Below are 121,896 nucleotides of genomic sequence, written 5' to 3' on the forward strand. Positions count from 1 at the left end.
TGTCTCAACCACAAGGAACTGAAGGTTGCAATCTGAGTGACATGCACATATATACAAATGCATAGCTATACATGTCACATATGGGAAAGGGCCTACTCCTCCCATACAATGCAGAGGCACACAAGGTACACACACCCACATACACACCTCTACACATCACAATGGGCCCAAAGCACACAGTAGGCAGGAAGTAGTCTGTACTCAGTGCTACCCTATAGGAGCTGAGAACATTCCCAGGGGCCAGAAAGAGGAGGGCACAGGCACAGCCTGGCAGGAGAGTGCAGCTCCTCAGGGCTTGAATAACCTGGACCAGATATTACTCTCATGGAGCTTCCTGGAGTAAACGTACTCAGAAGGGAGAGCAGGGCCAGTTTGTTAAGCTCCTGTTACAAGCCAACACCTTCTGATGAATTTGCTTATTGTCACCAAACACTGGGGCATAGGCCTTCTTAACTTCCCTTTGTATATGTATGAAAATTAAGGCCCAAGTACATTAGGCGATATGTCCAAATCACAAGATTAGTAAGAACCAAAACCACCAGATCCAAGGACAGCCTGAACCAGACTCTACCTGCTGCTGCTCTGACCCCAGATAATTTATTATAAATTCCCAACCTCCATGACTGAGACCCCAGCCTGCTCCTCCCCTGTCTCGGGCTGCTGCATGTGCACAGGGAAAGCCCACAGCTTGTAGACTGGTACCTAGAAGGGTCCTCCAGCCTCACCTGGACCACAGGACAAAACCGCTGACTCCACAGTCATCTCACAATTCCTTTCCCCACAGTGACAATGCTGGGTTCCCAAGACTCTCTTCAGGTGAGCCCTAGCTCACCCTGCCCCCTTTTCTGCCAGATGAGGAAATTGACTTCTAATTCACTTTTCACCAGCACCATATCGAGAAGAAGAATAGCATTGATTTTGGTTTAAGATCACTGTAGAGCCAGACTAAGTCCAAATCTTGGCTCCTCTACTTTCCAGTTACGTGATTTCAAGCATTTAGCCTCTATGTCTCAGATTCATTATCTGTAAAATGGAATTCCTGGGTGGCTTGACTGAATTTATGAGTGTAAAGTACTTAGAACAGAACTTGGCATACCATGAGCATGAGATACATGCAGGTTCTTTCATGTGCTGCTAACTCTAGGATCCATGAGGACAAGGCAGACAGAGCCCCTGCCTCAATGCTCATACAGGAGTAATGCTAAGCACATAATTGGACAAGTAACTAATTAGACCTGAGATAGGCACTGAAGAAAAAGTACAAAGTGCAATGTGAGTTTACTACGAGGATCAGCATAAGAAGGAATCAGTTAGATCCAGGGTTAGCCAACTATGGCTCGGCTAGTTTTAGCAAATAACATTTATTGGTACAAGGTCTCCCCTTGTCATTTATGGATTATCTATGGCTGCTTTTGCTCCACAACCCTAGAGTCTCAGCAGAGACCTTATGGCCCACAAAGTTGAAAATATTTACTATCTGGCCCTTTCAGACAATGTTTGCTGACCCCTGAGCTAGACAGCGAGGGCAGGGGGACAATCCATACAGAGGATGTAGGAGGGCCTGGGGTTCAAGAAACTGAGAAAATCAGTCCTTCCGGCGTAAACTCCCTCTACTTCCTGAACCTATAAACTCATATCTAGAATGTGTCTACACATACACCCAGCTTTGCCTTCTTCCCTCCAGCCTCTGAGGAAAAGGCAACCAACCCCCATTCAAGACTGCACCCTCCTCTCTGCTCAAGATTTTCTCTCCTCTAAGAACTCTTCTTCCTAGCCTCTCTCTCTCTCTCTCTCTCTCTCAGTTTCAATTTCTCATGACTTACTGGACCCCTGTCCTTGCATACCACTCTCAAGTGAGGCCATCATCACCCTCCAAGCCCACCCAGGCATCAACCTTGACAATTTCTTCTTTTCCTTCACAAGCCCCATTGACACCTTCTCCCTAACATCCTCCTGCTTCCCCACTCTCTCCATTTCCACCTACTTTACTTATTTTAGGCCCTCCACAGCTCTTACCAGAACCATCTCTCCCTACTCCCTTCTCCCCTACAACTAGGCATCCTGCTTCTGCCCCCCGCCCACCCCTTGTTCCTATCTATCCTCCCTACTTGGCCCTCAGGGTCATCATTCTGAAATGCAAATCTGATAATGTCACTCCCCTGCTCAAACCCAATAGTGGCTTCTGGCTGTTTATGGGTAAGAATCTGTACTTCTAAACAAGATGTACAAAGCTCTACACAATCTGTCCCCACCATATCTCCAACTTCATCCCTAGCAAACTAGGACCATCTATTCTATTATAACAATTCATTTATCTTTCTTCTTGATCATCTCACACCTTTGGATGCCCTTCCATGTTTCACAAGTCCCTCATTTCATGTGAAAGGATGAAGAGAATCCCAACCCGAGGTTCACTTTTTCAGCTTCCCTTGCAGCTAGTTTGCAGGTAGCCTGAGGCAATGTCAGCTTCCCCACTTTGTTTATTAACTCAAGGCAGAGTCTGAATCTGAGGCCAGCAGCATGAAGAAGGATAAATAGCACAGAATTCATTCTGATGAGAGAGGGACAGTGATGCCCAGGCTCTAGTGGCAGTGCCCAGCACTGTGGGGTTATTTGTGGGGTTATATGCCTATGCCCAGAAAAGTGGCAAAGATATCTCTGCACTACACAGCTCTGTTGTGCAACTTTGAGTGTGTCTCCAAGTCCATGAGGTCAAGCCTCATGTCTCTACACCCCAATAAATTCTGTGAGCTCCCTGTTCTTTGATAAATTTATTTTCCACTTAATCTAACAGAGTTACTTTCTCTTGTGTAAAACAAAGAACTTTTCCTCATATACCTGTGTACTCTTTTCTCATATTTCATTCCCACCTGACAGGGAAAACCAACCTATCTTTTGTGCCCTCCCATCCCCTTATACACACATACACATACACACACAGAGGGAACTTCAAGACATGTATGAATTTATATTCATGTTTGTCTCCCTCTCTGCTAGGAACTCATTCATTCATTCATCAAACATCTCGTGTTTCTACTAACTGGCAGACAGAGCTCTAGGTTGGGGATATGGCAGAAAACAAGGCAGAAAAGGTCTCTGTCTTTACTGGGTTTATATTTTAGAAGGCAGAAACTGCATCTAATTTGTATTTCTCTTCAAATCCCCACCACAGTGCTGAACAGAGTGCTGAACACAGAGAATGTCCTCAATATATGTTTGACTTTTGTGTCAAAAGCCATTCCTCTGTTTCTCTTCAATTCAGACTGCTGGCTAAGATCTCACAGTGCCCATGACCTTCATCCTGAGCATTGCTTCACCTCTAGCACCATGGCTGTAGAAGTGGGAGCAGAATCCATGATGTCCCCTGATCTTGTTTGCTCTTTACTAAATCCCTGGAATAAGATTAACTATCTTATTTCTTTTGAGTAGCACAAAGCTGAAAGAAGTTATTTGAGTTATAGGTGACCAAGGGATTGACTCACTACTTTGCATTTCTTTTGGCCTAACTTCCTGGACTAGGAACATAGGAGGTGTTCCAAAATAAACTAGACTTAGTTGTTAAATATATATACGTGCGTGTGTATATAACCTCACAAACAGAACTTGTGAAGAGAGTCACAGTGTCTAATTTTTGCAGAAAAATTCAGAACAGTTTCTGATTAGTGAGTTTGTTCCATTTCCCAAGAAATCATTTTAACCTTTAAACACAGAAGGTCAGCGTCTCCTGCCTCTGCTCATGCATAATTCCCCCTGCCCTCTGCTCTTCAGTGCCTGAGCAACCCACCCGGGGAAGAGAGAGAGCAAGTTGGCAGGAAGCAGAACACAGGCTCCCAGGCCCAGGCTGCCTCTCTGGGATTAACTAAGCCCTCAGAATGTGTTGTCTCATTTGCTACATTATTAATAAAACCGCAAGAAGTTTGGAAGAAAACTTTTTTTCCACCTAGAAAATTAGCATTTATGCCACGCAAGTGCAAATTTAGGAAGATGAACATCCATAAAACAGACAATGTTCCCTTTGAATCTCATTCTGAAGCCAGCGCCAAAAGAGCGTGTTGAAACCAAGGAAGAGGCAGGACTGCTCAGGTCGGGTAAGTCAGGGTCGCCAGGTCATGTGGGCTCTGTGGGTGGCCCCACATGGAGCCAGAGGAAATCCAGCCAATCCCAATGTTCTGGATGGATTGCTATCACAAATAGCGGTGGCAGTGTTGGAAGGGGTCAGTGACAGGGTGTCCTGCACTGGGTGATGGTGCAAAAGACCAAGGAGATGCAGATTTACTAAAGTGAGGCCCAGGTCCCACAGGCTGGTCTGGTCATTGCCTGAAAGGCCCAGACTGGCCTGCAGGACTGAGCTTGCAACTGGAGGAGGTCAGGTGAACTTAGGTACACGGAAGAGTCCAAGTAGGCCCCTCTCATTAGTGGTACTGTTAGTCATAAAACCCAGCATTTCAGTAGCTTTTTAGCAGCCATGTCAAACAACAGCCATGTTACTTCCTCAAAGAAGTGTTCCCCCATTTCAAACAGCACCCCATCACTCCATTTCCCAATGTCTTGCTTTCTCTTTTCCTCTCAGAACCCACCACCAGCCCATACCATATAACCTACTTATTTGTACTGAAGAGAGTGCTGAACACAGGGAATGTACATCGTGTATTGTGTGTTGTGTTATAGTATAATGCTAGAATGGAAACTGTGAGCAGATGATGTCATTTTATTCACCGCTGTGTTCCCAGCTGCTGGATCAGTGCCTGGCACCCAATTAATATTTACTGAACTTATTAAGTAAACACATCCTGAAAAAACACTCCTAAGTCTGTTCACTTGAACTGCTCATAGGGCAGGTTTATCTCATCTCTATTTGGGAAATGTGAATTTTTAACTGATAGGGCAGTATTTTATCTTTCAGGGTTTGGTCTATTTATCCAGCCATTCAAATTTAGCAAGTCTTGATTCCCACACAATGTGGGTTCCCTCATCCTCCTTTAAATTTCCCCAAACCCAAACAGCAGACCATCATTGCTAATACGGAACATGCAGAGCCTGCTGACCTGCTGAAAGATATGTCCCCTCAGGACTAGATTAATTTTTCTCAACCATTGGAGGCAGGAACCATTGAGATAGAGGCTCTCAACCCTAGAAAGGAACTTAGAGATCAGGTGACCAGACACTTTGATTTTATAAAAGGAGACTCTGGGGCCACAATGAGGAAGTGAGAGACAATGCAAAGGCCTCTCTTCAACATCATATAAAGTGCAGTGATGAGTTCACCAAGTCTCAGCCTCCCTGTATTAAGTAGAAGTTCCTATAGCAACAGGCTCTCAGGGCAGCCTTGGACCAGTCCCTGAATTTTTTATCCTCCATGCCAGATAGGTGCGGTCCATCCACAAAGCTCATCTCTTCCTCATCTTTTCTAATCCCGAGTGTGCCCCACGTGTGACATCTGGAGGGAGTGGGCAGCCCGCCCAGGGCCTCTGGCCTGTTCCTCCCTCACCCCGTCCGTCCTCCTGCCCCTTCCTAAGGCAGCAGTGCCCTCTTGTTCTCCATTTGCCATTCACTGAGACACACACACTTAGTTAGAAAGGATGCAAATGCCAAGAAACACACTGATGAAGTATGGCCAACAGATAATCAAAGACAAAAGAGAGGTATTTTGGCACTTCTGAGAGCATGAAATCCTTTGGCTCTCTCTCAGTGACTAGGACAGAATTTACAGAAAAAGCATCCTGTAGAAGCCAAAAATACAAGGCTAAAGGGCAGAGTCAGTCACAGTGTGTATCTGTTGAATGAGTGGATGAATGAATGAATGAGTGAATGACTTCAGTAAATGAAACCAAGTAAATGGGCATAGTAATGGAAACTCTTGGCATTCTCTGGACCTACCTTGGTCTCAGTGGGGATATCAGGGGCAATCACAGTGGGTACCCCCCATACGTCCCCAGGAAAGGCTGGGCCACAATACTGGGTTGAAGTTCACACTCCAGGGGTCACTGTGGGACCAGAAAAAGCTGGTGTGCAGGTGAGGCCACATCCTCCCTGAGCCTCCTTCTCCTGCCTTCTCCTGCCTTCTCCTGCCTTCCCTCACCCCCTTGCTCCTAAGAGCACCCCCTCAGTAAATCACTTTTCTTGAGAATCCCCACCTCCAGCTCTGCTTCTAGGGAACCTGACCTAAGACAACACGCTTCCACAACACAAGCTTTGTACTGAATCTGGCCTCTTACCACCTTTACAATTCCTGCCCTCTTCCATGTATTGCTGGTCCCCAGGGCTCAGGCACATGGGGCCGCACCCCGGCAGACTGCCCAGGCCCCATGGCCTTGCCATTAATGGCAGCCATGATCACTCACCCACTGTAATACAAACATACACCAAAGTAAACTGTCTGGAGACACAGTTTTAGACACAAGGTGAGGAGCTTAACTTATGAAGCCAAGAAAGACTCAAGAGTTTAAAGCTGCCAAAAGGTGTCTTCAGTTATAGAAACAGAACCTGCTGTCATAGTCATTAATTATTTATGGAACAGATTTGGGGAAGGGGAAGGAGAAGGGGCAGGTGGTGAGACAAGCCATACAAAAATGGAGACAGAAAGAGTCGCACGGGCTAATCTTAAAGACTCACGGGCTGTCTCCTTCCCACGCCTCACCTGAGAAAGCAGTGGCTGAAGCTGCGCTCTGCTGCCGCCGCCTGGCCTTCCTGCTCTCTGGGAGGCCCAGGGGACACGGCTGCTCTGACCTTCTCAGGCTGTTCAGTTCCAGATTTGGAAGGACTTCAAGTAACAGGCCCTCCTTGGCCACTCAGTAAGATCTGGAATGATTGCTGTGGCCCTGTGGCCTTAATGCCATGACCCCTCAAAGGTTCAGGGCCAGCCCGCCTCTTCCTTCCCTTCAGGGGCCCCTCAAGCGCCCCCCACTCACCCACCTGTTTTCCACCACCTTCATCATCATCAAAGGAGCTTGCCTTTCACTTCACAGAACATGCAGAACACAGCAGATGTAAACTCCTAAACCTCTCACTGACACACACACACACAACACACACAATACAACATAGACAACACTAAATATACAACATATAATGGACACACCCTATACATACAACTCACACAGCTAACATATACACAATACACATCTAACATAACAGGCAACACAAAAAAACAATACCTGATGCACACACAACACACAGGCACACATGCACCAGCATCTTGGCCCGCCTTTCCTCCTGAAAACTTAGAAGAGGCGGCCCTCCTCCTCATATACCCCTTTCCACCACTTCCCCTTCTCTCTCCTTCCACCCCTCAAACTCCACAGGCCCCTTCCTGGGAGTGTGTAACTGTGCTGGAGTTTCACTTCTTAAAAAAAAATAACTGGAAGAGTCATAAGCAACAGCTTACCTCACCTCCTACCTACAGTGAAAATAGAAAGCATCAGATGGCGCCCTCACCTCCCCCCCAGCCACGCCCCCCTGCGTATCTATGCACCCAGCTGAGCCCCTCCAATGGAGACCCTGGGCCTCCCCCGCCCCACCTCCTGACACACACGCACACCGGCATCACCTGTGCTCCAGACCCACCCTTTTTCCCTCATTCCCTAAGGCAAGCCACTTTTCCCTTAATTAAACCCTCTCTTGAATATTGAACGTTTTCCTTTGCCAGCTCCCTTCTCTCCCCCATCTGTAAGTTTAGCTCCTCTGAGTTAGATCCCAGCACTCCTCTGGCTCCTTCGCTTCCGGCCTCCTGTGGCTGTGGCTGCACCTGCGTGGCTGGCCCCACTCTTAGGCCTGAGCACGTCACAGGTGTAACAACCTCCCAACGGACAAGGGCCTTGAAAAAAACACACCTACAACTAAAATTCTCACAGCTCTCACATGCACCCCAGAGTTTGCCACCCTCTCCTCAAACCCTTTCCTGAATATCTGCTCCCCTGCCCCACAATCCTCCTCCCAGGAGGAAGAGACTCAGAGACGAGAAATTGAGCAGAATACAGCAAATCCAGGGGCAGGAAAATTATTGATTCGTGCATTTGTTCGTTCATTAAATTATACCTTCAGAACTCAGAGTTAGTCCTTCTGGGAGTCTCCAGGCCCGAGCACTTGTTTATTTCCTTCATAGCACTTACCTCCATTTGTATTGGGTTTTGTTTTGTTTTTATTTATTTCATTTTTTTGGCTTCACTACTTTTACACTTTAAAAAAAAATCTATCTCCCTTTTTAAGAATACATTTCTTAAAGAAAAGGTACACTGTCTGCCTGATGTGGTGTCCACAGCCCCTAGTACATGGCTGGCCATAGAGTGGTCACTCAGTAACTATTTGCAGAGTAAGCAAAGGGGTGAATGAATCGCCTCCACAAAGGTGAGGTTCCCTTGGCTAGCCCGGGAAGAACCACGGCACCCACTCTTCATTATACCCCTGGGTCTCAGTCTTCTGCACAGCCCTTACCACTCTTTGAGTCTTTCATGCCCACTTTTTTCCACATTCCCCCATGGGTTCGTTTTCAGTTGCTGCATAACAAATTGCCACAAACTTCAGAGCCAAAAGCAACACTCGTTCTAGCTCACAGCTCTGTTAGGTCTGAAGTTCGGGCGCGAGGAGCTGAGCTCTCTGCATAGGGGTTTCCCAAGGCTAGAAGTGGTGTCTTCCTGGCTGCATTCTCAGCTCCCAGGTCCGTGCAGGGCTGGCAGCATTCAGCTCTCTGCAGTGTTAGGACTGGGGAGCCCTTAGCTCCCAGAGGCCACCCACATTTCTTGCCATGTGGCCCCTCCAACTTCAAAGACAGAAATGGAGAATCTTCCTAACATGGAGGCCTTCCCACACTTCAAACTGCTCACACCAGGAAAAGCCCAGTCCTCTTCAAGGGACCACCTCATCAATGTCAGCTGTACCAGGGTCACTACTTTGATCACAGTCAACTGTGCCATAAACATAACCTAGTCATGACAGTGACCACCCCATCGTATTCAACGTCCACTTTCACACTCAAGAAAAGAGGACTTCCCAGGGCATGTACCCAAGGGCAATAATTTTGGAAACCACCTTGGAACTCTGCCTACCACACTTGACTAGGAATAGAGCTTTGCCTACCTTGTGATCTTCGCATCCAAAGGCCCGGAACAGGGCCTGACACCACACACAGCACATGCAGAAAGTGAGAATGTTGCACAGCACAACATGGTAAAGCACCAGGCCTGCCTGGCAACGGGAAGTAACCAGGGCCCCAGAGCCCAGACCAGCCCAGGCCCTGCACTCCCAGCCCAGGAGCTGAGAGATTCTGACCCCAACACACATGAATCTGGTCATTGTGCCACCAGAGTACACAGTGCATTACTGGAAAGCTCTGACCTGGGATAGTTCCAGAACATAGAGAGTGCTCATCAAACATTCTTTTTTCATTTATGAATGAAACAAAAAGAAAGAGGGTGATCTCTTCTGGAAAACTAGAGGGGGAAAGAATTGGGAAGATTGGGGTGGGGGAAGCAGAACAAGTTATGAGCTAATCAAGTGTCTCCTATCAGCTTCTGCGCAAGGCCTACCCAACACCTGTGTCCCAGTCCCAGTTCACACCCAACCCCACCTTCTCCAGGAAGCCCCTTCTGACCCCCAGCCCAAAGTCCTCTGCTCTGAATGCCTTGTCAGAGGGCTGCCGTTTGACATCCTCCGCTGTTGTGGACATAGACCAAATCCTATCCGTGGTTAGTAATTCTCCACACCTGTGTCTCCAGTTCCTGCCTCACCCTCACTCTCCTTGAGGAACATGGCTGTCTCACCCATCTTTGTCTGTACCCCGTGCAGAGGGAGCAGTTCCCTGGGGACCTGCTTGGTGGTTTGGAATGAAGAGCTACTGCAAGCAGGAAATGGGGGCTAGCCTGGCAGGTGGGAGTTGTGGGGTAAAACATGCAGGCCGAGTGGAAGCTAGGGGAGGAGAGCAGGCAACAGGAGCACAGCATAAGGGTGCTGGTGCCACGTGCAGGAGACAGTGACCAGGAGGTCCAGGAGGGCATACAAAAGCAGAAGGAGAAGCAACAGACAAGAGAGTTGGTCACATCCAACCAACTGGCCAGCTCTGCACACACAGTCTGCTTGCTTTTGTCAAAACCTGCCAAAACAGCCACAGGCACTCAGAATTGTCTCCATTCTCCCTTCTCCTTGTTTCCTGTGATGGGAGTTATCAGTGTTGGTGCAGATAAAGGATACAGTAATATTGGTGGTGGGGGTGCTGTATTTTGCCCTTGCTATCCAAGGGATAAAGAAAATAGCTCGTATGCTAGTAGGTTGAAAGGTGACAACACGCCTGTGGTTGTGACTGTCACCAATACACAAGTCGCACTTGAGTATGTGAACAGAAAGACTCTCACTAGACCCAAGATGCATCAGAAACTTACCAGACTCCTGTGCCTGGTTGTGGGCTCCCCACCAGGAAGACTGGCATGTAGGGAGAGATCAGAAGGAAGCCCCAAAGGAGATGAGCAGCTGGCCAGGCTGCAGAGCCTGGGAGAAAGGAAGCTGGGAATCTTCTGGAGGGAAGACAGGCAGGCGGGATTTAACACAATCTTCAGGTATCAGAAGAGTTCTTCGGCACTGCAGGCTAAGTCTTGGCAGTGACTAGGGAGGATCGAATAAGGAAAAGAGCTTAATCCCCAGCATAAGGGATTTAGGATAGCTAAGGGGGAGAATTTCCTGATGGTGAAGGTTGTTAAAAGTTGCAGTGAATGGTCTAGAGAGAGATCAGGTCTGCTCTGGAAGCTTTTACAAGTAGGAGAGATTATCCTCGGGCAGGGCAGCTTATCTCTAATCCCGCCTGAAGGCTCGGGAATGGACACAGTGACCTCAGGGTCTCCTTCAGACTTGGCAAGCATGCCTCCCCAGGAGCAGGTCAGCCTGCACTGCCAAGCAGGGCACTCGCTGTAAGGAAGGCCCAGGGTGTTCCCAGGAATAAGGAGGAGCTGACCTACGTGAGATCTTTCCTTTTTCAAAATATTTTTTAGCCACAGCCACCTCACAGCAATGTCCGAGGTTCTTTATAATCTCGGGTCTGATCAAGAAAGCCAAGAGCAGCCACAGGCCTCATGGAGAGCGATTACTCTGTACTCTGCAAAGCACCCCAGGCAACAGACCCATGGCTGTGGTCTACTCCCAGAAGTCTTGTGCCTTTAACCAGCCATGGAAAAAAACGCGCTGACCCACCCAAGCAGGGGCAGCAGGAAACCTGAGGACATCTTCAACTTGCCACCACACTCCAAGAGGGCCAAAAGGGCTCCCAACACTACAGTTCTACTTCCTGTGAGCCACATGACAGGCCTTCTGGGAACACTACATGTGCCCAGTTGTTCACTATGGGCACCAGAGAAGAAAAACGCACGATCTTGTGCATGACGTCGGGAGACAATGCGGGGAGCCATAGTGCAGACTGAGAGCGCCAACAGGGATGCCGAGCACCAGCTGGGATGCCGAGCACCAGCTGGGATGTCCTCAGGAGGCTGTGGACTGCATAGAGTCCAAGGGAAGGGTAAGATATGGGCAGACAGGAGATCACCTGAGATCTGCTAACGAGGTTTCCAAAAGTACAGCCCAGGCACGCGCACATCTCTGTGAACACACTCGACAACATGAACACATGGATGTGATGTGTTCTGTAAACCAAAAGGCCAAAAAGGGGATGACCACTGGCTTTCTGGAAGCCACAGTTCTGCCTCTGTGCAACATTCAGCCAGACGAACTTGGAAATGGGCACATCCTTTACTTTTAAGTCTTTCCCCAGAGAAGAAAGAACTGCTTAACCCCTGATCCTATGCCATGATGGAGCTTCATTCTTCAACCTGCTATTTCTTCCTTAAAACTCACCTGACGTCCCTCTGCTGCCTTTTCTTTGTCCTCCATTGCTTTGTTGCAACTCTTGCATAATCTGTACCAGCCCCGTCCCTGATTCCCACCACTCAGCACTTGATAAGTCCACAACTCCATAACCTCCTCGACAAACAGGGAGTGGGGTCTTGAAGCCACCACTCTCTCTTTGAGGATACCTTTCCTTCAGAGGCTCAAATACCAGCTTCCTGAACACTTCGACCTGCAGTGCCTGTGCACTGCCCTCAGCAAAAATGTGGGACTGGAGCAAACGACCACAGATACATAGGAGAAAGAGCATGAAGATATATTCTTCTGACCATTGCACATGATAAGAACAGGCAGGATCTTGTTGCAGAAGCATATTGAGCATGCAGCCAGCTGCGACCTTATGCCCAAATAAAGCTATTTTCATTTCATAAAGCAAGAGAGCAAGTCAAGTCATTAGGGAAATAGAAATGAGGAACTTAAATGCCTAATTGGAAGCTCTATTGCACTCGCAAAGTACCTTTGGTTTTTCTAAAAATTCAAGGGAAACACATTGAGTTCATAATTGTGGATAGATCGATGCCACATTCCTTCCTGCATTATCACAGGAGAGCCCCTTCCTGGGGGCCCATCCCAACCCCAGTCAAGTTATGTAAACAGCAGCCAGGGCCCAGAAGGAAACAGAAAAAAACAGAGGGGAGAGCCAGAGTCCTTTCCTGCCCATCAGTGGCAGGAGCCCAAGGCCACAGCACACTTCTGGCTCTTTGAGTTTAACCCCTACCCATCATTAGAATTTGAATGTGTCTCCAAAGGGTTAAGGGGAGTTTATCAACACAGGATGCTGCAATGGAGGGGAGCACACAGCATTAGCAGAAAACATTGGGAGAACTCTTCTCCTCAGGGCTAACACCATGGCGTTTCCTGAAAAGTCCCAACAGCCCCAAGCAATGGAACACTAACAGTTGAATATTGTGGACTCTGAGTGCACCTGGGAGGGACATCTTAAGCATCTGGACACAACTGGCTGCCATGACCCCTCAAGAAGCCAGCCTTGCAAACATGCCAGGGTTCGGCCCTTGACTCTGTCTTTGATCCCTGGGATGGGCTCTCTCTACACTCTGATGGGCTCTCCCCATGTCATGGAATGTCTGTGGCCACCTTTATCTGTGTAAAAAGGAAGACAAGAACATAAAGTTAGGAAGCACTTTTGCCCTACTCTCCAGGAATGACCTCCAGGCCTCAAACAAACATTTCCATTAGAGAGATTATGAGTAAATCAGGCTGACAATCACATGACATGGCATAACAGTGTGTCCAGCTCCCTAACAGCATTGGAAATGAAACCACAGGCATGTACTGTAGGACCTGAGACCAGTCTCACCTGGCCCTTATGGAACACACTGATTTGGGCACATGCCTCTGAGTCCTTAAACATCGTCTATTGGAAGCCCTGCAGGACATGGAACACACCATTCTCCCACCTTTAGAAAGGGTGGGATGTGCATGGGCAGCAGGCACTGACCTGTAACTACTAAAGCTCTAGTTTCCCCCAAAGATTCTCACCCCCAATAAGACAACACGTCCCTGAAGACAGAGAAGAACACAGAGAGAAGAGGAGAAAGGCAGAAGTAGCAGAGACAACATCAAATAGCTGGTCATGTTTGCTGGACTCATTATTACTGAGCCGTTTGCCATGTGGCCCCATGTATTTTTAAAGTACACAGTTCAGGAGCATTTATTAAAATGTTTTCCAGTTGTCCTTCTACAAAAGAGACCCTGACATACTACTCAGTATACTGCAAAAAGTGGGTTAAATACTATTATGCCTGCTGCAAAGATAGGGAGACAACAGGATAATGGATTACCTTAATTTCCCAGAGACACGCAGTGAATTCATTACTGGGAAGAAAAAAAGAAAACAACACAAAAAAAGACAATCAGATTAAACAGTCCTGAAGCCTGGGCTGCCTTACCATGGGAGCCAACCAGTTTGAAGGAAGAAGAGAGGAACCCCATACCTTCTAGGGTGCTGATCCAAAAATGCAGTTCTTAGGAACACAGACACCTTCAGTCAGAAGCTCCGAATTAAAATGTGCCACAGAAACAAATTCGCCACACACAAAACCCCAAGGGCTCACCAATCTGCCTGGCACAGCAGATTGGAAGAGGAGGGGGAAAAAATCCAGATCCTAATTTAGTTCAGGAGCTTGTTTTCTTACACTGACAAATCCTTCTAAAAATGATTTCCTGATTAGAATCAGACGGCGGAGGCCCAAACTCTTGGAGATTGGGGAGCTGTCAGCATGTGAATGGTTTTCCTTAGCAACAACTCTCTCCCCTCCACTTTCAGGAAGAAACAACACCTCTGCCAGCAATGCAAAGCTGGAGAAGCCTCAGCTCCACGGATGATTCATGGCTTGGGAGGGAGGTGCAGACCTCGGAAGTCCCTGGGAGGGTGCAAGGCTGGCCTGTGGCAGGTCACAGGCAGCAAATGCAAAGGCAGGTGCCCAGCTGTGCAGAGAAAGTACAAGAAAACAGGAGGTGAGTCACCATGTCTCTGTAGCTCTCTAGCACTTGGAACTATCATCTGAAATTTCACAACTTGAAATGCAACTCCTGATTCATACACAGAGCTAATGTCTTTTTCTTACCAGACCTAAGGATGAAAAAAAAGGGGGGGGAGGGGCTAAGGAGAGATCACAACAGCAAAGACTAAGGAGATTGGTTTCCTGAACTGATTTTCTTTTTATTATAAACTTTGGAATTTTCAGATCAGTTTGGAAAGCAATGAAAATCAAGACATTGTTCATCCATCGATTAAACATTTATCACATGTTGCCAGCACACCAGCTCTTGTCCTTTGTAATTTCTGGTCAGTGAATTTCAGCACTGTCAGTAAACCCTGAAGCTGGAAGGGACTGTCAACTCCAACAATGTTGTTTTCTAGATAAGAGAAGGGGGGCCTCCCAAGGTGGACTTCCCTGAGGTTATGAGCACTTTATTGACGGACCTAAAGCATGGATCCAAGTATTTCCACCATGACTACTAATTCACAGACCAGATGCTGCAAAAATGGATTTGGAGACTCTCAGTTGGAGAAGAGGAGAAGTGAGATTCAATTTGCCAATATTCACATCCTTGGAGGAAGTGATATTTATCCTAAGCCAAAACATATTGGTAAATTCTCTAATTTAGTCAGATGATGTCTCACTTTACATGATAAATGTTGCTAAAAAGTTGCATGCAAATCAAATTTTTGTAAATTGAATTACTTTTTAAAAGCACAAGACAGATTGCTTTGTAAAGAAACCCTGGGCTGAAAATGAGAAATATTTCTGCAATTTAAATAATAACTACCTCCATAATTTATCTCTTCTGTAATTCATAATTTAATATTCCTTGGTTTTGTTTAGCATCACTTGTTTAAAACAAGAAAGATCTATATTTATGCAGCTAGTGTCACCAAGTTTGAAGTATGTTAATAACAATACTTTCCTTCTACATATCCCAAAGAACTATGAAGGAATCAGTATTCCCATTTGGCAGATGGAAGAAGTCAAGACATGGAGTAAGGATAGATCCAAGATCATGGAGAAAGTCAATGATGCAGATGGGATGCCCAGATGGTTTTGGTTATAAATCCTGGGTTTTTTATCTCCTAGGTTAGGACATCGTGGTCAGCTATTGGATTAGAATTCTTCTGAGAAACAGAACCAGTAGGATATATAAGAGGAGATTTTTTTAAATGAGCATTGGTTCACACAATTATGGAAGCTGAGATATGAAACAATATGCCATCTGAAAGCTGGAGAACCAAGAAATCCAGTGCAATAATTCAGTTCAAGTCCAATGGCCCAAGAAAGGTGAGGGGACAGGGGAAGGCGGAGCCACTGGTGTAACTTCCCAGAGGCAGCAGATAAGATGATGTTCCACCTTTCATTCTATTTAGACCCTTCAACAGGTTGGAATCCCCACCCATATGGGTAAGGGAGGATCTTCTTCACTCAGTCTATTGATGCAAATGTTAATCTGTTCTGGAAACAAACACACCTTGAAATAATGTTTTACCAGCTCTCTGGGCATCCCTTAGCCCAATCAAGTTGAAAAATTAACCATCACAGCTATTATCTCCCAGAGAAACATTTCCCACATCACAGATGCATGGACTCCAAAGAAATTCATGAGCCATCTCAAAGACATATGTTTCAGGAATCCAAGAGAGCCTCATACCCTCCTCTCTGTTCAATCACTTGCCTCACCTAGAAAACATGGAGAGCAAGGAATCTCAATCAGCCCATGACAATGTGTCTTTACTGATTGCCTATCACAAGTACAGCCCTCTGATTATCAGGAAGAGAAGGGGAGGATAAATAAGCTCTGCCCCCAAGGACTCTCAGTTCACTTAAAGAGGCAAGGCTCATACACAAAACTACATCCGAGTTGAAGTTCTCATGGATCTTCCCGCATTAGATTGTAGAGCCTTGAAGAGAAGGACCTTCTTTATCTAGCAACTTGCCTTGGAAAAAGTCAGTACTCAGTGAATGTTTTTGTCATATTGAATTATAAAATGTAGAGGGACTGGGAAGAATGTTACCTGCAAATGTCTGGAGAGATGACATTAGGTAGAATACACATATTATTTGTATCCCCAGAATGACGTTATCACCTCTGCAATGTGGGGAAAATAGTAATCATTCCAACTTCATCGAGTTGTTGTGACACTTGAATGGCATAATAGATCTAAAACATTTAGATGTCCCTGGCAAACACTGAGCACTTAATATGTAGTGCCTATCATTTATATCACAAGGACCACAGACTCTGGTGATAGAGGAACTGATGACACAGATCAATGTGTGGAAGAATTTTCCCAAAGTATTAAGGACTGCTCACTTGTGAAAGCTACCACATGGACAGTGCTTTCTATCCCAGAGGCTAAATGGTCATCTCTCAGTGAAGATGTTAAGAAAAGACCTACACTAGGTCACAGTTGGCTGATAGCACCAGTTCATTAGCCAGGCTAAGAGTCAGAATAACATAGTGTTTAAAAGCTACACAGTTCTGGGTCAATGGAGACTTCTTTAACAATTTTGGAAAGGTCCAGATATTTGTATTTTAATAAGCATCCTAAGTGATTTTTATGTAGCTCATTAAGCATGGGTTTAATTACCTATGTGTGAGAAGCACCTGCACAGAGAAAGTTGCATCTCTTGCAAAACCTGAAGCTCTAGGCATTTCTTCATTCATTTTGATCACCATCAGAGTAGCATCATGGAAAATAATACAAGTTGATAAAGTTAGAAAGATTGGGTTTAAATCCCTGTTCTGCTATTTCCTATCTGTATGACATAAAGTATATTGATTATTCTACCAGAGCCTCAACTTTCTTGTCTATAAAATAGAGATAAAGACAAATATATTGTATGAAATTTCTAGGGGGTTTTCTGGCATATAAGTGTTCGATAAATATTTTATGAACTTGGTAGAAAAGTGCCTCTCACTCATAGGAGAAAATAATAGGGACTTATAAATATCAGGCCCCTTTTCTCACCATCATGCCCAACTTCTGCATTATGCAGAGGAAAATGAGCCCACTTAAACCAAGGAAATGGACAAAAAATGAGAGTGTGAGATAGAACAACACATACTCAGGGAAACCAGAAGAGCAGGAAATAGCTTGGGAAAGTCCAAAAAGATAAGAGGATTCCCAAAGTTTAAAGCAGACATAAAGGGGAAAAAACCACAATGTATTACATTTCAGTGAGAAAGTAAAGGAGAGTGAAAGTATCATAGATCTTTCTGAATTTTGTTGGGTATTCTCAATCATTAAATCTGCATTTAGAAATATTTATATTTGCTGAAAACCGAGAGCCTTGGTGCACAGGGAGAATGAAAAGAGCAAGGGACAGGATCTAATTAATCATCAAGGGGCTGTCACATTGACAACTAGAAGAATTGGAAAGTTACAAAGTACCAGCACCAAACAGCATCAATCACCCAACGATGGTAAATAAATTAATCAAAAATCATTGGGTACCAAAAGGTCTGAAGGAAAAATAAAAGGCAGAAGAGAAAAATGATCAGGAGCAGCAAGCAAGCAAAATAGCAGAGCCTGACCCTGTGAAAGCTGAAGCCCTGGACCCTGGCCGATGGCCAACCACTCTGCCTTCAGTGCCTCACCAGCCACCAAGCAAAAAGCCAAGCACAGCTGGGTACAGACGTAACAATGGATGCTGTTGTCTTCTTGCCCATCACCCCTTCTGTAGTGAATAAAAAGTCCACTTAGCATCCCCACACCTTACTCTCTCATCCTTGACATTTAGGTCATGCTTTGCTCAAACATTACTTTGCTCAAAACCATTCCCTGACTCATGACTAAGCTGTCATACATTTGTGTTTCAATTAAAACTCCCACCTAGACTGCTGGAGGTCCCTTATTACCAGATGGAATATACAACTCTCTTCTCTGATATCAAGGGCTCCCACTGACCCTAAATTATAACATCTGACCCCCACCCCCAACCTGGCCTCTATTTCCTCAATTAGTTTGATTTTTCTTTACCTGGCCAAAGAGTGGTTGTGGAGGATATTAGCCAGATCACCAACTTCCCCATCCTTTTTTCAGTTAGGATGTACCTGTCTCCCCCTCCAGGTCTATACAGGATTCATGAGACTCCGCTATGAATCAAAAGATTTGAACACCTGAAATGTCTTTGGATCTACACAGGTCATTAAACACTCCCATAGAGTTTCACATTTGCAAGGTCTCAGGCCCCATCTTTTTAAAATATGTATTTTGACATGCTAGATCATATGTCCTTCACAATTCACCCCCAAGATTAACTTGCAGTTTACTTCCACTGGACAAATATTCAGTGAGCATCTACAGGTTTCTTGGGATGACACAGAAATGAACAAAGCTGTATCTCTATATTTTTAGAGCTCATTGACCAGCAAGACAAGACCACCACAAGTAGCATGATCCCAGCAACTATGACCAGGGTGACCACACGGAGACATAAACAGTTCATGGCGAGATGGACAGAATTAACTGTCACATGAAGAATCAGGAAAGGCTGAGTGGGGTGGGGGCAGTGGGGACAGGAATTTGATGTGACTTTGGAGAAAGTCAAGACTTCTACATTAGAGACAGGAAAAGAGCATTTAAAGCACAGAGAGCAGCATGAGCGAAGCCTCAAAAGCAGGTGGATACAGACTCCCCTGGGAGAACCATGGAGAGGCTGTTTGCTGCAGGGAGAGCAGGGTCACGTGTGACTGGGGGACAGTGACAAGAAAGGGTTAGATTAGAGAGAGTTCTATAAATACAAACGCATGCCTCTGCCCTGACCAATTCTGACTGTCTGGGTGCATTATGCTGCCCCATTTCTAGATGTGGGGTGGGCTTCCAGATGGGGTGGGACACCTTCCTATGTGTCTCCTGGACTTCTCTGCTCAAGGGCTGAAGTCTCCAGATATGAGCACAGCAGGAGGAAGCACAAGAGGCTCCAAGGAACTAGCTCCCAGATGGCAGGGATCGCATTAGAGGTCTGGCAAGGGAAATAACATGCAAAGGATATCCAAGTACAAATGGGTTATGCATGGGTCCCATGCTGGACAGGGAGATATCAGATGCATAAATGTGAATGGATATATTTTGGAAAATGAGACATTATAGACATGCAACTGATTAATTGAACAAACCAGACTCAGTAGGATACAAGCAACAAGAACCAAACTCTTTGTCACAGCTGCATCTTTCAACCTCTTCTATGGGCCATTCCCCCTGCTCCTGTGTGAATTCCCAACAAGCTTCATAACACTTTCTGTGAACTCACAAAGAAAAACCAAATAGCCTCTTTTGAGGAGCACACTGCAAAGTCCAGTTCTATGTAATGTTAAAGTTCTAAAATCTTCTGCAGTTGACTGTTTCACTGGTCAGGCCTGCCACTGCCTTGGCAGCCTGAGGGGCAAAGTCAGCTCCTTCAGGCTCTTATTTTGCTCCTTCTTCCCAGTCCCCAACAAGCACTAATCAGTGGTCCCATGGGAGTGGGTAAAAGGGAGGGGGAGAATAAAGGGGCAGGAAAGGTCCTCCCAGAAAGGTGCAGATATAACCAGCTTGGTGCTCTTGGAATACAGGGAATGTCATCCAAAGCTCATTCTTTTCTTCATGGGATGCTTTTATGGGGACCCCAATTTTGCACTCTCTTATAAAAACCATGCTTCCGGTAGCCCACAGAACTCCCACAGACACTGGCATCTTGCAGTCCACTCCCCTCTTGGCCTCCTCATCTCCCCAGGGGTCCTCGTGGACAGCAGTGTCCCATACAGACCTCTTCCTCAGAACTTCCTCTGCTCTACCAGAGATACACAGCCCAGGCCTACTTACTCCCAGGAGGACATGCTGTTCTCAGGGCCATGCTGATTCTTTCCTCTGCTGCCTGTGCCCAGACTGACCAACAGAGTCCATCCTGTGTTCCCCAAAGGCCAGAGGACATAGGCACAGCTTCCTGAGTAGCCCCCTTGATTAGAAGAGTAGGCTTCCACCTCTCCTTCCTACATAGGATGTGGGGGGAGTAAATCACCAAGTGTTGACAAGTTTCCCCCAAAAGATCCTACCTCCCACTTCTTTTCCCTTATACCCTGGGAGTAGATGATGAGTTCATGTCCATAGAACAGCTGGGGTCACCTCCTCTTAAATAAAGTATTTACAGATGGGCTAGCCTATCACTTTAAAATGTAGAGGTCCTTGGTATATATTTTTCTCAGACTTTGGGCATCAGCAGACACTCCTGTTAATATTGTTATTATTATTCGCCATAGCAGACTCTTTGCCCTGTTAATTATAGTTGCTCTTGGTTATGCATAATTCCCTATTAGCAGACAGCATCTCACTGAAGGGTGACTGAGCATTGTAGCTCATTTTTTTAGGGAAGAGGACAGATCCCCACTGTCTGCAAAGCTTTTATGTCATTTTTCTAACTCAATCTCTAGGACCAGCACAGTCAGAACAAAGCCTTCGCAGTCACTTCCAGGCTGGGAGAAACGTCCCACGCTTCGAGAGCTCAGTGGCCTCACACCAGCTTTCGGTGGCCTGCAGCTCTCGAAGGAGGAACTGTGTCCTCGGGGTGAAAAGTTATTTAGTTTCCCTGCCTGACATTCTGGTTCCTGGCCTTCTGGAAACAGCCAGCCATTGTCACAGTGCCAGGACGTGACAAATGATGTGGAAGGAGTGCTATGATACAGCCATCCATCCATCGTCAGAGGCCAGGGCCACAAGGGGATGGAAGATGAACAGGGAAGTTGTTAATTGTGTAGCTTTTATGCTTTCCCAGGAAAACTTGCAGAGGGATGTGTGGTTTGCCGTCACCCAGAGAGGCAAGGCACTGAAAGCTTCAGGAGGCCTGCCACCAGCCAGTCAGGAGATGGGCAGAGGTGGGGGGCGGAGGAGCAGAGCCCACCCCAGAGACAGGAAAAAGAAGAAGATAGGAACACCGCAGGCAGAATCACTGCAAAAGCACTGTCTCTTCTACTCAATAATGTTACTCTTTACCAGACCCCTAGATAAATCCCTCAGCAGCTCTGGGAGTGGGGGATGGGGGACTGAGCAAAAAAGAAAAAGAACTCATGGACGTGGACAATGATGTGATGAATGCAGAAGTGAGGGGGTGGGTGGAGGTGGAAGAGGGGATGAGGATAAATGGTAATTGAAAAAATACAATAAAAAATGAATGATTAAGAAACATTCAAAATTGTCAGAATAAGTCAAATGAAGATGATAATATTTTACTTTCTTAAAGGTGGGAGGTGGTCTTCTTGATGGTCTCAGACCATGTGATTCTTGCAGCATGTGATGTCCTTGATTCTTTCCCATGCTCTTGGCCTTTGGTACAGACTTATTTATTTGATAAATGTGAAGGGGATGCAGGGGGTGGTTCATGGTCCTGGCTTTAGTCTCATTCACAAAGAGAGATACGTAGAAAGGAGGCTAAATACAAAATTCCATTTTTATAAAATACTCATAAATGCTGACTTATGCTGGCAGCCAATCATAAGGCACCAGAGGATGCAGGGAGCAGAGAGTGGTGGGAGCAGAAATTACCAAAGGGCTCCAAGGAGCTTTGGTGGATGATCAATAGCTCATTATCTTGATCATGCGGATAGGTTTATGGGTGCATACATAAGTCAAGCCTCACCAAATTAGATACTTTAAATATATGAAGCTTATTGCATGTCAATTATACTCCTCAAAAGCTGTTAAAACACACACACACACACACAGTGAACCCAGCAACTATCAAGGGACATCGACCATTATCCCCAACAGTGACCCCTGTTGCCCTAGCAGACCCGTATGCATTGCCCCAGCCCCCTGGAACATCCCCTTCCTTCCCCCTGCCTCTTCCAAGTCTATCTGTCCTTCAAAGACCAGAACAAGTCCGACCTCCTGCAGGGAACCTCTCATGACCTCCCTCATCCCTGACTCTCAGTGCACATGCATGCTACAACTGTTCTATATGGGAGTATCTTCATTATCCAAACAGAGGCTGAGCTCCCTGAGACCAGGAACCCTAACATCAAGATCCTTCCTCTATCTGCATAGTTCCAGGCCCAAGAGGCCTCAATTAATACCCGTTGATTGTTTTGTTGATGGCTCTTCCACTGAGAGATCTCCCTCATGAGGCTACCCTTCACTCTGTGATGACATGCCATTAATTTTAAGAGAGAGGGCATCTTTTGTGCCTTTGGCCTTTGCATCTTCTGGGGACTGCTGTGTTTACAATCAGAGCATGCCTCAGGAAAGGTCCTGGGTGCATGCTCATAGTAGTCTCCCTGCAGCTGGCTACAGTGCCAAGCTCACAGAGGAAAAACCAGACTTACCCCAGGGGTCCAGCAACAGTGGTGGAGACACCATGCCCTGCCCTGTCATTATGATGGCCTCAGAACATAGGGCAACAGCTGGTACCCACAAGCTCCTTGCCCAGATGAGTAAACCAAGGCCAGGGAGAACATGGGGGCAGTTCCGGGTCACTTGCTGACCCTTCCTTCTTTATTCTTACTTTCTTGCATGTTGGATTTTTCTCAAGTAAGGCGATCATTAGACAAACAGAAAGGAGAGACCTTTCTCTGCCTACCCCTTCGCCAGACCAGAAAATAGTCATCACAAATTTTCCATACTCTTCCACAGATGTTTCATGATCAAATTTTCCATCATTTGGTTAAAAGTAATCTCTGCTGCACCTCACACTCCAATAAATGGACTTGAAAAAAGAGAAGTCAATAGGCTGACAGCCTTAGAAGTGGATAAAGATATTAGCAGTGGCCTGCTGTTCCAACGAGCAGACAAATAGTGATCGATGGTTTTCATCCCCTAAGGAGTGGCAGGTGATTGGGTAGCCTCCAGCTAAGAACTTCATTGACAACTCCAGTGTTGCCCCAAGGAAGGAGGGAAAGCCGATTTTTATGAGACCCAAGGAGAAGCGTACCCTTCCTAAACACCTGGATCCCAGTCACTGTGAACCCCGCAGTTGGGTTGAGCTGGATTCTTCTCTCTACACCTGTATCATCTTAAATTATTCTCCCAAATTGTCCCTACCCTCCACTCCTGCAGTCTCTGCTCGGGCCAGGAACCACAACATGTCTCATAACAGACAAAGGGGCTGAAGTCCATGAAAATCATTTACATTTCATCATGGCCTCCCAGAGATTTTTAAGAAGGTCCCCAATGCCATCCATGTCTATTTCAAACTCAGCAGTGAATGTCCTTCATTAACCGTCTTTTAATCCCACCCCCACCTCCGCCCCCATAGTAGCATCTTCTTCTTTGTCAACACATCTTCCTCATGCATCTGCCAAGACATGGAACATACTTGCTCCCCACCCACCTTCCATTTATCAATTTCTTCTTTTTTGCCTTTGCTGAATTGGCTGCCTCCAGCTAACACGCTCTTTCCTAGCTGCCCATGTCAGCCATTTTTATCAGTTTTCACTTAAAGGCTTTGCCAGATAGCCTGCACCACCCTGGACCTCATTTTGATGGCATTTTTTTCTCTCGGCCCTTCCCATTTCCTGACATGAACTGCTCGATGCCATCTCACTCGGGGACAATGCTGCTCTGGGGTTGGCGATACTTCCTGTGGGATGGATTCCCCAGTGCATTCACAAGAAGAGGCAAGGACTGTCTCCTGCGCAGCAGAGGCCCCTGATGGGCATTAGGCACGTCTGTGAGTGAATCAATCCATGGGCCGCCAACAACCACAGGTATGCCACGTAGCTTAACAATGCATGCCCCTGGTGTGCTGAATGGAATGCAGATTTTCCAGAGTATTAATGGGTATCATAGTACTGTTTTCAAGGAGTTTCATGACCGAATAAGCATTGTCAGTGTTAGATTTTTAGAAAGACTAAAATGACTTCTTTACCGCTCAGTCTTACTGCCTTCTGATCTTTTGTAAGATCAGATGAAAAGTTCTCTTCAAGAGGGAAGCACACTGTCAAGGGCATCCAACCCATGGGCCATGTGCGGCCCAGGATGGCGATGAATGAGGTCCAACACAAAACTGTAAATTACTTGAAATGCTATGCGATTTTTTCATTAGTGTTTGTGTATTTAATGTGTGACCCAAGACAACTCTTCTTCTTCCAGTTTGGCCCAGAGACGCAAAAAGGTTGGACACCCCTGGACACATCATTTCTAAATCATATCATCGTGGATCCCTTTAATCACAGAATATCACACTAGGTCACAGCATTCCATGAAGCACTCATTGGGAAAATTTCTCTAAAACATTCGGCATAAAAGTACACTTAAGTTTGCCAAATAAAAATCTGTTCTTTCCAGAGTGTCAGTTTAGCAAAGCACACCAATGTTTCTTGACTTAATCCTCACATAGCCCCAATGCACCATGTCTGTCTGTGCAATAAAAAAAAAGAAAGAAGCATAATGAAAGTCAAAACTATTGAAATCAAAATTATTCCACAATAAGATTACCACATGAAACACCTTCCAGCAACATGCCAAAAGGCATAAAATAAAATTATAGCTAAAAATCAAACTGCGCCCCTACCACCTGTTAGCAATCAATACACCATTACCCTGACCACAGAAGTGGTTTGCAAGTAACCATTTCTGGGCCACAGCAGTGGCAGAGACAGGACTGGAGAACAGCCTTCAATTGCTTTCCAGCCCAAGATAAGAAATGAGCACCCTGGACATGCACCTGGGGATGCCTGAGCTGCACAGCCCATGCTACAAACAACTGTAATTGCACTATCCAATATGATCCAACAGGAAGCAAGCCATGAAGCTGGCGGAATCCTTTTCACACCTGAGGGGAGCTGGGGACAAGAAACCAAAGTGAACCCCCCCCCCATCTTCTGGAAATCATAAAGTTGCCTGTTCTTTCACATTAGCTCACTAGCCCAAGAAACACACAGTGGCCAAGAAAACGCACAATACCTATCAAGAGGTACCAACGGAATAATGAGAGACCTGCATTATAGGCAACAATGCTAAAGGAAATAGGAGGAATAGCTCAAAAAGGAGAAAGCTCGGGGTGAAAAACTAATGTCTCCTCATGTCAGAACAGCTCTCATGTCAGGAGCATCATTTGTGTCATTGCCATGGCATTTACAAGGAGATCGATTTGAACTTGATAGCAGGAAAACTTTTAAACTCTGTGCAATGAGAGCAAAGGCCATGTTGCTCTTAAGGATCTATAAAGATTGCCTTGGGCAATGATCACGTGGATTTTGAAAAATTCAATTGCCTTTCCAAGAATCACTAATGTGTATGCCCGTGTGAGGCAGTATGCTGGATTTACACGTCTCTGAGTTTACTTCCAAAACAAACACAAATACCATATGATCTCACCTATGAGAAGAACCTAATGAACAAAATAAACAAACAAGCAAAAGAGAACCAGAGGCATGGAAACAAGAAACAGTCTGACAGCAACCAGAGGGGAGGGTGATGGGGGGGATGAAGGAAAAGAGTCAAGCTGAGGAACATGTATAAAGGACCCATGGACATGGAAACAGGGTGGGGCAGGGGAGAGCCATGGGGAAAACTGGGACAACTGTAACAGAAAACCAATTTTTTAAAGGATAAAAAAAAAAAAGACACCCTATGTTAAGTCTGCCCTTGGTGCTCCAGCAAGGGAGTGAAACAGACTAGAGAAGGTTTTCACACTCGTGAGCCACACTGGAAGGCACCACCTTGCCACTGAAAATTTCCTGCCCTGAGAGGCAGGTCAGGTCCGACTTAGTGGTGCATACAGGGATTCTGCTATTCAGGGAGGGATGGACATAAACTCTCTCAAAGCTCTGACCTGAGAATATGTGCCAGCAGCTTCTAGATGTTAGAAAGCATCCTACTGAAAATGTTGCTTCTGCTTAATGGAAGTAAAAAAACTTTCAATCAAAACAGCTCAGTAAGTTCACACTTTGACATTACCACCCTGGCTCCAAACATGTAAGCAATGATCTATATTTAAAACAACACAAAAATACTGCCGGCTCAGGAACAAGTAAATGTCTTAATGGATCAGAAATGAAATAGCAATTCCAAAACGTAAACAGCTCTAAAATCACAGACCCAGACCAAGGCAGGGGTAACCTGGAATTCAATTCCTCTGTGACAGCCGAGGCTGTGGCAGGCCACTGCTGAAAGCTAGGTTCCCTCAGTGTATTCTCCTACACACACACATGGCACTTGAAAAGGAGTCAGGGGAAAACTGCTCCTTAGGGCTTCCGGAGACACAACAACAGGAGTCCAATGCCAAGATCAAGATCCAAGCCAGGCACCCACTGGCTTAGGAACAAGACTAGTAATTACCCTGATTATACAACTATGGGCCAAAAACAAACGCCACCATGACAGGATCTGTTCAGGATCAGGGGTTAGGATTATGTAAGCGTGACCACATAACCACGCCGACGAAGTGAGCATTTCCAGGAGAAGAATCACAAAAAGTAAATAAACAAATATGAAAATAAATAAGATCTCCCTCAAAATGAAGCCATAAACCAAAATTCCAAACCACGTAAAGAAATACAACACTGAGAAAGAAAGTTAACAAAAGGAGCAACGGACTCACAAAAGCAGTCTATGTCCTTTTGTTACAGTGTGGAATGAGTATGTTCAGTTGGATTAACGAAAGAATAGCATCCTCTAAATGAGCAAAAAAATCTTTGGTGAGAGGCAAAAAATGAAACAAGAAAAATTATATGAAAATGAAATCAGTGATAAGATTGAGAAGTAAATAGAATAAAACAAGAACCCAGCAGGAGACACATACAGATTTATGGGAGAGTTCTACCTTACCGTTGAAAGCCAGCTCCTAAGCATAGAAGGAGTGATAGGTTAGGAAATTGCCATTTAACAATTGATTCAGGCAAGATTCACCAATAGATGCTTTTACTCTAGGGCAGAGTTTTGATAAGCAGGATCTTACTCAGAGAATGTCCTCTTAAAAATACCTGCTACAGCAGAGAAACCTGACAGTCATCGTCTTAACTGGTGAGAGTTCACGGTTTTACCTTGATCTGAGATGGGAAAACCAACAGCACGTCCCTTCGGAAATTACAAGCTGAGAAGGATACAGCATCACTTCCGTGGCACTCCCGCCGAAGATGCGTAACCAGAATCGACTGATGAGGGCCCATCAGACAGTGTCAAACTGCAAAACAGGCTACCAAGTAACTGGCCTATTCTCCTAAAAAAAAAAAAAGGAAAAGAAAAAGAAAGAAAGTCAAGGTCATGAAAGATAAGGAAAACTGGAGAACTACTCCAGGTTGAAGGAAACTAGAAAGACATGACAACTGAGGGGAATGAGTGGCCCTAAACTGGCTCCTGCACCAGCCCCCGCACCTGTAAAGAACACTACTGGGACAAGCACAGTCTGTGCATGGAACCCAGGGTCACATTTATGTGATGGGGATTTGATATCCATGGAGATTTCCTGCTTTCGAGAGCTACAGTGTGGCTTTCGAGGTCAGGGTCCTTGTGTTTAGGACACACGTGCTAAAATGCTCACAGCCAATGCAGTGTCACAATGCGCTGCATAACCTCAAATACATAAAAAAACAGAAAGACCTATGTGTGTGTATGTGTGTGTATAGAGAGATAGAGGTGGGGGGAGAGAGAGAAAGAAAAGCGGGGCAAATGTGGTAGTGTATTTTAGGACAAAAAAAATGCAAAAAGGTCATAGAATACCTGCATGAGAAAGAAAATACTTAGAAGGAAGTTGAATTTGAGATCACCTGATCAGTAGATAAGTTGCCCATTGCTATTCAGCAAACTGGCCCTGAGCAAAGTTCTGTGACTATGTAGAGAAGGACCCGATGCAGAAAGCTGTCACTGGATGCCCGTGCTGACCTGGGCAGAGACCTAGGCGCACGGACCACTGCCTTCGTCACGCCAGGGGCTGCCTCCAGCAAGGCTGTCCCTCGGGGCTTTCTCTGCCTCACAGCCCGGCCACAGCCAAGGCCCCCTTCTCGAAGCAAGCTTCTAGTCAAAGCCCCTTCACTGTCCTGAAATGAAGTTCACACGTAACATGCCTTACCCATGCAATTTTTAAAAATAGAAACATACTGTCTTAACTATGAGTAAATGGAGAGATTAAAGGACCTAATTTGCATGAAAATGTAGCTCAATATATCTGTGATCATGACGACACTAGAAGGCAGAAAGGCACAGCTATCTCTGAAAGAGTCATGGTGAATGCGATGCCTAAAAATGCAGGCTGCTTCACGTGTCACGTGCTTTGACTCTGATGACCCGAGCACTGTTTCCATCAGGGAGCTCATTTTTCAGAACAGTGAACAAACCTCGGTCAAGTTCTGAGTAAAGTACAATCCTACTCCACTGCACTACAGAACTGCTTTCTGAGGAATAAAAGACACAGCAATTTAAAAGGAGGGCAAAGGGGCACAAGTTGGGACAACTGTCATAGAACAACAATTTTTAACAATGATTAAGAAAATAAAATAAGAGACAACCACCAGTACAATGCACCCACTATAACGTAGTAGAGAAATACATGAAAAAGACTGTAAAGATAGTGTTTTCTGGGCTGGGAGTGCTCAGGAGGAGGACTGACTGACTAGAAGACATAACAAAGTGGCCAGACGCTTGTGTCTTTACGTAGACTGGCTGGGAGCAGGGCGGCTCTGCGCACAGATTGCTACAGGTAGGTCGTAGGGCAGCTCCATTGCCGCCAGACCTGCTGCCATTAGTGATAAGGATTTTCCGTGACCAGAATGCTGTGAACAACTTCTGGTAAGTTTCTGAACATAGGAATGTGATCTTCCTCAATTTACACATTAAATATGGTTCCTGGGAAAGTCAGTGCAAATCAGAGTTGTGCACAAAACACTTTTTGGAACACAAAATCTGGGCTCAGGTAACTATCAAAATGCTCTTTGCCTACAGCAACATCCATTGGGGCATTTGAGATTCGTGCAGGATGCGGGGCCCTTTCTCACATACAGGACCCATCCCTACCTCTCTTGCCCACATCAGTGAGTCAAGCAAAGGCCCCTCACACATTTCCAAGTACCCTCCAAAAAGCAGAACTTCCAAAGTCAAGGGGGCTCCATAACCAACCAAGTAGATAGGGAACCCAACCATGAGCACATGGTCCAAACCTGTGGATCCGCCTGAAGCAGCCTTCGGTCCCGTCCCAGCAAACATCAGTGCTAAAGAAGGTTGGCCATTTCAGCTCAGACCATGTGTTTCAAGCCCCTTCTGTGATGAGGCATCCACCACAGGCAACTGACACAACTCTATGAATGAATGAACAGGTCACTTCTCTGATTTGTTGTAACAAACAATACAGATGTTGTTTGGAAATAGGTCAGCAAGATCAAGTAATGCCAAGTGTAAATAAAAAAGGGAACATGCCCTTAGATACACAGTTACAAACAGTGAAGTGTCACAGTAAGGAGCAGAGCCAAGTTTCAAAGGTGTCCTTGTGGCAGCTGCTGTGGCCACTTCTCTGCTATGAGGCAGCTCCAGCCTTCTTGGGTTTGAGGTCCAGGGCCAGTTCTGCAGGCTTGCTGGAAAAAGGTCCCCAGAACTCTCGTTTTCAGCTTCTTCTTCATAAGTAGCCATGAATAAAAACTAAAAGGCATTACAGGATTCTTTTCAAAGCAGGAAAAGGGTTGAAGAGAGGACTTCCTACAACTTTCCCGAGTTTGGCTGGATAAGCCTCTCTGAGCACCTTGAGTGGTCACAGAGGTCAAAGCTTTGGAGTCACAAGGTCACCAGAAGCTTAGTCACAGATTCTTTCTTCTATGTCTGTTGAATCTGATATAAAATCCCAAGTGCTTAACATATTGGGATTCAAAAACTCAAAACTACAACGTTATTATTTCTATTATTTTCTAATCATGAACCAGTGAAACTTCAACAGCCTCTCAGCAATTTCCAAGGCCTCCAAATTCAGTATTTACAAGATGAACCTAGGTCCGTGAATCTGTAAAGATTATTTTCACCTGATAAACATTTTACTGTCAATCTTTTCTATGTCTTTTATTGAATTTTTTGAAAATGCAGCAAACCCACAGCAATTTAAGCAATTAAGTGCACAAAATAGAAGTAATTTCCCAAAGATAGAGCCCGACAGATTATGTGCATGAATAAAAGATCACAGACTGGATAGCCCTTGGAGATCTACCTCCCAGCTGGGGAAGGGGAGACTCATCTTCCTTTTCTAAAACACTTGACTCCACCGAAAAAGCAGCCCAGGCAACTGGCTTCTCTTCCTTCCTATTTCCCAGGTATCTTCCTACCCTCTGGGGGAGCATGTGGGCCAGGTCACCTCTGCCTAATCCCCTGGGGGCTCAACCTCAGCTAAAGTTGGCCAGAGACCCCTATTCCCCACACAAGACAGAAATGTCTTCATGAATCAATACTCTGTCTAGTCAGTCCTCTGAGTAAATTTCTTCATCCTCACCTGTTAGCAGTCCTGCTTAGGCAGTATTAGGTGGAAATGGGGCTTCTTCCAGATCCCACTAAGGGCTGAAATCACTGGGCACTTGAGTAAACAGATCTATGGCTTTCCTTTTTCAGAAAGGAATGTTTATTTGCAGCAAATGCATCTTTTTCTGGGCCAGAGCCCTGGAACTTCTGGGATACATTCAAAAACCATTCAACAAAGGCACATCAGAGCCTTGTAACACTGATGCAAAACAGATAGACCCCTACTTTTTCCATTGCTTCCTCCTGGGATGAGACACGAACATGGATATTCCTTTTTCTTCTTTGTGCTGATTTCTGCATGCAGCTAGACCAGTTAGGCCTGGGAATGGCTATAAGGCTGAAGACTCAATCATGACAGTGTACAGGGGGCCGGCTCTTCAGGCCGACAGCCCCCCTCACCCAGCCTAGCATCTGGGGAGGCTTTCTCCTTACTCATGTCACTATTTTACTCTGATGTGTGCGTGTGTGTGCATGTGTGTTGTCTCCCCAGACTTGAGTGCAGAGATGTCTTATAAAATTCTGTCTTCTCTACCCACCCATAGCTCTCAAAACAAGGAATGACACACATTAGCAACCTAAACCATGTTGAACAAAGGAGTGAATGAAATAAAGTACTTCTGGCTCTATTCCCAACTCTGGAAAAATAACTCCAAGCATATGTCCTCCCAGCATACTTGCTGAAATGTCTCCATGAGATTCAGATGCTCGCTGCTGAGCCCACAACCCTTGTGCCTCTCTCTCTGTGCCGAACAGGAAGAAAGCAGGTGTCCTCATCAATCTCCTCCAGGGTCGGGGAACAAGGGGTGCAGTCTCCACAGATGTGCCACCTGACATGGAGAGAGGGAGGAGGAATTATTGAAATAAATGCCAATTTAGAAAAGCATCCCACAAGTGCAAAAAATACTCCCATGCATACTTCTGGACTGCGGCAGGTGGCACACACTGTAATTCCTGCAGACCGCAGACACACACGTGTGTGTGATGCCAGGGAAAATGAAGGCCACTGATGCAACAGCCACATCAGCCCCCAGTCTCTGAGTCATGAAGAGACTAAGGGACTGCCTCTGGGAACTGTTAGGTATAGATCAATGGCCTGCTTGGCATGGAACTTCCCGCCAGGGGCACCTCATGGCACGATCGACAATCAGAACAAAGCACAAGAAACACAGGTATTCATTCCACCTCTGAGCTCACTAAAACTTTCTTTTCTTTGTGACTATGAAAAAACGTCCTTGGAACTCTGAGGCCCCAAGGGAGGGTCGTGACTTCCAGGTTCCAGAGACAAGAGAACAAATCTAGGAAGAAAGGAAGCCAAGAACCACTTAAGCCAGTTGGCCAGTGGATAGCCAGGCAGTAACCCCAGAAGTATTTTTGTTTGACCCATATACCAGTCTATCAAACACACAAAATATGTTTAGAGTCCATTAGTGAACACAGACTGGACTCAACTATCATGTCACTACATACATCGTAGTGCAATATTCATTATTTGATACTGACACACAGACCTAAAAATTCAGGCATTCAGTAGATATAGAATCATCCAAGTTGTGAGCCCAGGTAAGACATTTGTAACAGGCCCTACTGATATTATAAGGTGTCTTAGCCTCTGTAACAATGAGCCTGTCAAGTCAACCCTACTATTGAGTTTGTGCCAAATGAGTGATTAGGAGTGAGATTTAAAGAGTGGTAGGTAAAGCTGGAAATGCAGTGCAATGAACAGTCTGACATTTTGTATCTGTGAGAAAGTACTCAGTGTATCTTCTGAAAGTACTCAGAAGCCACAGAACAGCACAATCAAACTCAGTGTTTTTCACAAACCAGAGCAAGGCATCTCAGGAAACAGGCACCAAAGGGTGGTTGCGTCCTGGAGAATCCTAAGTACAACCCACGGAGACCGGATGTGCCCTGAAGAGAAACGAACGACAGCAGACCCTGAAGAGGACCCTCAGAAAACAGAGACCATGGGATGCAGTCCTTGCACATACATCAAATTCCAACACCACAAAAAAGAACAACAGAAATGAACCGAGAACATTCCATCAAAACTGCAACCAACCGAAAGCTGCCCAGAGTCGGTCAACCTGAGAGAATTACCATAAGGAGAGCAACCCCTGTGCAGGAAGGGGTATACTTCAGGGGGGGTACATGTGCACAGTGTCTCTCTAGGTGCCTGAGAAACGAATGTAATAGCAAACATATCTGATAAAAAATAGGAATTCCATTCTTGAGCTCAAGGTGTTCCTAACTCTCTGCCATAATGAGAACCATCAAATCCCCATGAAGATTTGACAAACCTCCACATAGCCAAGAGGGGAATAGTGAGCCCAGAGCAGGAGGGAAAGCAAGTGTGTACTGTTTAGTGAAGCGAGAACTATAGTGTCATCACAAAAAGACATTTGTCCTGAGCATCAGGCCTTAAACAAGTATCAACCAGAGAATTTGTTTGTTTGTTTGTTTGTTTGTTTGTTTACCTGTGAGCCCATGTAAATGCCTTACCTGGGCTCACAACTTGGGCCCACAATGGGCAAAAATGCCTCACCATTGTCTCCTACTGGTGGTTCTGAATGATTAGTTCTAAACATTGACTTCTGTTGACTCCTGACTCTCATAAAGTCAAAAAATGAATGTTCTTCCAAGAGGCTGATGGGTCCCTATACAAAGGGCCGATGAGTCCCTATACAGAGGCCGATGGGTCCCTCTGTTTGATGGCCCTCCGCTGTCCACCAAGCATACATGTAAATTTGAACACTGTTGTTGAGCACAGATTAAATTCAGTCTATGTTCCGCCACATTGTACCCAGCAATGCTTGCTGAGTGCAGGTTTGGGGGTCAGAGGAGGCAGGTGAATGTGTCCTGGAGCAAATTTGATAGGCATGACCCACAGAAAGCAGGTGTGTCCTAGAGAGACAAAAGCACAACAGGAGGAAGAAGCAGCAGGAAGAGATCATGTAGGGCTCCTGTCCTGTGGGAAATTCACAGAGCAATTGGGAGGGATCATGAGACAAAAATAATTCAGTGCCATGTATAAAATATAGGCTAGGTGTTCTTTACACTGGCTGCCAATTAGTCATTAGAGAGGTTTTAGAAAACATGGTTATTTTGGCCCCATCCCAAGACATTTAAATTCTGTAGCTCTAGGGTGAAATACAGGCAACAATGTCATTTAAAAGCTTTCTGGGTGTTTCTAATGTGAAGCCATGGTTGAGAGCCCTTTATTCTGACTACACAACCTAAAAGAGCTCACATGAGAGGAAGCTTCCTAAGGGTAGGAGTAATCAGAAAGGCTTCTCAAAACAGAATAAGTAGAAACGAAAGGAAGAACCAGAATTGTAGGTTGATAAGGGATGGGGCGGTCTGGAACATGACTGATTGGGAAGACCCCGAATGCCAAGGCTAGCGGTGTAAACTTGATCAGAAAGACAATAAGAGGAAATGAGGTTCCTAAGGCAGGCTGGTACACCCTCGCATGCACAACACTTTTCAATTTACAAGACTTTTTTCCATCAATGGTCTTATCTGAGCTTTTCAACGACACCATGAGGTAGGCAAGGAGGGAAAAATATAAACATATCCACTTTAACAATGAGGAAAAGTAGACTCTGAGAGTTTGAGTGACTCGGTAAGAGTAGTGTTTGCAGAAATGTAGTCTGGCGATAGCATGCAGTGTGAATTACAGTGTGGGAAAGAGAGTTCCAGGAGGTCCCTAGCAAGACTGATGCCTTCCCATAAATGGGAGGTAATATCAGTCCACGGCATGGCAGAAGCCTTGGGGAACACAGCAGAGAGTGGATCTAAGAGCCACCTTACTGTTCCGTATCCTTCTATTTGTGTTTGGTGCATAGGGGGTGGCACTAATCTTTGACACAGTAGGTTGAAGTTGGAACACACGTGTCTGCATTAAGAACTGGGAAGACTGCAGAATAGAGGATGGAGTACACTTGAGCAGACATGGCTGAGAACTTGGCCAGCCAGGAAGGGCAGCCTTCTTTCAAAAGCAGGGGAAGCTTTTCTTCAACCCTGAAGTTTTTTCCAAAGTGAAGGGAACCTTATTATTAACAAACTTTGCTAGCTCCTCATCTCTCCACACGTTACTCATTTCACTGGTGAATTTGAAAAAAATAACTAAGGATGCTCACCTGAACTCTAACTTTATTATCTTTGGGAACCAGCCAGTCCATGAAGAGCAGGAGTTCTCCCAAAACTCTTGCCCAGGCAGCCCTCTTGCTGTGAAAAACCCTGTCCTGTTCAGTTCTGCCTGAATTGGTGGATGAGCCTGCCTGATTCTGGGGCTTGGAATTAAAGCCCACTGGGCTCACAGAACTACACACAACCTAGCAGTTATCAGTGATGGATTGAGTTGGCCAAAAAGTCTGTTTAGTTTTTAAAAGACACATTTTTTCATTTTCACCAATAACTTTATTGACTTAGACATTTTGAGTATGTCAGCTATCTCCCATGTGGCATAATGTTGATTGTTCTCAATTAATGTGTTGATCTGATTGCTATCAGCTTCAACTGGTCTACCCAACTGTGGCGCATCATCCAGCACGAAACTTCATAAACCACTTTTGACATATTCGATCAGTCACAGCTTCTCCACACACTGCACAAATCTTTTTTTTTTTTGCATTTCAGTTGCATTTTTACCTTTCTTAAAATAATAAAGTGCAATATGCCAAAAATTGTTTATTTTCCTTTCATGTTCAATATTAAAATGGCTACACAAAAATTCACCAATTTTATTTTTTAAAATGCATGCTGATATGACAGCTATCACAATACAATTTAACAAAATTGTTTCAAATGAAGTTCAAGACAACGAAGCACTACTAGAGCCACCTGATGGAAAATAACAAATTTTGGGGGCAACCCAATAGTTAAAACACATTCTTACTCTTTAGTCCCTAACTTCTTCAGAGCCAGGAAAGACAGGAGGAGTCCTACTCACAGGGAGCTTCCTCATGGACCCCAACTGCTGACAACAGTATAGGAGCAAAAACACAATGAAACTCTTGGCATGAACCTCAGGACACTGACAGCCTCAGAGCAGAGTTTCATCCCTCAACTGCCACACAAAGGGAAAGGATGGTGATGATTCTCCAAAGGACACCAGTGTCTGAATTAATCGACCCACAGGCCCTGAGGGAAAAGCTGCCCCTGGTTCAGCTCTCAGACCCACTCTGGGAAGTGCCATCAAGACACAAGAGATCCCAAATTTTGCAGGTGTCTTGTTTAGTCTGTAGACTGTTGCCTCCATCAAACTCCTTCATCCAAGCAGCCAAATAAATGATTGGCAGGCTCTATTCTGTGATTTTGGTGTTAGACTAAGGACCTTGATCATGTAGAGGCTACAGCTACCTATTCATACCAGGAAACGGGTCCTCTTCACATTGGGTCATAAGCTCTTCTATTAATACCATCTCCTTCCCACCAAGACTCTTGATCACTTTCTGCCCTAAGGAAGATGTGGGATAAGTACACATCTTTAGCCCAAAATACAGTTAAGAAAATTTGTGGTTATTATAAACTTTCTTTTTGCATGTTGTATTTTTACCATTTGTTTAAGTAATTTATTCTACATTTATCCCAGTTACATTTTTAAGAGTCCACTTTACTCATCGATTTTGGTTGCATATCTAAGTAAACTCAATTGTGGTCCAAATGTATACCAATTTGTCCATGTTGTATCCTTCTCTCCCCTCCTACTCCTCTGGGCTCGAGGAGAAGAGGGTGAAGTAGGTGGAGGCAGGGACTGGGGGCTCAGGAGACAGGACTCTGGGCAGAAGGACTTTGTACTCACTAGTATTGTGTTTCCAGATGTGCAGTGTGTGCAGTGCTAGAGTCTAAGCCACTGTATCTGTGAGGATAGTTTGCACGAAGCTCCGTGCTTAGTAGGGAGGACCTTCTATCCTACTTCCCTCTTCATTATACATAATAATGTCTTAAACAGAGGGCCATCTTTCACAGCATAAGAGCCAGGATGGGGCTGTTGATACTTCCAGGGTTTAAAGCCTTTTGCTGGCACTGTTGTACTTAAATTTCCTGCTTTTCTTTTTTTTCCAAGTTAATTTATCTGTTAATGCCCAGTTCAAGCCCTTCTTCCTCCAAGAAGCCTTCCCAGAATATACCTGCTAAAAGCAATTACCCTTTCAGGAATAAAGTCCAATCACGCTAAGAAGTATCTACCATATTTTCAGCCTTATTGGTAATGTTAACATCTGATTTAACTGTTTGAAGACTTTTCCAGACACAAATAATATGAGATAGAGTAGCTAAAATACAACTGGGGAAAAAAAAAGGCCAAAGAGCAACATGAGTTCAAACTATATACTGGAAATGGCTGAGAATAATGGAGGACCCTCAGAGTTCATCTAGCATTGACTGTGTTTTATGAGTAAGTTCTAAAAAAATTCTAACACATTCTAACAAGCCCTCTCTACCAGCTACTTGAATCCCTGTAGAGGCAGAGAATGGAGTTCCTCTCCCTAACTCATTTTTGAAACCTCTGTAAAAGTTGAGATCAATTCCTTAGGTTGGCTTGTGATCTATTTCCTTGTGTGATAATGGAGAGATGTTAAGATGAACTCCTTAATTCATTCTTTTAACACTATCGATCTCTTCCAGTATCAGTACACTGAGGACCAATACCCTGACTTTATCTATCATCTATTTTTATCTCTCAATCTGTCTATCTAGCACCTATGTAGTTCAAATGTTCAAGTAATTAGATGAAATTACAACAAGCCAAGTATTTCCAAGCACATGCAGTCTATAGCCTGGCAACCAGATATTGAAGCTATTTGTTCATTAATTCATTCATTCTCTCATTCACTCAATTCTCTATCTGGGAATATCTACAATACATTGTCCTTGAAACTGGGTATTGAGCAGAGAACAAAACAGGTGAAGTTCCTACCCTTTCAAAAAATCTATGTTCTAATGAGAGAGACAGACTAACTAGAAATTATAACTGTATACATAAGATAATGTAGTTATAAGTACTATGAAAGGAAATAGAGAAACATCAAGGGATAGCAGTGACTGGGGATGTTATCTCAGAAGGCAGAAGAAAGTCTAATTGAGCAGACAGTGAATACAGTGAAGAAATGGGCTATGTTAATATCGGAAAGAAGCTTCCAGTGGGAGGAACCAGCCAGTACCAAGGCTAAGGGAGGAGATGTATCAGGTGAGCAAACCCAGGCCTGCACAGCTGGAAAATGGTGAGCAGGAGGCAGTGAGTAACTGAGGCTGGGAATGAGACAGGGTTTGATCAAGGATGGCAAGCATGTTGACTCCATTCTATGTGTTAGAGAAAGCCGTGGAGGGGTTTGGAGGAAAGTCATAGTCTGATGTTAGTCTCACAATGCTCACACTAGCTGTTCTGCGGAGAACAGAACAGACTGTTCGGTGCCCAGGGTGGAGGCTGAGAGCCCAGGCAGGAGTCTCTCATGCTTGTTTCTGCTGTTTCCTGTGTATCATCCTCCCAGCTCAGTTACAATCTGTTCCAGGGCAGACTGTTCTGATGTCTGGAAACCTCACTTCTTGGCTCCAGGAAACCCAACAGAGCCCAAAAAGCTCCTTACTTTCCCCTCACCATGTTTTCTTTTCCTTTGAAATCCAATAAAATACGCCCATACATCACTGTTTCCTGGGCACAATCCCCTTCCCCAAATGCTCAGTCTACCCACATCCATAGTCATGGCCTATTCAGATGACACTAGGGGACTAGCTACCTAACCTCCCATACTGGTTCTCACTAAGGTGCAAATGGCCCGAGTAAGACTATTACATCACCCATCCAAGGGGCATTTCTCAGCGCCTATTCTGACAGAACAGATCTCTAGCAATGTCATTTCAGAACCACAACAGACTTGGCACAAAGTATGAGCCAGATATTAGGCCCTTTACAAAAAAGACAAGAAAAAAATGAGGCTGTATATTTCAAATTTAAAATTACTCCAAATCCGATCATGAGCATGGAATTCATCCGGCACCTGGGATGGCAAAGCCCTAAATTCTGTTCCATTGAGCCAACCCATTTTATTTTTTTTAATATTTTATTTATTTTTAGAGAGAGGGGAAGGGAAGGAGAAAGAGTGGAAGAGAAACATCAATGTGTGGTTGCCTCTCATGTGTCCCCCATGGGGACCTGGCCTGCAACCCAGGCATGTGCCCCGACTGGGCATCGAACTAGCAACCCTTTGCTTCACAGGCCCATGCTCAATCCACTGAGCTACACCAGCCAGGGTGAGCCAACCCATTTAGAGATGAGAGGTTGGGAAGTCTCAAGATTATAAGGCATCAGCAGAAAACCCACAGAAGTGGTTTATCCTAAACACTAAAAATTATAAAATACCCCCATAATGGATAGAATGATGCTGATGACTTTCATTATCATCATCATTTTATCAATTATGCTCTAGTAGGGCCTCTTTCACCACCTCCTTCAACCCCTTCCTCTCCACGTAAACTACATCCTAGGGCTCAGAACTCAGTAGGCTGTGGAGGCACATTGCTGAGCATGAGGAGACCCTATGAATCCACATTTTGACTATCCCCCTCCAGTAGACCCAGCCCCCTAAAGGAGAGGTGACTGGGCTTGGGAAAACCGCAGCTGGTCCTAAGCATGGTCCCTAACACCAGTCATCGAGAAGGTCACCTGTGTCATGTGAGCCGGGGGCACTGAAGAAAATGTACTTTTTCTCTCAGAGAAAGCTGCAGAGAAAAATTCCCTGGGCTCAGGTGCAGTTTGGGTGCTGGCTTTTCAGAGGGCCCCGGTCCCAGAGGTTACCTCTGGGAATTTTATTCCTCTAAGTACAGGAGGGAGAAGCCTGTGGTCTAGAGTCTGAGTGGTGTTGACACCATGGAAGCAGCGGATTAAATATTTTTGTGATTCCATAAGCAGAAAACAAACTGCTTGATGAATGACAGGCACTGCACAGATGCCACCTATTAAATAATTAAAATAAAGTAGAAATTAAAAATAAACAGTGGGAACTGATTTGAAACACATACAACCAAAGGAAGCAGAAAGGGTAACTTGGGAATGAAGAAGTGAGTAAAATTAGACTGGAGTCATTTCTCAATTCAATTGTGTCTAGATTAACAGGCTATCCTTCACCCATGGTCAGCATGAAATAAACAATATCTTAAACAGACAAACCCTAGAGGGAAGTGCAACACTAATGCGGCAGCCACACTGCCTCTTTTGAGGGGCAGAGAAGTGCCCAGATTTTGCTGAGTAGCACAAGACAGGCAGACAAAAAGTGAGATTCAATGAAGGGAAATGAAGAATTTGTCGTGGTCAGCAAGTGCTGTGTAATGAACAATCGCAGAACCTTAGTAACACAACAATAAACACTTATCTCCCTCACATTTGTGGGTCCCCAGTGAACTTACTGATCTACAACAGCCTTGTCTACACCAGGTAGCTCTACTTTGAGTTGCGATTCAGGCCGAGATTGGTGTATCTCAGCTGAAGTATGTGTTCTGGTTGGTTCCACATGTGCTTATGCTGGGAACCAGGCTGAAAGGGCAAGAGCTACTAGCCAGAGGAAGCTTGTTTCATGGTAATGACAGGAATTTCAAGGAGGTAGGTAGAAACACACAATTCCTCTGAAGCCTCAGCCTGGAACCAGCACAAGCCATTTCTATCTACATTCCATTAGCCAACAAGAGTGCCGTGGTCAAGCCCTATCTCCATGGGATGGGAAAATCCACTCCACCTCTAGTTAGTGAAAATTCACTAACTCGCTCAGAACTCACTAGGCTTTAAAGAGCCAGGTCCTGGAGCATGAGGAGACACAACCCTACGGATCCACATTTTGACTATCCTGCTCCAGTAGACCCAGCCCCCAGAAAGGAAAGATAACCGAGCTTGGGAAAAACACAGCTGTTCCTAAACATGGTGCCTAACACCAGTCATTGAGAAGGCCATTCATGTCATGTCAGCTGGGAATACTGACGAAAACATACTTTTGCTCAAAAGCTGCAAAGAAATTTTTGCCACATGGGAAAGGACGTGGGCATGGAAATCTAATGCAGGAGATCAGGAAGGACTGCAAACAATGATTTGGTCTATGATAGGTTTTACGTAACATGATGGGTTTACTTAACACTATGGGTTTTACTTAACACAGTGGGTTTACTTAACACCACGGGTTTTACGTAACACGATGCTTTGCAAAACCAATCGTTTCTCAGGCCCCTCAAAATGATGTCCTAGAGAGCATGGCAAACAATGGCACACAGGCCAAATATCCCCTGCCCCCTGTTGTTATATGTCCTGCAAGCTAAGAATAGTTTTTACATATTTATAAGTGAAGGGAGGAAAACAATCAAAAGAATAATGAGGTTTGGGACACATTAAAATTATATGACATTCAAATATCAGCGTCTGTGAGTAAAGCTTCATTATAACATAGCCTCTCTCATTCCTCTGTGTATTGCCTAAGCCGCTTGTACAAGAGCTGGGTTGAGTATTGAATAGCTGTAACAGAGACCATGTGGCCTGCAAAGTCTATTCACCAACTGACCCTTTAAAGACAAATTTTGCTAACCCTCAGGCTAGACCACTGCTAGCCAACAGAAAAATAATGTGAGCCATGTATGTGGTGCTGTATTTCTAGTAGGCACACTGTAATATTGTGATTTATAGTAAGAAATATATATTTAGTCTTCATGTCATTTCTGACACATAGCTTCTTTTTTTTCCTCTTTTTTTTAATGGTTGTTCAAGTACAGTTGTCTCCATTTTCCCCCTACCCCAGCCAACCCCACTTCCCTGTCTTTGGCTTTGACCATGTGTCCTTTTTACATGTTCCTTAATGACTGATGCAGACACCAGCTCGCGGTGCCTGCAGCATCATGGATGAGACATGAAACAAATTCACATGGACTACTGAGTCCTGTGGAGGAAAAGGGATGGCACAGCTACTCCCTCAAGGGGGGAGCACCTCGGAGCAGCCTGGCCACCCTCTCAAGAGGAGAGCACACTGACCCTTGCCCGGACAGGCTTTTATTCTGTTTCAATTTGTACAGGAATACAGGTACAGCTCATTAATCATGGTCAAGCAGTAAGGATCAAACAATAGATAGCATACAAAGAACTATTAGGGCTTCTTCTGAGTCAGGGTCTATCAGCTAAAAGGCTACAAAACTTTAGAAAACAAACTAATTTCCTGCTTGGGCCTCTATAATTTAACTAAAAGCATTCTTAGCAAAGCAGGTTTCACAGGATTTTACATATCCTTTCTCAGGCCTGATCACCCAGGGAGACCACCCTTTCCGGCACAGGGCTGCACCACCCTCAGTCATTGTTTCAGGCTTAAATCAGGCAGAGGAAGTAGATAGCCAAGGAATTCGGAGAAATGAGGACTCAGGCTTGTCAAAGCTGGTTTATCACTCCCTTTCTCCATAGCCTCCCAAGTCCTTCCCTGGGGCCTCCATGTGATCGTGCCTGTCTTAGGTCGTTCCTCCCTTGGGGAATCTTACCCATCATTGGCTAACTGATCAAACACTGGGGGCCAGTTATGAAAAAAGGAGCAGAAGTGGCACTCCTGCCAGGGAGATAAGCTTCGTCTCCTTAGTGGCTTATGGTCCAAAGGTAGCTCACTCAGCCTTAGCCATGGGGGGCGTTACAGCTCCTGAAACCAGGCAGGGCAATTCTCAACAAATGACCATTCCCCTTCTCCCCCACCACCCCCCGCCCCGCCATTATCCCCTCTTTCCTCCCCTCTGGTTACTGTCAGTTTGTTCCTTATTTCAATGTCTCTGGTTATATTTTGCTTGTTTGTTTGTTTTGTTGATTAGGTTCCACTCACAGGTGAGATTATATGGTATTTGTCTTTCACCGCTTGGCTTATTTCACTTAGCATAATGCTCAAACCCTTGGAATTTCCTAAGTGACAAGAGCATAAGAGAGATAAAGGTGACTGGATTTTCGTGACAAGCCCCTTTCAACCACATCTGGATTTGTGTTAACTTGGTGACTTCTGGAAAGCATTTAAAGATGGAGGCTGACTACCAGGGGAATCAACCAGGTCATTGGAGGGTTGGAACTTTCCATCCCACCATCCCCCACCCCAAGCCTCCACAGAGAGGGAGAAGGGCTGGAGACTAAATTGATCACCTACAGTCAATGATTTAATCAATTCTGCCTATGTAATAGGATGGGGTTCAGAGATTCTGATGGGGTTTGGAGAGCTCCCAGCTCGGTGAATACATGGAAATTTGGGGAGAAGGGGTGCACTCAGAGAGCCTGGAAGTTCCTCAGCCCTTCCCGCATTCCTTGCCCTATGCTTCTCTTCCATCTGGCTGTTCCCAAATTATATCCTTTTATAGTAGATGGATAATCTAGTCAGTAAAATGTTTCCCTAAGTTCTGTGTGCCACTCCAGAAAACTAAACAAACCCAAGGAGGGGGTCATGGAAACCTTTGATTGGTGGCTTATCGGTCATAAGCACAGGTAACAACCTGGACTTGTGTTGGCAGCTGAAGTAGGGGCCGTCTTGTGGGACTGAGCCCTTGACCTGTGGGGTCTGATGTCATCTCTACATAGTGTCAGGATTGAGTTAGTTTGTGACACGCCAACCTGGTGTCAGAGAATTGTTTGATGCTATGGGGGGGAAATGGCATCAGAACCATACACATTAAAAAAAGGGAAAAAGAAGCAGGTGAAATTAATTGTAGTAATATATCTACTTAATCAAATATACCTAAAGTAGTACATTATAAAAAAGTGTTAATGAGCTATTGTTCACTCTTTCTTCAGTCTGAGTCTGTCAAACCTGATGTGTATTTTACACTCACAGCACATCTCATTTCGGGCTAATCACATTTCAACTGATCGATAGCCATATGTGGCTGGTGGAAACCATACAGGGAAGCAAAACCATGGACCACTTTTATCTCCCCGTGGAGAAGCCTAATCCTGTTTTCTCTTTACACATCTCTTCTCAAGTCAACATAATTCAAGACATATCTTAGCCTGAATGACTTCAGAATGTCTGTCTATAGCCATAGACATACTATTTATGTCTATAGCCATAGACATACTATTCTCTATAGCCAATAGTATGCTGTCTTGTGTCGTGAGAAGAGCCCTACCTCCAGCGAATTTTCAAAAATTGGGGGGTTTTGGATAAATAAATATGTAAATAAATAAAGCACTGGCCCATACCGTGTTGCTGAGTCACTCTCTGGCTCCCCATGTCCCTAACTAAACAATTTGCTCCTTAGCAGCTGATGACCATGTGTCTCCTGTTAGAGCAACCGTCCTGCAGATAACAACAATAAACTGTGGAAAACGTTTTTCAAATAGCTACATGAAGTTATCAAAACCAAAAGGAAACTTAAAGGAAGACCATAACTGGAAGAAGGAATGACACAGGGTTAATTCCCCGTTTTTCCTTTTTTTTTTAGCCCAAAGGCAGATTTCAGTCAACCGCAGGTGGGGCAGCTAAAACTTGGTAGAACTGTCACAATCTACTCAGCTTGTATAACCAGAGGCCAGCACTCAGGCACCCATAGCTGCAGAAGAGGGGAGAGTGACCCAAAAGAGAATGAGCCAAGAGGGGGAGTCCTCTATGTTGCATGCAAATTCTGGCCAAATCTCTGGCTGTCCTGCACAACACTACGTGAAACAGACATGAAGATGCCCAGCTGAGACTGGAAAGACTGAGCAGGGCACAGCTGTGCCCCCGCCTGCAATCATGCAGACAGGATGTTCTGGAGTGTCTACAATGTACCACTCAGAATGTTCTGAACACAACCCAAAATGACTAGGCACTTCACTCCTCCATTGCTTCCTAGAGAATTCCTTCAAGACCCAGAGCAGATGCCAATTTGCTGCTCTGCCCAGCCTCTGAACCCAGGGCATTCCTCTCCATCACAGTAGGCCGCACAATTCAGAAGAACTGACTTCTGTTTTAACCTCTCTCCCTCGTTAGATTAGACTGTGAGCTATATGAAGGCACGAACCCAATCTTGTTCTTCCTGATTTGCCCAGGGCCAAGCCCCTGCTAACTGTCCAAAAAATATGGCTTGCATGGAGGGAAGGAAGGAGAGATAGATTTTTATTTCTGAAAATTAAAGGTCTAGAGAAATTTTTGTTGCTGTTTTAACTTTTGTTTAATTTATTGGGGTGGCAATGGTTAATAAAATTACATAGGGTCAAACGTACAATTCTATAATACATCACCCGTATTCTGTATCCACCACCCCAAGTCAAAAATTGTATAAAATCCTTTGACCTAGATTCAAGCTTCCTGTAATTCTCACAAGGCTACAGTTTTAAGTAACAATAACAGCTCTTCATATTTCCATAACATTTATAATTTACACAGCACCGAACATAATCTCATTTAATCCTTTTGACAACCCAATTATGCATTATTACCCCAATATTACAGATGAGAAATGCAATGACTGAAACCATTGACTTCTCTATGATCCCTGGTGTCTGACTAGAAATGCACGAAACTGTGACCCAAACCCGGGACTTTGAATGTAAGGTTTACTTTGTTTTGTTGGTTAACAATACATATCCGCTGAGGGTAAATGAAACCCACCACCTCCTAGTGTGGGTGGAGCTTCGGTGCTCCCCTCCCACACAATGCCCGCCTTCTCCACCAGAAGCACCCTCCAGTGGCTGCTGGCTGTGCGGGGTGTGGGGGCTGCCAGAGGCCCAGGCACCACCCACCCTGGGCTCAGAGGTGCAGAGGTAGCTGTTGCTTTTCCCCTGATCCCCCTGCCACCCCGCTCTGCCCCTGACATGGCTGCCAAGGAGGCTTCATGGAAAGTGGACTGTGAGACAAGTCTGTGGATGGTTAAGTGGACAAGCAGAGAGGAACGTGCAAAGTGTTCACTGCACGGAGATCTTGTGAAACACAACTGCCCACGCAGGCAAGTCCACAGTTTACTCCCAGGTTTTATAGAGACGGGCACAGATGGGGCTCTCACAGGTTAAAGAAGAATTAAAAAGGGTCCACCACCCCATCACCTCCTCCACAATGGCCTCTGTCTTTCCAGACACGAGTCTGCCGCTCCCTTTGGACGTGAACTTGAACATGGCTTTACATCAGCAGACAGCTTTGGGGGATAAGAGTGAAGTCTGCAGATGCTGATGCAAAGTGAGAGGAAGTCTCTGAGATCACCTGGTCAGCCTCACCCCACTCTCAAGTCAGAAGCTCCCCGCAGCACCTGTATGCACCTGCCAGGGCCACCTGGTGAATGATAGGTGTTCTGTCTCCAGAGGGAAACCACTTCACAAAGCAACCTGACATGACCAGTCATTTCAGGAAAATGCCTGCCTGGGCACGGGGACCGGCCTACATCAGAACCACTGCGGGGAGTTTTTAAAAATAGATTTCCCCCCATTTCTCCTGTGGTAATTCTCATTCCCTAGGTATAGAACAGATCTTTAAAAAAACATGACTCCCAGACAAGCCTGATACCCTACAAGCTCAATCAAAATGACCTAGGGAGGGGTGTGGGGATTGATCTTTTTCAAATCTCTCCCAGTGGTGCCTCGGCAATGCGACCGCTGAATTGCAAAATTCTAATTTCCAGCCCAAATCTCCATCTGGCCCCTCTGCCCATCTCCCCTGGTGCTGCCCCCTGCGGCCACCAAAGCTTCCCGGGCTTTTCCTTAAGACACCTGCTCTATGTTTGAAAAATAAAAGCCATCATTTTCCCTCAAGTCTTTTCTTTTCAAGACCAAAAGGAATATCACAGCAAGAAAAAGAATGATTTGCCTGCTAGGAGCCTCCAGAAATTAGTCTCAAAATAGTGTTTGCTTCAGGGACTTTTTCTTAAATCATTACTCAGAAACAAAGCTTGCCAGTGTAGGGAAAATCCAACCCAGTTTGTTTCACCCAGGTATCAATGTATTCAAAATGCTGAGGAACTACTTTTCTGAGAGTCGGTTTTGTTTTGGCAAGTGACCCTGTGGAAACTCAAAGAAAGAAGTGGTCCAGGCGAACCCCCAAACTGCTCCCAAGTAAGACCCAGGCTTGAAGGATGGGGCTCCTGGCTCCTCTCGGCAGGGAAGAGGAGGGGTTCCTCCCTTCAGAGCCTGCCTGCTGCCTCCTTGGAGCGGAGAGGAGGTGCCCAGCTTCCCCAGGGCTGGGCGCTGGGTCTGGGAGCAGGGACCATCTGTACACGCATGTCTGGGGAGCCTAACTGGGGTGGAGCACAGAGCTCAGCCCGCAGTCAGAGCCCCGGGATGGGAGAGCCAGCTAGCACGGGGCAGGAGAGACTTCAGAGGCACGGTTGCCTGGTGCAGTGGTGCAACATAACAGGCAGTTGTTGCAGCTTAGACTGGATTTATCTTTCCACTGCTCAAGTGTTGGTCCAGTTAGTGCCGACAGGGAGGGTAGGGACCCCCATGCACAGCCCCTGTGTGACCTGCCACATTTCTTCACCACGAGCTTGAAGGTTTCAGTGGGGCCGTCATACCAAATGTTGGAGAAACAAAGGTGTTAAAGTAAATCATCAAATATAACAAACAGTTACTCCTCCTTGGTGGAGACAGCCGGTCCAGCAATGCTGGGCCTCAAAACCATGGTATCGCCTGAGAGAAAGTTAAGAATTCCCAACACAGATAAAGGTATCTTTTGCCTAATATTTCCACAGCTTTATCACAATGTAGTATCAAATAATCCAGTTCTACAGGCAAGGTGGCTACTATTACTCCATTTCACAGACAAGAAAGTTGAGTTTCAAAATTTATCTCACTGCCACAGGGGGTGGACTCAAACTCCAGCTCTCTACCTCCTGACCCAAGTCTCCTTCCAAAAGACCTTCTTCACCAAGGCTAAAGGGACAATGTATCAGAGCACACTGGGCCCCAGGAGCCTCCCGCCCTCACCACTTAGGACGCCTGTTCTAAAGATACCCCACTGCCTGTGTTAAGCATGGCTTTGTCTCTGAGGATTCCCTGTGGCCATAGTCTGGAAGCATCGGCAAAGTCCTCAGGAGGCAGAAGCTGGCACCTCCTCTTGCCATCAGCAAACCTCATCCAAGACGACTGTGCTCATAGGTCCCGCCCTAGGGCTCACACATGAAGCAGGCCTCCCTCCCTCTTTGGCAGTTGGGAGCAGAGTCATGGACTGCACACACAGAGGGCATGAGGAGAGGGGACTAAGGTCCTCCAACCCCTGGAATATTTGACCAACAAGACTGGATGGGGAAGGAGGCATGCCAATGTAAGCAACTGGGAAGAGGAGGTCAGGTCTGAAAACGATCAAGGAAGGGACAGCCCCATCACAGCCCACCTACCGTGGAAACTGAGATGTGCATACTTCATAGCTTCTTCTAGCCACGTGCCTTTCCCTGGGACTGGTAATTTCCCCTGACTCCACAGCTGCTAAGTGAAACAAATCTCACGGGTAAACTGAGAGTGCAGGGGCTGAGGGAGCGACAGGGATGCTGAGGCAGGGGGCCTGCAGGGGGCCTGGCCTGAGCAAAAGCACCCAGACAGATCCAGAATCACAGGCCCCTTGCTAGCGACCATGGTGACCCTTGGCAAATTGTAAGAGAAATGGACCTGATTTTCTCAAGACACTTTATGGCCATCTGCTGGAATACCGTCATAATGGTGACATGAACGTTAAGATGACGAGGAATGGGAATGGTGTTCAGCAGGGTCAAACGGACACACTGCACAGCCAAGGCTGGACCCCTTTCCTTCTGCACCAGTCGGGGGAAGGCGTGGCTGCAGCACTAATTAAGGGAAAGGCACCGAGGACCGTGGGAAGCTCAACCGCTCCCTTTGTCCTCACTCAGCTAGGACGCCTTGCCCTGACAAAGGAGGAAGGGGTATCACGACAGTGAGCCAGGACCCGGAGTTCTGAGGCCCTAGTCTCTGTTTCTGCTGACAGCAGTTCTTGCCAACCCTTCTCCTCTCCAGCCCGGCCTCTGTTTCACACACTTGCCTCCAGGTTCCCCCTGATGTTCCCAGCTACCATGGCAAAGGGAGAGCAGAGAGATGCCCAGAGGACGGACACTGCCTCTGGGGATAAGCCTCGCAAGCACACACCATCCATTCTTTCTTCCTTCCTGCAAGTGTATCCCTCTCTCCTAAAAGAGTGGAAGAATGGGACTCTTTGGGGACCTGGGGGTGAGGAGCGTGTAGAAAGAAGAGACCAGTGCTGTAGAAAAACTTAGAAATCGTGGGACCAATGAGTGGCAGAGCTGGGAGGGATCTGGTCCGGGCGCCCAGTTTACAGATGGGGAAACTAAGGCACGTGGAAGAAAGAGCCTCGCCCCATCCCCACATTCTGCTGTCGGGGAGCCAGGATTAACTTGAGTTTCTTCACTCTGTGACCAAAGCTCACCCCTGAAAACTGCATTTTGGGGTTTCCAGATACCCCAGGCAGCTCATTTCTAGGAGAGATGTAGGCTGGAGCCACGGACAGGACCCAAACAATTAAGCCTCAGGCTTCCAGCTCACAAGGCCCTGCCAACAGACACACGTGCTGACCTACAAACGCATGTAAAATACACACAGATGGAAACGTACCACCTGGACACAGCACACGGGGATGCAGGAAGAGGCGCACATGTTTGTATGGGCGAGTTCAAACAACACAACACCCCTGTGTTAAGCTTCTTCCAAGTGCCAGCCTCTGTACTTGATAATTTATATTCATTCTCCTCGCAGCAATCCCACTCACTAGTCCCACTTCCCAGGTAAGGAAACGAGGCTGGGAGAAATTAAGTTACTTATCGAAACTCACGCAAATGCTAAGTGTCAGACTGAGGTCTCAAATTGCCTGCCCCCAAAGCCCATGTTCTTTCAATTATACCACGATGCCATATGTACGCATGTGTATATATAAACATGCACATTATAACATACTTATGTTATACTAATGATGATATGTAATGCTGATATAGATAGTGATCATGATCATGTAGATGGCTAATAATGACGATGATAACAATTGCCACTTACTTTCTAAGATCCTGTTCTCGGGCATTCATTGTCCTCAGCCGAATTTCCTATGAATTAACGCATTCAATCTCTACAGTAACACTCCGAACTAGGCGCCATTTTATAGACGAGAAAACTACAGTCCCCAGGTGCCTGGCAGGCAGGTGGGAGAGCTTGGAATGTGACCTCAGTCACTGGGCTTCCTGTGGATCAGGAGGAGAAAGAGGCCCGCCCTGAGCTCAGGACCAGCCCTGAGGACGGCCCATCTACCCTTCCACACCTTTCCACGTGGCTCTCCAGAGAGGAATCACTCCCACGGGCTCCCTGCCCTCAGGGCTCACCTTTCCTGAATTTACAGCTCCAATCGTCCCACTCACAGGCTGAGGTCTGGGTCTCCCAGGAAAGGAGCAGCAGAGGCAGCCCTGCAGGCTCAGCATCCCGCCCCGCCCCGCCCCCCCAAGGGAGTCAGGCTGCTTGTTCAACACCTAAGAGCATTGGCTCCGGAACACACAGGCATGAGGCCCTTTCCCAGGAGGCGTGGTCTGGGGCTCAGGGAGAGCCAGCCTGCCTACGGTTCACTCCCCTCCCTCCTGTCCTAAGCGCCTGGCCTCCAAGGCTGTTTGCCTCCACACACCCCCCTTTCCTCCTGAGATGACCCCTCTCCCAGCCCCTCTCTTTCAGCAGATCAATCCATTTTGTGTGAGCAGAAGAGTGAGGAAGAGATCAAGCTACAGGGACTGAATGCACGACCCCGATAAGGGAAGGAAGAACCACCATCTGTGGCACAAGGGGGTGTGGAGGGAATAATAGCCCAGACCCTGTGTTCTGTTCGGCCACACAATGGGCCCCATTCAGCAGGCGCCCTCCTGGCCCCTAATCTAGCGGGAAGGGCATGTGTGCAGTCTATTAGCATTTATTTTCCCTTTCTGTATTGTACTGATAACCCACTTTCTGACCCAACCTCTTGCTTTTCTTTTCATTCCACATTATAATTCTGCTTTCTTAAAATCCTATTCAGCGATATTTAAAAAAAAAATAAAAAGAGCTCTCTCTCTACCTTTTCAAAGCACATCGGTAATTTTTCTTCCACCTGAACCAAGGTGATTCCCACAAAGAATTTACAATTCTGGATGGTAATGATGGTTCAAGAGCTAAGGGACAGGTCGCGTTCCTCAGGCTGTATTTATAAATTCGCTAATAGAAATCAACATAAAGGATGAGCCTGGAGAGCGGAGCACAGAGCTGCCACACAAACCAGATGCTCAGGACAGGCGAAGCGTCCCCAGTCCTCACCGCCTTTCCTGGAGCCTGAACCTGACGCATCGCCGGTGGCCTGAAGCTGTGCTGCCCCATGGCCGCCCCGTCAACGGTCAGCCCCACCAGTCACCCTGTTCTTTGTTTTTAACAGAATTTGTCCAAAGTAAAATGAAGAGTTTGATCAATGGTTAATGATTCTGAAAGCAGACATTTCATGAAACCCTCTTAAGCTCTTCTGAGAAAACTAGCAAATGGCTTGTCATCCAGAAAGTGGCATCCTGTGTAGCCAAGGCCTTTGGTTCATTACCAGAGCCTCCCGCACAGGAGTGAACCATATTGATCACCAGAATGTTCTAAAACAACAGTTGGATGGATGAGAAGACGGCTGGGATGTGACCACGGCGGGGAATGCAGAGGCTGTGTGAGGCCCGGTGCCGTGCCGTGCCGTGCATGTGCCGGTTTGGCATTCCTTCTGTGACTTCAAAATAACTCACCAACATAACAAAACGAATAGGCCTTTCTAACCCAGATGCCTCCTGGCTTCCACGGCTATGCTGTGTGACTGTGTAAACATGAGGGGAAACCCTGACTCACAACTTCATCTTAGGGAGTGGTTTCTCAGAGCGTGACCTCCTGCAACCCTTGTGAATATAGAAACCTCCAGGACATTGGCCACATATATGGTAGGAAAAGAACATGGGATGAGTGACACCCCAATTCTGAGCCGGCCAGGCCTTATCTTTTGTGAGAAGGCCCCCCCAGCTTCCAAAACACAAAAGTGTGAACAAGATAAAGGATTGGACTTCAGTGTCCTGACAAACACTGGCATCGTGTTGGTCAAGGGAAGTGCAGAGGAAACTGTCCTGGCTGTTGGGGACAAAGAAGGCGTGATACTTGGGCCATTCCTTTCTCCAGTCAATATGGCTCCAGGCAGATGGGCCTGAAGTTCAAATGTGTGGACCTTAAATTTGAAGCCATTTGCTCCAGAGTGGAGGCTGTGTCGACACTAGCATTTACTCTCTCTTCACCATGCTTTTGTGAAAATGTCTGGAGAGTAGCGAGAGATCAGGAAGACCCTGGGCTGGGGAGTGCTATGAGCAGGCCCAAGAAGGGCGCATGGAGGTTGGCTAGTGCCCACCAACCTCCACGGGCCCGTGCAGAAGTGGAGACGGGTCCCAGGCTGGCAGTGAATGCAGGGTCCAGGGAAGGGTCCTCACCACATGCCTGCAAGGAACGATGGTCTGAGGAAATAGAGACTGGCCAGGCTCTCAAACCCAGAGGCCTAAGAGGCCAGGCGGGTCATGCAAGTGAGTGAATGGGCCAAGAAAGAACTTTCTGTGGCCAATTGGACAGCACAGGTCCCAGCTCAACAGAGGCCACTTCTCAGTTCGAACACCAGTGTGTGCTGGACAGAAGTGCAAGTTCCATGTTGCCAGACAACCCAGCCTTTTGAGAGTCTAGAAAACCTATTTTCATGTTGTCTAATAATTCAAATATGTTAAAATACTGTGCAGACCATACCTGGACCTCCTACTGTCAGTGGGCAACCTTGGTCCAAAGAACAGTAACTGATCTTCATCATTATCGCACACCTCCCCAGTGTCCGTTTGGACCAAGAACTCGTTTCTCCAGTGGAATCAGGTAAATACTTCTCCCTCCCTAGAGTTGGTGGCCCCGTGTCAAAAACATTCAGTTTCCAACTGCAATTCCAGATGTTGTCTTTCAAGGTTCATTTAGGTACCAGTGCGTCCTCAGGACTAAAAGGACAGAGCTGGTGGTCGAGATACGTGCTCTCACACAGTTCACAGTTGGGAGTGTAGGAAGAGAGGCATTGAACGTACATCCACACATATGTACACATACACGCACACACAAACGCCCGCACCCCCATATGCATGTGCACACATGCACAGTATGCACACATATGCATCATGCTGGGGATAAACTGGGGCCTGTGTTGTAGGCACAGGCAACAGGATTTCAAAATGGTTTGGACAGAGAGAATAAAAGAGAAAAGACCATTACAGGTGGTGCTTAGATGTGTGGCTTTTAAACAGGTGGAGAGGGGGGCTGAAAAGGAGGCGGTGCAGGGAAGAATGAGAGTCCTGTCCAAAACCCACGACATCTGCCATGTGTGTTAGACATCCAGTGGCAGCACCATGCCAAGCTCCGCGACTGCCGCCATGAGCGCAGAAGCCTGCGTGATGGCTTGCTCAAGTCTGCCCGAGAAGCCAGTGGAAGTAGATCGAGCAACTATGAAGCTGCTGTAAAAGCACTGACAATCACATTTAGTGGCAAAATTGACCTAGGAGAGGGTTCCGTGCTCTACATCACCGGTGTCTCAATCATGTTGCACTCACAGTTCCAGAACAACTATTTTTATGATTCCATAAAAGTCATGGGAACTGAGCCTCGTTAAAGCTTTTATAGGTCTGTTTAGATATCTTACTAAAGACAGCGTTTCTATCCTTCACTAGAAATCAGACTAGGAGTTAGCTTTCCCTATGTCACTGTCGCACAAAGTCATCTGGACACCAAGAGCCATGGACCAGGAAAGCGCAGGGGGGTGGCCTCTCCGGCCTGCCTCCCTCCAGATGCACCCCGTCCTGAGTGCAGAGAGGTCCACGGTCGCCTGTGAGCATGAAGAGCCCACACTGATCTTCGTTAGTCATTTTATCACCATCACCACACCAGGAAAAGTGGCTCGTTGGCTCTGGCACTGCGACTGTACCCACTGTGTTTCTCAGAGAGCTCAGGGATTTACAACACCTGCAGCATTTTCACAGTGGCTGCAACTTTTCTCCAAGGGCACACTCACCACCTCCTCCTAATTTGCTGAGCCCTTTTGTCCTCCAAGATGCCTGTCGGTGTCTGATAATTCCTCAGCACTCCTCACAAAGGACATTATGGGATGTGACGACATTGTGCGACTAGAACCTTAGACCCAGACAAAGGCAGATCGGGCCTCCAGACAGAGTAGAAGGTGTTCTCACATCACATGGGTAGTGAACAGTGGTGACCATTCAGACCCGTCATCCCTGATTGCAGAAAAAGTAAAAGGAGAAGAGGACCTAGACAGCTCCTGCATTGGGTGAAACCCCTCCTCCCTCCCCAGACAGCAGGTCTGCCTCGAACAGAGGATGGGCAAACGCTCTGCCCTCCACTGTGCTGCAGATTGGGTTAGAACCACTGCTCCAAGTCAGAGAGGAAGGATTTGGGTTCTCAAACACCCCACCAACCAAACACCCCACCAACCAAAATCAACTCATTCAGATTAACACTGCATCCCGATAATATTTGCCCATGACCTAGAACAGTGAAAAGTTCCTTTGAGAATGCTGATGTCTGCATCTCTATTATGGGTCTTTGGGTGTCAGATCATAACAACCACTGGCTGGAATTTAATAACCTCTCACTGTCCAAATAGGAAATTCGCTCTTGCCCCAGTGAAGGCTGCTGGAAAGCAAAGCTACAAAATGTAGACATTCAGTTTCGAATACAGAAAGTCACAAGGGAAGGTCCCTCCCGGGCCAACATTGGAAGAAGACAGATAAGCTATAGCTGAGGCCATCAAAAACCTAAATGAATTAGATTCCAGAAAGCAGTGAGCCCTTCCTTGGACAGTAGAGGCCCCATGTTTGGTGAGTGGTAAGAGAAGAAGGAATTCAATATGGGCAAAGGTAAGGAGAAACTAGCCAAACATGTTATAAATCCCTCACGGCCTCTCGTGAGATGGTAATACAGGAAGCCCAAGTATCCCTTCCACACAACAGCCCAGTACCCAGGTGCCATTTCTTTCCCATCGGCCTTTACCATGTGTATGAGAGTGGTGTGTTAAAGGCTGGGGACAGAGCAGAGACCAGAAAGAGATTCTCTGTCCCAAAGCAAGTGGGACCCTCCTCAGTGCAAGACAGTGAGTGACCCACTGCAGGGTGGGGCATGGCAAGAGAGCTGAGAAAAATCTCCCTGAGACTCCCTGGACTTATATCCAGTGTCTAGGAGTAGTCCCCTGAGTGCTGGGGTTCATGAACTTGAAAACAGGACAATAGAAATTACTTTTCATGAGGGAACTTTCCAGAACAATGGAAACATTTTTTAAGATATTTTAGTGGCAATTAGACAAATGTATACATCTGTCAAAACCCATCACACTGAACCCTTAAAATCTGTGCATTTTATTTCTTGTAAATCAAATATCAATAAAATATGAACAGATGAAAATATGGAAAGCTATTATTCAACACATTTTTGAGCATTTATAGGTTATAGATAACCTGACTACTAAATGGGAATAAAAATAAGCTCACGGGCTCTGGCTGGTGTGGGTCAGTTGGTTGGAGATTCGTTCTGTAACTGAAAGGTTATGGGCTCAATTCCTTGTTGGGGCACAAACCTAGATTGCAGGTTCCATCCCCAGTCTCAATGCAGAGGATCCCTTGTCCAGGCGTGTATGGGAGGCAACCCATCGATGCTCTCTCACGTGCATCGATAGTTCTCCCTTTCTCTTTCTCAAAAGCAATAAAAAAAAATGTCCTCGGGTGAGGATAAAAAAAAGAAAAATAGGCTCACAGTATACATATTGCCTTTATAGATCTAAGGAGTAAAACAATTCGGGCATTGTTTTCTCATGTGAGATTGAAGAAACAAAAACAAAGCAAAGGCACATGAGGGTATGAGTTGATCTGAATGGCAAATGGCCTAGTTTCTCACTCAGACAAAGTTTCTGTGTATTTTCTAGGTAGTTTCTGGGTCTCTGCAGATGCATTCTGCCCACACATCCCCCAGGCCTCAGCTATGTGGTCAGTGGACAACCTTGACCATGATGTCCTGTGTCCCAAACACAAGGGACAAGGGATGGCTTCGAGAAGGCTTCCCATTCATTTCCCCGGGTAGGAGCCTCTAACCTGCCAGCACCAGGTCTGGCCTGACCATGTGCACAGAGACCGACTTCCCCTGCAGCCTCCAAAAGGGACTGACTAATAGCATCCAGCAATTCCCAGCACTCGGCGCCCCATGGAGTGAAGTCTGATGGATCAGATACAGGAGCTGGGGAGAGCCCGTGCACAAATTTCTTTCCCTTCCTCCTGCCTGTACCTTGGGGCCCCACCAGACAGACTACTGTCAGGGACAGTGATGCACGCCATGTGGCCCCTCTGGAAAAACCTCTTGTGATAGAGACATCGGCTGTATTTTCATCAGCTGGGGGCAAACTGGGAACCCCAAGACAGCACCCCTGGCATTTGCTCTGCTCCCTCCCCCACTCCACCTCCCTTTTCCCCTCAGTCTTGCTACCTGAGAATTAACCCTCTGCCCCCACAATAAACCAGGAGCACAGGAGGCTGGCCTGGAGCTCTGATTCCTAGGTACACAGGCTCATGCTAATATAAAGCAGTTTCCAAGAATAATAATGATCCTAGTAATTTTTAATAATTATTGAGAGTTTAACCATGTGTATTTTCCTAAGTTAATCCTATCTAATCTTCCCAATAGCTCTAAGCAGTAAATATTTATTATTATCCTCATTTAACAAATGAGAAAACAGAGACACGGATAGGTTGGTAACTCACCCGAGGCTACACAGTTAGCAAGTGGCAGAACGAGGAGACTATGCAAGCAGCCTGGTTTGCAAGTTCGCTTCTTAACCACCATGTCGGCCTTTCTCCTTAACATTAAATGAGATCAAATCAGTGAGCACGCCTGGCATGATGCCTGAAGAATCGGAACGTCCAATAGGAAGCCAGAAATACAAATCTGAATGAAGTTCAAACGGGACCTACCTAGTGCGGCCTAGAACTATTTAAACTCATTTCATTAAAGCGGCTGCATTCGCCCCTGTGCACCAATGACAGTGGGCACATCTGTGTGCACTTGCGGATGCAGGAGTCCCCGCGAGGCACACCAGCACGTTGGGTGTGGGAACAGAGGACAACTGTCATCTCCACTCTGCCCACCCCTCCCCCATCCCTGCACTCCCTGCAAATGCACTGAGAGACTTGTCACAAGATAATGAAAAACCAGAATGTGACGGATTCAATTACAATTTATATTTTCACTTAACAATCAATTACCCTCCCCTTATTGGAGGGCCATCATTAAGCTATGACACCAGCTCTGAAGACAAATTGTCTCTGGGAGAGCGGAACAGAGCCGTTGGCCTCCCAGGGACCTGGGGCGAAGGCGAAGGAAAGGCACCAGGCAAGAGTGGGTGAGGAAGAGCTGGCTTCCCAGGGCTGCACAGAGAAGGCGCAGGACACGCTCTCTGCCTGTCTGTGCCGAGAGAGATCGAGGTAAGAGGACCCCTCTTCCCTCCTGCCCCTGTTCATGAGTCTATGACCACTCCCCAAGCTCTAAAAGGAGCAAGGTGAAGCCCCCATTGCATGTCACCCAGGAGCAGCTGATCCATGAAGGTAAATGTTTGCAAAGTGGGGATGAAGGACCTTCGCAGCAGCGCGAAGCAAGACAAACCCTCCAAGGGTTTCCTGTGCAGCCTCTGCAGAGATCCTTCAAGAGCTTTGGGGGGATCGATGCGCACTCACTCCCGCAAGAGGCTCTCCGGGGTTCTGTGTCTTGGAAGGTGCAGTGCAGCAGCCTCGCAGGGAGGATGAAAAAATCGGGGAAATCCCGATGCAGGGTTCTCTCTCCTTATCACCTCCTCAGGGGTGGGGCCCAGGCTGGGACATGCCTCCCTGCTTCCAGCATCTACCCTTCTAAGTCTTTTCCATACTACGGCCACAGGCATGTTCCAGCACACAAATCTTGCCATTTCACTTGAGGCTTAAACTCGCTCATTCTGTAAAATGAAGCTCAAATTCCCTCCAGTGGCATTTGAAGGAGATCAGAATGTACCACTTGAGGATACTTGCCACTTGGACACAAGGATTATTTTGACTTTAAGACTATTGAGAAGCAACAGGTGTAGAAAGAGTTCTATGTCCTTCCCTTACCTGACCAAAGTCAGGCATAAATTTCCTTTCATGAAGGTGTTTACCTCCAACCTCCCAATACCAGGAAGGAAAGAGCAATTCTTATCACCGGAGATGGAGAGTCACCACTGAGATGAGGTCACATGGACAGACCTTACCAGAGTAACCCTTATCTCCCATTAGTCCTGGTTACTTCCCCACATTCTATTGTTCCTTGAAGACCAAACCCTCTTTCTTTTGTCTAAGTGGCATGCCAGTACCCTTCTAACCACTTCTTCAAGTCTTACTACATTTCTGTGGACTCCTGTGCATGGAGATTTGAAAAATTACATGCCGTTTCTTTCATTAATCTTTTGTTATTTTTTAAAAGATTTTATTTACTATTTTCAGAAAGAGGGGAAGGGAGGGAAAAGGAGACAGAGAGATACATCAATGTGTGGTTGCTTCTTGCGCACCCCCTACTGGGGACATGGCCCAAAATGCAGCCATGTGTCCCGACTGGGAATCAAACTGGCAACCCTTCGATTTGCAGGCTGGCACTCAATCCATGCAGCCACGCCACCAAGGGCTCCCTATTGTTATTTTGATATGCACACCGAGGTACTGAACCTAAAAGTGTAGGGGGAAAGTATTTCCTCCCCAACACTTTGCAAGTCCATCCCAATCTTGCCTCTATATCACACAATCTCTAGCCCCTCCCTTCCACCAAACTTAGCATGGTCCCCTAGCCAGTGTTACCTCTTAAGTGCTTCCTGGGATTGATGCATACTCTTGCATTTCCTTAGCTTCTCCACTTGACCCAACTCTTACTCAACCTGGGATATTCCTTTGACTATTTCCCTCTCCTGATGCTTCTTTCATCACCACCAGGAAGTTGATGACTCCATTATCTTGCTCCCAAAGCTCTTTTCTCACACTACTTGCTCACACACTACTGCCATCATTAGAGTGTCACAATCTAGTGAGGAGAAGAGGTATGAGAACAGTAAGGTAAACCTTCTGGGATTCAAATCCCAGTTCTGCCCCTTTCTCGCTGTGTGGTCTCAGGCAAACCGCTTCTCTGTTCAGCGCCTCAGCATCCTCACCTGTAAAACGGGATTGCTGTAAGCTACCTGATAGCATTACAGGGGTTGGAGGAGCGGAGTGACCTGTTGCCTGAGAACCACTTGGATAACTGCATGCTATGCACACCGAGTGCTTAATAAATGCTCATTATTTGTTACTTGATTTTAGATGAGCTGAAAGTTTTATAAAAGTGCCAGTTAACTTTTACTCCATGTCAAAAAAAAAAAAAAAAGGACCTTTGTACTTCATGTCAAAAAAAAAAAAAAGGCCAAGAGAGCCTGGTATTTTCTATGGTCTCTAAATAAATAAATAAATAAGTAAATAAATAAATAAATAAATAGCGTGCTTGCAGGAGTGAGCACTCACTGCGAAGAGACATGGCAAACGGAGGAGCTGCTGCTACTCCAGACTCCGAATGCAGAGTTTTGTGAAACATTTCGGCTGCTGATCCTGTCAAATGTGCTTCCGTGTAAGTATTGTGAACACATTTTAAGGACTGATACTGTCAAATGCATTAGGAACCACTGTGAATGCTGGCACTGTCAAACGAGGTGTCAAACACGGTTGTGTGAGAACAATGGAACGGCTGGGTCTGTGACTATAGATCTACATTAAAGATACTGCACCAAGAACAAGTTCAGACAAAGCACAGCCCTAATAAAACGTTGAGTTCCACCTTTCAGCTCGTGGTCTTAAAACAGTGATGAATTCAGAAATTTGGCACATACTAATTCTGTTAAAAATATTATATTGTCCCAGGTGGGGGAGCGAAACTTAAAAATGAAGGGCCCTTGAAGGGCAAGATCCAGGAGGAGAAACAAAGGCAGGGCCCGCACGCACAGTGAGGAAGGCCTCCCCTAAGTGGGGCTTCCACGCACTTTCTTCCTGATTCCATGGGCTGGGCCGGAGTGGGCAGTGAGACAGGTGTGGCTGAGATGCTCACGTTGCAGTTTGGGTCACAGTCGGAAATACTGTAGTCTTCTGTCATGCCAGATCCAGCGACAGCTGGAGGTGAGACACACTGTGGGGCCACGGGGGCCTGACCTGGCAGTGACGGTGCGGCTCCCGTGTCTGGCCTGGATGATGCAAGCCAAGCCCACAGCTCACCTGGAGCCCCACGGCAGCACCATCGCAAATTCCAAGGCAATGGACTTGTGTCTTACACATTATTCATTGCTGTTTCTGGAAGGTGGCCCTTACTTTCTGGTTTAAAATCAAAACAAAAAATGCTCTTTTGTTTACAAGTGAACAAGGTCTGTCCAGAAGGTATCCAGCCATGTACTATGAAAAAGAGACATTTGCTAAAGAAGATACAAGATACATTGTACATAGGACAATGACACCTCAGTCCCCATCAAAGCAGGCTCCTTGGGACCTCACACAGTTCTCCCAGTTGCCATCAGCTGCCCCGTTGTATTTTCCTGAACCTCATCAATAGTCTGAAATCTCTTTCCTTTCAATGGTGATTTTAGTTTAGGGAGAAGCCAAAAGTCACAAGGCACCAAATCTGGGTTGTAGGGGGGCTGAGTCATCCGGGTGATTTGATGTTTCACCAAAAAACTCTGCATGAGATGTGATGCATGAATGGACATGTTGTCATGAAGCAGCTGCCAGTCACCAGTTGCCCACAGCTGTAACCTTCTGAATCATCCAAAGAGCTTCCATGGAGGAATGTTCAAGCTTAACACAGAATTTGATGCAGATTAGTTGTTCTATTCGCTCAGTCATTTTGAATGCGACAGCCACACAGTACACACACTCACTAAACAGCATGTACTATACCCCCACTGACTAGCACAATACAGTCATCATTGTTCAAGCATGCACATTCCAGCCCACTCTCCTTGGCTGGCAAGTCATATCAACCTCACACAAACCACTCTCCTTATGATAAAAATGGCTGGACTTTTCCCAGACAGACCTTGTATTAATTTTCCCATTAAATTCAGAAGGGAAAAAGCATTGTTTGTTTTTCTTTTTTATATTTTTATGTCTGCTGGTCACATCACCTCTGAAATTGAGCACCCAGGTTAGCAAAGGGAATAATAGCATTACCTAAAATTTTTGGCAACATGTACCATAAAAATGTTCACATCCTCTGTTCCACTAATTCCTAATCTTGGAATTATGCAGTTTCTCACATTTTAACATTTTTGAAATTCGGATGCAACCTTGAAATTAACATATACATGGATAAAATGTAGTGTTTCTTTTTCTAAGTCCTCACCAAAGGACTGTTAAATTGATGGTGTGCTTTAAGTTGATTGTATTAGCATGTTCAAGCTGAAAAAAATACAACAGGTGGAGGGGCTTAAATTTATGTTCTCACAGGTCTAGTGGCTGGAAGTCCAAGATCAAGGTGTGGATGAGACCGGCTTCTTCTGAAGCCTCTCTCTCAGGCTTGCAGATGGCCACCCTCTCACTCTGTCCCCATATGACCTCTGTGCACCCCCACAGCCTTTGTATCTCCTCCTCTTCTTGTAAGGACCCCCTTATGACCTTCACTAACCCCTAAAGGTCCTCTCTCCCAATATCACCACATTGGGGGATAGGGCTTCAAGTCTTGATTCTAAGACTTAGTATCTTAGACTCAAGAAAATAAAGCATAAACTTTATAATTGATAAAAAAGAAAAAGAAATGAGTGTTTATCGAAGAAAACAAAGAGACATTGTCATACCTTCTCTGAACGCTCTGGTAGCCTGTCTAACCCATCGCTGACCACCTCAGAGGCCCGGGCTCAGCCATCAGGGGGCAATTAGACCCAGCACGCCCTTCACCTACACGCCTCCCTCAGTTCAGAGGGAGAACTGAACTGAACAGTTAGAGAATGTGGCTCCTACCACATTCTCTATGGTCTCACACAAATTTGACTCCCTCTAGCTGGTAATTCTCACAGAGCACCTGGGAACCACATTTTGTCCCTGACCATAATGAACCTTGCAATTTAATCTTTTCTGAACAAATCTTTTCTTTCTTTAAGCACAAGATTATCTTCTCCCATCTAACTCCTATTCCTCCTTAAAAATGTATCTGTGAAGAGGAGTAATTGGAATTCTATGCCTCAGTTAAAAGAGAGACCACTGTTGTATTTTTACAATGATTTTAGCTATGTAAAAATATATATGCTTGGCCAAAACACAAACTATGCCAAGAGGAAGCCAGCTATCCTGCTAGAAAGGAAGAGAATTGGGGAATTGGGAATGGGTTTCCCGTCTTAGAAAAAAAATCCCCAGTGCCTCTCTAAGAAGGTTAAGACACAAGGACACCTTCTCCAGCCAGTGCCCAGGCGGTGGGGATGCTCCCAGACTCCCGAGGGGTAAGTTTAGGTGGCCCCTGTCAGGTAGGTGGTTGCTGCTACTTTTGACCCTCCCAACTGTAAGGTGCCCAGGAAAGCTTTCCTTTAGTTTCCCCCTCGTTTTGTGCACTGTAATTATTAATCTGATCAAACACGTGCTCACTTAACATTTTCTAGAAGCTTCTCCGCCCATTTCTGTGACTTGGGTGATATTCAGTTCTGCACTTTGGCCAGAGGAACTCCAAGAGCTCAGCCCGCCGGGATATGGGGGGGTCTGTATCTGGCGGGCAGCGCCACCAAATATTCACTGACAATCAAGGGCAGGGCAGAAGTCGTTCGAGTGACTGATGTTTTCCTGAAGTTAGTTCTGCTTCACTAGTATGATAAAATGTGTACCACTAGTTTATTGGGCAATCGAAACACGATGGGTTACAAACATGAGTTGTCTCCACTCTACTGCTCTCGATCGAGCCTCATCTCATCTCCCCTCCCCGTCCCTTAACACCTTCCTCAAATTTCACGACTTTCTGATCACTTTTGGTCATTAAAAGGCAGATAAGTTTAAAACTTCCATCTCAAACTTAATTTAACTCTTGTCTGCCCCCCACCCTCCAAGCAAAACTGATAGGGCCGGGGTGCTTGTAAGAGGGACTCTGGTCCCCTAGGCCTCCCAACCCTTTGGCACCTGGCTGCTGTGATGCTGGGCTGGGGAGAAAGAATGCACTTCACTAAGTTAATCTCTGTTGGTGGTTTCGGCTTTCTGCAAAGAGCACAGGTGGACTTGTTCGGGGCCATGCCCCCTCCCTGGAGCACTTCCCTGGGAAGGGAGGTCCACCAGCTCTTACCCCTCATTGTGTGTTGTGGACTAAATATTTGCTGCCTGTCCCCCAACCCCTCCCACCCTGCAAATTCACATCTTGAAATCCTAAGCCCTAATGTGATGCTATTAGGAAATAAGATCTTTGGGGGTTGATTAGGACATAAAAGTGGGGTCCTCATAAATGGGATTAGTGTCCTCTTCAAATGGACCCCAGAGAGCTCCTTCACCCCTCCCACCATGTGAGGACACAGCAAGAAGACAGCTATCTATGAAATAAGAAGCAGGTCCTCAACATGTGCCTAATCGGCCAGCAACTTGATCTTGGACTTCCTAGCCTCCAAATTTGTAACAAAATACATATTTCTTGTTTCAGCCACCCAGTGTGTGGTCATTTCATTATAACAGCATTTAACAGACTAAGACACTATGCCACGTTCCGGCCTACTGCTGCCAGGGTCCACCGCCACCAGACAGCGGGCATAACAGGCAGGACGTTGTCACCCCAGCCATCTCCACATTGGCCGCTAGACCCTCAAGAAACTCACACGCTCTTAACCCCAGAGCAGGGACATGCAGGCTTTCGCCTGTTCATCTCTGTGTTTATGCTGCCCTCTCTCCATATTTTTCTTCTCTCCTACTCTTCCAGGAACAGGGCCAGATCAGAAACTCAGTGATCTAAGCAGACAGTTGATCTGGAGTTAGAGCACATACTTCATGTTCTCGTGAGCATCCCCAATTCTCTGGAGCCCCTCGCTTAGCTTAGAGGGGGGGTGCAAGGTGAAGGAGTCACTCTCATGAGGAACCATGTATGACAATGGCTGCAGTTCACAGGTTTCCTCCCTCCCATCCATCCTCGTATAGAAGCTGAGGGGCTGCGGCAGAGTCTATGGCAGCAGGACCCTGTGGCCCCAAATGCAGTTCTCTCCAGCGTGCACGGCACTCAGCATCTCTCAGTCCTTGGTTTCAGCCCCGGGTCAGCGGGACATCCACTCTATTCCCTGTTTAGAAATGGGTCCCAACTGGCCTTCTGTTTCTCTTGGACTTACTTCACATCTTAGAAAAGGATGGAGTCTGTTTTTACTTGTTCTAGACCTTGGTTAAAGAGTGAAGTTCAAGGGCCAGCTAAAACTATAACAAGGCGAGAGGAGCCTGCTCAGGGCACAGCCTGGGTCAGGCAAAAAATGAAGGGAGCATCGGGGAGCCCCATCCCCTATCTGTGGAAACACCTGACATGTCGGTCCCCAAGAGGCCACTAGGGCCCCTGCAGGCTCCACCTTTTAGACATGTCCCACTGCTTAACCGCCGATCTCACAGCGGCAAAGCAGCGGTGTCCTTCCCTGGAACCAGAAACCACTGAGCCTCCTTCTATTCGTGTGAGGATGGGGAGGTCAGTGGCAATGGGGTGCCCACTTCTGCCCTTCATTAGTGGTGTGGCCAGTTATTCATCTCTTCAGGCTTGGATTTCTTTGGTAAAATGGGGAAAATCCTACCTACCTCAGCAAGATGCTAGAAGGTTAAATGAGAGGACACTATGCGGAGCACATAGGACAGTGGTGGGCACAGAGTGGGCAGAATAAATGCCAGTCTACCCCACTCCCCAGAGAGATCACAGCGACCAGGAGAAGAATGGTCCCTCTGCCTCAAAATCTACCCAAAGCCCAGCCACTGCTCACCATGGCCCTGCACCATTCTGGTCAACACCATTATCATCTCTTACCCGGTCCACTGCCACTGACCCTCCTCTGCCACCCTTGCTCCATACAGTCTATCAGAATAATCTCAGTAAAAAGTAAGCAGACAGTGATCATGCTCAGAACCTGTAATGGATCCCGTTCTTATTAGAGTAGGTACCAAAGTCCCCACTGTCACCCACAAGGCCCCACATGTTCTGCCTTTGATTGATCTCCTGTCTTATCTCCATCCCACCAGCCTACTCCCTCTGCCTCAGGGCCTTTGCACTGAGCAGTTCTCCTGCCTGAAATGCTCTTCCCCCGATATCCTTACTACTATCCCTCACTCCTTTCAGGCCCTGCATCAGTTACCCCCTTCTCAGTGGTCTCCCCTGACCACCCTATTTAACATCACATTATCTGTCCATCTGCCTCATGAGCTGTCCTATTCCCCTCCCCAGGGCATTTTATCTCCTTCTAACATGCCACATACTGTACTGATTTACATACTAATGCTCCCCTGCCCCCCATACACAGTCGAATGTAAGCTCCACGAAGGCAAGGATTTGTGTCTGTGTTGGTCACGGTAGTACCCCCAACATCTAGAACAGTGCCTGGCACACAGTAGGTACTCAAACCCATTACTGCATGAATGACTAAGTGAACAAAAGGACAGGACGACTCCTGAGCAGGAAGTGTAAGTAAGATCCAGTTCATTTCCCCAAACACTGGCTCCAGTCTATCTTCAGTGCAGACTGATGCTGACCATGACTCACAGGCAGTATGAGGTCAGCCTAGGAGAGTCCCCAGGCTGAGTAATTTGTCCCCACCCCTGCCTCTACTCAATTTGGACCCAATGCTGAACATCCATTTGAAAGCACTCTCTTTATAGTCATTCCAAGACTTGTTTCCTCTAAACTCCAACTTGTCTGGGGACCGAAGTCTAACGTTCTTGCAAATAGAAGCTGTGTTAAGCACAAGAAAAGTTCAATAGCACTTTCACCATTTCGACTTCAGAGAGCAAACATGCTGCCTCAGAGCCTCCCAGTGACTCCCTGCGGACTCTCAGGCACCTGCTGCCTCAGCCTTTCTTCACCAGAACCTTGATTCTCACCTTGAATGGAAGGGACGCAGTTCTTTCATGCATGGGGGTCTCTTCTCTGCGCATGAACTGCAAGCATGGCATCGGCTGGGTGTAAGACAACTCTGATTAACTGGCAAGTGCTTGCTCCATCTAAAGGTATCTAGACAGTGACAGGTGGTGGATGGATGGATGGATAGGTGGATGGATGGAGAGATGATAGATAGATAGATAGATAGATAGATAGATAGATAGATCCCAGTCATGTCAAACATAACACTTTAAATCTGCAAACTTCCTGTTTGCAGCCTCAGATCTGATTACAAGCTTAGTCCCTATAGCAATATAGATAGTAGGCATTTAACAAATAGCAGCTGGCTGATAACCAACTCTTGGTGTAAAGTACTAAGTACCAAGTCATAGAAAGTGGCCTCATGCAGTATTAATGAGTCTTGTTTCAGGGAGCAATTCTCCCATTTTAAAGATGCCGTACCTAGAGCCTTCTGTTCCTCACCCCCCTCTCCCATGGTCCCATGCGGGGTAACCATGAACTCACTGGTGATTGAGGAGAGGCTCACACTTTCTGCTTGGAGGCAATGGCGAGCAAAGGGGACCAGAGGAGAGAACAGGGTGTGGACAGGGGAAAGGCTGCGACTCTCACTCTAGCACAGACCCTGTCCCAGATTGGGATTTTAACTGAAAGCACTCCCAACAGGCCTATCCGATCCCTGCATCCCAGCCACCCGTGTGGATACATGTGAGTGTACATACATGTACATGCACACCCACCAAAAGTTCTGGCCCCCCTTCCTCCTTTCCTTCCCTAACTCCCATTCTTGCTTAAACTGCTCAGTAGCCTTTAGAAATCCTCGGGACATTTGCAATGTTCAAACAAGTGTATCTCCATTTTATTGCACCTGTATTTCTTGTAAAGAGCAATTTCATTTTGTGTCTTCATTGTATTCAATCTGACTTGTGCACTCTGGAATTTCTTCAGACAAAGCTCTCCTCGTGCAGCGGGAAACACAGCTGACAGCCTCCTGCTCTCCAGTATTATTTTCAGAGGGAGAAAAATGCACAGGGCTCGGCCAGGAGCACACCGGCCCAGGAGCTGCTTCATCCCAGGGCAGGGAAGAAAGCAGCCTTCACCAGCTACAAGCGGGAGTTAGTTACAAGGCTCTGCCCTCCTCGGCCAGGTCCATATACCCTCCACTAACCCAGAAAGGAAACCCCGGGACTAGGGAGTGAGCGAACATTTGCATTATGACAATAGCACCTTAAACTGTCTTTTGGCTCTTATCTTACATCCATTCAAGTCATGCTCCACACACTTCCAGAGTGATCTCTCTGTCACTCTCATACTTAAGGCCATTCAGTGCCCTCAGGAAAAATCCAGTCTTCTCAGTGTGGACTTTCTTGATGTGAGTGCCATCTCTTGCCTTCACACTCCCCTCCAGCCAGATCCACCTCTTCACTTAGGGACATGTGGCATTCTCTACTCTTTGGCTCTATTCCCAGAATACTTTCCCATCCCCTACTTACCCCTTTAGCAGGCAATCTTGACCTTGGTTGAATGGAGAAATGAGTGACTAAAAGATCAAGTGGAAATGTTCAGTTTAGGAGCCCAACAGAAATAGTCGGGTCTCAGGTTGAGGTTGGGGAGTCACCATGTGGTGCTACGACTTGTCATGACTGAAAGAACAGCATCTGCTGGTGGGTAGTGGGGAACAGAAGGCCCCCCAGAACCTAAAGGGTGTACCCCTGAGAGAGAACTCTGATGACATGCTCAATAGAAGCAGAGTCAGAGGGGTAAGCAGCTTCCCCAACCCTTCCCCAGGCTCCCCCGGCTCCTGTAGCCCTTCTGTGTTAGGAAGTCACGGAATCACTTCTCAGACAAGGCTTCCCTTCCTTTCTCTCACTAGCCACGCCCTACCTAAGTCTGGGAAAGAAAATTCATCCCATCAGTGGGACCACAGCACTTCCAACAGCCCGGTGAGCAGCAGCCCTTACTTTGGCCGCAACTAGTTTCATCTGTGCTTGGTGTCCTACCTGCAGGGCACAGAATATTCAGAACATTAAGGTCAAAACAGAGCCTAATACAGAACACTCTGGGGTCCGGGAGGGGAACAGCTCAGATAGATGGGGCAGGAAAAGCTCCACCCACGTGTGTGGTTTCACCACATCTGAGGGGCGGGGCCTGGGAAAGCCCTTCTTGGGGATCCGAAGAAGACATAAGCAGATGACCCAGGCAGTGGGATGGCTTTCAGTGACGGGTGGGAGATGGACATCAGTTCAGAAGACATAGCCCACGCCTGCTTCATTTTAGTGCATAGAGTGTCTCCTAACAAGAACAGGGAAGAGCAGAGTCCCCTTAAACAGCTTTTCTCAGGTTGGGAGCCAATACGAACAAACTTGTTTTGGGTTGAATTGTGTCCCCCTCCCCCGCAGATTTTGTATGGTGAAGTCCCAACCCCCAGTACCATGCTGCAGCAGAATGAGACCTTATTTGGAAATGAGGTCACCGAAGATATAACTGGATCAGACAAGGTCATTAGGGTGGACTCTAATCCAATATGACCAGTGTCCTTACAAAAAGGAGAAGACTGGACACACGCATATGGACACAGGGAGAACGCCACGTAAGGATGAAGGCAGAGGTCCGGGTGATGGTTTTATAAACCAAAGGATGCCAAAGTTGCCACCGCCAGAAGTCCGGCAGGAAGCCTGCACCAGATCCTCCTCCATCACAGCCCTCAGAAGTGCCCAGCCCTGCCCACACCTGGATCTCCGACTGCTGGCCCCCAGATCTGTGTAACAATAAATTTCCGTTGTTCTAACTGCCACCCACTTTGTAGCACTTTGTCACGGCAGCCCTAACAGACCAATACGACAAAACAAGCGATATGTCTAGGAAACAATTTTTCTACTCAATGTCCATCCCAAACACAGTGACCTGCCTCTGACGACTCTGGGCCCCCACCACAGCTCCACTGGCCACTGACAGCTTCCCAAACCTGCTTGTGCCACACAGGCCAAACGCGACACCTCACTCCTGACCATCACCGCGTCTCCTTGACTGGCCCAGTGACAGATGGCCAGCACAAAAGACTTGTTCTGAATGTGGGCTTTGAAACCAAACGGACCTGTCTTTGGATCCCTCTCTTGCCACTTACGAGCTGCTCGGCTTGAACACAGGTGGCCACGGTTCCTTGTCGAGGACACAGAGCCAGCAGCAGGACCTGCTCCACGGGGTCACTGTGGAGGGCACCTGAGACGGTAGGAGCACATCGCGGTCCCTGGCACGTAGAGAGCTCCTAGAAATGGGAACTAGTGTTACGCTGGCTCGAGAAGATGAAGTCTGGGGTCACCCATGGAATCAGCTGAGCCCTCAAAGTGAAAAAAAAAAGAAGCAGCTCCAAAATGCAGCAAACGCTGCTTCCCCAACAGCACAGTGGGCTCCTCTGCAGCGTACACTGGCCCTGCAGACGGTCTGCCCCGAGAGCAAAGAGGAGGAATGAGCAGATGGCGACAGTCAGCAACAGGGCCCGGACAGAAGAAGAAACAAGAGAAGCCGGGGGGGGGGGGGCGGGGGGGGGGGGCAGAGCAGCTCAGCACGTGTGTCTGACAACAGCGCCAGGAGGAGTCACAGTTGTCACCTGAAGGTTGACCAGCCCCTCCGCTGCCTGAGGGGACACAGAATTCCTACTCTGCAGGGCAGGCCATGGCAGCCTGCAGCACACCTGCCAGAGCAGAGGCCAGACCACGTCGGGACAGAGGTCTCCTGAAGGGCATTGATGGAAAGCGTGTAAGTCGTAGCAAAACCCAGGCACGTCTAGCATGAGGCTAAGAAATCCACCTTCGGGAACCCCAAGTAGTGATGTGCTAGAAAATGGTTAACAGCGGGGTGGGAGCAGGTCCAGCTTTCATGGTGTAAGTATTCCCACCAAATCGGGAACGATCAAGAAGGCATCCATCAGTTCACCAAATTCAGAAAGTGTAACAATTGGCTCTTATGATCCTAGAAGCTGGCTGCTCCACACTGAACCCAAGGTAACATTAGAGCAGACCCTTAACCCTGGTTCATCAAGAGGCTCCCCACTGCCGGCCTTCCACGCCCGCGCTCTCTGCCCACGGCAGTTCACAGCCACACATCTTCTTTGCTCCGTCTTCACCTGCTCTGGCACCTGGGCCTGCTGCTCACACACTCCCCTTGTCTGCTCCCACAAGGTGACATTGTAGCTTGGGGTAGGGGACAGAGCCATTTCAGGTACAAAACAGGGTCCCAGCCCAGACTTGGAGCCTCAGAGAAAGCTTTGATTCCATGGGAACATGCTGGCTCTCCAGAGATGAAAAGTCAGTAGGGCTGGATAACAGGGCCACCTGGGCACCTCCAGCCCGAGTCCTGCCTCCTTCTGGCCAATTCAGAGGATGTAACATGAGCTTTAGCTCCCTTTCACACACCGTTTTGTTCAGGAATGGGAGACTGCTCTCCAGCCACCCCTCGCCCATCCCCACCTCCACAGGTACACTGACACGCAGCACACTAACTACACGTTGGAAGGTGCCTCTCTCTGGGCTGACGAGAAACCTGCGGAGCCATATTCCAGTCCCACCCAGTCAGCATGAGGTCATACTGCATCGGAACACCTGCCCGTGGGCTGCGTCAAGGGAAGTGCAAGAACTTTATGGGAAAAACGTGACAGTCTGTCCAGACAGAGGATACAGTAAGCTCTCAGCTCAGACAAGGGTCTCAAACTGTGGCTGCCTACAGTCCACCCCTCTGCTTAGCACCCATCAGCCATACAGGTGCCCAGACCCAGGTCAGGAAACTTCCAAGCCCTGAGTGAAGGAAGAGGCTGGGCAAACACCCTGGCCCGAAGCTGACACTGGGATTCCATCTGCTCTGCTCCCACCGAACTCCCTGGGACCTGAGGCCTGATCCTCTGGGCTTCAGCAGCTTTGTTGCCTCCCGTATAACACTATTAGGAAGAAATGTGTGGCATGAGGGGCGTGAAGGTGCATCAGGGATGATTTACAATCAGCATTCCTTAAGATGTTGTTTACAAGGCAAAGTAATGGTGGGAATTTGCAGGAGGCAAATGGAGTTTTATCTGAAATGCTTCATTGATCATGCAACCATTGCTGAGCTCAGTAAATCCCCGGCCTGTATAGCTGCGGCCAAAACGTTGAGGCAGCGAATGCATCTCCCAGCTCCATAACACGGTCGGGACCCCTGCACATACCCTCAGAGTGCCTGACACATCCCAACGGAAGAGTGGGAGTGAGTAAAAGAGTTTGTGGTGCCAAGGCTAAGTGAATTCCTCCCACCAGGACATGTGCCCACCCACACTCGACCAACAAGATGGTCTTACAAGTTGGGGAATGGGCTGAGCTAAGCCAGAAGGAGGGCTGTTTAAGGGGACATGAAGAATGCTTTATTCCTGGTTCTAAGAGTGAATTTTGTAAGGACCAAAAGTTTGTTGCCTCCACGCTGGAAGGTAAAGAAGCCAGAGGAAGGCTTTCACAGACACATCCCAGCACAGAATCCAGCTCCTGCCTCACTGAGTTCTGCGGTCCACCCAGTGCCTTGGCTGGGTGTGGCCTGACCATCAAATGTTTGCGTAGTCAGGATGCCTCCTGTGTCTACTGCCAGAGGCAACTCTCAAGCCTGGGTATGGCTGGGACCACAGAGGACAATTGCATAGCCCCAACCCACGCCCCCCTGGATTTTCCATGGGCCAGACTGCACCAGAGCTCTGCCTTGTAGGTGGGTCCCAGCTGGATCCCAGTACAGCTCCATAAATCAGAAGGGAAAACGGTTTTGAAGCAGAAAGTCCTTCCCACATAACAGAGCTCAGACAAAGGCAATTATTTATCCTAATTAACAATAAGAATAGATAAGCTTAGTGAGCATGTTCTATGGGCCACACACTGTTCTAGATGCTTTATGCGGACAGACATCATTTACCTATTTTTATGAAACTATGAGATAATAATTTCTTCTATGATCCCTAGTTTATAAATGAAGGAACTGAGGCAAGAAAAGTTAAGTAATTTTCCCAACATTATACAGTTAAAAAGTAATTATGTTCATTAAGTAATGCTAGCTGCTATAATAAACAAACCCTGAAATCTTATGGGTTTGACATGACAGAAACTTGTATGTCACTCACAGAAAGTCTGGTTGGTGGGCAGAGTGGACACTCAGTCCCACACGGTCATGCAGGACCCTACAGAGAGAGGTGCAGCCTGCCATCCTCACAATGTGATACCCAGTGTTGCTCTGAGCATTTACCTCTGCCCGGCACGGGGGCAGGAGAGACCTAGAGTCACATGGGCCACTCCCAGAAGGGAAACATATCACTTCCACCCACATCACTTCCGGGGGCCCAGGCTTAGTCACATAGACCTGCCTGGATGCAAGCAAAAATAGATGTTTAGTCATTATTCTACACTATGACAGAGAAACACAAGGCTCAGATGGTCAGCAAGCCACCTCTGTCATGGTTTTAGAGCTGGGACTCAAACCCAAGCAGTCTGGCTCCAGAGTCAGTCTTCTTTATCCTTGTGCTACCTGGCCTGCGTTCAAGAGCTGCTGGGGAGGGGGTCAATGGGCTCAGGTGGGGCTGGGAATCTGGGCAGGGCTGAGATGGGGACAAGGTGGCAGTCATTTCTCAAGTACCTCCTCCACACACAGGCTGCAGGGTCTGGAATCCCACCATCAGCATAAGAACAGTCTCAGTCATAGGCATAACAATACCTACGAGTTCTTACAAACTGGCAGCTACCTCTGGGAAGAGCCCAACTCCAAACCTTCTTTGTTTTACAACTTCCCTGATTCACTTTACCAGACACTTTTCTACAGGGGACCCCTGGGTGAGTTTAGAGTCCTGTGGGAATTGGAGATTCTGGAAGATGGAGTAAAAGTCCTACAGGTAGGTGAGGTGGGGGAAGTTCAAAATCTAAGGATAAGCTTCATGTGAACAGGGTTTGGTGAGCAGCCCAGTGTACCTAAGAAGAGAAAGTTTCATGCTTGGTAATATGATGGCTATTAAACATGTCCACAAATTTCTTGGTGCTCCTCCTTCAAGAGGTGAAGGCCAATTGTCCTGACCTTGAGGGCTAAACTTAGTGACTTGTTCCTAATGAACAAAGTAAAGCAGAAGTGAGGGTGTGTGACCTCAGAGACTAAGTTAGAAAGATACTAAGCCTTTTTCTTGGATCACTTGCTCTCAGGAAGTTTGTTGCATGTTGTGAGGACACTCAGGCAGCCTCTGGACATGTCCACGTGGTGAGGAACTGAGACCTCCTATCAACAGCCATGAGAGAAGGCCATCTTGGGAACAGATCCCCCAACCCCACTCATGCTTTCATATGACAGTGCCCCTGCCAACATCCTGACTGCAAACGCAAGAGAGACCCTCAGAACCACCCAACAAAGCCACTGCTGAATTCCTGACCCACAGGAACTATAATACAGTACATTATTGTCGCTTTGAACCACTAAGTTTTGGGGTGACGTGTTTTGCAGCCAGAGTAACTCATATGAGAGAAGGAAGGAAGACAATGACGGAAACACATTCCCAGTCATGGAGAGCCTTGAGTACCAAAAAAGCCAGCTTTGGTCTTCATGTATTATAAAGAGGCAATAAATGTTTCAGCACATGGCCTGAAGCAGAGAAGAAATGGGAAAGCACTCCTTTGACCACAAAGTAGAGGAAAACTCATGCTCCCAGTGTCTCAAACTGGGTGTTTGCCTTTCTCTAGCCCGATGGCGATGGTGCCTCCAAGCAACATTTAGCATGTCTTGAGACTGTGATTGTCACAACTGAAGATGCAGTACTGGTATCTAGTAGGGAGAGGCCAAATCTGCTGCTAGGCAACCTACAATACGCAGGTCAGCTCCTGCAACAAAGACCATCCAGTCCAACAGTCAATAGTGCCAACATTGAGAAAACCTGCCCTCTCTTTGAAGCATCTGTGCATCGGGGCCTCTCCAGAGCTACAATCATCATTTGGACTTTCACACTGAGGCGCTTCCCAATTTTGAGGACTCAGAAGAGGAAAACAAAACCTTGGTTAATCAGAAAGACCCTGGCCAGATTCCCAGAGGCCAAAGCATAGCTGTGAGCATTGGACTAACCTCTTTCTAGAGCCTGAGAGCCAAGACATCAGAATATGATAGATTTCACTATGCTAACAAATTAACTCTGGGATCCCAGTGCCTCGACACAGAAAAGATTTGTTTCTCATTTACATTATAGTTCAGTGGAATCAGGAGCCTCTCCTCCAAGCAGTGACTCAACGTTCAAGGCTACTTCCATCTCTGATTATTCTGTCTGCTTGCATTGGTCTTGTCCCATGGCAGATGGTGGAAAGGGGAAGGATGGGTAACATATGGGAGATTCTATAGCCCATCCTGAAAATGTCTTTGTTCCATTGGCCAGAACGAGTCACATGGTCCTGCCTAACTACAAGAAGAGAAATGTAGTCCAATTACAAGGCCTGTGAACATAAGGAAAGTGGCTGTTGGTCAGCACTAGCAACATCTGTACTATGTGATAGTCCCTTCTAGTCCTCACTACCAAGGTCTTACACTCAGGACACAAACCCACTGATATAATCCCAAGAGAATCCATTATTAAAGAGTCAGGCATTGGCTAGGTATTGTCAAGTTGTCAAGAAGGAGATGGAAGATGGCACAAGACTTCCTATTCATTGTCTTTGCCTCCACAGTCAACTGCACAAGAACCCTCCTTACCCTTTGGTTCAGGAAAATAATGGGAGACCTACCATCCCTACCCCCCTATCATAGACCCAAAGCAGGTAATCTGTAGTTAATGGAAGAACCCTCTTATTGCCATACTTGATTACTATTTTGTACCTCAGTTCTCAGCTTCACATGAAGGGTTTTTAAACCTCATATATTTTTTTTTTCAAAAAGAGAACCAAATCTTAAAGTCACTTCATAACACAGTCTTCCTGAGTCCTTTATATCCTTAGCACTAGCACATCAGGCAGCATTTTACAACCCAGCTCAAGTGAAGGTGTATCTGAGCCTGTGCAAAAGCCTCAAGCTTAGTCATTTGATAAGAAGGAGAGGCTCTAGCGGTGAGGGTGAAGGATAAAATGGAAATTCAACCGCACACTATTTATACACATTCTTGTAAATACATATTTCATTGAAGATTTTTTAAGAGCCAATTCTGTATTCCCAGTTTAAAACAGTCAAGTGAACACAGCATTCTTGGGATAAAAATGAGAGTAACCACATTTGACATGTCAGCCCCAAATGGAACCAACTCACCCCAGCCCCATTCTTCTTAGCCTCAATGCAGGAGTCCACTTCTGTCTCTTTTTCCTCACAGGACTGAGAATCTGCCCTCCCTGCTGGCTGTCACCCACCTGGGTGTGCTCTTTAATCCTATAGAGCCTGCTGGAATGCAGTTTGAATACAAGATGCTACAGGTAATAAAGTTTACCAGAATGGCTTGTCATTATTTTTGCATCATTATACAATTACTGCGGCTTTGGAAGGTAATAAATCACTGCACAGGTGACAAATTGAGAAGCTAAGAAGGACAGTTATTCTCACCGTTAAAGCAACTGCTGACACTAACGAGATGTGGTGACTTGGTGTTCAACCTTTTAAAAAACGTCCTGTGGGCCTTCAAGGTGTCAGTGTGAAAGCCATCTATACCTGAAAGCATGCCAAGTCCACTGCCAAGACCACAAAGGAGCCTGAAACTCTAATAGCTCCAAAATGGGTGTCCCAATTTCACTCCTCGATGGCCCAGAGGGAGCATCGTGACACCAACAACCACACTCCAGCAAGTCTCAGCTTCACTGGTTCAGCCTAGACTGGCGCCCAGACAGCCAATCATCCATTCATCCCAACCCGGGGGTGTCTCTAAAGAAGCCTGCGGCATCATGCATGATGCATGTGTATGTATGTACACATGTGTTTTAGGTTGTCTAAGTACTAATCTGTCTCTGCATAATTTCTTAATACACTACATTGTGTTTTGTTTTCCATACTTAGTTAACAGAAACAATAGCAGAGCATTTTTATACAGTTTATAAGTAAAGAGATGTCTAGACTAAAGTCGAGCAGGAGATATCTGAGTCCAAGAACCAATACTCTAGGAGAAAAGCGTGAAGGATGTGAGAGGCTTGGAAAAGAGACACCAGTTCACCTCCACTCTGATGCTGATGGCGGTGCTGGCTGAGGTGCTGAGGACTTCCTTTAAATTTATCAGTGGGCTCCTAGAATACTAACAATGATGAGAAAAGAGCTAAAGGGAACCTCTTCCAGAAAGCTCCAGGGCAGCCATATACGTTTGGAACCAAACTGCATCACTAAATAAGAAACCTTTGGTTTTGATGGGCAAACCAGGCAACTACTGCCTGGAAGTGGGAAATTCTGGATCAGGGAACTCCACTCTGGAGAAGTGGTTCTCATTATGCGGCCCCCACACCAAGGGCATCGGCGTCACTTGGGAACTGTTTAGAGATCCATATTCCTGGATCCTACGGCAGACCTTCCACATTAAATCAGGAGCTCTGAACTACTAAATCAGAACGGACGCCCAGGCTCGGCAGTCCTCAGAAGCACTGGGTCAGCCTGGTACTATGTGTTTCCCCTTTGGGCAGGGCTACCACGCCTGGGTCTGCATGCGTGCAGTGTGCAAATTCTCCCTGATCAGGGGGTGATTAGGAGCCTAAACTATAGGTCATGTCTGCTCTGAGTCATGAGTTTAATGTGCTACACCTGGCCCAAAAGTGTGCTTTTTTTTTTTTTATAAAGTATGTGCAAAGACTTCATGTTACCTTCACCCCTTTATTCAAATAAATCTCAACCTTCAGGGTGAAAGAAGGTGAGGAGCAGGTAGAAACCAGAATATGACCCTTCCAGATAGATGGATGAGCAGCTTAGCCAAAAATGGTGCTTTCATTCCCCACAGTGACATGAACTCACCAGAGCCAAGTGCTCATGGCCAATCCCAGTGAAACTAGAATGAATACAAAACTCTGAAGCCCATGGCCTGCATGACATTCTTCAACCTGCACCCAACATACCATCAGGGTTGCCAAATACTGAAGGAAGGTTTGGCCCTGTTGAATCCAGCTAAGTCCAACACCAGGAAACCACCTCGGATGACAATCAGACCATGCGGGCTGAGCCCCTGTAAAGAGATTCTTCCTCCCACAGAGAAAGGCAACGGGATATATTTTAAGCCTCCGCAACTTCCAAAATACCCATCAATCCTTTCACCCACGTAACTTCCCAAGGTCCCAGCATCTCCAAGGATGGGCGTGGTCTCCTTTCCAAGTTAAACAAGGTGAGTAAGGGCATTCTAGCCGGGTTTGATTCTTCCTCTGCCCATATCCTTCCAGACAAAAAAGCCTCAGGGAGGTGGCTCATATTGTGCCTTCTCTCCCCTCACACTTCATCACATCACAGAGAAAACCTCATCAGGTTAGTGAGACTGGGGTGGGGAGTTACTTCCTTCCCATCGTTCACCACATGCAGAAAAAATGATCATTTTGGATGCTGCATGCCGGGTGATCAATTCCAATCCCCTGGAGATTTCCTGGGTCTGCTGAGCACATTCATTCTCTTGTTTCTAATCTATTCTTTTGATTTGCACAACTTGAACCTACTGTCATCATTTTAAAGGAGGGGAGAGGAGAGGAAATGAGAAAGCAAGGGCAGAGGGAGCACGGGAGAGGGAGCAGAAGGAGCTGGATCCCGTCAATTCCCCAGCTAGAAAGGCCTGTTCATCTACAGGACGATGAGCCTACATTGCTCATTCAAGACCTCAAAAGCCTGGCCCCAGAACTTGCCTGCATATGTCTATGCTGAGTTTTCAAGGTTAAGTGTAATGACAGTGATAGTATAACAGAAGCTCTGCTGGGGTGCCGACTGGGGCTCCTACGTGTGGTACCCCAACATGGTGGCCTCTGGACTCACATGCGCACCTGGCTTTCTACTGAGTGAGTGTCCCAAGAGAACCAGGCAGAAGCTGCACGGCCCTTTTGACCCACCTCAGAAATGACCTAGAGTCCCTTCCACCCTTATACAGGGTGGGGCAAAAGTAGGTTCACAGCTGCTTATATGGAAAATAATACAATAATTAATAATAACAATACAAGAATAAGCTGTGTTTCATGCACTTATCATGGTGAACCTATTTTTGCCCCAGGCTGTAGTTAAATTGTGACGTGGGTGCCCAGATTCAAGAAGGGAAGCCCACCCTTCTAGGGCGTGCTGAAGAATGTAGAGCCATTTTGTCAATGCCATGCAAGGATGCTGACCATTCCCCACAGGGTAAGTCCGAGTCAACCTGATTCCTTTGTGGGGGAGCCACTCTCCAAAGACGGCCACAGCGGGCATCACTCCCCAAAGACAGTGTTCCTTCGCCCTCCCCTTGAATCTGGCTGGCCTTACTGACACAGCACACAGGACAGTGACTCTGCAGTACTCGACCCAGCCTTTCAAAAGGACCCGCGGCGTCTGCTTCCTCTGGGGGCAGTCAGACACGACATATGAAGAAAAAACATTCTGAGGCCACCTTGTGCTGAGGAAGCCCAGGCTAGCCCGTGGAGGGGCCCCGTGAAGAGGTCCTTCTCTCATGGAGGAAAAGCAGAGAACCCAGCTGGCAGCCAGAAGCAGATCCCCGAGCAAATGGCCCTGAGCTACCCCAGCCACCTCCTGGCCACGTGAGCCTTTCCAGGCAACACCAGACCTCCTGGAACACGTGCTGCTGCCAACGGTCCCTGCGTGCCCTTCCCAAATTCCTGGCCCATAGAGGCGTGAGCACATAAAATGACTGTTGTTTTAAGCCAGTAGGTTTTAAGATAAAATACTGAGCAGCAATAGTAAATGAAGCACTTTCTAAACACCTCCCAAGACCAGCCAACACTGCAGCTTTAACACAAAAGCACTGTGTTCAGAGGGCTGACTGGGGGCGGACATTGTCACATTGGTTAAGATGGGAGCTGTGTGAGGTTGCAGAAGAAAACTTGGGAGGAAGCCAAGGACATACCCATTTTATTTTAAAGTCTTCCCCCACCACCACCAAAAAAATAAGGAAAAGACAAGTCTCTTCCTTATTTCATTCTTCCTCCCTTATCTCCAATGACCCTCCTCCTAGGGCACAAAGAGGTCGAGGTATGATGTATTAAATTAAATTGTGAATGCATTTTATTTTTACATATGAAATATTTTACACGTACTGAAAGTAACAGAAAATAGTTTAACAAACGGTCTTGCACTTACCACCCAGCATTTAAATAGACTTTTTAGGAACAGTTGAGAATCTTAATCAGTTTTCATAGCATTGCTATTTACAGGAAAATATGTCCTACATTCTAAAAAACTGTCTTAGGGATGAATTCCTAGGACACCCCTGGCAGTCAGCACTAGGGTTAAGTATTTGCCTCCCAAGGACCTAAGGTTTGGAAAGCCCCAGAACCAGGCCAGGGACTCATGTCTTCCATATGCACGGCACCCCCCCCACCACCGCCCAGTGTCCAGAGCAGCCACACAAAGGCTCCCGACAGAGAGCTCAGCGAACCAGCGAGCCTGCGCCATTACAATTTCCTCTTTACCCATAAAATAAATGCATTTGTCCTGATACTACACCACCAGCCAATTTGATGGACACACCAGACCTCTGACTAATGACTAAGTCTGTTGCTTTCCCAAAGTTAGATGTTTGCAAGTGAATAGGCACCATCTAGAAACAGTGCAGAGCAGTCACTACAAGAGGTGTTGTTTGGGTGCATTGGGATCTTCCCTCTCACCTCCAAATTCAGGGTCCCTTCCTCTCTGCCTGGGAAGCTGACCTATATGGATCACACGAGGGGCTCCCTTACTTCTAGCTTTCTGTTTGGGTTTGGTCATGGGGGCAGCACCCACTGGCAATGAGAAAAAAGGGGAAGAGAACGCAGTCTGGGTTTTTATCATGTTGGTTCCCACGCTATGGAGTCAGCACAGGCTGAACCCAACCCAAACCTGAGCTCCCACTGCAGCCAGTCGGCACTGCTCTCTCTTTCCTGGGCCCCAGGAACAGCCCCTTCGCTTGTTTTTTCAGGCCGACAAAAGGTAAGGAGCCTGATATTCCTGCCCTGAGGCTCTGCACTAACCTCTGTGGGCTCCCTTCCTCCTGCCCACACCTTTTTGCACAGGTCTTAGTAAAGTTCCCTCAAATTGCCTAGGTTGAGTGTGCATCCCATTTCTGCTAAGACTGTGGCAATACAAGAGGGAAATGAAACATCTCACACCTTGCCACCCACCCCCCTTGGACAAGTGACTCAGCTGGGAGCCCCCAGCAGCACAGGCAGAGTAGCCCCACTGCAGACCCAGTAAAGGAGACACAGTCTGGAGGCCTTTCAGCTGCATGTGCCGGAGCCCTGTCCTTGGCTACCCCAGGTGTACATGGTACGTGTGGGACTACAGGTAAGGACACTCCCACACTCCTGCTCCCACCCAGTGGAGTCACCCCTAACTCTAAGCAGCTCTCTTATGCTTTATGCTTCTTCATAAAAAGATAGGACATATTATAAGCAAAATAGGCTTGCTAAATATAGTCTATTCAGCCTAGGGAAGGCTAAATTATTCATAACCAGACCAGGATATACAATGCACGCTAAACGCAAATCCATTTTTGATTTTGGCATTTTTTTCCCAGGGCCTGTGTATTCAATGCCCCCACATTGATCTGTAAGGCCCCCCGGTGCCTGCATTTGCTTTAGATGAAGATCTCAATATTGGGACCAATTACTAAGTTATGACTAACCTTGGTCTCGCCCTCTGCAGGACACCAGCCACCACAAGGTCATTGATTGTCCCTCCTCTGCGTTTGGTTCGGGATGTATGTGCGTCCCATGAAAGGATCATCAGCTCCCTGCAGAGCCCCTAGGATAAACCAGTCCTAAAAAAGGCATCATCCCAACCAGGACAGCTCAGCATCTGCTGCACCATGAGAGGCAAGATGAGACTGTGTGACAGTGACAACTAGAGCCACTGAGTCCTTGATAGGATCCACGCCTAGGAAACACGATGCAAGCCCCCTCTGAAACAAGGTCCCATCTGGGCTCGTGCATTTCAAATTACTCTCAGTCCGAGCTCCCTCTGCACAGAAGCTGCTGGTCAGAGTTTTTTTCTGGAGTTTTGTTGAAAATACAGATGTGGCTGAGACATTCTTCTCTTTCCTACTAGTACTTTCCAAACAAGACAAGATAAGAACCATGGGAAAAACACTAAAGATCTCAGCTGTTCTCTTCTTTCTGAATGTCACTCCAGGAGCTGAAGACCAAAGCAACTGACCATGACCTGGAGACCACGCGGGCACCTCAGAGTGTCCCATGAAAAGGGCTGTGGGGGTACAGTGGAGCAAGCTAGAAAGAAAGATGACTAAGTAAATAATCTGCCAGGATGTGGCATTTCTGTTCTAAAAGTACAGAGAAATCTGTCATAAATAGACTATCTCACTACTAAAATGAATACAGATTTTATGAAAAGCAGTTAGAAAGAAAGAGGTTTCATCTGAGGACAGAAGGTGACATTCAGGTTGAAAAGGATGGCGAGGTTGGTCCTGCGTCTGTTCCTGGGGACCCTCCCATCACTAAAGGCCCTTGGGAAGAGGGGTAATTTCTACTTGCTAGACATGGTCCCAGCCTGTATAGATCTTTGCTGCTTCATTCATGGGATCGATTTGGGCTGCAGCCCTTGGCCTTCCAGCACCTGCGGTCAGAGGGATGTCTGACCTCACTGGATAGATGGACCATCTGCTGAGGGACAGTGAGCAGCAGCAACGCTCGGGATGCCTTGTTTCTCCTGACAACAAAGCCGCTACTCACAGCCCTGGAGACGGGCCCACACTTCTCCAGGATGCTTCATGTTGCAAATCATTGCCTGGATTCCATTCCAGTGGGAGAAGAGTGTGCTTTATTGATCCAAGGAAGGAGCCCAGGATGATGGATTCTGCAGGACTTTGTGGAGCAATCAAGCCTCCTGGAAGCTAGTGAACGTTTTGTTCCATGGCCTGAATCGTTGGAGGAAGAGCTCCCTGAACATTTAAACAGCAGCACAACTCCCATCCAAAGACAAAGGGCTGGGACGCACTGGAGTCTGCCCCAGTGCTCCAGTGAGGGGCCTGGGAAAAGGGCATGGGTTCAGACACTGGTGCACCTGCTTGGCAGATGGGGACCTTCAGCGCGTCACTTACCCTCTCCACAATTAAACAAGGATGAACACCTAGCCTGTCTTCTGCCTGGGAAAGCAGTGGAAGAATATATGAGAGCGTGTCCTGTTAATGGTAAAGCACAGCCCTGGGAGGCAGCACCATCTTCACCTTGGAAGCCATCACCATCCTGAGGCCGTGACAGGCCCACAGGGATTTTCCTACAACCAGTAGTTCTAAGCCTGGTCCCTTCACCAGCATCACCTAGGAACTTGTTAATAATGCAAATTGTCAAGACCCCAGACCCAGTGAGTCAGAAACCCTGGTGCAGGGAGAGGAGGAAGGTGGAGAACTCAGTATCTCACCGGCCTTGTTGGTGATTTTAATGCACGTTCGAGCAAGATACCTACTGCTCAAAGGAACTCGTGACTTGTCTGAAGTCGGTGCGTCTCCAGCCCAAGGTGACTGTGACTGACTGCCTGGCTCAGCCCACTGGGCCCTCTTCAGCCTGAGACAGAAGAGGGACCAGTGGGATACGGAGAAGAGGAAGGTCCATCCCCTGCCCTGGCTCTAGAGGAAGCGCAAGGTGGATGGAAGCAAGAGCGGCCTCCCTAGAAAATCAGCACGTGTTCAGAGAACCCCAGAATAAGTGCCAATTTTGTTGAGCCTGGCGCTGCAACAGGGGGTGGCAGGGCTGGAGAGGAGACCAGGGAACCTCCAAGGACATTTGTTGGATGTGAGAATGCGGAGATGAGGAAGAGCAATCCTGGGTGTGGATGGCAGGCAGAGGAGGATGAGCACCCAGACTCCTGAATGACCTTTGGGTCATTCCCGGAAGGTCCCCTCTCAGCCCAAAGCTGGTTTTCCTCATTCGGTGCAGATACAAATTCTCTTAAACTAGTCAACGGCACAGGCCCTTCCAAGTTACAGAGTTTGCTTAGTCCTCAGACCTCCCCTAAATCTGTCTTTTGGCCCCTGCCCACCATATCAGGCCTACAAATAGAGAAGCTTCAGGGGAAGGAGTGGCAGAAATTGCATGATTTAAGATGATTATACATTATTTATGTAATAATTACATACATGATTATATAGCATTATAATCATGACTATATTCTAGCTTTATTAACCATAAAACAACACTTTTGCTTTTAAGGCTTTTATGGTTCTTCAAAAGATTTTAATTATTTGTAATTTTATTTGAATGCACCCTGTGGTTTTAGAATGAAGAATGCTGCTCTAAAAATCTAATAGATAAATATTTAGTATCTATTCTCATTTCAAGAGATGTAGCCTAGTGTTAAAAGGTTCAGTTGCCCCAGTGTGTGGTTGAAAAGGACACTGTATGGCTCAAAACCATCCTTCATTTATTCACCCTTTTGATCAATAAAAACGCACCGAGGGCCTGGCACACGCCAGGCACTGTGCAAGGAGCACCCTGGGATGCGCTTCCTCTGCCCAGATGGGCAGGGCTTCTCGGAAATGTCTCTGGAGAAGGCCCTCTGGGTTCCAGAGGGCACCCTGTCACCAGCTCTCTGCAGTCTGTAGTGTTTCAGCTCACTCTAAACAAGGGCGCTGGTCGTGGTAGACTCTGAGCCCTTGCCCTCTTTGTATTGGTAAAAGGCATCCTGATAGGGGTCACTGAACCCAACACAGAAAGAAAAGTCAGATGAAGGGATTTGCCTCCTTGGACCATGGACTGTGCAGGGCCTGGAGTCCGGGAGCCCAGGGATTCTAAGATGTGAGGGCAGTGACCCTGCACCAGTGGTCACCGGTGAGGTCTCCACTGCTTCCTCTGGGTGCTTTTTGCCCCTGTGCCCCTCCCGTTTCACAGCCCCGAGGGAGCACCATTTGCCAGTCTCAGCCATCACCAGGCTCGGACGAAACAGAAGCACCAACTGTGACGTCCTGGACTAGGGCCAGGAAGGGAGCCTGGAGGCCCGAATTCAGATTCACCGTGGCGTGTGCCAGGCTGCCTCACCTGTGAGTCTCAAATGGCCCAGGGAAAGCTGGGCCTCTGTGCAGGCAGCCAGTGACAACTGTCCCCTCAGCCCCGTGACCAGACCTCTCTTCTCATCTAGGACCCGCCACGCAAACTGCCCTCCCGAGTCCTGATGGCACAGTTAAATCCTTTTAAAACTTTTCTGATGTGGATTAGAAAAACCTATTTTCCTTTGTATGGATTAGAAAAACCTATTTTTCTTTGTGTGGATTAGAAAAACCTATTTCTAAAATCAAAGAACAATCTTTAGGGGAAGCGGCTTCCTCACCAGTGGCCTGTGTGTGCACTCCGCCCAGAAGGGAGCTCTCACATCTGGGAGGGTGAGGGTGGAGCCCCCTGCAGCCAGTGAGGCGTCGGCAGGTCAGAGCAGGCGGGGGTGTGGGGGCCCACACATCAAGGAGATGAGATCAGCTCCCGGAGGGTGGAGTGGGAAACGTGCTTGAAACGTTCCTGCAGACACCTCATCCAGGCTGTGCAGGAAGCTCAGGACCTCCTGGAGGTAGTGACTCGATATCACATCAAGTGACTCAGTGGCCCTTATGACTTCTCCCAGCACTCAATAGTGACACTGTTACCACTTCTGCCAGAAATTTAAGACAGGAACCCTACGAAACCATCATTGCCACCCCGGAGTGAAGAAAGAATGTAAGCACAGGCCCTGGAAGAGGAAAGTCCAGGCAAGAAGACAGAAGGGCACACAGGGTGCGGTAGGCACATGTGGCTGGTGCCCTCTGGCACGAGTACCCACCCCAGGGGGCTGGGCCGTGAGATCATGCACCAATCCACTCTTTGGGAGCCTTTGGCTCTCTCGGGCAAGCCAATAGCCAATGTTAGCCTGACTTCTTTAACACCCATGTCTGAAGGCCAGTGGTCAGTTCTCAACGACAAAGCCCCAATGGAGAGGTGAGCAACTCCTGGGGCTACCAATCGACCCACTATTCAGATGTTTAACAGGTGCACATTCACACCAAGGTCCCAATCAGCTTCTTACCCTCCCCTCCAACAGAATCCCCAATAACTGGTATTTGCAATCCTGAATCCGTGACTCCTCCTTTCTCCCCTCCCCATTCTTTACCCCCTGGGCTGCTGAGCATTTGCCGGATAAACAAAGCCCCGTGCGAGCACAGCACACAGGAACCAACGTCTATTGAAGCCGTTGGCCAAGGTGTCAGAGCAGTGACATAAGAGCCAGGCCTTAAAGGTCAGGTGGAAGTTTGCCACGCAGCAAAATGAGAGAGCACAGTCCAGGCAAGAGATGCAGTAGTTGTAGAGCAATGGAGCCCTGAGGAGGTTAACAGAGTGGAACCCACGTGCTACCCCAGGCTTAGGAAAGGGACCTCCACCCAGGGTCTCTGGCCTCCTTTAGGTGCCTTTGGCACAGGGCACAGTGGGAGTGTGTTTGGTCGCTTGTACAACTTCATTCACAAACATATGATTCCACATTACTTTTTTCTAAACGGCCACAAAAATAATCCACAAAGTTGATTATTTCGGCAGAGCCTCTCCCTAACATCCCCACGTCTGAGAGCTAGTCTGACACACAACGTAAGTGACTTCGACGTTCCCACCAATGTTGCTATAGCACTTTGAATGTTTACAATTCTGTGTCACCCTGGGTCTGAGATACTCTTCCAATTAAAACCCAGTTACACTTCTCTTTCCAAGTGCAAAAGAATCCAATTAAAGTTAATGAAAGCAATCAGTCTGCAAGTCTCGGGGTGTTCTGCCCCATTTGTGAATACAGGTAATAGTGCCACTGACCTTGTGGAGGGAGAGGAGGCACCGTCATTCCCTGCAAGTGAGCCAGGCCCGCGCCGTCCAGAAAAACCTGTAACTTAGGATGTCACACTGCACGGACTCCCCGGCAAAGCTCAGGATGCCATTACACTAACTGTGGGAATCTGTCCTTTTAGGAGCTTCAGACTTGTTTGGCCGCCACACGGCTGGAGCGTAGCAGTGTCTCCCATTAAAGCCTGGGATCCAGGGACACCCTGCACTGATTTTCAAGAAGCCACTGATTGCATTACCCTTGACTTTCTATCTGGCTTCCAGGAGGCAGCTCTTGATCCCAGAATACCACCATTAGGGCACTAAAGGACCCTGCGGTGAAATCAGTTCAAGTCCGCTGTCCGAGTTTACTGTGACATTCTCCAGCCCTTGGTGCTAATGAGACGGACATGCTGGGTGTCAGCTCAAAGAGTCGGCCTAGGACCGTTCATCAACAGGACCCACACTCGCATGCCCGGGAAGCTAAGAGGACACACCCCTCAGACAGCGTGCACACGCATTACGGAGGCTACTTGTCCTCGTTCATTCCCACCTGGGTGTGACCTTCCCGTACCGCTCCTGCAGCCCACGTCCAGTTGGAAAGTCACACTCCCATCTAAGCTACATTTGTTCCTCAGGGTTCTGTATTTATTTTGAAGACTGACTCACTTGACAAGTCAGTTCTTGGCAGAATCGTGCGGTTTTGACCTCAAAGCGATTGTCGCATGGTTTCTGTTTCCTCAGATCACTGAACTTGACCCTGACCTCATCTGACACCAGTCCATGAGCCGGGCCTGTTCTCGGGGAGCTTCAGCTCTGGCTGGGAAACAAAGCTGACACTTGTGAGCAGTTGGAAAACCAAACAAGGCAGTAAATAATTAAGTGCTACTCAATTACATAATTGATTAATTATAACTAATTGCTACTTAAATGAACTGCTCTAGTCCACAATTGATCTTCCTCAGCTCTGACCTCCTCGAGTGGTCAGGGTCTGAACTACTCGCTCTGGCACTTACACATTGTCCAGAACATACCTCTCATCCCATCATGGATGAGTCCCCCCCCCCCTTATAATGGAGTATCCCCAAGGGTGAGCCAAGAACGGGCCCTCGCTTCTTCCTCCTCTATCGCCCACAGCTTGGCTTCAGCAACTGGAGGAGTCTTAACGCGTCACCGAGTTCCCCATTTCCTGGCAGACATCACTGTATCAGTCAGCTCGGGCTGCCATAACAAGCTGCCATGTGGCTTAAGCAACAGAAATGTGTTTCCTCACAGTTCTGGAGGCCCAAGATCAGGGGTCAGCAGGTTCGACTTCTGCCAGAGGCGTCCCCCTTGGGTTGTGGAGAGCTGTTCTCTCCCTGCGTGTTCACCTGGTTTCCCTCTGTGTGCGTGTGTCTCCTTTTCCAACGAGGACACTGGGCAGGTGGAATAAGGGCCCACCCATACAATCCCCTGTCACCCATATTGCCTCTTTCAAGGCCCTGTCTTCAAAAACACTCATACCCTGAGCTCCTGGGGCTAGGACTTCAACACACAAATTCTGTGCAAGACACAGCCCAGCCTGCAACAACTTCCAATAGTCCAAGTGCTTAACAAGTGTTGTGGGCTTGGTGAAATGAAGAAATGACAGACAGACAAACGGACGGATGGATAGAAAATTAGAACGACTGCTGAACAGATGGGGCCAGAACGAAAGGTAGTGTGAATGGGTTGAAAGAGTCTTACCCAGTCCGGGCCTGGCCAATCTGCCACATCCTTTCCTTTCTCCTGGCGGGTGTCTTTTAAGGATGATTTCCTTTGTTCCTGTCACAGCCCGTGGAGAGAGACAGGACACTGGCAACCATGTGGAGAGCAATGATGGGGGATGCCACACAGAACAGAGGGGGTGTCGTCCTCACACAGGCCTCTAGGGGGAGCAGCGTGGCTCTCTGGGGGCAGAGAGTGGAACACGGAGCCCAGGCCAAGGCTTCCCACGTGATGTCCGGAAATCCTAACTCAACCCCGAAAGGAAAACTTTGTCAATAACCAACCCAGAGAAGGGAGGCCAAGCCCGGGAATCAGGCCTTTTTTTCTTCATGTTCAGCACAATGTTACCGCTGTTGAACAGGAGCCCCTCGCCCCGCAGCCGGAGAGGCCCAGTAATTACAGTGGGGCTGAGAGAGTGCTCAGGGTCAGCAACACAAAGAGGAGGAAATTGCCTGCACAGATTGGCTCAAATACCAGGTTCAACGAAGAAGAAAACACAATTTGTTCATTTGGAAAATGACTCCGGTGACGTGAATGCCCTACATGTTGTTGAAACTCAGGGGGAAACAGGGCAACAGCCGCCCCCGCCCCCGCCCCCACCGCGGGGGCGGGGGGGGCACCCTTCCAGGGAAAAGACATTTGGCTGCTTTTAGACCCAAAAACAATTTTGTGGGTCAAGCGAGTGGACAGCAGAAGAGACCCTCGGTTGCATGGATGAGTTTAGGTATTTATGACCTACGAGTCAGCAGGGCTCCGAGGAGCTGTTGGTCCTCAAGCAAGTCTTTGCTCTGAGCTCCCAGAGCAGGTGACGCTGCGCCTCTGCTTGCAGGACTCAGGGCTCCTCCGACGCAGAGCTGAGGGTTGTCACCAGTGGGGTTCCTTCTCATCGGCAAAGCGGGATGTGAGCTCACAGGCACATCTGCCTCCACCGACCACCCCAGGGCCTTGTTGTGAGTCCCTTTCTCATCTGCAGACTGAGACATGGGACACCTGGAATGACCTCCTACAGAGGACACGGAGAGAGGCCTGGATGCATGAACCATCATCATGCGAGGTGGCTTCTGGGTTGGAGGAATACCTACCTAACTTGGCCAGGACGGTTCAGGTTTATACCTACGGTCCCAGCATAATCTTTACCATCCAAGTATCTCCATTGGAATACTAAATTAAACATATCCTCTGGAATATCAGAACAATCTGGACCCTTCTCTGCCTTTCAGCCACAGCATTTCTGATGAGCCCGAGCTCCAGGTGGCAAAGGAACTTCAGAACAGGAGCCTCTGCACAGCACAGTGGGTCCTCACTCCCTCCCTTCTAGGAATTACAAATATAGGGACAACTAGAAAACGGTGTGGCCTGCAACATCACTCAGCTCCAGGTTGCTGTTCAACCAGTGGCTTTGCAATTAACCCCCATCCTCAGATGAAATCCAGACATGTGTCTACCATTACATCCTGCCTGGGCTGAGACCTCACAGACCCACCCTCAGATAGATACAGAAACAACTAAAATATAATGAGGGGTCTTGTCATCACAGGGCAATGAGCCAGGAAGAAGAGTCGGTTTTATGCACGAAGTGATCTAAGCTGGAACCTGAGGAATAAGGAGGCTTTCAATCTGTAAGAGGGATGTGGAGGGAAGAGGGCACTGGTGTGGGAAAGGGTGAGGAAGTGCCTGGAGACTGGGCGGGAGGGGGCACCAGGACAGGGGTCAGAGGCGGGGCCCTGGCCACATCCCTCAGGAGCCCAGGCCGCTTCACGCTCGCTCACCAGCTCCCACGGATCCTGCTGTCTTAGCTTTTCCATTTAACAACACTGTCTGGCATGTAATTGACTCTTAAACATAATGCTGTTACTGTGGACAAAGTTTAGTTGTTGCTAATTAAGTCATTGAAAATGGAAATAAAGAGCAAACATTAAACTGCTCACTACCATTCGGTGAAGCAGAATGACTTTTTCATCTATTTAAAAAACTCACACATGCCCTGGCTGATGTGGCTCAGTGGACTGAGAGCACGTTTGCAAACCAAAGGGCTGTCCGTTGGATTCCCAGTCAGGGCACATGCCTGGGTTGTGGGCCAGATGCCCAGTAGGGGGCGGGCAAGAGGAACCAAACATTGATGTTTCTCTCCCTCTCTTTCTCCTTCTCTCCTCCTCTCTCTCTAAAATAAACTAAATAAAATATTAAACACACACACACACACACGCAAAATAAAACACGGGACCCCGCCATCCTCATTCTCCTCCCAGGAGTTTCTGCTCAGGCTTGTCATTAATGGGTGAGTGAGCTCTGCAGAGCCCAGGGAGGCCCAGCCTATCTGCTCCCAGCATCCTTTGCTCATTTACATGACCTCGGAATTTCCACTGCTTTCTATTTGCACAGGAATCGCCTGTTTGTTTTGGCCTTTAAAATCCCAATTTTCATTCTAATTCTAGTTGTGTTTGTGAAAAATGTGCCACAGGACCAAGGATGGAGTTAGCCAAAGACAGCAGTACATTAGCTCACCTAGAGAAAACACTAAAAAGTGGGTAATGCCTACCACTTTCAAAATAGAAAGAAAACATAAAGGATTTTTTTAATCCCAGCAGCAATTTAAAGGATAAACAGTAAATACAAGTGGAATTACACCAACTAACCATATTACCAGCAGTCAATTGCTGTAGAGTAAACATTCCTATTTCCAGGGCGTCCTAATATATTCAAAGACATGGAAAATGGCACCAGAAGAATTTATCACTGACATTTGCTAAATTAGATATTCCTGAGGTTTGCCTATATGGATGACAACATTTTTAGCACTTCAAGGTCCTCGCAAGAAAAAAGTCTCTATAAAAATTCAGGACGGTATTCTTATCATCAACACTTTAAAAATGACTATGATTGTTACAGCAGTTTTAAAATCAAAGAGACCTAAAAGAAAGGGGAAAATTATATGTGTACTCTACATTTCAATTTTTATACATGAGATCCAAAACATAATATTGCGATGCTTATTTTAGATAAATTTGTTTTTACCAAAGACTTTTTTTCCCCCAAGCCAAAGTCAACATGAAGCTTAGCGAAGACCCGCCAGCCAAGAGAACACCCATCAACAACTCGCCAATTAACCAGGGCATCGTGTTTGACAGTTCCGTTCTCAACCTGTTCAACCGTGCATGCTATTTTGGCTGCTGTCCTAATTAATGACTAATCTATAAAACGGGGATAAATACACATACCTCCTACCTGCCACATACATAATTATAAGGATTGAATCCGATCAAACATGGTACCTGGCATGGTAGGTGCTTGGTAAATGTTTAAATTTTACATTTCTCTTTATTTTTCCCCTCATTCTATAAGCACTTGTGGTTTTTACTCTTGTGTCTCCAAGGCTATTTAGAAATAAGTAAGGACAAAATAAAAAGATCCTTTTGCATGATAAAATCTCCTCATGTGGAGTTTTCCAAAAGCCACTCACTAACGAGTCAGAGGCCTCAGGGGTCAGTCTGAGGGTCTGTGGCTGAGAACCGATCCCACCCGGCTCCAGGCCACGGCTCGCAGTCACTGCGGTCCACCTCCATCCCAGAGGACAATCAGATCAAAGTCTAGAAATGGACTGAATTGCAAATGCTTTGACACTATTTCACCAGAAATGTATTTGTACTCCTGCATCCTTTTTGTGCCTTTTCCTGCCTTAGATTCTCCATATTCCAGTTCAGGAAAATTCTGGAAATCACGATGGGTGTCCCTGTTCCCCCCTCCCCCGCCCACTCCGGCAGCAGATGTGGGCTCCCTGGTCCTCTGGTCCCCAGTCCTTCTCTCCCACTCCTCCCCCAGCGACCCATTAGCTGAAATTAGCCCTGTACTCAGTCTGTTTATGAAATACTATGTAATGTGCCTTTTGAAAAATCCCCAGAAACCTCTAGAATTCACAAACAATGAATTCCTTAGGGTGAGGACAACAGTTTGCATTTGTTCAAAATCCCTGTAAGCACCGCCATTGCTAGTTCTCAACTAATCATCCTTGAATGGAACTCAATCTTTTTTTTTATGTAGCGCTGCCAAGAGATAGTCACAGTGCTGCAGTTTGGGGTCTAGACATTGCGTTGGTGTCAAGGTGACTCTGAAAAATGACCCTCTCCCACATCCTCTCAGGTCCAGCCACCCTCTGCCCTTCCACAGTGCCATCCGCAAACATGAGCCTGGGGCAGGGAGCGTGTCATTTCAGCCAGTGACCCCACCCTCCAGTGGTCAAGAGTGGCTGTGAAGAGGGGTACACTGAATTTCGTAAACCTGCTATAGAGTGCAAATAAAAATTTTGGCCTTGTTCCTAAAGTGTTTTTCCCCAGTTGTATTATATTTATACTTAGCATATATGTGTTTGTGTATATATCCATACGCACGCCAAGTAATACCACCTAATACTTTATGGACACACGGAAACAGCTTACATATCATTATATTTTGCATGACAGTAAATAGAAGGCGCAGGCACAGCCTTAGAAGGACATCCAATGAAGTACATCACAGCAGCCACATCCATCAAAGCCCCAGACAGCTCCCGCAGCAGGACACGAGGGAATCTGAACCGTCGGTTCGTGGTCTGGTCTTCGGGTAATTCCTAACCACAATTTAGGTTTAAGTGACCCCATAAATTCTTTGGTGTTTTCGGCCAAGGAGCCGCAATGCATAAACACAAAGTACCACACCCTGGTTTTTCTCCCCGGGGGTATCTCTTTATGTGAGGAGATGGGTATGTGCAGACCCATGGAAAGTACTAGGGTGAGTTCTCTGTGATGGTTTTGCAGGCTGAGGCTGCACCCCCACCCTGCAGACACCTGGGCCCTGGATGGTCTGACCACATTGGCTCTTGTCCTTGACCTCTTTCTCTTTACACCGTGTTAGCGTTCCACCTGCTGACCAGCCAGGGAATATGAAATTCTCAGTGCACTGTGGACACCTGTCCTGGAGTGTACTTCTAACTTTCCTTACAAAGCAGACCTTCCAATAGGAACGAAACCACACATCTCAGATCCCTCCCCACACAATACTTCCCCTTGGTTTTCAACTCCAAGTTGTGGCTGTTATACAAAAGCAGCTGTGACTCCCTGTTGTGAAAAGTCAGACCAGGAGTAAGCACCTCAAGTAAGTTTTGGGGGGTCAGAACATTACACCAAATGCCTCTGGACATCCCCTCAGTTGACTCCCTCCATTCACAAATGAGGACACAAAGGCATGAGCATTTGAAACATGCACCAAGAGTCCCCCTCAGTGGGCACTTTCTACATGGGTCCTGCTCTCCCGACACCCCACCAGGAGGTCTCCCACCCCACTCCAGTGCCAATCACCCATGTGATCAATACGTGCGTGAAGCTCTAATGAGCCCGAGTGACTTTTCAGCCTGGAGTGTGTGTTCTGCTTTGCCCAGCTAATTTCCCACCTCTCTTGATGAGCAGACGTATGTTGGAATTCTATGGTGTTGACCACTTTATTATCTATGTTAGTTATCTTTGTTAGAGCCTCCAAAATAGGCGCTGGCAACAACCGTGAGTGACATCCTGCATTTTACTGAACTCTTTCACGGACATTAGCTCACTTGATAAAGTAAATAAACAAAATGTTTCTTTATTTGGGGTGAGAGAGAAATAGGAAAGGCAGAGAAAGCTGAATGACCGAAGTGTCCACTAGAAAAGAGAGAGAGAGACTCAAAGTGTGGGGCAGAGCTCAGTGAAAACACATTTTACCTTTTGGAGCCAAGGAGCTTAAAAGCCTCCCATCACTTACCGTCCATGATCTCCCTTCGGAGGAGCTCAAGCCTGAGACTTTGTCTGAAAAGGAGATCACCTGACCTCTCCTCCTGGACACAGTGCGCTGCCCAGGGCTGCGGTTTACACACTGTGCTCCCGAGAACCCTGCCACGTTCTAGGGGGATCCGGGCAAGACAGGGGTCTGTGCTCAGGCAGAAAGTGGAGATTCTGACCACGGAGACTGGAAGCCAGGGGGAGATGTCCTCTGGCCGGGGCTCGAGAGGAGACCAGCGTCTTCCAACTGAGGGGGACTGTCGCTCCCTCGGGGCTGGGAGAAGCCCGAGAATCTGCAGACCAAAGTATTTTTGTGTTTGTTTTTCATGATGAAAACATACTAATAATGCCAGGGAAAATTATGACATGTGAAATTCCACTATCTAATCCTGTCCACTTTACATTTCTCTATAATCCCTAGTAAAGCTACGTAAAATTGTGTATCCTTTTTAGTTACGGTGTTATTATCCAATTGTATTTTTTTCCAAGTCTCTACAGGTTTCATGGCATAATGGTCTTTATTTTTATAATCATAATTTCAGGGAGGAGGATTCAGATCATCTTGAAATTTGTAAATAAAGAGAATTTCTGGTTAAAAAAAAAACTAGTAAGCCAGTGTGCCAGGGAAGAGCTGAGCCAGCCACAGCAGGGAGCCAAGATTCTGTCTGTCGGAGCAGGGCTGAGAGGCTGGACACCACCAATGTGACCGGGTGCAGCCTCGGGAGCCAGGGTTGGAAAAGGACAGCTCTGCGACCGGGTAGGAGAGGAGGGACCGAGGGGGGGGTGGGTATCCAGCATGGCCTAAGAGAGATAGGCCCCGTGTCTGAGACATGGAGTTTTGACCAGTAGGATAGGGTCCTCTCCTGCGTGCAGGCAGTGACATCAGACTCCAGAGTTTGTTTGCCACTGTAAATGCACCATCTGGTCCCCACATACACCACACACCAGGCTCACCTGGTGTGTTTCATGTCTTTCTCCCTAAAGGATGGACCTGGCCACCCACAGGAAGACACCTTTGGGTTCCTGGGCACACAGGACTGAATAGCAGTGCCCACATCAAGCTGTGTAACATCATAAGGCCCTGGCCAATGGCAAGATGGCAACCAAGAAGGGTTAGGTCTCCTCTCCACGTAACAGGTGACACTCTGGGGAGCGCCTCAGCCAGGACATGGTTACTGCTCCCTGGAGCTGATTATCTTGCTCAGTCATAGGTTTGTGCTCTTCTAGACATAGAGAAATTGGCATAAATGACCTTGTGCCTTTGGCTTTGTATGAAAGGGATTTTGAAGATGGCTGAAGATAGTATTCCACGTCCCAGGGGCTTTTTATCCACAGGGCTGAAACATCCCTGAATGGTGATTTACAGTGTCAGGGATCCCAGAGTGAGAACAGAGAGTTTTATTTTTAGTCTAAGGACTCCAACTCTGACACAGGAAGGCCAGTTAGCTCTAGGCAGAGCCTATGGCACCGCAGCATGGTGGCCGCGCCCCACCAGGCATGTCACCTGGCTGAATGGCTGTGTCCTCTCCCTCCCCCTGCCCTCGGACGTGCCTGACCCTAGCCTCTAAGAGAGTATGAGTTGTTCCAGACCCAGACCATGGCGATGTCTCTCCCATCTTCAAATCTCTATTCCCTACTAAATTTAAACTTGAATTATGTATTTTGCCTTCCCTCCGGATAACACTGCCTTCTGCGATGTGAAATTTGATTGAGGTGAGAGGAATAATTGCTCAGTTGTTTGAATTTTGATCATTACACTCAAAGAAGAAATGGTAACTCAACTAACTCTTCATTAAAATTACTATATTTCATCCAAGATAGAGCGTGTCAGAAGGAAGGTTCTGGGCACATTTTAATGGTGTGTGTTCTTACAACACTGTAAGATTCAAATTTCCCCAAGTACTACCTTGTAATAAGATCAACACTAGTGTGGTTGACTGTCTTAAGAAAAAGGCCCACCTTGTATAGGCCAGAGGACAGCAGCCTATGACCAGCCTGTCACAGGTGACCTTCCCGGGGAACCAGAGGGAGGCCAGGAGCTCACACCGTGCTGGTCTCCCTAACTGGACTTTCCGCATTACTGAAGACTCTGGCTCGGGCTCACTGCTCCAGCTCTTCCTCCTCCTGGCTAACTCACAGGAGCTGGAATCTCTGAGGAGCAGCTCTCTGTCCACACCTCCCTTGGCTGGAGCCTGCACCAGGACTGACTGGACTGGCCCAGGGGAGGGTTTGGGCTGCACACGCCTCCAAGAGGACGTAAACAGAATAGAATACATCATCGCCACAATCCCCCTTCACACCTGCACGTGCAGAGCATGCACACACATACAACACACACACACACACACACACACACACACACACACACACACTTTTATTCCTGTGTTCTCTATCTGAATGAATGGTCTCACCATCCTCCTAAGTTGCTCAAGCCAAAACCTGGCTAATTCTACATTCTTCTCTCCTCCATTCCCAATAGCCTCAAACTCTCAGTGATATCTACGCTAACTTAACCCCCCTAATACCTTATTCTCTAGCCCATGACAATGGTCGTCCATTTGAACTATTGTTGTATCAGGAGATATAATAATTAAAGGAAGGGAATTCCACAACAGCTTAAAAATTCAGGACATTGAGCAGTTAATTACCAGGTGCTCTGTGCTGGGCTTGACAGGAACACTCCTGACCTCACGTAGCTCCCAGCCCACTCAGAGGCATGGTACCTAACCATGAAGAAGTGAGAGAAGGACACAGTGTAATGATTAAGTGACAACCAAAAATAATAATGATCCCCAAATGGGTTATCTGGAGGGGAAAGACTGATAGGGCAGGAGTTATCAGGAAGGCTTCCTGGAGGAAGTGGAACTTTGAACTAAGCCACCAAGAATGAGAAGAACTTGTATCTGTGAAGTAGAAGGAACCATGAAATGAAGTCTTGAGATCTGGAAGAACCATGGGCTACACAGAGACAGAGGAACGCTGACTCCATGCTGGCATTGGTAAGAAATGGTAAAAAGCAGAATAAGCCAAATTAAGGACACAGGTGTTTTTGAGTATGGGTCTTGGCAGTTACAAAGAACAGGGAGGAAAAAGCAGGGAGGCTTTTTGGAGTTCTCTGAAGAAAGGGGTAAATGAATGTGGGCTCGCCTCCTGGCTGAATTTTTTTAAAAAATGAAAGTAGGCAAGAAGCCAATAAAACTAGGCCTGAAGTCAAAACTATTGTCTCTGGTTAAAGCCACCTCCTTGGCTGCAGCCCCAGCATCTTGTTTTGTCTGCTGCCAGCCTGTCCAAACTACCAGCGTAAATGTCAGGGGCACTGTACCAACCAGTGGCCAGTTTCTCCAGGGACCCAGAAAGGAGTCCTCTTACGAATGCTAAAGTCTGTAAACTCCAGGGTCGCATGTGGCATGAAGAGTGCGGGTGGTCAGCCTGAGGGTACATCCCCTCAGGCTTGGAAACCTACTGAACAGGCCCAGGGCATGCATGTTAGCACCCAAGCAATAGCAGAGGGAAAGCATGAATTCACTTCCAGAGAGGGTGAGCTAACAAGGAAGGGCAAGCTCACTTTTTAGAGCAGGGACTGTGGGGGGAAGGTAATCCACAGGGAAGCACCCATGGCCTCCCGGCATGTGTTCACCTCCAAGGCAGAGAGAGGGCAGCCAAAAGAAGCCAGGGCCAGAGTCTAAAATCAGACACCATAAAGGGTGGGATGGGAGAGCTCAGGCTTGGGGTTGAGGCCCCATAACTATGCTCCAAGCCTTTGACAAAATAGAAAGAACCATGGGTGGCCCAAAAGACACCTAAAGCTTAATCCTGGCTCCGCTCCTTGTGTCATTCAAGGACTCGGCTTACCCAATCTAAGCTCCAGTGCAATACCCTGTAAAACAGAGACAAAGAGACCTCCCCTCCAACCACCACCACAGCAGAGTCAGCTAAAGAGTTGAATAAGCCAACAGCCAGTTTTTTACCATGTGGCCCTATGCTCAAAAGAAGAGTTGTTACCATCATCATGTGCTCAGTCAACATGGCCCCAGGCCAGAGCAGGGGGTGGGGGTGGGGGATATGATTGGGTAGAGTCTGGCTCTTCCTTCAAGGGCTCATAATCACACTTGGAAGAGAGGACCATTGCCCAAAGATGTTCGTTAGATGGGATACATGGTCCTCACCAGCTGCCATGTGCTGCAGAATCATGGTGGAAGATATAACCAGAGAAGACATCCCAGAAGAGTTTGAACATGAGCTGGACCACAAAGGGTGGAGAAAGAGATGAGGATGGGAAAGAAAAAAAACCTACAAAAATCAGAAAGGTAGGCCAAAGGGCCCAACTTTTAAAATGCATGCATGGCTAATGTACATGGAAACACCCAGGGCTGCAATCCTTTTTTTTTTTCTTTATGAGCAACATTAAGATATTTGAAAACTGTAAAGAACAGAAGAAAAAATAAAACCATGAAGGCCCATGATTTTATCACTCAGAATACCCGATGTTATTTTATTATATATCCCTAAAGTATTTTTCAATTATTCTCCTACAAGATCATTTTTAAATGTTTGCATCAATTTTACTATATAAATATAAGTAGCTAACTCAGTCCCCTATCACTGGGATTTTCAAGTATCTCCAAATTAAATAAATAATATTTCAAAAGTTGTGACTGGAAATGTGGATTCTGGGTTTAGAGTGTCTGGGTTCAAACTCTCTCTCCATCATTTATTTCCTGGGTTGCCTTTGCTGAATCTACCTCTAGAAAACTCAGTTTCCTATTCTTAAAAATAGAGATAAAAATAGTAGCTAAGGAGAAAAACGTGATAATATTAACATGGTGAAATACTACTCAGCTACAAAAAAGGAATGAATTATAGGTACATGCAATCATATAGATGAATCTCAATATATTTATGCTTATCGAAAGAAGCCAGACCAAAAAGAAAAGGGAGGGTACATACAATTTGGTTCCATGAGCATGAAACTCTAGAAGATGCAAACTATAAAGACTGACAGCGATCAGCGGATGTCTGGGATGGGGATGGGACACGGAGGAGCAGGAAGGAAGAGCTGCAAAGGGTAGGAGAGAACTTTGGGGGCCGCTGCATTGCTCAGTATTTTGACTGTTGCAATGGCCCCATGAGTGCCATTGTGCCATACATGTGACAAATGTTCTCCCACTGCATACTATAAATAGTTTACACCTGTGAATTCCATGCACACTGTCCTGAGTGCAGTTTTTCTATGTCCATTATAACACAATATAAAGTTGTAAAAATATTTTTTAAAACTTTGAACTACATTAAGCCATAAAGAGCATGCCTTTTGTCCTCTCCCTAGATAACACTGGGCATTTCTTTACTTTAAGCATTCTTGCCAAAGTAAAGTTATTTCATTGTCATTCCAAATTATGTTACTGTGATTACAAATGAAGTACAAAATATCCCCTTATTTTTGTGTATTTGCATTTCTTTTTCATGAATTACATGTTTGTATGTTTTGCTCATTTTTGTTGCTGTGTTTATTCACTTTCCTTTTTATTTCTTATTGTGATTATGCAAGTATGTCTTTTCCGGACTTTCCCCATGCAAATACATAGACTTTTTCAAGCAAAAATAAGATTATACTTTATATCCTATTTTGTAACCCATTTTTTACACTAATGTAACATGAATATTTCTCCATGTCAATAATGTACCGCTACATCATGGTTTTAATGGCTAGAGCAGCAATTCTTAATGCCACTCCTTAAATCATATTTCAGTTTCAGAAAATGGAATGAGGCACTCTCTCATTTCCAAGGGAGTTGAGAGTAACTTCACAAATCACTTCTTATTTGCTACAGCATCATAGAAACTACAGCGGATTCTTCAATGAAAGACAACCAAGAATCCTCCTGACCCTGAAAGGAGTCTTCATAAAACTGACTTTTGCTCATTTCTCTTATAGTTCCCCTAAAACAGTCCTGATAATGGCATTTCCAGCTAGCTGCACTTCACTTGACAAATTATAAAAAGATCAATTTGTTCCCATTAGTCTCCACTTCATTAATACCCAAGATGAGGTCCATTCTAGTAAACAGTGAGCAATCTTGGGCTCAAGTAGGTATGTCTCTTTGTCAAGGTCTGAAGCAGAGTAAATCAGCAGCCTTTCCTTAAAGTTCAAAAGGAAATACTTGTATTAAAATTAAAAAGCTGTTCCTCTTAAAGGTCAGACAAAAAAATTGGCCATGTCCTGTGAGAAATGCAATTATTATTCACAGCAACACACTCCTACGACATTAGGGTTGATAATTTAAAAGTGGCACAGCTTAGGAGGGAAAAGTTACGATTTACCTAGCAATAGTCACCTATCTGCTCTGCAAGTTACCTTTGACTGACACTCGATATCCAGGATCCATCATTCAAGGGTCTGAAAGGCTTTGGGATCAGGAGAACCTTATTTTAAAATCATCATTCTGTTCCCTCTCGGATGGTGTTTCAAACAAGTCAACCATATAAATGAGGAAATATTCAGTCTGAAGGTCAGATCGACTGATTGACTACACTGGCTGAGATGTTTATGTTTTGAAACCACTGTTCAGAAACAAAGCATTATTTCTGAAAGGAGAAAATCAGAAATTGGGTTGCAATAACCAGTCCATGGCAGCCCAGGCATTTCAAGAGGTCTTTTTCCCCCCCTAGTGATTAGAAAGCTATTGAGCATTCCACAAACACCGGGGCCTCCTCTGTGCCTTGCATGATTCTGGGTACTGGTAAGAATGTGAAATTGAGCGCTCACATCCATCCATCATCAGTGGAGTGGATGAAGCAATAGGCACACAAACAGCTCACTTCTTAACGAGGCCGATGGGGTTAGGCGTAATCAGAAAGAAAGAAGTCCACTGTGAGCCTGAGAAACCCATGACTGGGACCAGGATATGGGAGAAGGTTCTTTGCAAAAGGTGGCATTTGCACCCGATGAGAGAAGGACACACAGCCATGCAGGCTCACCTATCTTACTACCTTTGGGTGCATAAAACCAATGCTGGAAATAACTATTATGTGGGATATTTTTAAATCTCAATGATGCTTAAAATAAATTGAAAAGGGGAAAAGTGTGTTTCAAGTAGCTAGTCTGACAACCACTTTTTCCATAAACGTGATAAAAGCAATTACACCTTAACAGAAAAGCTCTCAGTTTGTCTATGGATGCTTCCTCCCCCAACTTAACACTTCATCAAGCCCCAAACAAATATTAGATATTTCTAACAAACTAGAAATGTACGGCTCATTTGAGAGTGAGAGGAGCCTTCCAGGAGGCAACAGCTACCTAAGAGGAAAAACCCTGATGAGTGAGGAGCTGGTGCCCTTCAGAGGAGATGCCGAGGTGAGTCGACAGGGAGGAAGCGGTGGCACTCCTAAAGGCACCCCACCTGAATGACAAGGACGGCGCTTCACAGAAACCAAGGCCATAGGGTTTGCCATTAGAGATGTGAGACTAAGAAGCCACAAGGAACATGGTCTTTCTGAGGCCCTGGAGCTCACCATACAAGAGAGCAGTGGAGAGCAGGCGCCCATGCACTTAGCATAAATACATTAAAATAATGGCGAGACAATTAATATCTTCCAGTGATGACAATGGGACAAAGGATAACTGGTGTCCCTGAAGTAGAGACACAATAAGGAGCTCAAAATAAATGAGAGATACAATGAGAAAAATCTTTTCTTAAAGGAAGGAAGAACAGACTCCACAAAATTGAAAGAACATTCCAAGTCGGAAATTTGAGACAGAATGAACACTACCAAGGCAAATCCCGGTAAATTGCTAAACATTACAAAAAAAAAAAATCAGAGAATTTCTTGGGCACTTGAAAAGAAAAAACAAAACAAAAATGTTACTTAAAAGGCTAATAAGGCTAGCCTAATGTTTCTTCATAGCAAATTAAAATGCAGAAAAAAAAAAGAAGAGCACAGTGTATGTCAGTTTCTGATGGAGAAAAGTGTGATCCGAAAACTGTAGGCCCAACAAGGTGTTCCTGTATAAAGGTGTCAGACATGCATCCACAGGCTTGCTGGAACTCAGGAAGTTTGGCACCCATGAGTCCCTCAGTTAAAAAAAAAAGAAAAAAATGCCTTGGATGACAAACCTAGCCATTCAAACAGGATTGAAAAAAGGTTGGGTTAAAGGACCTATCCTGAGCCCTGGAGCCATATATTTATATGGAAGTAAAATAATTATATATATAAAGATGTATATATGTGCCTACAAGTTGGAGAAGTGCTATAAAAGAAATAAATAATATAGGTATGTGGTTAATGGTGGTTATTTCTAAAGGTAAAGACAGTCCAAGGAAATGGGAGGAGCAATTTCATTTTCTCTCCCATACTTTGTTTTTAATTGAGGTGTCATTTGCATGTAATGAAAATTATAAAAGTATACAGTTTGACTAACTTTGACAAATGTACAAACCTGTATAATCACTACTCCAATCGAAAAGCACATAACGTTTGCATCAACCCCAGAAAGTTCACTCACACCTCCGCTGGTCAGCTCTGCAGACCCTAGAGCAGGGGTGTCAAGCTCATTTTCACCGGGGGCAACATCAGCCTCACAGGTGCCTTCAAAGGGCCAAATGCCATTTTAGGACTGTATAAATATGTAACTACTCCTTAACTAGGGGCAAGAACCTCAGCATTGCTGCCAAGTAGAAACAAGGCGGAGGGCCCGATTCGGCCCGTGGGCCTAGCGTTTGCCACCTGTGCCCCACGGGCAGCTGCCGTTTGCTTTCTGCTGCCTATTTGCAAACTTCATGTTAATGGAGTCATCTATGTTTGGTTTGCAAGACTCAGTCACGTAGCTGCAGTGAGTGATTTCTGTTGTTGAGTGATATGCCATGGATACACCACAATGTGTTTATACATTCTCCTCTTGATAGATACATGAGTTGTTTCCAGCTTTTGTCTGTAATAAATAAAGCTACTATACACATTCTTGTATATTTACCTCTGTAACAGATAGCCTAACAGTTCAGAGTGGTCATATCATTTTACCACAGAGGGCCAGATGCTCAAGATCCTCAACATTGTTGGGTTTTTAAGCTGTAACCACCTAAGTGGACGTCGGGTAGATCTCTTTGTAGTTCTGATGTGTGTTTATCCAGTGACAGATGATGCTGAGCTTTTCTCCCGTGTGTTTATTGACATTTTATGTGTTTTCCTTTGGAAAGGGTCTGTTCAAAATGGTTTGCAAATATATTTTCACCCAGCTTGTCACTTGCCTTTGAACTTTCTGAGAGTGTCTTTTGAAGAAGAGATGTTTTTCACTTTAACGAAGTCCAATTTATGATTTTTTTCCTCTCTCATAGGTAGCACTTTTTAATATCCTTTAAGCAAATTTTGCTTTCAGTGGTCAAGAAGATATTCTCCTAGGTTTTCTTTTAGAGGCCCTATAGTTTCACCTTGTATGTTTAGGTGTGTACACACCTTGAATAGTTTTTTATATACAGGATGAATTAGGGTTTAGATTAATGGGGATCCTTAAAATCTGCATATCTCATTGTCCCAACACTGTTCATGAACATATTTCTCCCCCATTACATCACATTGTCATCATTGTTGCAGCTAAGTTGACTGTACTTGTGTGGATTTATTTTGAGATTTTCTACTCTATACCATTGACCCTCTGTTTATCAAAAAAACATAAACAAAAAAAAAAAAGCTCTGCCCTGGCCGGGGGGGCTCAGTTGGTTGGAGCGTCATCCTGTGCATGAAAAGGTAGCAGGTTCCATTCCTAGTCAAGCACATACCTAAATTACAGGTTCAGCCCCTGGTCAGGGCTTGGACAGCAGGCAACAGATCGATGTTTGTCTCCCTCTCTCTAAAATCAATAAAGATATTCTTAAGTAATGATTAAAGAATATGCATTCAACAAGGCTGTGGGAAGCTCTCAAGCCGAACATCACCTGGAACAGTCCCACGTCTGCCGGAATGGGACTGCCTCAGCACCTCGGAGCTCCGTAGCACATGCTTCGGCCTTGCTAGGAACAGCCCACAGGAAGTACAACCTCAGTGTGGTGGGTCCCACAAAGACCTTGGAAAGAACTTCCAAAAGCTGTCCAAAGCATGTGAATGCTCCCTGCTGTTAATACAGGAAATGGGTGGGGAAAAAAGCAGACGCTTTCACTGCTGGTTGGTTGACAGCTGCTGCAATCAGCAGGAAACAGATCTCCCTTCTCTCATCATGTCATTCGTGCCTGCGGACCCACTGCCATTGAAAGGCCTTCTGTACACTGGCCATGCCTGCCCTCTGGGGCAATGACACCTGTCAAAACAATACTCAACATACATAGGTTGCCTTGTTCCTAACTGCATGAACCAGAGAAAAATATGCCTGCTCCACTAAAACAGGTCAATGTTAATATACAGGCCGGTAGATGTACTTCTCAGCACTGGATCAGCAGCAGGTGCCTGCTAGTAGTGTGTGCTATTAAGGGCATCAGAGCTATGAATTTCTTGACCGTTGCCCATTAGGAAGAGCCGCAGAAGCACTAGCAACTGTAACCAGTGCAGTGAGGAGGGTGCCTAAATTTTGTCCCTGCTCAGATGGAAACCTAGGCTCGGTGATGGGTCTTTCAAAGCAGACCAGGTTCTCAATGGACCATTTAATCTGCACAGAGGATCCGTGAACCCAGATTAGCAGACAGTAAACTAGCCAGAACACGAGCAATCTTGCACAACTTCTTCAGAAGCAATTTCTCATACACTACAGCAAACCTCCTAGAGATCCACAGACAAAATGTTTCACTGGGTAAACTGAGGCAAGAGAGTAAAAGCAAAATCAAACACAATTCTCCCAATACCCACTCCCTTTCGTGTGTACGCTGCTGAACCTCATCGCTGCCTCCTTCTGCAGAGCTGTCGCTATCTAGACGTGGCCTGCAATGATTGCTGAAGGCCTCATAGTTCCTTCTTTCTGGTAATGAACTCTGCCCCTTGGCCACTCAAAGGCCTCAGAAACAGCACTCCACCGCTGAAGGCTCCGTGCTTCCCTAGCTGTGCCTCTGCTCCCTGCAGCTGCATGTTGCAAAGGCGAAGCATGAGGCAGCAGGCACCTGCCCACACAGATCAGTCCAGGGTTCTGTCCAGCTCCTGCACAGGCCAGGTGCAAAAACCAATTTTGAAACCTCCAGAAATATTTATCAAGGGTACACCTGGCAGGCACTTTAACAAAGCATTCTGACCTGCAGAGCTGACAGCATGCTATTTTTAAGATTCTTTCCTCATTTATTTAATTCCTTCATTTATTCAGTATGTACTTATTGAGGTCCTGTTCTGTGCAAACCCTCTACTAGGCCCCTGGAATACAAAGACAAACAAGGGCCTATTGAAATGGTTCAAGGTAGCATTTTGGTCCCGGAGTAAGGTCACAGAAGCTGAAGGGAAGGGATAAGGGAGGATTAGGAAGATATTTAAGAAGACTAAGATGCAGCCACCTTCGAGCACCTGCCACATGACACATGTATACCATTCACTAGTAGACTAGTCCAAGGTCCAGATACTTCTCTCACCTGGACTATTTCTACACCTGGCATCACATACCCAACTGTAATCCGGAATAAGGAGTGAAATGCAAGACTGGCCAGAGGTGAGGATAAAGAAATTGCCAGTGATCAGATACCATAAATGAGATTAGTTTTGCTCTGAAGACCATGGGAAGCCAGAGACTTAAGCAAATTCACTATGGAAAGGTCACTGTGTCATATGGGCAGAAGGTGGATTGCAGTTGGGCAAGACAGGAGGCAGACAGCCCAGTTAGAAAACTGGTACAATAATCCAAGTCAAGCATCCTGGTAGCCTCCATTAGGAAAGTGACAGTGGACTGAAAAGGTATTAAGAGGGTGACATTGTAGGGTCTGGTGGACAATTGAAAGTAACAGGCAAGAGAGAGGAAGGGATCATGATGCCTACATTTGGGGCACTATGTGGATAATGGTGTCATTCTCTGAGCTCAGGACCATGGGGAGAGAAGCACACAGGAGGGGAGGAGAAGCAGAGCTCAGGTTTTTTCATGTTCTGCTGTTAAGTGTTCGCTAGACATCCAGGCTTGATGTTTGATAGACATGGGTTGTAGGGATCTGGCACCAGGCGAGGATTCTGAGCTTGAGCGTGGGGTTGAGTGTCCCCAGCACATGCTAGGTAATGAAGCCATGATGGGGTGTGGGGTCCTCCCAACAATTCTAACCCCCAGCAGGTGCACAGCAGCCTCTCTGGATAAGAAGCATCCTCACCTGTGCTTCCAAGCAGGTACCAAGACTGTGTCGTTGAGGGGAGAACTGAGACTAGACTGCGTGCTTGCTAGGCCTCAACACTCCACTCCACTGGGCTCCTGAATCACCTGACCTTTCTACCTTCTATCATTTATTTTACTTTTCGCATCATAAGAAAGTTCTATTGGACTTAAGGGTCAGGCACTCTAATGCTAAGACACCAAAATTACATTTCTGAGAAAACTGTGTGTTACTGAGTGCTGTCCTCCAGGCTGCTCTTCCCCCCTGGGACCCCCAGTTCCTCCTGGCACTTTTCTCCTCTGTTTTGTACCCCAAACCCTGATTTTCCAGCCACTGCCTCCCATTTCCCCCAGCCCGCCAGCTCTCTCTTCTGCCTGCCCCAGTAATTCCCATCATATATCTCTATGACTGATGAATAGGAAGTTAATCAGAGTGCAGTCAGCTGTACCTTCGAATCATGGACTCATTTTGAGTTGTCTTAATTGAACCGTCTCCCTGGGAAAGATGAACTGTAGATAACAATCAGGAGGGCTTTGCAAAGGGTAGAGATGAGTCTTCTAAAATGAATATATGTCAAAGTCAGATGACAAGAACCTTAGGTTCCCCTAAAATCACTCAGTCAGCCAGTCATCACTCAACACATCTTTACCATGCTGCCCACACCAAGACAGGGCCTCCAGGAATTCAGGTGTGTGGCTGTCTTGCCCTCAAGGCATTGCCATTGCCTGGAAAAAACTTGAAGACTATTCAGGGAAGGATGGATTTGGAAGTCAACTTCGAGAAGCCAAAGAAAGAGATAATGGGCTGAGAAAGTGGCCCAGGTGCGAAAACCCTCTCAATGTGAGCTAAGCTTCACCTTCTAGAAAGAACCAAAGAAAACTGCAGGAGACACTAGTACAGTAGCGTTTTTCCAAGCTATTGCTCTTCCTTTGCCAGAGAGAACTGCCAGCTCCATTTCCACTCTCCTTTGCAGTTGGGTACATAAGTGAGTTGTTTTTACTCTTCACTGGTGCCCGTATATTCAGGCCACCAACATGCTCCCCACCAAGGGCACCACCAGAAAGGGAATGACTCATTCAGAGAGGGCTTCCAGAAGTAGTGCCTTCCTCTCATGGGAGGAAACTGTGTCCGTGCAAAGCCAAGCTCTGATCCACAAATTACATTCCCCAGCTATTTTTAGGAGCATATGTGCCCATTCCACCTCCCAGATGAAGGAAAGTTAAAACCCAGAGTCTGCAGGTATTAGAAGCAGGGCACTTCTTAGCCTCTTGAAGTCTTTCTCGGACCTCTCTGATCATTCAAAATCAAAAGAACAAAGACCAAATTCAACTTCATCAAAGTTCCAGCCAGTATCTGCATTCAGGAAGAATAATTGCAATGGCAATCAGGTTCTGTTTATCCTTCTACAGTGAGGAAAAATCATTGGTTACCTTCCATAAGTCTATGTATCACCATTCGAGATATCAGTCCCAGAGAATACTAATTCAGCTTGGGCTCCTGCAATGAGATGCAACCCAACTGATACTCAAACATGCATAAACATCGTCATTTGCTAATAGTGGCTAATGGCTCTAATCACAGAATAAAACAAATCAATGATTAACCTTAGCAATAGAACTGCAACTTGGATTCAAAAGCAATGAATTCACTAATGGTTCTTGCTGCTGTTAGTACATATACATCATGGTAAATATGCAAAAACATGCCCATTTCCAAGTAGCTAATCTATTTATAAATTATCAAATTATGACTTCAATTTCAACGTGAAAGAGGGCAATAAACAATGCATGCACTATGTTATCTCTAATTTATTAAGAAAACTGTAAGCTTAAATGTGAAACCACTTATTTACCACCTGTATCCCCATTACATTTTGAGTCTGTGCCAGGAGCAGGCAGCAGAGGGCAGTGAGCATGAGTGAGCCCTCTGGGTTAAGGGCCCGGGTCCCAGCAGAGCAGGCACCTGCGACAATGTGATAACAGCACTAACAGAGAGCAGCTTTAATGCCGGGGCTCCACACAGACAGATGCACATGAGTGGCCTGGCAAAGCCTGAAAACAATAGTGATATGATTAAAGAGTTGACAGTTGAGTTAAGCCTTGAAGGATGAGAAGAGGTTGCCAGATAGGCAAAAAGTAAAACGCCAAAAAATAAAAAATAATTTCAAAATGGAACACAATGTCTCTAAGACACTGCAAGTATATCCATGTGGCTACAGAATCAGAGACAGGTAAGGGCACAATAGGTGTTAGGACTGAACATTCAGAGTGGGCCTGATCACAGAGGTCCTTGGGGGAGGTCCTTGAATGCTTGAGATTCAAGTTGCAATTTTTCTCTGTTAGGCAACAGAAGCCACAAAAAACAAAAAACTAACCTATTACTAATTAGAAATAAGATATGCAAGCATTGAGAATTTCTTTCAAATGCCTTTTATAGCCAGTAGAGATGGGTTTTATTTGAGGAAATGTACATTTATCTTGTTTGTCTCAAATCTAGGCGATTACCCTGAAGACTCGAGTGACTGAATAATTCTCAGGATCTGGGAAGTGCTGAGCAGGACAAGCCTTCTGATAAACGCGGAGATTTCTGCCCAAAGGCTCGCCTGTACATGGATCATCTTCAGTTTTATTTACATGTGATTTGTTTTGTGATTTTTTAATGTACATTTGAATAAGTCGAGTTCTTTTGAGATAATCTGGTAGGTGCTCTTTTTTATAAAGGGTAATATGGCAGATATCTTTGGTTACCTCTGCAGAAGCCCCTTCTCTTCTTACCCACCAGGAGAGTGTTGATTTTGTTCCAGTGGCCACTCCTCCTCCTCCTCCTGACAGGGGTAAATTCTGATTGGTCAAAGCCACATAGGTAGGTGGTGTCTCCCTTGCCAGGAATTGGTTTAGGCACAAGTATGTGACCAAACTGTGGCCAGTGATATGTAAGAGGATATGTCCTGGGGTTTCTGGGTAGAGTTTTTCTTTCTGATAAAAAGAAGTATCCTGTACCTTATTCTGTCTAAGAATTATTAGAAGCACAGCAGCAAGAGTAAGGGAAATGCCCCGAAGACAATGCCAGTTCTTAAAGACAGAAAAGCAAAAAGAGGGAAAGAGCTTGAGTCTCCCCTTATGCAGCTGAATTACTGGTATAACCAACTTGAATACCCTGTATTCTCAGACTTCTCCTCTGAGATAAGAAACTTCCTTAAGCAGTGGCCCAGCACTTTCTTGCTGGTACAGACGGCCTGTGGGGGCCTGACTCAACTGTGCCTGTCAACACCACCAACTTGGTCCTCACAGCCAGCATTTATTCTGACAGGACAAAGCCTGTGCTATTAAAATAATCCCATCACTCCTGTTCTAGGGGACCTACCAAACATCAAAGGCAAAGGTAGAAATTTTAAATCAGCAAGAGAAAAGGGGTTTATCACATATAAGAAAATGCCATGAAGATTATGGGTACATTTCTCAGTAGAAACCTTGCAAGCCAGAGGAAAGTGAGGATGCTATATTAGAAATATTGTTTTAAAGCTATCAGCGAAGAAAACTATACCATGCTAAACTGACTTTGAGGAATTAAGGAGAGATACACTTTTCCAAACAAATAAAATTAGAGGAATTTTATCACCACTCAACCTGCCTTACGAGAAAGGCCCTATATGACAAACCCACAGCCAACATCAATAATGAACTATCAGAAAGGGAAGCTAAGAACACAATTCCATTTACAATTGCATCAAAAAATAAAATAAAATTCCTAGGAATAAATTCAACCAAGGATGTAAAATCCTTGTACTCAGAAAATTATAAGACAGAGAAGAAAGAAATGGAAGAAGATACAAACAAGTGGAAGCACATACCATGTTTATGGACAGGAAGAATTAACATCATTAAAATGTCCATACTATCCAAAACAATCTACAGATTCCATGAAATTCCTATGAAAATACCAATGGCATATTTCACATATCACAGAACTAGAACAAATATTCAAAAAAATTATCCCTGGCTGGTGTAGCTCAGTGGATTGAGCATGAGCCTATGAACCAAAAGATCGCTGTTCGATTCCCCATCAGGGCACATGCCTGGGTTGCAGGCCAGTTCCCAGAAGGGGATGCACCAGAAGCAACCATACATTGATATTTCTCTCCTTCTCTCTTTCCCTTCCCTTCTAAAGATAAATAAATTAAATTTAAAAAAATTATATGAAACCACAAAAGACCCCAAATAGCTGCAGCATCTTGAGAAAGAATAGCAATGTTAGAGGAATCACACTACCTGATATCAAACTATACTATAAGCCTATAGTAATCAAAACATCATGGTACTGGCATAAAACAGACATACAGATCAATGGAACAGAATAGAGTCCAGAAATAAACCCATATCCTTATGATCAATTAATATTTGAAAAAGGAGGCAAAAACATAGGAGGTAAAGATAATCTACTCAATAAATGGTGTTGAGAAAAATGAACAGACACATGCAAAAAAAATAAAACTAGACTACCCACTTATACCAGACACAAGAAAAAAACTCAAAATGGATGAAAGACTTAAATGTAAGACTTGAAACCATAAAAATCCTAGAAGAAAACATAGGTAATAAAATCTCTTCAGGCTGAAATGAAAGGATACTGATTAACAACATAAAAATATATAAACGTGAAAAAGTCATCAGTAAAGATAAATATGTAATTTAAGACACATTCTCTAATATTGTAATGGTGTTAGTTTACAAGTTAAATAGCAAACGTATTCAAAGAAAATGTAACTAAGTAGTTATTGAATACCCAATATTAAAAAAAGATGTAAATTGTAACATTAATAACCTAAAATCTGAGGAGGGGAGAAGCTATCAAATTTGTTGTTATCAGCTTAAAAATAGGATATTATAACCGTAAGATAAATTAATCCCCCCATCCATGGTTTCACCACCTGTTGTCAACTGTGGTTCAAAAATAATAAATGGAGAATTTCAGAACTAAAAAATGCATAAGTTTCCAGTTGTGCACCACTCTGAGTAGCATGATGTGAACTCATACATCCCACTCCATCCCACTGTAGATGTGAATCCTCCCTTTGTCCACTGTATCCATGCTGTCCACACTACTGGCCCACTAGCCATTTCATTGCCATCTCATTTATCAGATCCACTGTCACGGTATCACAGTATTTGTGTTCAAGTAACCCTTATTTTATTTAATAATGGCCCCAAATCACAAAGTAGTAATGCTTACAATTCAGATATGCCAAGGAGAAGCTGTTAAGTGCTTCCTTTAAGTAAAAAGGTGAAAAGTTCCCAACTGAAGGAGAAAAAATAATATGCCAAGGTTTCTAAGACCTATGGTAAGAAAATATCTTCTATCCATGATATTGTAAAGGGAAAAAAATCAGGCTAGCGTTGTCCTCATACCTCAACTTGCAAATGTTATGGCCACAGTGTGTGATAAATGTATAGTTAAGATGAAAGGAGGGTTAAATTTGTGGGTGGCAGACATGACCAGAAGCACGTGTTCCAGCTGACGGCACTGTATTGCACCAGAAAGCACTGAACCTACACAGAGACTTCAGCAAAGAATCCCCTGCAACAAGGGGCACCAAGCTACTTATTGCAAGTAAAGGATGTTTACATAGATCCAGTAGGAAGTTTGGACTGGAAAGTATAAAACCTACTGCAGAGGCTGCATATGCTGATGAACCTGCTGCCACATTTCCAAAAGTGTTAAAGAAGCTGATCAGAGCTCATTACTGTCCTTGGTTTCGTGTACCCTCTAGGGGTCTTGAAACACACCCATGAATAAAGGGAAACTACTATAGTTTATTAAGCCTCATGGTAACCACAAAGGAAAACCCTGCAAAAGATGCATTGAAAAATGAGATAAATGATTCAAAGCCCACTGCCACTGAGAGTCAGCAAGTCACCAAGGAAGAGGGCAAGAGCTGATGACAGGAACAAAAGAACAACAAAACCGTGAGAAACGATGAACAAAATGCCAATAGTAAGTCCTTAGTTAACAATAATTATTTTAAATACAAATGAATTAAATTCTCTAATAAAAAAAATAGAATGTCAAATAGGTTTTTAAAAAAGATACAATGAGCCCTGTCTAGTGTGGCTCAGTGGATTGAGTGCCAGCCTGTGAATCAAAGGGTTGCTGGTTCAATTCCCAGTCAGGGCACATGCCTGAGTTGTGGGCCAGGACCCCAGTAGGGAGCACATGAAAGGCAACCACACACTGACGGTTCTCTCCCCCTCTCTCCCTCCCTCCCCCTCTATCTAAAAATAAATAAATAAAATCTTTTAAAAATATTTTTTAAAAGATACAATGATATGCTGGCTATAACAGACTCAATTTAGCTTTAAGGACACACATAGGCTAAAAGTGAGGGATGCAAAAAGATATTACAAGCAACTAATGACAAAAAAGGAGTGGTGGCTATATTTATGTCAAAAAATAGACTTTAAGTTAAAAATGGTCATAAAAGAAAAAAAGGTAATTGTATAATGGTAAAGGGGTAAACTCATCAAGAAATTACAAAGACTGTAAATATATATGTACCTAACATCAGAACACAAATATTTAAAGCAAATACTAACAGAATTAAAAGGAAAAATAAACAGTAACACAATAATAGTAGGGGACTTTAATAACCCCCACCCAACAATAGACAGAACACCAATAAGGAAACAGAGAATTTGAACAACACTGCAGATCATAGAACCTTAACAGGCATACACAGAACGTTCTATTCAATGGCAGCAGAATACACATTCCTCTCAAGTGCACACAGAATATTATGCAGGGTGGATCATATGTTTTAAGCCATGAAAAGGATCAACCAATTGAAGATGTAAATTATGTTGAATATTTTTTCCAACCACAATGACATAAAACTGTAAATAAATGACAGGAGGAAAATTTAAAAATTCACAATACATAGATAATAAACAACACACTCTAAAAAACCAATGCATAAAAGATGAACTCAAAAGGGAAATCAAAAAATATTCTGAGACAAACAAAAAGGGAAACATAACACACCAAAACATATGAGGGGGAGCAATAGCAGTTCTAAGATGAAAGTATGTAGCTATAAATGCCTACATTAAGAAAAAAATAATTACCTCAAATAAACAACCTAACATCACACCTCAAGGAACTGGAAAAACAAGCAAAACCAAAATTACCAGAAAGAAATAATAAAAATTAGAAAAGAAATAAGTCAAATACAGAACAGAAAAGAGCAATAAAACTAAGAGTTGATTTTTTTGAAAAAATAAACAAACTCAGCAAACTTTAGATAGACTAAGAAAGAGAAAGGGGACTCAAATAAATGAAATTATAAATGAAAGATGAGACATTACAACTGATACCACAGAAATACAAAGGATCATAGAGAATACTCGGACAGTTATACCCCAAAAAGTTGGACAACCTAGGAAAAATGGACAAATTTCTTGAAACAGAAAACTTACCAAGACTGAATCATGAAAAACTATAAAATCTGAACAGACTAATAATGTGTACAGAGATTGAATCAGTAATCAAAAGTCTCCCAAGAAAGAAAAGTCTAAGACCAGATGGTTTCACTGGTGAATTCCATGAAATAGTTAAGAAAAAATTAATGCTGATTCTCCTCAAAGTCCTTCAAAAAACTGAAGAGAACACTCCCAAATTCATTTTACAAGGTTAGCATTACCCTGAAAACAAAACCAACAAAGCCAAACAAGGACGTTACAAGAAAACTACAGGCCCATATCCCTGATGAGCAATGAACAGAGATGCAAAAGTTCCCAGAGCACTAGAATGAGGAGACTTTATGGTATTTGGGAAACACAAAGTGTCTTTTCCAATTTGCAAATCTTAGAAAAGGGGGCTGACATTGATCTGCGTTACAGTGATCCCTCTGAGTGTAGAGTTGAGAATGGACTAACTAAGAACAGCTCAGGAGACAGGGAGCCCAGAGTCATAGTTCTAACAGGAGCAATGAGGATGGAGAGGAGGGGACAGCTTAGGGCACACTTAGGAAGTGATGCCAAAGACTTGGTGACTCATTGATTATGTGGAATAAGAAGGGAGACAGATCAGATGAGCCGATGCATATGGTATATATACCAGGTCACCATAACAGACATTTTGTGTTATCATGATGGAAAAAAACCCACTAAAATGACACCTTGACAGAGTGGTACTTCATGTCATAGTGACAGACATCTATCATGATGACACACAAGCATCCCAATCATTGTGTCAGGTACACCATGTCACTGAGAGATGCAGCACCTTTTGCTTTGCCTTTACAGACAACTACCATGGCATGACCATGGCACACATTTATCATACCTTCATGACATACAGAAACAAAGGGTCAATGTGAGCTAGAAAAACAAGCTGTTGTTTGTCAGGCAAACAATATCCTAGCAACTAAAACACACAAAAGTAGCATGACAAATTTACCATGTCATTGTTATAGGTGAGCTTGATAGCTCCCACTCTTAATCAAAGTGATGTTATTATAAATCTAATTGGTGGTTTTCAGCAATGCAGAAGTTTTGCATTTGGCTCTAGCAGTCCTTAGAATAAATGCTGGAAACTCTTTACTCAGATTAGCAGTCCCTGTGGTGATTGGGTGTTTCCATTATCTGATCTCGCTTCTGGAGGTAGCAGCCAGAAGGGAGACTAAGCTCATGCAGAATGACCACCAAGGGTTTTCACTACTGCATTCACTCATGTTGTGTTTGTATCATGTGGTATTTACTATGTTCCAAGCACCATTTGAAGTGCCTTGGCAGTCTAACTTAATCTTTATAACAGTCCTGTGATGCAGAAATAGTCTTCCCATTTAACTGATGAAGAAAATGAGGCACAAGAGGCCATGCAGGACTCATGAGTGGTGACACTGAGATTCAGAAGCAAGTGAGCTGGTCTAAGCTCTTTTGTATACTGGCATTCACGTCCTTCACCTCTGCAAGAGTGATGCCTGTGCATCTGGGAGAATGCTCTCAGTTGTAAGTAACAGAACTCATCTCGAACTGGCTTGAACATTAAAAGGAACTTATTGGCCCCCATAACTGAATGAGGTGTGGCCTTCAGCAAAGCTTGATTCAAAGGCTCAAGGGATATGGTCAGGACCTCAGTTCTAACTCAAATTCTTAGCTAAAGTTACTTGGCATTAGTTGTACCCTTGGCAGGCTCTCCCTAATGGTTACCAGATGACTGTCCATGGTCCCTTAAGGGGAATAATCCTGAGGAGGAAACCAACAACTTTTCACTATATCATCTTATCCCCACCACCCAGACTAATAGCTGGCACAGAACAAATGCTTAGGGAATGTGTGTTATTTGCATGGATTGGTGGAGAGATGGATTAAAAACTCATAACTAGGACAAAAAAAAAAGTAGCACTAGAACACTTTTCAACCTTCACAAGCTCCAGATTATTTACCAAGAGTCACATGGGTCATGGGACCAAAGTGAGGATGGGCTGACTGAGACTTATTTCCCCCTGGAACTCACAAGTTTGCCCTCAGAGTCCCTCCAGTGATTGTAATTAGGTGATTGGTTCAAGTAATCATTCTTGAGTCTTGAACTTGAGAGAGAAAGACTTATTTGCATCTCTTCAGGGTTGTTGTTGTTTTTTTAAGTTATACTAACCATATTTCCTTTGTTAAAGATTTTATTTATTTATTTTTAGAGATGAGAAGGGAGGGAGAGAGAGAGAGAAATATCCATGGGTGGTTGCCTCTCACACAGCCTCCGCTGGGGACCTGACACAAGCATGTGCCCTGACTGGGAACCAAACCAGCAACCCTTTGGTCCACAGCCCTCACTCAACCCACTGAGCTACACTAGCCTGATCTTCAAGATTATTGGTGGGTCCAACCTTCTGGGAGTCATACACAATAATGTAAGACTCCATTGCCCTTGAGCAGCCCTGGTCCCCAGGTACATTCTATGGAAAAATATTGGGTTCCCTCCTCTACTTGAAAATTATCTGCATCTGGTATAAGTGTGTCTTAAATCATTCATTCTAGAACTCTTTAAATATCACTGAGTAAGAAAAACATATTGCTCATTAAAGGAAAATGTTGATTTTCCTCATTTCTAACACGGAGTATGAAAGTTCAGAGCTCACTCCATCCTGGTCCCCTCACCAACATCAGCTCACCAGTACAACTTGAGCCTAGAAACAATTGAAGCCTCCTGCAGCATGGGCATTGTAGTGGCTCTGGTTCCTTCATACCCTCCTCTTTATGCCCCAGCCCCACGAAGTGCTGCCTCTGGGTCCTGTGGTTTCTTTGGAGTTAATTAGCAAACAACACATTTGGACTCAATTGTCAGCATTGGGCCTCAGAACCTCTGATAAGACACCACTTGCTATACTGGCACTTCAGCATTCTGTTCCACCCCAGGTCCATTGGAACTAAGGCCTGGTCTGTGTTGACACCTAATCCCTGCCTGTCAAGAGGGAATCCCTGCATGTCAAGAGAAGCCAGCAAGTGAGGGTGGAAGATTTTTAGAATCATGGAAAGCCTTTAAAGAGTGTATTGTGAAATACCCAACAGTATAACTGAGAAATATAAGAGGGGAAAGGGAAAATAACAGGCCCGGAGCCACACTGGGATAAAAACCAGAACCAGAACTCAAACCTTCCAATCCCCAGGCCAGTACTTTGTTAAAACACTGTATTGTCTTTGCAAACCCAGTCTTGCAAAATGGACATCACATTCCTTATTCTGATACCTCTCAAGGATCCCATGTGTATCTAGATGTATGTGTGCACATGTGATAAAAGGAGAACCCTGGACAACCTTAAAAGGACATTCATAGGGACGTAACACAACATTTCTCCAGCTGGCAATTTCCCACCTACTGAGAGACATCATTCATGGGAAGAACTGAAAATATGAGGGCACACTACTGTGCACAGGGGCACAATGCCACCTGCACTTAAAAACCAAAGGAATTTAACACTCAACATGCAGATGGCTGAAGTCCTGCAGACTGTACCTCCCAGTCCCCAGTACTCCAGTGGTCAGGTGAGCATGGACCAGTGGTTAATGGCTGGAGACTAAGGTAAAAATCTGCCATGCCCTTTCCTCCAGTGTCTCTGCATTTATTTAAAAACCAATTCATTAAATTTAAAAGCCCAAGACACTTGTAATTACACTAAAAATCAAAGTCACTTAGAAAACCAGAAAATGGAGATGGCTGGAATCTGGTTTAGAGAAAGATGCAAGGGTACAAAGTGGTGACTAAAGCTAAGGTGGTTGCCGGTTTTCCCTGACCATCCCTGCCAGGTGTGGTTGAAAATAGAGAGGCAAGGCTTTCTAGAACCAGACTAACTTCCAGGGGCCATCTGCCCACCATGCTGTGGGAGGGACAAATGACTGGGGCTGATTGGACAGTGGCAGCCAGCCACAGCTCACACCCCCAGGAATGTACCTCTCCCTGAACAGGCATTCACAGAGAACTGCGTGTACTTCTTCTCTTCCAATTGATCACAAGATCCTTAGGGCCAGGGACAGAAAAGATTCCTCTCTCTGCCCACCTCAAGCCCTACAGAAGCTTTGTTCAGGGCTCAGGACACTCAGCTACTGTGTTTGCTTCATTCCCAGCCATACCTCCTTCTTCCTGTGAACCTAGAGACATTGCTTGTGATCTTAGTCCTGGCAAAATATTCCTTTGTTGTGGATATGTATACCTTATTTCATTTTAAGTCAAAAGATAAACTATATATTCCTGTTACTCACTTACTACCTACTGAAGTGCTAGGACATACAATACCCAAGCAAATGACTGAAAGAACAGATTTTGTCTATGTTGAGGCTCCACTTTACATGCAGTAGTCTTATCAGACCACCACCCTTGAGGTCTTTCATAAAATACGCATCCAATGAATGTCTGTATGTGGAAATGTTCGATCAGCCCTTCCTTCCAGGAAGCCTCAGACTGATCACTATGGTCTTTTGTTCAGTGGCAGACAGTCTGCCTATGAAAATCCAAGACTAGAGTGAGCAAAGCCAGCCAGAAGCCCCTTGTCTGTAGGAGTCACAGTTTGTCTTTCCAAATGCAAGGGAATAAGTGATATCTGGCCAATTCTAAAGTAGCACTACTTTAGAATTGTAAGGTCTATTGTAAGGTCAGAAATCAGCAAAGCCAAATTTCCAAACAAAGATGGAATGCATTCAAAGAAGCAATGCTTAAAGTCTTCCAGGGCAAAAATAGCTGAAGAATGATGTTTGAGGAAAACTCAGATTTAAATCAGCAAGTGACAGTTCAACAAGATGAGCTGTGCACCGGGCAGTGGGACAAGTGATGAGCTCATCCTCCAGCCACCCACAATCTGACCCAACCTGCAGCAACAGGAGAGGTGGAGGCTCTGAATGGCTTTTTACAAAGTGGAGGGAAATGGATGTGACTCAGCTGACCCCCAGGTCAAGAGCAAAGGTTTACTTGGCCATCTAGAGCAGCTGGTTCTGAACAAAACTCGATTTTGAGATGGGGGTGACAGGGAAAGAGGCCAACAAGGAAGGGTAGAAATGCAATTTGTAAAATCTTTGAGTTGTGATAAAAATCCAATACAGTTGGGCTGAATGAGGGCTTGAAATTGCATCAGTTCTGTGAACCATCCTTAGCATGCAGGAGAAGGGGGGTGGGTTTTATCCTCTCAAAAAGTCAACAGTAAAAGAACTGTCCCATGGTCAGGGCAGAGCCATGCTGACATTTCTGCCTGAGATGCATTCCTTTCCCAGGGCCAGGATTTTAAAGAATGTGCTTTTCAGCCTCTCCCACAAGCTCACTCAAGCAAAGCCGAGGCAGAAGAGGCTGCGTGTTCAGTGAGATGTGCTTTTCTCATTACCCTTAGCTGCCTTTCAGTGCTTCTTCACCCACTCCTCCCTCCTGGCACCTTTCCCAGAAAGAGGGGACTTGGCTGGAGGGCTGTCGAGGGGAACTCAACTTTGGAAGGAAGATGAAAGGGAATGTTTTCAGGCCTAGCTCTTCTGAGGACTCACCGTTCATCATCAGGTTCACGATGAGTGTGGAAGTCAAGGGCAAATCACTGTCTGCCTCAGAAATCCATAGATCTGCCCTCTGATGTGTGGAAGGCTCAAGTCTGAATGTAGTTTAAGGTGTCCTGGTACGTGTCTGTTCATTCAATTGTCCATTCATTTAACAAATATTTCTTGAAAACCTTCTCTTGACCCAAATGCACACAAGAGAAATAGTGTCAGTCCTGAAGCCACCTCTCAAACAATCACACAGTGACAAAGCCACCACCTGTAGTGTTTGTCTGGTCATGGGCTGCAGTGCTTTGCTAAGTCCTGCCACAGTCTCTAGCTGGAGTAAAAGAAGGGGCCTGACCATCTGGAAGACTAGAGATGACCACATCCACATTTTAGTGTTCTTGGCCCATCAAGCAATGCATATAAATTGAATAATGCCTGTAGGTCTATAAGTCAGAATATATTTCGGGTTAAACTGGAAATATGGGTTTGGTACATGAGATTTCACTTTGCAGACAGGTTTGACAAGATGTTTCAATCCAGAATAGTGGTGATCACAAAGCCAAAGTCATTTCAAACCTTCTGGACACAATAGAATCTTCAGAACAAGTAAAATGGTTAACATTTATTTTATTTGCTCAGTTAAAGCTGAACTTTTTTATTATAACCCTAGGGGTTCTTTTTTTCTTTGAGCTTTACAGTATACAGCCACTGAGATGAAAAAAAAAAACTCCAGGTAATTTGATAAATGATTTCTGCATTGGTACCAAAATTACTTAGAAAATTAAAGTCTAAGAACGCATTGCGATTAGGTAGAATATCTTAGAAGTTCTTATTCTACTTGGAAGAACTCACTAAAGACAGTGTCTAAATATATATATGCATTTTTCCAGTCTCTAAATTATTTAATGAACATTAGAAAACATTATAGTGTGATAACAGTTAATAGCAATACAGTAGTCATTCCCACACGAAGTTCTATGCCTTTTGAGATGGACATGTTTGCTTTGATCTTGGTTAGGAGAATTTTGGATACCGAAAGGTACAAACCATGCTTATGAACACGTGCATTCACTTACTATAATAAATACCAAGTTTTCATAAGAACCCAAAGAGCAGAAATTCATGGTATTGGAAAGCCATGCCCGATGACTTCAGACAATCCCCCACCCAAATCAGGCATCAGCTGTGTTTCCCAAACCATGACGTAGGGATATTAATAGGCGTGAGACAGTAACAGGTGCTCTGCCACAGAAAGGCTCAGTGGTCAACTGAGTTTGGAAAAATGGTATACTAAGCCAAACCAAATAAGCTGGCGTTTTGTTCATTGTTTGCTTATTCATTTGTTTGTTTTTATTGCTGACCTTGGGGTGTTTTAATATGCTAATGCATACCGTGAATTCTAAGGTGGGAATGGAGTACGTTACGTTCTGTTTTCTAAACTTAGTTGACCACAGAACCCTCTTGCTAGGGGGTACCAGTCTCCTGTGAGAAATACTTCTACAGAGGACAATTAATTCTGTCTTGGTTGCAAATATTTTAAGAATCATCTCGGCCCTTCAGAATTTTCATTGACACTCCCCCACATGAAGATAATCCCTTCTTTGTGCACCCACAGTAGTCTGAGTATAACACACTGAATTCCAAATACTCTTCCCTTTTACATATGCCCTGTGTGTTTACACATCTAAAGTTACATACGTGGATATGTGCAGATCTGTATCTCCTACAAACTGGGATCCTCGAGGTGCAAATGATACATATTCATCTCCGTGTCCTCAGTGCCTGGTCCATAGTCACCCTATTAATCTTGGTGGAATCTTCCAATGAATAAATGTTACTTTTAAAAGATACTCTGCTTTACTGAAGTTTCATGCGTTTCAGGTTTTCTGCCTTGGGTAACCTCATCTGGAACATGGTCAATACTGACCGGTTTGTTTTGCCCCATTAATTGTTTTCTACACTCCAACATACTGACAGGATTCCACATGGGTGCTCTGAAATTGTCTTTGTCACGTTCAGGGCAGTCACACAATCTCCCTCCTGACAGTCCTCAGGGTCTTCCATGAACTGGCACCAGCCCCACCTCATGCTCTGAATTTACTGCTTCCTTTCATGCAGCCTACACTAAGCCAAACAGCTCCACCCCCCCTCCTAAACCTGGCTGACATTTCCCTGACCCTGAGCATTTCCTGCCCTCATCTCTCCATCCTCAGTCTTTTGACAAACATTTACCCAAAGGCTGCAAAGGCCTGGGCATTGCATTACACACTGGGTTACAAAGACGAATGGCAATGGCTGCTGCTCTCAAAGAGGTCACAGCAGTCACACAAACAGAGGCATGCCACACAGCCTGGAGCATGCTGTGACAGAGCTCAATACAAGGTACTGTGTAAGCACAGCAAGGTTTGGGGTAAGACTTCCTGAAGCAGAAGCTTCTGAAGCTCAACTGTTCCTTGAACCGCATATTACTAGTAGGTGCAGTTACTAGTCCTCAACGTCAAGAATCTGTGCTGCACCCTTTCTCTTCTACTTCTCATTTTCGTGGAATGAACCTACCAGGCTTGGCCACTGGGGATATCAGCCATCCTCATTCAAGCACTGAATTTGATGGCTTCCTCCTAAGACTGCTCTACAGATCACGGCTATCTGAGATTAGGGACAAAGTGAGCAGGAAGTGGGAGTCCCCTCATCAAGGCAGCCCTCACAGAGTTGCTGGGGCATCTCACAACTGTTAGCAAACAAGGCGGAGGCTATAGCTTCGTCACTGCCCACACCTGAGCTTACTTGATTGTCCTTCTGGTGGCAAGGTTACACTACTGTTAGCCTTGGTCTTTCAGTCAACAAACCATTTAACAACCACTTGGGGGGAAAAATAGATATATATAGAGAGAGAGATGTGTCTTATCTCCTGGTTCTTACCTTCTGGAAAGATTAAGAAAGCATCAGCTCTAGAACTTGTAAGTGGGTGTCCAGGGCAGGGAAGACTGCACAGGTCGACGGTGTAGTGTGCTCTGGGAACAAAGGCGCATGATCACTGCCCCTGACGTCACAGGGGGGACAGCTACACAGAGAACCACAAACAACTCTAAGTCAAGGAATCACTCAGAAGATCTCCTCTTGTGAAGACAGTTTAGGAGTTTTGCAACCAATGTGTTCTGCTTATATTTTCATTTTAATGCATGCACAAGTGTTTACATAAGCCTTAAAGAGTTCTTTCAATATGTGCAAAATTGCAATTCTAAATTACAGAGCATTGTGGTCATAGTTTAATTGGCAGCACTTTTTCCTCAGAGGTACATAAA

At 45.9% G+C, this 121,896-nt stretch overlaps 1 long non-coding RNA gene across 1 annotated transcript; it reads right to left on the reverse strand.

Annotated features, from left to right (window-relative positions):
- Window positions 1-27,376: 27,376 nt before the first annotated feature.
- LOC119047929 (uncharacterized) lies at window positions 27,377-121,684 on the reverse strand. Its single transcript, XR_005082219.2, has 3 exons — window positions 121,514-121,684; window positions 31,474-31,626; window positions 27,377-27,530 (listed from the first exon to the last, which is right to left on the reverse strand). It is a non-coding gene; the product is annotated as an uncharacterized LOC119047929 (long non-coding RNA).
- Window positions 121,685-121,896: the final 212 nt, after the last annotated feature.

This window comes from Artibeus jamaicensis, unplaced genomic scaffold (genome assembly GCF_021234435.1).
Source record: "Artibeus jamaicensis isolate MK-2021 breed Jamaican fruit bat unplaced genomic scaffold, CSHL_Jam_final contig_465, whole genome shotgun sequence".
Lineage (NCBI taxonomy): Eukaryota > Metazoa > Chordata > Mammalia > Chiroptera > Phyllostomidae > Artibeus > Artibeus jamaicensis.